We start from the raw sequence: 144,179 nt of genomic DNA, 5'->3' as shown, positions 1-144,179 counted from the left end.
AATTTCTAACGCTTTACCATAAGCCGAATTTGCAAAAATATGTAATTTTCTACAAAATGTATATGATTAGGTTTCAACATCACCATTTCTAAAAGTCAACAACATTTTACAATGAGAATTCTCTTGTGTTGAACACTCTTACTCAGCAACTGCAAGTTTTCCCATATTTCTCAAACCTGAAAAGACCAATGACATTACAAAAGCCAAAGAATAAAAAAAATTAAGATCTAGAGATTTAATTAGTGAAGCTAGTATTCAGACAGAAAATAAATCATCATGTTCAAGGTTGATGTCAATGAGCCACACAGTAGGAGGCAGATTAATCCACATCATCTTTTGAATATTTATTCTTTCTATAGACTTCTGCAAATTCTGACCTAAAGAGACTATAAAGCAATGAATCAAGACAAACTATTTCTCCAATGTAAATTGTAGCTTTTTGCAGACTGCTGATTCTTTTTTCACCTCATGCCTTTGGTAAACTTAAATATAAAAAAAAATTAAAACCCCACAACATTTCACAACAGTCAAAGAAAGCTGCAATACAAAAAAATGGATGTTGCTACAGTTCCAACAATCAATCCAAACCCTAAATAGCCACATCTTTGTTTAGTCATTATTGCAGCAAACAATTATACCTGTTAATTCAGTGTCGGTTATTGTGTTAGCTCTACCAAAGATGATGAAATAATCACTGACTGACTGGACTTTAGTTGGCACAGCAAATATGTTATGAAGTGGCTTTATCCATTTTGCAATGTTAATTGTGTTTATGTTAATGTGATTTTAATTTACCTATTATCTGGACAGTTTATTAGAGTTTTAGTCTAGTAAACCTTGTTTTAATGAACACATGAATACAGCATTTTACCATTAATATTCAATTTAAGTTAGATGCTTTAACTTATGTGTCTATCTACTGATCCACTTCCATTGTTTTTTATCAGTACTGGGAAAAGTAATAGGCTCACATTTCAGTCTCAGTTGCATGCATTATATCCTCACATTCAGAAGCCAAAGGAAGGAGTTGAATTTAATTCCCCGGTAAATACTACATCATTAATGACTGTCATTGGCCAATCCAGAAGTTACTAAGCACAACTTTCTGGCAAATTTATGGCAGCTTCTGAGATCTTAAGACATACTCACTTTTGCATTAGTCAATGATCTTAACATGTCTAAGATAATTACCTATACAGGACAGGGAGCTTAAATTATGATGTCAATCTAAACTGCTTCCTGGAATTATGACACCATTTATGTATGCATCTTGATGTATCTTCAGGCCTTGAGTTTCCAGCTAGGTAGTCATTCCAATTTCTAGATTTCTCGCAAAAGTGGTCAGCAATTAACAAACCCTCTGATTCACTAGTACCAAGATCTTATTTATTAGCTTTGCTAAATGCAAAACATAATATAACATAGTCACCTACCATGCTATTGGATCGAGGGCGATAGTGAAAACCCATAATGGCTACGTCTTTGTCCATGCTATTAAACTAGAGTTATCAGCAGACATCAGTACATTAAAGACATCAATCTCTAGGGTCCAAAATAGTCAATCATGTTACTGTGATTACCCAGAAGCTAAGGCACAGTAACTGGAAGAGAGGAATAAAGTTAACATTAAAAATGGGAAGCAGAATTGTATGGACTAGAAGTAGCAAGCAAACTAACATGTTTTACAACAGAATCTTGGGAAATAGATCATTATTTTATTCAAATGCATGTAATTTGTTTTATATATATCTTTATTATACAAACATATACACACATGATAACTATCATCCAGACAGGTGCACAAACTGCTAATGTCAGCTCTTTTAATGGAAATGTAACTAAGCCAAGTAATATAATAAAAAGTAAACAGTAGAGCAGTTCCTGGAACCACAACCACAGCTTTCAGAAAGCATTAAGGGAACTGAATAAGAACAGAAGGATAACCTTTATGTTTTTAATTTTCATTAATATATTCTCTGCCAAAGAATATAACTGAGTGATTCCAGAAGCCAGATATATTTTAAAGGTCTATTAATAACTAGATGAATATTTTTCATCTAACCAATTATAATCAACTAATCTTCATTTAACCTATCATCTGATTAAATGTAGAGAAAAACAAGTACAAGCCAAAACTGCATGCAATAATTATTCAGATGTATGAATCTACGGTAAAGTATTAAGTATTGCAGATACTTTTTTGTCCCTTTTGCTAGGGACAGTATTAGAAAGACAGGAACATTTTATTTCTTCAGATGTACAACAATTGGTTTCCTGTCTGGCAGATACTGTGCAGTCTCTTTTGTTCTGGATCCCACTTCTGTGACACACCCAGAGGCTGTATCTAGTGTTTAGGTCAAAGTGTAGGTACACATTCTTAGCTTGCCAGAATCAAACTTGTAATAAAAGTGAAGCTTCTCGGGTCTTCAGAGACCAGTTAGTTTGCCCTTATGCAATATGCCTGAGTGAACATACCTAGACATTTATCACAGCACCTTATCTCCTCAACAACACTGATCTACCAGGGAGCAGCAAATCATGTTTCCTCCAGTACAGTGTTTACCTATGCAATCCAGACTTGCACTGCCCTGCTCCACCACTAGTCTTCTGCCCAGACTGGATACGTAGCAAAAGCAAGTAGCACTACAGAGGAATTCCACATTTGAGGAATTTAGATTTAGAAAATATTCACATAAGAAAACTGGAATGCAGATGACAACTACTTACTGTCTCCTGTGTTACCATGAGGAAAAAGGTCGTGAAAAGTACTGTCTTTTGGGGATCATGTCCTTTATATAGCAATTTATGACCAACATGTACACTAATAAAGTGTAATGAAAACTATAGGTAAAAAAAAAAAAATTAACTGGGTAAGTGAAGATTGCCTTTGAAACTCCTAGCTTAATTAAACCTTAAAAATGCAAATCTCAGTCTCTCTCATCAAAAGACTGGACTGGCTTTAGCCCTGACTGTCATGCAAGGATTAAGGTCTAATCCTTATTTCACAGTTTAACTAAGTAACAGCTGCTTTAACTGCTTCTGTAGCCAAAGTAGACGGAATTGATTGCAGACTAAGTGGGCAGGTATGTGATAAAAAGCCACTAGGAAAAAAAAGAAACAGTGGCTGCACAACCCAAACTAGCTGAGAAAGTGAATGAAACAAGAAGTGAGAAACACCTTAGGATAAGTCAAACATCCTCCTCTGAAACAGCTTCAGGAAATCTCTCTGTAATGCCCTCTTCTGTAAAAGAACTCAAAGAAAAGCATGAAAAAATGATGAATCAGAGAAGCAAACGAGAGGAGAAATAGCAGAACAGACTTCAAAGGAAACTTAGGAAAGTAAGTATTTATAAACCAAATTTCCCTACTCATATTACTCTTCTAATACGATGGTGAAATATGTCTGGTCTGGTGCTTTTATTATATAACCAGATTTAGGTAGAATAACAATTCAGATTATTTAATTTTGAGATCAGTTTGCTTCATGAAAGTTTAGACAATTAATTGTGTTCCATTATGGCTAACAAAGGTTTCATGTCACCTGTAATTGTGATACAACAAAGTCCTTAAGGAACTGAAGTAGAAGGTTGTTACTCCATTTACTTCTATGATGGTCTTAAAAAAAATACTGAAATTAAAAGGATATGCATATATGTAATAGATAAAGTTTACTAGCTTGTTCTTCATTTATGCTATGTGCCTCTAACAGAGTATGGGGCTCATTTTTTTTTTAGAAAAAAATGGGAATGGGTGGCAGGGCAAGACTGTTCTTTCCCCAAGAGAAAGATACTTTGAAAGGCAAAGCAGGCAAGGGAGGACCTAAAAGAATGCCACCGAAGAGCTTCAAGGGAGTTTAAGCAATGTGAATAAGATTACTGCTGAGCAGCAGCATGTAAAGCAGACAACAAATTTCAGAGAGAAAAAATATCCCACATACTAGAGAGGAGTCCACAGAATTTCCTGTAGGTCAGAAAGTCATTGAACTAACTTAAGATCTCTCATGCAAGGGAACTATGGGCATTTGTTTACAAACCCCCTTTTCCATTTCTGCTGTCCCTGACATAACAACTTTGAGGTTTTTATGTTTAAGAAGGTAATTATTCTAGTTTTATTCTTACAAATCTTGGCTTGTGTGGGTTAAAAATGAGAACAACTTCTCTGCAGACTGACTGTCTAAGAACATTTAGACAAATGCACTTGATCACTCTGGAAAACTCAGGTACCTGTCACAAAAGCATTTACAATATAAGGTATCATGGCACCACATCTACATAGTATTAAATATTGTATGTAAGATCTGAAATAAATTCTTAAACAAGCAGCTGATGGCCATTTGGAAAATTACGAGTGCTCCATCAATAGCAGATATTCAAACATTCCTGAGTAGACACTGTTATTGCAAAAGAGCATGACGTGCTCTGAAAACCTTGATAGAAATCAGTAAAGGACTAACATTTGTTTATATTAAATAGAATAGTAGAACCGATACTAAGTAAAGGATCAAAGCATTCATAATCTGATGTAAGGGAAGTCTTGGACATCTGGACCGAAGGACATATTGAATCAGGATTTGTCATCAAGCTTGCTAATTTGGTGGAGAAAAATAAGAAAATCGTTTCCAAAAGCAGGCCGCCTACTCATCGAGAATGTATAGTAGAGAACTGGTAGAATGCAATCATCTATAACTTTTGCAATAAATTGAGTGCAGAGGCTCCTGTCACGTGTGCTTCATTTGCAGAAAGCCACCAAGCACCTAGACTTGCCCAGCTCCGAAACATAATCAGTCTCTCAACTTGGAGAGTGAGATTGGCTATTTGCATGCTGGTTAACAAATACATCTTTTCACACAACTGTTTTCTGGCAGCCCTCATGGGACAGTTACAAGCCTTGCCTGGTTCAACTTGCTGATGATCAGTGAGGCGAACAAGTTTTTGTATTCATGTGCACTGATAATTTGGGAAATTCTTCAAGTCATCTCCTCATCTGGGAGCAGTGAGCAACTCAAAGGTACAATACTATTCTGAGTCATTGAAATTGAAACTAAAGGAATAATTAAGGTTACAAAGAGGGAAGTAAAGGGTTTGGCATTGTGGTAATTACTGTACTTTATTGTGGTAATTATGAGCTTATGGTATATACAGTGTTATTCTCCTGTACACTTGTACAGCAGTGACAGGAGTGCATGAGAGAATGGTTAATAACAGTCTTTTTGGGTAAAAATATGAGAATCACTTCCTCATCTGATACTACCCCCATTTGTTCACTGTTGGGATGTATTCTTAAACACTGGAATAAGTTTGGAAGTAATCCCTTAACTAAAGGGAAGATAACTGATTACTGTATGCAGTGATAGCCCAAATGTAAATTAGATGATGGAGAAAAATGGCCAGAAATTAGTAGTCTGAAATATAATGCTGTTTTACCGTTAATGTTGTTCTGTAGATGATAAGGCAAATGGGATGATATTACATATGTAGATTTGTCCTCTCCTTTAAGGAATAATCATGAAGTACAAAAGAAATGTTGTTTGTTGATAAATGACTCTAATGTGATGATGATAATGAATGAGAAACAGGAAGCTCCTAGGTGTTGTTCTGCATGCAGTATTGGGAAAAGATGTGTAGAAAATACAGATCAGGGAAAGGATATACAAATGTTAGTAGCAAGGGATGGTGATGTTGGGTCAGATTTGGGAAATGTTGCTGAATTAGAAATGGAGCAGGAGACTTCTCATGGAGCTGAAGAGCTTAGCCTGATAGTGGGCAGAATGAGAACTCATCGGCATGCAGTAATACAGGTACCTTTAAGGGAGGCAATTTGGCCCCATGGTATGCCTGTTTATGTAAAGACATGCAAGTCTTACTAAATGCTTTGCCCAGAGGTGTAATTGGTAATGGAAAAGGCTAATTAGGAAAAAGAAGGACTAGTAGGGAAGGGGCAACTCATTTTATGCCCATGGAGGATGCCGACTAGAATCCTGATTCAGACTAGGATAAGTTACTGATTAAAAAGTACCAGCAGTTGATTTGGTATAGAATTATGAACGGAGTATGTAGATGGATAAACCTTGCCAAATATAACCAAGTGATGCAGGGACCTAACAAGGATTCAGCATTATTTTACAAAGGGCCTTGCAAAATGGCTAGGAAATAGACACAATTAAAACCTGACAATGAGGCTAATAAGATTACTTTTAACACACTATTTGTAGGACAATGAGATCCTGATCTAAGAATAAATTACAAAAATGGATGGGGAATTAATTTTTCGGGTTGTATCCCTTTGGACCCCAATCAGTGTCAGGGGCCCAAAGGGCACCAGAAAAATGACTGTGCACAGAAGGGATGATGGGTTGTTGAAGCCGTGGCAAAAGGGAGATCAGGGCAGGATGTTAATCTGGTAGTACTGGAAAACTCCAATAGAGAATGAAGGGGACCAGGTGAGAACATTAACATTTCCCCAGCAGAGCCCTTGGTTCCAGCCAAGCTGGAGAATGAAAAGGTTAAATTTTTGGTAGATACAGGTGCAGCCTATCCAGTCTTGAATAGTTATAAAGGACGTTTAAGTAAATTTACTATGCTCATAATTGCACAGGAAAGTGAGAGGTAAACCCTTTTCTAAACCTGTTAATGTAGAATTGGCCAATGAAGAGTGTTACATATAAGAATTCATGAACTCCTATACGTAATGGAGGATCCAATACCTCTCTTGGGATGAGGTTTGCTGAATAAACTGGGAGTTCAGATCAGCTTTAACGAAGGAAAAACTCAAGTTTGCATTCCTGAGACTTGAGTCTGGCAGGCACAGATTTATTTGCCATAGGAGGCCGGAATCCAAGAAGTCCAGGATGTACAAAGGATGGAGAAAATAGCAGATGCAATCAAGGATGCAGTAACTCTGCTTGTGTGAGCAACAAAGAAACCCAAGAGAGCTAAAAATGTGGAGCTGGTAGAGATCGAACTGAAACCAGAATCTCCAGAATCCCAACTGTGAAGAAGACACAAGGGCAAGAGTACAAGATGGTACAAGACCTGAGAGCTATACAGAGTAAGTTCTGGGTGGCCAGGATACTTTCAAGCTGTAGCAGCTGCTTTTTTATTAATCCAAGAGGCAAGCACAGCTGTCTTGGGATGAAAAGAGAGGTCTCAACCATTACTGTTTGCAAATTATTTAACAGGTGTATGCTAGCACACCTCAGATACACGTTTGCAAATGCCAAGCTAAATGCCTTGACTAGAACCCTAGAACTATTGAAGGCAAAGAGAGTAAATATATTGACTCTAAGTATGCATTTGGAATGACACATAATCACGGCACTATACACAATGAGAGAGGACTGCTGTCATCAAATGGAAACATCATAAAATAGGGACCAGAATTCTTACAGTTGTTGGAAGCAGTTAACAAACCAAATGAAGTGGCAGTGATGCACTGCAAAGCTCATCAATGAGGAAACAGCAGTCATAAGAGGCAATCGAAAGGCTGATGAGGCGGCAAAAGAAGGTGCTACAGGACAAAAATAGTGGCTTTAATCCCAAACCATGAGTTACAGGTGGAATTTCTACAGTATACTGTGAAGGAGAATAAATTAACAGAATTGTTACACTGCTAAAAAGGACCCTGACAAATGGTGGTAACAGCCCACTGAAAAGCATTGATAGAATCTGTGAGGTGGTTTGCTGTCGGAGTGAAAATGCTACTGATTGCTAAAACTGTCTCTAACAAATGTGAAATTTGTTTTAGGGACAATCCAAAAGTACAAGTTAGGCCTCTTCCTGGAGAGGTAAGAAAAAGAGTCACTTCAAGTAATGGCAAATTTTTTATCTGAGGTAACACAGGGAATTAGTTAAAACTATATCACAATGCAAGGATAAAAGTGAGTCCTTTTGAGATTTTCTATGAAAAGTCAAACGATATGAACTTGACAGGTAAATCGGGTCAAATGTCTGTGGTAGGAGGCAGAATGTTAAACAACTATCTATTGTCCTTGACCAAGATTTTGGTCTCGTTGCATAATTAATGTTTTGTTGCCAATATTCAGACCCACTGAACTGCTGTTACAGTCCTTCAGGCCTGGAGACCTGGTACTTCTGAGGATCTAGAAGGACACTTGACTGAAAAGTGGAAAGGACTATACCAGACTTTGCTGACTGCTAATATTACTGTGAAGCTTGAGGAAGTCAAACTAATATGGAATACGTCCTACCAGGATGAAGGCAATACCCTTTTCTGAGGGGACAGTGGAACCTGCTGGATTGCTGAAGCTGAAATGGCTTAAAGGAACTGTCCATGGGCAGACAGAGAATACATCTGGCATTTAGATGTTATGCCATGTGTTTAGCCTGATAGTGGTATATTGGTTTTGTTTGTATAAGTATACTAATTTCTTTAATATGAAGGAAAAAGAAACTAATCACTATGCTTACTTGACAGAAAATGAATAGTCTTCTAATCCCTGGAGCAGTGATCTGTGTCTATATTGGAGGAGGGGATCCTGTATTTCCAACATGGAACAGATCCAAAAACACATGGGCAGCTTAGGCTAAAGATGTTGTGAATACTACCTCTTTTTGCGTTGTAACAGGAAGCTTTTTGGGAGGAATTTTTAGCTTTTGTCTGGTAGGAGTACTGACTTTTTTTTGAAAACCTACACTATGCTCAAAAAATTTAACATCAATGTGACCTACCAAAATGTATGTAGTTGAAGCAGGATAACTAGGTTTAGAGAAAAAGGAATGCTCCGAGTAGAGGTAAGACAAGTATTCCCATCCAAAAGCTCTGAAAATTCACTGGCTGCAAGAAACAACGTGAAGACATGGCTAGATTTCAACCCCCTTTGAAGTGTTAACAGAACAGGAAGCCAAAGTGACGCATGGGCTAACACCAAGCTACCTATAAGACAGGTTTTGACCAAACTTAAATCAGCTAAAATAACTATTTTTTATAATTGTTCTTTTTGTGTCATTAGTAATGCTTTCGTGCAGCATCATACAGTTCATTCCCTTATGTGTGCCACAAAGATTTAAAAGGTGAGACTGATCTAGGAGATTCTAGATAAGTCTCAGGTGAAAATGTTGCAAAAGAGTGTGAAGTGCTTTGAAAACCTTCATAGGAATTAGTAAAGAACTAACATTTGTTTATATGAAAAATAATAGTAGAACTTCTAAGTAAAAGATCAAAACACTCATAATTTGATGTAAGGATGTCTTGGGCAATGGGATCAAAGAAACATATATTAAATCAGGCCTTGTCATCAAGACTGCCACTCTGGCAGAGAAGCATAAGAAACCGGCCTCCAGAATGAGATCCCCTACTCATTGAGCGTAGAACTGGTATGATGCAATTACTTGTAACTTTTGCAATAAATTGAGTGCAGAGACTCCTGTCCGGTGTGCTTGATTTATGAAAAGCCCCTAAGCACTCAGACTTGTGCAACTCTGAAATTAAATCAGTCTCTCAACTTGGATTATGAGATTGGCTGTTTGTCTGCTGGGTAATGCTGACTTTGACTGTTAATAATTCATGTTGAAAAGTCAGGTAATAACATTCAATATTCTTACTTTTCATGCTGCACTTCTTATGCAAGTTTTCTTCCCACTGAATGCAAAAGAAATTTATTCAAATAACTGCAAATAAGATTATGTAACAGCAGTCACATCTTTTTTGTCCACAATAAAGTGTCTAAAAAATATTCTCAAATCATGAAGAAGACTATGCATTCTTATTATAATGTAGGTGTAAAGTGTTTCATTAAATATTTTTCCATTCGTAAGTATGTTCTGGTTTGGTTTAAAGCAGAACATATTCCCTGACTTTTCAGATAAACCTCTTTCAAAATTTCAGTTCCTGTCCACAAGTAATAAGCCTCGCAATGGGCCATTGTTGTGCAGAGAAGCCACTGCTCACCTATTCCTATGTAAATTAAGGCTATCCCAGATTTGGTGGCAAAGGCAGTCACACCTACTGGGACAGGCAGACAGGATAGGCGACTCAAATCTGACAAATTAATTAGTCCACGCCATACACATCATACTCAGCATAAAATCCTAGGGATCATGAGGGTAAGCCCCTCTCCTTTAACAGCCAATGTTCAGAGTGGACCTTGCCTGTCTGTCTCCCTCAAACCTGTTCCTGCACCCAGTTCCTGGATCTGATTCTTGAGTCCAGCTCCCACCTGCTTCTCAGCCTAGTCCGGGACTTCCTACATGCCTTTCCTGCAACGAAAATGGTGACATAGTGATCCAGAGAGTTTTGGTTTTGTGCAATTATATATATACTATTATTCCCTTATAATTATTCTTATTATCTTACTTTTATTATTATTGTTAGAATAATACTGTTATACTGTTTATTATTATTGTTTCATTACAGGTGTTTCAGTGCTAGTTTCCAATTTGCAAATCTCTTTTTCTCTCATTTCCATTCCCTTATCTGGCCGGGGTGAGGGGGGATGATTTGGACTAAAAACTGCTAAATTCAGCCACTTGTCTTGGGCAGAGGGGGCAGGCACTAAACCAGGACAAAACAGAATGAATTCCTAAATTTCACTCATTTCTCTTTTGTTAATAGAAGATTAATGTACTGCCATGTCTACTTTCCTGAAAAGCTCTTCACACTGAAAACATTCTTGTATTAACGTGAATCATACTTTGTGCAGACAGACATGTTCCATTAATGAAGTGAATGGACACATATAATACTTTGTAAGATATTTGTCCTATATTCTGAAATCATGCATCTCTCCACCTGATTTTATTTAACTCTGTGCTGTGTATCGTCATGAAATATACAAATGTAGCTCCAAATTATATCAATTTTATAATGGAAACAGTGTTTTAAATAATCCAATTAAATGACAAATTTTCAGAGCTCAAGTGGTTATAGAAATCTGAACAAAAACATAGCAAGGCTCTCATGCTAACTTAACAGTACAGTTGAAGTAAAATATATACAACGTCACTTTGAACTGACTTAACTCTTTAATGTAGTTGTTTTTCCAGTTCTATAATTAAAGAAATTTCCTGCATATTGTTCTTGCCTCCTGGGACTTAATTTATTATCGTATTGAGGGATGGGGCTGTGGATCTGAAGAAACCTTTAAGATCATTGTTCTAACAAACTACATTTCTCCATTAGTTTACTTCTTCTCTCTTATGAAAGGACTTAAAGAACAAGTTTTTCAAGCCTTTCTATCCAAACCTCTTATTATTCTTTCTCCATTTCTTTTAAGCTTCAACACTTTGTGTAAATCACTCCACACAGTAATGGTCAGAACATGACAGTTGCCATCTAATACAACACCTGGAACATTAAAGAGAAATATACACATTCAGGATTTTCATACAATGTTTTGTTCAGCAGGTCCTTGCATTTGACTTCTGCTCTGAAGTGCAATATGCCATACATCCTTGATATCGTATTTCATCTTGTTGAATTCAGATATCTTCTCCAATTTATCAGATCATTTTATATACTAAATCTACCTATTTTAAATAAAACTTCTCAAACATTTGTGCACTTATCTTATGCCTAGATGAAACTATTTTCTTTTCCTCTATATTTTGCTGATATGAGACAGTATCAAAGTGCTAATAAAGATTTTAGATGCACTGCTTCCTCTGTGTGCACTAGATAAGTTACCCTGGCAAATAAAATAAAAACTGTTCTACACAAAGAATTAGACTGGCAGACCTCACATTTCAAAAATGCATACTGTGTTTTTCCTCTTCAGAGACTTCAATTATCGTTCTCAAACCATCCATTTGTTCAGAGATTGCACCTGTTTGCTCAGCAATTATTCTATTGTGCTGCAGAATTTAATATCTTCAATCTTTAGCTCCCCTGTACTAGTCCATTTTTCCAGTTGCTTTTTAAATATACACAACCAAGAAATAATCTTGTCTGAGAAGGCTGAAGCTTTAAATGCCTTCTCTATGTCAGTCACAAGTTTCTCTTTACTAAGAGTTTTTTTTCTTTACTAACCTTTTCAGTACCTCAATTGCTGTAATTCATTTGGTACCTTGACCTTTCAAGCTCTATCCTTTTCCTGATTTACCTATAGCTTCATACTATTTAATTACTGTTTGTCTCTGTTCCACAATGTCTTTTGGGAATTTGGCTGCAGTCTTGCAGATCTATTGTTTTCCTGCATTTTATCCACATCAGTATAGTTACAGTTCATCATTTCTTTCATTAGCAGCAAGAGCATATGCTTTTCTTTTTTCCTACAGATAGCCTTCCCATAAGTTCCGCAAGTATGCTTAATTCTACTTTTTTATGTGCATTCATTGCTTTTTTTTTTGAGAATCATAAATTTGCCTTGTGTTTTGATCTAAATTTTTATGTAGTTTTTCAGTTTAAAAAAGACCTCCTTTCTACTAGTCAGAGTCAGATCTAAGGTGTTTCTATTACTAATTTCTCACTTAGGAACAACAGATTTCCTACAGATGTGCAAGGTACATCCCCTGTAAATCTCAAGTCAATCCTCTGGATCCTCCCATTATTTGAGTGATATTTCACCAAGAGATACTCTCCACTTCCATAGCATTTCAGAATTATTTTGCAATAAGGTCTGAAATTTTAGTTCCTGTCAAGCAGTTGATGTCTCAGAATGGCAAGTCAAAGACTCTTAAAATCTTTTTTTATTGGGGTGGAGAGGGGTGGGTGGAGATGTTTCTCAATTTGTATTATATGTGTCCTTTTCTTCTCCAAACTCCCATCTTCTCAAATATTTCTGTGGTATGCTGTATGCTTGCCAGATGTATCGCTGGGAGAAGCCATCATTCTTGTGAACCATTTCTCTTCTTTCCTTTCAGCACTAAGGTCTTTCCAGACTATCTAGAAACCTCCCTCCTCATGACAACTTTATTGTGTTTCATAGTCTCCTATGTCCAAAGCTCTCCCTAATGCAACTAAACAGTTTAATACATCCCTTTCACAAAGGTTGGTACCCGAGTGCCTTCAGTGGGACTACATGGGTCCGCACACATAGCAAATCAAGAACACAATCTAATATGCATCAGCATCCTTATTCAGTCAGAACTTCCACAGCTTCATGCAGAAAGATTTTCTCCGTCTGTCACGTCTGTAATATATACACCCTCACACCCATCAAAATCTTTGCTCCCAGTTAATGAAAACTAATTCAGTTTCATTTCTTGGTTCCACTTCATCATGTCATTGTTTACAATGAGAAGGGGATCTGATGCTACAAGAGACTTTTTAAAAATCAAACAAACAAAACTAAAATTAAAAAACCCACATAATATCATAAAATTACTAATTATAGATGATTTAAACAAACCGCCTTTAACTGAAAAGCTTAAATATCTATTATACCTCAAAATAATGAGACAGCGTGGAAGTCTGAGTTGTGTAGAAGAAGACTGAGTCTCTGGAGATTTTATGCAGAATGAATCTGCAACACATACAGGTACTTAAAATAGAAAGGCCTAGATATCAGTCAAAAGATAAGACACAGACAATAGTTTGTCTGATACAAAACATTCCTTGTCTCCAATCAAAAAATAAAAACAGAAAAAAAGAGGCAATGAGGCAGTGAGGATCCGGCAGTGAGGATCCAGCAGTGAGCACAGAATCTCTCTTGAAGCTACGAGTTTCAGGTCACAGCTGGACATCAATAATACTGAGAACAGGGAAAATGATGTTTAGAGAAAACTAGCATGAAGCTTGGATAGCAGTCTGTATCATTTAGAGAATGTTTCATTATAACGAAAGAAATATTTTGGTGAATTCCACTTCTAATTTTTCATTGTGCTTTTCTAACACCTGTTATATTCTCAGTTCATTAAATCATTACCTTTGCTATACATCTTTCATTGCTGAGGACTTCTATTTTGACAATTTTTTCCTCTATTTTAAAAATATAAATATATCATCCCAAATCATCCTCTTGATGACTAACTGGTTCAGTATTTCTCAGTATCAGGCCTTATATTTAAAAAGCAGGAATAACATTTGAATGCCAGTAACTAGAGTCTAGGCTGCCTTTTATTTCTCAGTCAATATAACCAAATGGAAGTTCATTAACTTTGAAAATGAACTGCAGTCAGGCACCATCTTCCACCAGAAGTCTAAATTAAAAAGACAATGCTGCTTAAAATGGAATTTGGTACAGTTGATTCCCAGAATTGTTATTTGAAGCTTTATGCAAATGACATATATGCTTAGTGATTTATACAGGCATATTTATAACGTACATAAAGGGAAATTGAGAGATCTGTTACTAAGCCTTCTACTTACTGTTGTGAATGACCCATCCCCTGCAGAGTAGGACATCACTCTTCTTCAGCACTCAAACAGTTTATTGGACTCAGAATTTATTGCTGAATCATAATTAAAGGTATATTTTGGAAGAAAGATATATGGGACAGTGGAGTAATAATGAACTATAGTCCAGATGGCATCAAGATATGAGGCACTAAAGGACATCTCATTCATCAGAAAGTACTGTACATTAAGTTCTTGGTTTATTCTCTACTTAACTCTATCTAAAATCATGTTCCTATAGCAACTCTGAATATACAGATATGCCTGAAAGAGTTATACCAGAAAGGATTCTCTTCTCTGAGGCATACATTGCAATTTAATGCATCTTTGGGAATGAGTTTCCATTTAGGGACTGCCAGAAAATCCCCTTGTTGTTTCATTTAGGAGAATTACAATCCCTGACCTATAACATCACAGGAGTTTTACCGATGCACACAAACATTTCTATCTTTGCCTCACTAGGGGCAACTTTGTTATTTAAAACCCCATCTCATCAATTTCAGTTGGAAACAACAGCAGCTACTTGATCATAATACTAAAAATAAAAAAAAAACAGATTGCATTTCCCAAAATCTTCAGAACCATTTTCTTTTAATGGAACATCAAAAAGACTTTTTCATCATGAAAATGTTGTGATGGAAAAAGGGATTCTTGACAAGTCAAAAATTTAAAGTTTTTATGGTCATTAAAAATAACTTTCTCAACAAACTGAAGTAACTAGTCTCCCTTCCTTCATTAGACCTCTTCAGAGTATTGGGGCATTAGTATTAGGAAAGTTCTAGATACAATGCTTAAAAAAACTGAGTATTTATCAGGGTGAAAATCAATGTCACGTATACCTAGCCTAGAGTCTACAAGAGACTCTGAAGTTATTACACACTGCTTGACTTAATCTTGAGTTCTTTCATAATAGGTACCAAGCTAAGCCACAATATTAGCTATTATACATAAATTGAGTCAGGATGGGTGGACTTCTAGAGTTTTCTCTAAAGGCTCCAGATATCTTGACATATTTAGAAAAATTAAATCTCAAGAAAGGATAAGTCATTTTAACATTCAGATATTTAAACTACTTTTTCCAAAGCATCTAGCAGATCTTCAAGTGGAATCAATATTTTGCAATTGGGAAATTTGCTGCAGGCTCTAAGAAAGTAACCTCTTTTCTATGCTGAAGAAGACAGTTATGTTCTAGAGCAGTATTAGATCAACAGTTATAAATTCAAACAGCAGTCTCACAGGTGCAAAATTCTTTCATCCGTTCCATCCTTGGAAAGTATTGCCAACGTTGGCATTTAATCTACCAATCCACACCTTAAAAGAGCTCTCTGTAAAGTCTGTTTTGTAATTCTTACGATCATGAGAAAATAAATAAATAAAGTACTAAATCATTGTCTTGAACATGTCTCAAGAATATTTTAGTGTCTTTTGAGGTGATCTTACTGACAACATAGCTGTTAGGTGAGAGTTGTCTTAGAAATATTTATTTCTGAGAAAATCAAATTATTCTGAAGGAGCACCACCACTTATCTTCTGCTTAAGATAAATTTTACCAAATTAACATCATTATGGTAATCTGTATAACTTAAAACTTTAAATAATATCAATTATTTCAAATAAAGTTTAATAGCCTTGTCTTCATTATTCACACAACATACAAGAAATTATGCTAGTTTAAAAAAAAAGAAAGGGGAAGTCTGCTTCTGCAAACATTCCAGCAGGCAGACAGAGAGGAGGCGGGTTATTTATAGCTTTGGTTATAGCATGCTGGGATAGAGGTTATGAACAAGGCCTTCTCTCAACTGTTTCTAAAAATGATTTCATTAGTAATTAGCCAGGCACAGTGCTCCTATGGAGCACTTCATGAAGACTGCGGTGATGCTCCAGGTGATAGTAAAGGATAAAATACGAGGCTATAGAAACAAAACCAATAATATTGAGTTCTAAATAATGTTGAACTACGACACACTTCAGCGCTGAGCACTCTAACCTGATTGATTTTAGTAGAGATAGTCATTATTGACCTGGAGCAAGTCAGATAAGACTCAACCATTTCACTACATTCCCTGAACCACAGAGCAAAATAGCAATATTCACTATCCTAAATTTCAAATACAGAATTTAGATTTGAGAACCAGCTAACCCTCAAAACCAACTGAAATCAGCCACAATGAAGTTTTTTTGTTTTGCATAGTTTTCCTTTTCCCATAGTAGAATAGTAGAGATCTGTATAATAAAAACCGCTGATGCAAGTACCACAGTCTTCAAAACAAAACATCAAGTGGAATATTGTGGAATGTTGCAGACAACAACAAATTCTCAGTTCAACAGATCAGGAGATGCACAGACCTTAGAAGACGATATCAGGAGTAAGTATTACAATGTAGAAAGTGTCTTTTACTGTATTCAATGCAGCACTCGTTTCATCAGTCCTCCACTGACTCACCTTTAGAATTGATAATGTGGTATGCAAATGGTCTGTCAGACTAATATTTTAAAATTAAAACAGACAGAAGGCCCAGGGATGAAACAGGAAATGATAATCAGACAAAAAGTGAACCCACTATGAGGCTAGAAAGTTCTGCGTCCTTCCCAAAGTCTACCTAATCAATTAAGCATAAAGATCTTCGAGGTCATTAATAGTAAGAATTCTACCCATTAAGGATCAACAAAGCTGGGTCACCTCCAAATTAGGAAACAGCTTCCTGGGATGATAAAACTCTATGCTGAATATCGACTTGCATCAGACACGTGCTACCAGAACTGTGTAGAAGGGACTTTATTTGAAATCCACTGATTTGTACTCATTTCTAAGTTAAGATACAATTAAAATAACATGGTGTTTAATCAGAAGTTGTTGATCTTTCTTTTTTAGGCTTTCCTGGTTTCCCTCTGCCTCTGTGGACTTCATGTTAATGTTCTAACTTGCATGAGGATTATTCAATCTTTTATCAGGCCATTAAAGGTGAGGAATTAAGAGTTTTACAACCTGCAGCACATTTTCACGTTCAGCAAGGATTTGGATAAGAAAATCACAAAATGACCTTGTATTAAACAAGACAAGAAGCAGTAGAGCATTTAGAATATTTCTACGCATTTTTATATTCTCTTTTGCAACTAGCTATCTGTTTCATCCTAAAGCAGCTACATAAATCAGCTGTAATCTGAAGAGTGTTCCTGGAAAGGATAAGGCCTTCAGGCCAATGACACAGATGCTAGAACTCTGGTCAAGCAATGAAGACAAGAAGTTAGCCTGCCATTTGTTTAAAAAGAGCTTTTCTTAGCAGAAAGGGTTAGGAAGTGGTCAGTTTTTTCTTTTGATTTTTAATGAATAGTTATATGCAAAAGATAACTGAAGTAGAATATAATTTTGATAGCTATTTGTATCTCAGATTTATGAGAAAGTTAATGAGACTGATATGCAATAGTCCTAGGAACATTGTGATACTATAGAACACAGCTGGAAATTAGAAGATTCCATAGAAAAGCAAGTGGTACCCTGCCTTATGGGAACAAAAAAAAAAGCAAACAGTTAACGCAAGAAAAAAAAAGACAGGACAAAACCCCAAACTCGGTACCATGGTGTGCTGGCTTGGGCTGAAGCAGAACATTTTACTGTGACTTTTCAGCCTGATAGTTACCACCACAAACCAAAAAGAAGAATGAATATTTGCTAGCATCCACTTCAGTCTACCTGCTCCAAAGAATTTGTCCAGCTATATATATTTAAAAAGTAAACCTTCCTTGAACCAGCATAAATATATATCAGTATTTTCAAATAGTGGATGAATTGGTCTTAGAGTAAATCTCTTCATAGACTTACTTAGGATTCAGAATGCAATTGTAGTGGAAATTCCAAAATAGATGTACTAGGAAGGAACAAAAATATTTTGATTTGCCTGGAAGGCTGCAGATAGTACATTAATAAACAAATTTGGGTTTTTTTACTTTTGGAATAAACTTAGCTCACTGTGACTACTTAAAATTAACATGCTTATTCTTTGAAGGCAAGTAGTTTCTGAAATAGATTTTCTACTATAAATACAATTTCAACTCAACACTTATTGAATTACACCAGGGGAAAAAAAATAATCTTTGTACTCTGGGGCATGTGAAGTAAAATCTGCAAGAAAATATTCTATTTATTTTAAAGACAGTTATTTTTACATATATGTATTTTCATTTATATACTGTGGAAAATTACATAACATTTTAAAGTGTTTCATGGTATAAACTACACCAAAAGAACTCTGTTCAGTTCCAAAAGCAACTCTTTCATTCACTGTCACTTGGCAGTATGACTACTTTCTGTTTACAGTACTGTTCTAGTGACAAGAATATTAATTTTCAAAAAGTTCTAGTTAAAGAATGAAGCAATTAGGATTCTAAAAACATTGTTAGTCATTAAATAAAAAGAAAAACCAGAAAGCATCTCTATAAAGAGATTTTTAATGTCACCTGAAAGATGTTGTTACAGACTTTTAACTGTTATATATTTATTGTAATAGGTACTGTCTGCTCTTCCTTAGGCATAGCAGAATTAGACACTGGACAGCATCTGTCTTAACCAAGGAATCATGCTGAACTTGTCTGCAAAAACAGTGAAGATCAGTAGTTACTCTATCTCATAGGTTAGGGGGAAAAATATCTGCCTCTAAGTCAAGGCAGGCTTTGTACCATAGGACAGTAATGATTTTGCATCTTTTGTGGCTGTGTCTCACAGATCACCTAATACAGAAGTAATACTTGGATTACACAGTCAAAAGTACAGGCTCAACCAGTAAAGCAAATGTGTATGAAAGAGAGGCGAGTTGTCCCTGCATACAAATAGAAAATAGCACTGGGAATACAGTCCAAATCTCCTAGCACAAGCTAGGAAAAGATTTAACTTTTCAACTCTTCTAAAGAGCTTACTGCAACGTCTGTCTCAAAAATATTTAGAAAACCAACGAGATTTGCTATTCCCCTAGCTGTTGCAAATATCTCTTCTTTGTTCCAGAAAAAAAAATCAAGGTATCATTCAAGATAAATCATACTTCTTAGTCGGGTGGCTGGTGTGTGTGCAGAATGATAGTCTCTGTGTGCTCTGTGCAGAAGTGACTCCAAGGCATTTCTCAGTCCAAGAAAGGGATACAACAGCAATGAAAATCTCTAACAAATGGTTGAAGATTAAATATATCTCATGCATCTAGATCTAACAGATGTAATAGATGAGGACTGATTTTCTAGGACATAATCAAAAAAGAAACAAACAAACAAAAAAACAACAAAGGAAAGGAAAGGGAAAAAATGGCTGAGCTGGTAAGTTAATTCATGGAAGTGCAAGTGCTCACTGGCAGTTGCAACCAAAGAATTCTTATTAAATAGTTCTTTCTTTGAGGCTTGAATGGGTTCCCAGAGAACAGCTCTAGAGTAAGAAAACTATTTACACAAGTAACTCCCACATCTCCTACTTCTCACTGATTTGAGACCAGTGCATAGTTGAACTTGCATATAATCATTCAGAGCTCTTCAATACTTTGATAAGAATTAGATTTGGGCATCTACCCGTTATCTTTCATTTTAATTTTCAGCTGCTTATTCCCAAGTCTGAAAGTTAGGATTCTATGACAGGACTTCAGGGACCAAGCTAGATACTTAAAAGGGCATAAAAAATATCTTGAACGCCAATCAGGAAGTTGTCCAGGTATAACCAAGAAGAAGACTAAGAAAAGAAAAATATATAAAAATCCATCCTTTCCTGGCATACCTTCAGTAAAGTAGGAGTCAGAATGAGGATCAGTGCCAATTGTTTCACTTTCAATAAGTAGGAGATAATGATGCTGTTGTAAAATACAGTTGGAGAAGAAAGAAGACCTATTTTACACCAAAGGACCATCCATGAACACTCATCTGTGAAATGGAAGATGCAAATTCACCTGCCTTTTCTGCTTGAGGCAATTCAAATACATCGTTAATCATATGTCCTGCTAACAAACTGTAGCATTCTCTGGATAGGACATTTCTCATTCCTCCCACCTAATGTTAAGAAAATAACAAAACACCCCACTCTCACTTCAAAACCTACCAAATACTGGAAGCTAATTCTGGTCTCTGTCCTTTGACTTTTCCCCAAGAAGATCAATGACTCAATTGCTGTATTTTTGACACCCTCTACTCAATGATGCCCTCATGCTCTCCTTGGACAAGTCAACTTTCCTCTTACATTCATTTAATGGACTGTAAAATTAGGGGTTTGATCATCAATTTCCTTTTGCTACTTTGAATATTTAAGAACAAAAGCTAGCAGTTATCTTTCATCCTCACAGGTTTTAAGACCAGGTATAATGATACAATATGAATTTACTAGCAGTTAGTGGGCACATTTTACAGCAAAGTAGATATATTCTCTGCTAGCCTAAATTTTGATTGGCTCTTTCAATCTTTAAAATACCTTTCCACTCATGAACGTAAAAGCTTAGTTAAAATTCCACCAGCATAATGAAACCCAAAACCACTTGAAATAGCCCTAGTGGATCAGACTAAAACTTTTCACTAGCCCAGTACTCAGCTTTCAAACAAATGTTCATCGACAGACATTTTAGAAGCAGGATTATAAGGAGTATTTATAAATAAAGAATATATCTTTTGAATAAGGTGAGGGGAAGAAAAAATTACATTCTTTTGCCATCTGCTAGTTACCTAGCACCAAGGCTAGTTTAAGTTGTAGATTAAACACTACAGTTACTAGGGAAGCAAGTTTAGGTTTCTTTCAATAGTCTCAGATAATTTCTATTTGATTCTGACAAACAATTGCTATCTTTCTGACTAGATATAATGCCTCTTCTACTGAAGATCATACGCTTTAGGCCCCTCTTTAAATGGAACCTAGCTCCTCTACTCTGAAGAGCAACGCAGAGAGTAATGACCACAACAATTTAGCTTTGTATTTTATGTCTGTATCTTTCTCAAGTTCAAATTTTATACCTCAGTGGTCTAACAGGTCCCCTCTGGTGGCACCTGTATGATATAAACAAGTTTAGGGGGTGGGGAGATTGTGCCCACATTACATTGCTATTCAAACCTGTTTACATTTGATTTACTGTAACACAATATTGTACCTAAGCTTTTGCTCTTTTCTATGTTTAGATAAAATTTTCACTTTCAAAATACTGTCTTTTTACTTTCAAGAAAAACTAACTTAGCAATGTTGGATATGCTTTTTTCCTCATGCTCGAAAGAACTGTCTGCTATTTGTGAGCATATTAATTATTTGCCCCTTTTAATTACCTCTTAAAAAAATTGTCTTTGTATAGCCACTGCTAAACTGAATGGGTGGATTATTCCTACAAAGATTTTTACTTTAACTGTGTTACTATTACATACACAAAACTCCTCATAGAACTACTCTTTTCATAACTACATCTCAGACTAGGTCTTGTGCACAGGTAAAGGCTAAAATTAAGAGACATTGCTCTTTTTTTTTTGAGTTGCTTTACTGGCAACTCTGGAAAGCAACCATTTATGAAATCTAAATGTCTGCATCATCGACCATCAAAACACTCATCCAGTCAAAATAAGTATTTTGCATAATGCCAAACATCTGCATTACATGCTTTTTAAACTGTATACATTTCTTTGCTTATAAAGTACACACTGTACACACACAAAGCCAATAGATATTACAAAAATCACACTGCTGTAGTTTACAATGAGAAAATCAACATGAACTCTAAAAGAGACACACAGAATATTTTTAAGCCTTTTAGAATGAAGTAAGATTTTTAACCAAAGTTTTACATTAAAACTCTGATATAACATGAACTAAAATATCATGAACAATCCTACTGTTATCAAAATCTATTTCCATTATTGAGGCAAATGCTTATTTCCTCCACTAATGCCACCACCCCACACACAATATTTTGGACAAAAAAATATATGAATAGTTGGCTAGGTTAGATTAATCAAATGGCCTTAGAAGAAAGACCAGAAGGAGAATAAAGTCACACTTTAATACAGCTTCTAGTGTAGATGGAAACCATGCTACTTGTACAGCCATTTTTCAGATAAAGGGTATTTCCAAATCAAATCCATGTTTATGTACATGTTATGTTTACAAGCAGACAGTATATAGATTTTAACTCCAGTTCAAATCTCTACAAATCTGCAAATCTCTATATTTATCCTAAACATTTAAGGAGAGACTATTATGAATACCAGACAAAACAAATAATTAACAGTCCGAAAGACAGAGACAACATTTTAGTTAAGCATGTCATTATTGTCAAGCAACGATCACAATGCAAAAAGTTCTGATCCTATTCATTCCTTATTACATTGCAGGAACATATTTGGGAATCTAATGTGTTAATATATCCAAGGCTTTGGAGGTGGAAGGCAATTGAGTAATGAAATATAATTATTTGACACTAAAAGATAGTATGCTAATACGGTAAAATAGTAAGAAAAATGTCTGTTTCATTTAGAAAACAAATATCAACAAGTCTTGGCATGGTATTTGACAGCATTGATCATCAGCTGCCACTTCCTTCTCTGCTGTTCGTGTTTAGCGCTTCTTGGAAAAGCCAGCCTTTTCTCATTCATGACCTATCCTGCTATCACTGCATTTGAATAACTTCTCACTGAACTTTATGTCTGCTTCACCAGCACTCAGTTGTAGAACCTGAGACCTGTGTATTGCAAGTTCTTCCGGACAGAAGATATATCTAATTAATTCCCTTCATTTTAGAAGGAAAAACATATCTGCCTAAGGAGAACTTAAAGACATCGCAGAGACTCCACATTGATGAAAATGAGAGAACAAAACAGGATTGTATTGTATGTTCAGTATGATAAATCTTTTCTATAATACCCACCGATCATTTACAAGTGCTATATAATTTGAAATGAATGCATCATGCTTGGGTGCAATACATTCCTTCTTTAATGTGTCTCCCTTGACAAAAATCTAAGCAGGTATATATTTAAAATCTTATTTTCTTTTTAATAAAATTGAACAGTTTAAATATGATGTGCTAATGTGCTACTTCAGGATTTGTGGTAATAAAATGCCAAAGAACGAGCTGCAAGCTGTTGTTACTTACGATACTCAAAGAAGTAATTTTATGCTGGCATATACTGTAATTAGAAATAGCTCTGTGCATCATGATTAAACTAGTAGCTATGGAAACCAAAGCAGATAGAATAAGTGTAAAAGGAGAATACTGAATAAACCAATCATAAAACTCCTTTAATATGTTTATTTTTAATCTTTTTCATAATGCAAATTGGAAGACTAAGGGTAGATATTACTGTATTTTTCTTCACCTTTGTATGTTTGGAAAGAATAATATTCTGCTTCCTAGCAAAGGTATCAGATTTTGTTTTCACCTAAGACTTCTAATCTCACATAATCTTAAGTATTAAAAGCACATAATTTTTCAATGACCTATTTTGCATTAAATAATTTTATGTATTTATCGCTTTATAAAAAGAGAACTCTGTGTTTTCAAGAGTGTACAATCTCCATTGTGCTCCATCCCCTTAACCATTCTGATAGCCGTTTGCTGAACATACTCCAATTTATCAGCTTCATTAGTGGGGGTGGGGAGGAGGAAGGATGGACATATTTCCACGCGGTACTTACCTAATGCATTTTCAAGTGCTGAATGAGGGGGGAGAATCACTTCCTCTGTTATGCTGGCTACAAGTACTGTGGCCACCAAGCATGAAGATAGCTTTCATCACATAGTGCTGACTCATATTTCAATTCTTATTCACCCTCAGGTCCTTTACTGAAGACCTATTTAACGACCAGTCACTCACTGGTTATGCTGTTGCAAGGGGTCATGCCAGCCTAGCTGCAGGACTTTATGTCTGTTCTTACTGAATTTCATCAGGTACTTTTTTGCCGACTTCTAAAGCTACCTAAGATCCCTTTGAATGCCAGCCCCATGTATAGGCCGGCATATAGACTCCCTCCTCAATCCATTTCACTGTTGTTCAGAAACACAAGGGGACCTTCCACCCCATCGCCCAGGTCAATGATGAAAATACGAAGGAGTATTTGCACCATTATCAGCCTGTGAAGTGCATCACTTGTAAGCAGACACTAATTAGGCTTCAAGCTTTTCACCTCTGCTTTTTGAGACATACCAGTATTGTCGCTTTCTCACCCACACTGTGGACACTAGCCTACAATGCTGTAAGAAACCATGCAAAAATACTTGGTTAAGTCAAGGTAAACATCATTGTTTACCTGTTCTCCCTTTGTCCACAGAGCCAGCTGTTTCATTAAGGAATCTAATCAGGTTAGACAGACATGCTCTGTCCTGCATAAAGCCACACTGGCTGTTATAAACCACCTTATTTACCTTACTGTGCCAGGCAATGACTTCCAGGAAGATTTATTCCATAATCTTGCCAGGAATTGAGAGGACACTCTCCTGTCTACATTTCCCTGGAAATACTTCTTTTCCCTCATGAAAGTGGGCATGTTGTTTATCTTTCTTCAGTCACTGAACAACTCTCATAATCACCACAAGCTTTCAAAAAAAAGATAGGGAATAGGCCCCGCAGAATAACAGCAACACTGGATGCACGTCTAGGAGTCTTGGTTTGCTTACACGGACTCTAACTCAATCTTCCTCTAACACAGGTAATATTTCTCTCCTGCACACTCTTCCAGTAGGCACAGACATCTGGAAGGCTAGTCACCAGAGGCCCAAAAAGAGCACTTAAAAGATTTTCAAATCTTAAAATGGAAAATTCTTAGGTATATTAGCTATACTACAGATTCACAAACTGTACCTGCCTTCACAAAGGGACAATCAGTAACACATTTTCTTGTCCTTCATTAAACAGGAAGGACTTCAGAACAAGAAGAATCATGTTATGTGCTATTATACATTATTTTCTTTAAAAAAGTGGCATTTGAAGGCTCTGACTGACAGGGACAGAAATTTTTCAATATTTCCTTGTGCAGGTATTATATATGAGCTATTCCTCAATAAGATTCCAGACTACAGTTTACAAGCTCAATCTTACAACACAGCATTTCAAAACCAAAACTGAAATCAGCAATTTCTTGATTGGAAAATGAGGTTATACCGTTATAAGCACTCCTTACTCATTTATCGAAACTTCGTATGTTTTCCCAGGTTGATTAGCAGATTGCCATCTGCATCACAACCTCATGCTGTACCATAGCTGAAGTCCCGAGAATAAAAATTCCTTGTTTACCTCATACAATTCCTTTCCTTTTTATGCCAAGCATGATATGTTAAGGCTTCCTAAGCATGAAACTATGTATAAGTGTACTGACCTGAAGACCAAGGGAAAAAAACACTCCCTCCTTGAGGTTTTCATAGGGACTGAGATTGAGAATCTGAAGTGCTTCAAATGACTTTCTGGAAAATAAGAGAGGCTGACCAGAAGGACATAATAAGGACATTGATAGGGTCTACCAAGAGATGCTATCTCATTTCATAGGATCTGGACCATCTGACTAACCAAGTTGCACTATCCAGCTGGAAGAAGGGTGAAAGTGATAAGCAGTGAAAGTGACATGATAAGCTCTTTTTTCTTTCCTCTCCATAGCTTTCTCCCTTCTCCTCCTTCTCCCCACCCCTGAGAAGTATTATTTGGTTCTCTGCCTCTAAGAAGAGATAGAATATGCATCTAGTGCCCAGATGATTAGATTTAGTTTCCCCAGTTTTTGTGAAAGGCTATGAGCCAATTCTGCTAGCATATTAATTAAAGTCTCTTTTAACTCAGCCTGTTGCAATTAATGATGACACATCAGCAAGGCAATTTTAAAAGACTTGGGCAGTTATTTTCTTTTCAAAGATGCTGAGAGAGATTATTTTTTCCAGGCTGTAGTTCCATAAAACAAGGTAGGCCTGTGCAGTGCTCTGACCTCTCACATGCCTTCCTGGTTCTTGTTTTACATTGCCCTTACTTAGCTAGCACTGGCTTGATATGCATTTGCTTCAACACAAACTGCTCTCCCTCATGAACCAAATCAACTCCAATCAAGCAAAAAGTGGTCAGTTTTATGTTGAGACGGTGATCTGAATGAAAATCAACAATTTTGACTTCAAGAAATTCCTGTCTAACATTAGGAACTGTGTTGTTTTGTGCTTCCCTATGACGTGCTCTGTGTAAGATCTCATCTTATCCTACAGTTCTCCATCTGCAGGCAGGCAGATGTACCCACCACATTCAGCACATCCTGCTGGGAGAAAAACATGATCAAATTGGCTTCATTCTCCTACTCAAAGAAAAGGCATTTCCACTCACTTTATAAACAGATGAGGTTGTCTGGTTTTACTGCAACAGAGGTAACTACCACAGGCTACTAGAAAAGGAAAGACAGAATTAAATATAGTAAAGAAAAAGCAAGATGCTAAGAGACAAAATTATCCCAGATCACTCACTTTCATTCTGTTTCACGGTTTTTAAACACTCTCTAGTTAAAAATTGTGCTCTGCTCTTCAGCAGTTCCCAGCGAAGAAAAGTTACAACTAAAAGGAGACAGAAGGTTACGTGAAACAATTTACATAGCGTTTACAACCCTGAACGAAGAGCATCCCTCCGACTGCCGCCGAAGCTTGCGGGAGCGCAGCGTCCCCTGCTGTACCTGAGTGTTAGGAGCGCTTGGAATATGGCAGAGAAAATACAGGGGATGGTATTAGCAAAGAGTGCCTCCAAGAGCCACTCACTGCTGGCCGGCTCTTAAGAGCAGAGCTTGCTACTGATAAGTGGCAAAAGTTTAAGCTTGTGTATTAGTCAACAGTGATTGTCTAAGTCAGTATGCCTTACAGTGGTACGTGTCTTGAGAAATGTATTTTTTTTCTAAAAGGGGACCGAGGAATGGCAAATGTCTGAGCTCGTGTCTTGATCTGTAGCAATCGTCTAAGTTTGTATACCCTACAGCGGCATGTGCCTTGGGGGATGTTTATCTAAAGGGGGACCTGCTGTGCAAGGAAGAGGCATCCCATAAGACAAGATAAGGAAGCCTGGAATCCACAGTGCAGCACCAGCAGAAAAAAGACTGTTTTTCTCAAAGTCTGGCCTGCACCCCCCTTACTTCTAGCCTTTATCTTTGGACCACAGGAAGGGGGTCCTTAGACCACCTAACTGACTGTCTGTGCCTATGAACACAGTGTGAAGGTATGTCAATGACTCTTTGAAAAGAAATTAATATGTATTACCTGGTGATGAAATTAATATGCATAGATCTGTAATATAAAAGATGCACAGTTTTCTTGCTTGGGATGCCTGTTTTTTGAGGATTAATCCCCCCACGTATCCAGCACTGCTAATAAAGAAATACCTGCTTAATAACGACTATCCTGTTGTTATTGAGTTATTATCTTGGAATCCTTGTCCAGCCACACTCAGCCTCCCACTTCAGTAAGCAGTGTTAGAAAGCAAGCAGGCTTTGAAACTCCATCCTTTGAATCACTAAGAAGCTGCTATACGTACTTCCTTGTGCCCTGCTGGATACCAAAATAAGCAGCATTCTGAGTTCACTTAATACGTGTAGGAGTCTCAAAACTTTAGAAGGACAGACAGTAGGTAACGGCATTTGCCACATATCCGTGTTTGCTGGAACAGCTTCTGATCTCAGCTTTGCACGGTGGTTATGGCACAGAAGCGGCTCCAGTCTACTAACTTCCACAGCAAACAAATATTTCAAAAGGCTTTCACCCAACAATTTTTAGTACGGCTTTGAAATAGCTGTTCTGATAAATTTTGTTATTATTCATTTTTATGCTACAGATCATTACAAGATTATAAAGAAAGCCTCAAAGAAACACTTCCCAGTGGGCAACCATCAACTCACCAACCTCAGCAGTGCCAGATAGGATCTGCCACCAACACACTCTTCAAACCAAATGTAAATTACCTCTATGTCGAAATCGGTATCTTTTATGCTAATCTTCAGGATTTTCCAGGCTAACCCTTAAAAAGAACATCTCCATCCACAAAGCCAGCCCTGCTGTTTGGTAGGTTTCTCAGTAGTGTTGAACGAAGCCATCAGCCTCAGTAAGCAGAGCTTGTAAGGTCAGGAGATGGGTTCTCTCAGCAACAAGGCAAAACCTTTGAGCCTATTACTGGAGATAAGTGTTCTGAAATCTGTAAGGTTTGCAGTCAGGGGAGGAAAACTCACTTGACTTACTTTTTTCCAAAGCTACAGGAAAAAATAGCACAGAATAAGAAAGGAAAGAAAGGGGAAGCAGGGGAAGAGCAAGAGAGAGAATGATATATTAAAAAAAAAAAAAAAAAAAGACCAAGGAATCAAAAACTGTGCTTAACTGCATCAAGAGAAACAGGAAAAACAGAATGTTATCAATATTATCCTAACTTGCCTCTTAAGCTTCAGTTATGCAGCAAAGGGGGCATTATAATAATCTCAGAGTCGATAAACCATCTGGTACAGAATAAGTACTAGATTTGGCTTCTGTTGAAAGCAATGGAGTGTTCACTGACACTGGATTATGAAGTATTCAACATTATGAAAGGTAAAATCAGTTATTTTGTTGAAGAGTACTTTACTCATCTAGGCAAGTCAAGCACATATATGCCATTATTTAACAAGCATAGCAGACTGAAAAGATGTTTTTAACCCTTTTTCAGTGTTGCATTATATTTTATGAATCATCGGCAAATGGTTAAAAATGAAATCCTGTTCTTGCCTTTCAGACTCTTTTCTTGTATTTACACAAATACATTTTCTTGCCTAGAAATTCCAGAATCTAGGCAGTCACCAGGATTTTTCAAACACTTCAATAATCTGAGCAAGACCCAGGTACAGAATATAAAATACTTCTTTAGAGCTATTAGACTGCCAACTGTAGGGACTACCAATCTGTTTACAGCATACTAGGCAATTTCAAATCTATATACTATTTGCTATAGAAAACTACTCTCATCTTTCATCCAAAACATATAAGTTTTCTAAGTACTCATAAAAGCAAATTCCACTGTTGCACTAACATATTTAAGATAGTAAATAATATGAAGAATAAACATTCAGCAGCAGATTGAGTTATTAACTAGAATCACTAATCCAAAACCTGATCTGCTCCCCCAAAAACGTATGACACTAGCCAGCACAAAATTAATTTATTTTTTTTTTTACTAAATGGCAGCAATAAGTAGGTGTTATTCTTTAAACATTTCAAGTAAGATATCAAGATTTTCCAATACAAATTCCACTAGTGTAAAAACAAGACAGTGTTTCCATAGGAAACTGGTTTATTTTAAGAGGCTATTGTCAGAAGTGTTCAGTTTCATGCATTTCACCAAAAACATACACTTGTTTTTGTCAATGCAGAAGACAACTAAAAACTTATCTTTTATACAGTGGGGCATCCAGCTGGAATGCATCTGATCAATCACACTGCTCGAGATCTCTTCTTCCATTAAGCCTGTGGACAGAAGAGAACATGAAAGCCCAAGAACAAAAGAAATTTAAGAGCTTTCTGGCTCCCAGACAAATTCTTAATGCTACCAAGGAGTTTTTAACTGCCATAGTTATACATCATCAACTGCTGGCTCAGAAACATTGATACATAGCAGCATCTGACACTAGTAAAATTTCTAGCATAGTTATTATTATAAATTAGCATGTTGATAATTTTAATAAATTATGAAAAATGTACTTTTCAAAGACAACGAATGTGTATTAACTCTAAAACTCATTGTTAATTGACTGAGTGACACAATAATTACACACATTCTCACAGTATTCAACCTTTATTTCTATTAATTTCCAAAAGGAGTCATGCTAGGATGAATATCCACAGGCCTATAGTTAGGATAATCACATCTGCAGCTTTCCCAGGGGAAAAAAGGAGAAAGATAATTTCTCCCTGTTGCAATGAAGAGAGCAAGTTAACAACAACCACCCCTGTTTTGTTTTCAACCTAGCTGTGTATTTTAAAACATTCACATCCGTCTGAGCTTTGTTTTTTCCAAGTCATTAAAATAATTTCAGGTTATGTTTTATTTTCTGATTTGGCCATTCTTCCAGGCAAAGTAATTTTATTTGATGTTAAAAGTATTAGAAAATATTACTCACACCTGAAATATATATAGAGGCTGAAGTTGCAATAGAAAGAAGTGGCTCAAAAGCATTAAAATAAAACCTCATATGAATGAATAATCATGTGCAGACTGAAAGAAATTTACATTCATGACATAACATTAAATCCATGAACTAATGAAGATTTATGCCAACTACTTATAACTCTTAAAATATTTTTACAACTCTCAGTCTATCCCCAGTAACATATGAACTGCTAATTTAACTTGTACCAATGAACAAATAAGACTGACGCTGTACATATGATTAAGGAGAGAGACAGAATATGTAAGCTCTGTGATCAACTGACTTTTGATTCCATATTTAAGTAAAATACTTCAGATGAAAGCAACATTTCACTGCAAAGCATAGAAGTCTAGAAGCAGACATATTCTTTCTTCTCTTGCAAAAGTTTTACATAAAGGAAGGAAAGTAGGCTTCCTGTGCTCTTGAAAGTTTCAGATCTTTTATAAGGGCTAGTGAGAAGTGAAAAGGTTATTTTAACACTGATGATTAATGTGTCAGTCTGAACTGTCATCATGTATTTCTCTTTCTTATTACTTAAATGATTTAGAGTCACACTGTTCAGTAGCTTAGCACCACACCTAAAAAAACTCAAGAACTTACAATGACTATATAAAGGAAATGTAATGCTCCAAATCAACCTGTTAGCAATTTCTCTAGGTTTGCAATACAACAGTCCAAGATATGCTTATACACATAGGAAAGACAACCTGTCTTTCGAGTGGGCAAGTCTAAAGAGGCATGGGTGCAAGTTATAGCTTGTGGATCTAGGAAATAACCACCTGTCTTTCGACTGGGCAAGTTGATAGCTCATGGATCCAGGACGTGACTATCTCTTCTTTCTCTCTTCCTTGGCCTTATTCTCCTCATCCTCCCCACTTCTTAGAATGGTCACCATTATGACAGCATGGACTTGAGTTTTGGATTTGAGTTCTGTGATAAATGTTTGTCATAGGGTGGAATGTAAAGCGTGACTTTGTTTCTTTCTTTGTCTTAAACATTTTGTCTGAAGACTGGCCATTTGAGTGTTCATTTTGAGGCACCAGCAATGAATAGTGGAGGTGGTGCAGCAGCAGACCTCCCCAAGGACGGAGCTTGGGATATCACAGAGGGCCTCGTCTGTGGTGCCCGGTTCGATGGAAGGGAGTTGCAGGAGTAAGCACTGCTCCCCCTTTCCAGGCCGAGCTCAAGGTCCAAAGCTGGCTGCTACAGGAAGAGGTGATGCAGGGATGGGTGCTGCATTCCCCCCCCGCTTCCTCCACCCACTGGACTTCCAGGGCCAGACCCTTCTGAAAAACATGTGGCAAGACCACCCCAACTCCTGCTGAGGAGAGACTACAAGGTAGATTTAAACAGTGGGAAAAGCACAGCAAAGGAAGAGGGTTAGAAGCAAATAATTAGTTATGCACTTGGTCCCTGAAAGGTTACTCAAGGATAGAAGATGCAGATGAGTGACTGAAAGTAGTAAGAAGCAGGCAGAACAGGAGACGAGAACAGAAGTTCACGGGCAAAATATTAAGAGCAGTAAAGAGATGATTTCGCAGACCTAGAAGAGATCAGACTGTAGCTCTACAATTTAATATATCAACAGCAAAAAGGCTTCACCTCAAAAATGAAGTTCCAGCACAAACAGAAAACCCTGACTCCAGGCAGTCTCCAATGTCCTCTCAAAACCGCAAGGTCTGCATGCATGCATGCTACATATTCTGCAGTGGCAGATTGTAGCACCCATCGCATGACCCCTGCCCACACCATGCAACCCCACTGCAAATCCCAGTCCTCCTGCATGCCCCAGGAGTTCCATGGCCTGCACACCCATCAGCACTGCACGTGGCACTGTATTTGAACTCATCTAAATCTACTGAATCTGGACCCAGCCATCATTGTTTGAGCAAAACAGAAAGCCTTTCCTAGCCAAAGAGGTGATTTCAATCTGTGTCTCAACGCTGACAGATGCTACAATATCTGACCACTGGAGGGAGGGACCAATGGGCACCCTGTGCAAGTGTGTTTCTCACAAAACCATGTGCAGGTGCAGGCTTTATAAACACACATAAAGAAGCACTCAGAGTAGTATAGATAATCTTACCCCCCTTTATATGCTGGGAACCCTAAGTTGTGGAGCGCTGAACGGGCCACTGAGCAGCCTACAGCAGGCTGTGCAGCCCCTGTGAGTAGAAAGGGTTACCTTCTGTTTGTGATTTGAGTTACTATAGGATTTTCTTACAAGAAAACAACTCTGTTCACCACTTCTACTGTTAAACAGGAAGGATATTGACAGGAGAACTTACTGATGCACTTTTAGATAAAAAGGTAGTCCAATCACAGGTACCAAGTGGGAGCAGTCTTGCAGCCTGGTGTTACAATGAATTGGCTGAGTCCCATGGACATTGGACAAGTACAGCATCACATGGGCCTGACAACCAGGTGGGAAGGGCAGCACAGCACAGGCCAGCACCTTCCCAAGTTCAATGTTATCTGGGCCGGTAGCTTTGCAGTATGCAGTGGTCTTATTGACAGGACCACCGCAGGAGGGTGGTGTTACCTAGGCTAAAAGTCCGTTGCCAGTTAAATATCTAGGGGAGTATCAGATGGCTTAAATTTAGATCTCTAAAATTCCTGCTGTAGTTGATAATGATCTGATCAATATAGTCAATGGATTCCAGTAAACAATTCATCTTACCCTAAACAGCTAATCTCTAGTAAACTAGGCTACTCTGTGAAAAACTTTGAAAGATCTTGTAGGACTCCTGTGAGAGACTGACAGCAATGGTAATCTCTATATGTACCGGTCCAGCCCTTCAATGTTAAGTGCCCTAGTCTCAAAGTGAGTCTCACCTCAGTGCTAGATTTTGTAACTAGAGCCTGTCTGCCAGCCGGTTCAGACTAGTGAGCATCCCACATTGCTAAAAAAGCTGCTTTTTTAAAACTGTCGATAATCAGCCAGGGAGAGCCTGTCACCTCGCACTTCCTCAGGTCCTGCAGAACCTCTGAATGGAAATTTACCCCATGCAAGTCACTAAGGACAAGTGAGACTTTCTGATTTGGTTTGATCTCATTTGAAAATGTTGGACTCTGCTATAGATATTCCATTTTCAAAAACGAATTCTAGGCAATGTTGTAACTACTGAAGGACAACATCAATAGCACTGCCAAGGTAGCAGTTCCTCCACTTAAAATAGCTTATTAAAAGCTATTCATTTTAGAAACAGTAGAGACTGTATGCATCTAGTAAAATAACTGCATTAACTAAGCGTAATGAATGAAAATTCCTTCAAGTGTTTTCTTCTTTTGACACCATTCACTAAGCACTTCTCAGCAAGAATGGAGAAAAACAATCATCAGCCTGAGTCCTATTTGAAATCCTTTTCTAGATGTAACTGGACACTTAACGCAAGGTAGAAAACCATGTGATCCCTGCCAGACAAAGAGTACTTTAGGTTGGTTAGCTGAAAAAAAAATTCTTAGCTAGAAATTAAAACAATATTTGCTGACTTCCACAAGAGGTCAGTCACATCATAAAAATACAATGAAAGACACCAAAATTCTAAGTCTTCATTGACTATGCATATGGTGGAATCTGAAACTCCATTTCTTACACAATTTAAAGTTTTTCTAACTTTTTATTTTATTATTCATATTTGGGATAAATGTATCCTGCTTTAATAACATGAGTGCAAGAGAAAATATAGAGTTCTGGTAAGAAAGAGAAACAGCCATAATAAGCTTCAGTTTAGCGTTCGGTGATTGAGAAAGAGCAAGAAACAATTCTATAAAAACCTGAGGTGCGGGTAAGTATAACTAATACTGTAGATAAGACTGTGTACGATGGAAGTGGATGGCGGTAAGCTAGCACATTTCACCACGATACATTTCTTGAGCTGAAAGTCACAGAGAAGATAGAAGCAGGATTTTTTTCTTAATAGTGTAGTAGAATTAGACTTCTTGCATAAAGGAGTTATTATGTATGCCTACATTAATCAAGATTCAGTACAAATTGTATTACTGTTCTGACTAACTAAAATAAAATACAACATAACAGATATTGCAGTGCTAAATATAATCTCAGAATCCAGAGAAAATTACTTTATGCACTCAAATGTGCATAGTCTTATTTAAACAAAAAGTCTCTATCCTTAACATATGAAAGAATATAAAAATGTTTTTCTTTTTTACATATTTAACATTTATTTTCTTTACTCAGCATTCTTTAGATTTAGAAAATGGAGTATCAGTCACAGACTCCAAAATTTGCAAATGAAATCAAACCAAATCAGAGTCTCACTTGCCCTTAGTGACTTGTGTGGGGTAAATTTGCATTCAGAGGTTCTGCAGGACCTGAGGAAGTGTTAGGTGACAGGTTCTCCCTGACTGATTTTATCTGTAATACTGCATCCAGTTCTGAGTCCTCAACAGGAATTGTTTTCCAGGAATAATATTCAGATAGTTCCTGTCCCCCTATCTCAAAAGAATGAAATAGAACTAGAAAAGTTAGAGGAAGTCAACAAGAATGGTTATTTGAATGTGCAGATTAGGTCTTATCTAAGAGACAAAATAAGCTAGACCTGTTCAATCTGTGAAAGGGATGGCTTAAAAAAGCTATAAAAGTGTGAATGACACACGGAAATTGAATAGAAAATGATTATTTCCTTCCTGTCATTAAAAAGGAGGCATATGGATTACCAGATTGACGTTTTAAAAGTATCAAATGCAGATGATTTTCTGCAGGACTTTAAAAATAGAATTCAGTGCAGTGGGATGTTCTGGAGATGAAAAGCTATGGGAGACAGATAAATGCCAAGGATACGTACCCATGATCTAAAGGCAACCTTTAGTACAAGAATTTCTTAGTTTAAAATTGCAAAAGGCCTAATAACAAGAGGGAAAGTATACATTTCTTCTTTATGTTCTTTACATCTACCTCTGCCAGAAGCTTTTGTTGGAGATAGAATATAGTCGTTCTGGGACCTTTTGTATGACCAAGCCCCTAATTCATGATTGTCAAAAAGCATAACATAGAGAAGGAAAGGCTGTGTGGTTTTGTTCCTTACTCTGTTTGCACCTACATCTTGTACTTGCAATGGTCTCTGCAGGCGTGGCACAGCTGCAGCCAAGCAGCTCTGACAGTCCTGTGGAGAAGGACTTGGGGGTGCTGATTGATGAGGAGATCAACATGAGCTGTCAATGTACGCTTGCAGCCCAGAAGGCCAACTGTATCCTGGGCAGCATCAAAAGAAGTGTGGTCAGAAGGGCGAGGGAGGTGATTCTGCCCCTCTATTCCACTCTTGTGAGACCTTGTCTGGAGTAGTGCGTCCAGTTCTGGAATCCTCAAGATAAGAAGGATATAGAGCTGTTGGAATGGGTCCAGAGGAGGGCCACAAAGATGCTCAGAGGGCTGGAGCGCCTCCCATGTGAGGACAGGTTTAGAGAGTTGAACTTGTTCAGCCTGGAGAAGAGAAGGCTCTGAAAAGATCTTACAGCGACCTTCTAGTATCTGAAGGCGCTACAAGAAAATGGAGAGAGGCTGTTTACAAAGGCTTGTAGTGATGGGACGAGGAGCAATGGGTATAAACTGGAGAGGGGCAGATTTAGATTAGACATAAGGAGGAATTTTATTCACCACGATGAGAGTGGTGAGGCACTGGCACAGGCCGCCCAGGGAAGCTGTGGCTGCCCCATCCCTGGAGGTGTTCCAGGCCGGATTGGAGGGGCCTTGGGCAGCCTGATCCAGTGGGATGTCCCTGCCCATGGCAGGGGGTTGGAACTGGATGATCTTTAAGGTCCCTTCCAACGCAAACTATTCTATCACACCGCTCCGCGCTCAAGCGCCAAGCTGGCCAACAGCGCCTCCCCAGCGCTCCCTCACGGTAACGCGGACGGCGGTTTGCCAGCTCGGGAATAAATAAAAACCCCTCTCCTCCCGCAGACAGCGACCCGGCAGAGCGCGGCGGGGACCGGGGCTCGCAGGGACCGCGGAGCATCCCCCGCCCGCCGCCCCGTCTCTAAGCAACGCCGTTCTCCCGCCTTCCCCTCCCCGCTTCCGTCCGCCGTCCAATAAGCGCGGCGGGGGCGGGGCCGCCGGGTTGCCCGGGCAACGGCGCCGGTTTCCCGGTGCGCGGCGGGAGCTGCGGGCAGGTGAGGCGGCGGCCGGGCAGGTGCGGTGGAGGGTGGGGCCGATGGGCAGGTGTAGGCGGCGGGCGGCTGCTCCCGGGGAGCAGCCGTGGATGTGGGCGCTTCTTTGGAGGATCCAGGAGCGGGGCTGGCGGTGTCGCCTGGGTCTTTCTTTATGGCTGCGTCTCTTGTGTCTCGTGGAATCGCTTGGTTGGAAAAGACCTTAGAGAACATCGATTCCAATGGTACCTGTCCGCTACTGAGCCGCATCCCTTTGCGCTTAGCTGACAACACCTCCAGGGATGGTGACTCAACCACTTCCCTGCTGTGCCCAGTAAACCTTTTGGTGAAGAAATTTTTCTTGATACCTCCTCTGAACCTGCCCTGAAAGGAGGCACAGACAGGCTTGAGTGGAAACATCAAATTGATTAAGCGTGAGGGCGGCGGTCATTAGAAGAAGCAAACTGCACGGAAAACGCGACCCTCCGTCGGGAGGGAGAGCTTTGGGTTTGTTTATACCTCAAATGTTTTTTCCTGATGGGACAAGTGCGGGAGGAGGGAGCGAGAACAGCTTAGGAAGGAATGAATCAAGTACAAAACTATAAAGGAATTATTCGAGTACAAAACTACAGGCTAAGCAAATAAAGTTTATGAAAACGAATTTAAGACGGCAGACTCCACAAATGAAAAAAAAAAAAAGTAAAGTTTTCTATGTTAAATAAATTCCTCTCATATCTTAAGAGATGTTGCTTTACATAGAATTGATCATGTGCAGTTTCAGAAGCTATTTTGGAAGGTCTGAAAATACTAAGCGTGAAATCAAAGTCTGAGTGAGGTCTTTAATTACTTGGAATGCTGTCCTAAATATAATTCTAGATTTTAAAATGTGCTCAAATGACAGTGTTCTTAATAATTGATTTAACCACTGCATGATATGGAGTGTAAGTACTTGGAAATTCCTATTTCAAGCCCCTAAATTGGTTGTTTCAAGAATATCTTTCTGATGGTCATGCATTCATGGGTTAGGGAGCGCATTGTGCTTCTTTCTAACAAATTCAAGGGTTAAGCCCCTTCTGTGTTAAGAATGTAGAGCTTTCTGGTTTCATGCCTCAGTTAAAAATTTTGTTGTTACATTATGCAATTTCTTGCTATTCATAAGACTATTTAGGGGGGGGAAATTGAGATAATAAACACATATAGTAAATACTCAAATAGTCTCCAAACTTTAGCAAAGTATTATTTTGCTGAATTTATTCATCTTAAGGCATATTTCCCATTGTTTTAAATTCAGTTCTAGTTGCTAACTTTTGCGCTTCCTAATTTTTTGTAGTCCTAAAATAGTGGAAATTTACTTAGGTAGAGCCATTTGCAAGTAAACTCTTCCCTGATTAAAGGCACAGCTGTACAGGTTACTGATATATTTTAAGATTTCTCTTAGAGAACAAGTGCTTTGCACAAATCAGTCAAGCTAACTTTGTGTTATAGTTATTTATGTTTTGCATATCAGATCTGTTCAAAAGCTTCAGTTAAGGCTATAGTTGTCTTTGGCTAATTGATGTAACCTATATGGAGACATGGTGATCTAAAGAACTTGCAAAGCTAATATGGAGTTTATATGGAGTAAAGCAGATAATGGAAAAATTTTGCAGTATCTTGGGAGTATTGTTTTACTTCTGATTTTTCTTGGTTAAAAAGAAAAATCAGAAGTACTGTCTTCTTCCATCTCTCTATTTCAATGGGAGTGTCATTCTGTGCATTCTGTTACACCAAATCTTGAATTCCTTGAGTAGCTCTGGCTATTTAAAGGACCCATAACACGGTAATAAGTTTGTAATTTGGTCATCTGCTATGAGGAAAATTTCCACATAGCAAGAACAAAATAAGAAAGTCCTCACTGAGTTTTACCTAACTGTCTGTTGAACTCAGTGGGCCAGTATTTTATTTCTAGCAGTAGTAATAGGAGATGATAACTTAGGGAAAGAAATATTTCCTTCTCCTGCTGTCTGTGAGTCAGAGTTAATGTGGACAATTAGAGTTACTTCAGCAAATCCCAGTGAAGATACCATGTAACTCACATATTTGGTTACGTAAGGCAAAAGATAAACAGTAGAAGAAGAGAAGTAACTATCAATATAACATTTGAATTATTGTAAGTGGTTATGAGACCTGAGAATTCAGGCTTAGGGTATAGGCAATTCTGTGATGTAGTGTCCTTCAGGCTGGCAATTATTTATGGTACCATATGAGCTGTATGGAGGAGAATGGAATTTTTGTACAGTATTCTTTCCTTATTTAAGTCCTGTAGTAAGCACTCCTTGACTGAATCCACTGTGGCCATTTATCCCTTATCCTCTTCTGGCATTGGAGACTTTGGCTTTGCTGCTGTTTGAGGGATTCACTGGAATGGCAGTAAAGACATCTGCAGTTCTGCTGACCTTTTTTATGTTGTTAACAATTTCATATGTTAGCTGTCAAGGCGATCTTATCATGTTGTGTGGGAACTCATCTCTTCAAGTTCTTTCGGTCATTAGGTGGTGTTTTTCATTTGTGGTGATGACCTTGGCTGCACCATCATCTCTGCTAAGCCTACTGCTTAGAGTTTGCACTTGGGCTACTTTGTTCAGTTTTATATGGGAAGCTGTATGTGAGCAGACAAGTTGATAATTAGTGATTTCTAAAATCTTTCTATTCTGTGTCCAGTGTCTAATTTCCTGTTTAATGATGGGGGTTCCCCAGCTTTCCCAAGCAGTTGTTGTCATGGACACATTATATACCTCTTCTTCTTTTGGCCGCTTCTCCTTGATGGCTGGTACTTTTCCCACGGTTTATCACATCCAATGTTTGACTGATTTTTGTAAGAGTTTTTTTTTCCCCCTGCCTCTCTCCTTTTGTTGTACTATGGTTGTGTAGTTTTCACTCAATTTCATCGTTGCTTGAAACTGATCAGCTCTACTTGAAGAATTTTTGGGGGGACAGGATTTATCCCATCCTTTGAATTTATGTGTATTGAGATATCTTGGTTTGTTTCTGTTTTAGATATAATCTTTTGCGTTTACTTGTGCTATTAGACAGCCTGCTTTTGCCTGTTACTCAGTAGCCTCTTCCTTAATGAGATGGAAGTTGTCTAGTTTATCAGTAGTCCTAAACCCTAATCTTGTGGGGTTTTGCCTTCTTCTTTAATCTAGTTAAATAATTTGGAGGTTTTATACTAGAGTTGATTTTTACACACTCACTCTCTCTCACACACATACACACACACATATTGGGAAATCAAGGTATAAGAGCACTAACTAATGTTACTCTTTTCATTGCCTTAACTTCTTTTTCAAGTTGTTACTTATTGTCTGAAAATATCTGTAGTGGGACACTGATAACAATGGAATGAAAGAGGATATATTGGATCCCAGGGATTAATTTCATACATAACTTTTCATTCCTGGCATTTCAGTTTAAAGCTTCCACTTTCACGTGTGAGGTTAGTGTTGAGAAGAGCTCTGTAATTGTTTGTTATTAACCTACAACATGTTTTATATACCTACAACATGTTTTTATATAACCTGCTGGCTATGAACATGCATGAAGTTGCATCCCATTCAGATTTCCCCAGAATGGAGGCCAAACTTGTTACAGTTGAAGAAGTTTGGGTTTTGGAGGTGGTTGTGTTGTGCATATTTTTCAGGGTTCTTTTTGCTTTTGTGCTTGTTTGAGCACAGGTGACCCCTGAAGTGTCTGAACAGAACAGTTAAATTGACTGCTCTGTAAAAATTCATAGGGCAGAGAATCTCCACATTTTAGAATGTTATCTTGGAGACAAACTTTTCAAGAGTTGATCTGTTTTGCCAATAAAATCAACTCAATCTTTCCTGTGTCCAGCTTTAGCTAGTTTTCCGAATCTGGAAAATTAGTGTTAGCAGATGAATGAGAGGGTATGTTTTGTACAAGATGATATACAGCTGGATGTCAGCCACACTTCAGGTATTCAGCCTCTCTTAGCTCACCAAATCCATTAACAAATACATGCGAATTATGAGTAGAACAACAACATGACCAAGATCCGAGAGATTTTAAATATTGCCTTCAGCTTCACAGCTAGGGAGAATTATTTCTAGTTTATTAATTTCTTTTTGCTTACTTTGAAGTTATGTTCTCTGTGGGCTTATTTGTGCTTCAGATGCTATATTTATTTTCTGTTGAGGGAAGTTCTTGGTACATTGAATTAAATACATTGAGGAGGTGTTTTTGTTATTTCTTATCTGCCATAGTAATTTACTTAAATATAAATTAAATAAGAAGTAATATTGTCTTAACATCCAAATGAGATAAATATAGTTAAAAATAGTATTACTAAAATATTTACTTTAAAATCTGTTCATTATAATTTCAGATAGGGATTTGCACAATTATAATCTAAATTTATTATAATCTAACAAGTTTCTGAAGAACATGTTATAAAATGGAATGACTTACAATCTAGCTAGACATAGATAAATGCTATGAGCATGATACAGAAAAATACATGCAAGATGTGAGGTGCTTCAGCTTTGAGTATGTCTGAATTTAATATGTGTTGTGATTATGAAACTGAGAGAAACATTTCAGTATAGACATAGCTTTAGGGACAAGGTAATGATTTTTCTCCATATATATATATATATGTATGGAAAACCCAAAAAGGGCACATATATATATATATGTGCCCTTTTTGGGTTTTTTTGACCAAGGAATTAAAAAATCAGAAAATTATTTAACTTACCCTTTTCTCAAATGTTTTATGTATTCTTCACAGAATTTGAAAGCAGGCATCTGCTAAGCTATAGTAACAATGGTGCTGTATATATAAGCATACTTATTTTATGCATATATATTTAAGAGATGTTAAAGTTATTTTCTTAAAAAAAAAAATAGAAGTTTGATGATTTTTTTTTGATTTTTTTTTTTTTCTTCCTCCCCCTAAGATCCAGTTATGGAACATCCTGAGGAAGATAGGTGATCAAGTCCAATCCACTGCTATTGTTGGCAGCTAGAGCCTAATCTCTTCCATAAACTGATAAAGCTCAGTCTTAAAAGTAGCTATGTTTTTATCCTTGTGCTCTTGTGGGAAGGTTGTTCTAAAGTCTCATCCCAGTGCAGATCTGGAGATGATGTTGGTCTTGCGCATCTGTTACTATCAGCTTATTCTAATCACTGTGAGGTGGCCTGGCTACCCTCTATATTGTCATGTCCTGAAAAAGCCATACACCTTGTTGGAAAAGAGGAAATGAGGGGAAAAATGAAAAAAAAACATCTAGAGGCCTGCTTGTATTCCTGCTATTAGTAGCTTGGGGAGGCATAGAGGAAATTTTAATAGCTTGGGAGAAGGTAAATTTAATTCTTAACCTCAGGTGACATAGGATCACCGAGACATATGTTTGCTGTGTCATTATCATATGGTTGCTTATTGCATAGTCTTACTGCAAACGTTGTATTTTAGGATTTATTGTACTATATTTAGGACCATTATATACTTCGTATTCTCACTATAAAGGTTCCTAAAGCACTAATTAATAAATAAAATCTGAGGCTCTTTAGCTGATTTCTTTGCTAGAGATAGTTATGTAATGAATTTAAATAACTCATTACTATTAAAATAATGAGTTTTTATATTTCTGTAGTTTAAGGAGTTCTTAAAGTATTTTGTTCTTCATTTTTTCCGTGTGTGTTTTTTGTTTTGAAGATATTAATTCCTGTAATTAATTTTGTGTGTTTAAAATATGGCACGAGAAAATGCAAAGCTGAAGCATGTTAATCTTTGGTTTATAGTCATTCCGTAGATAATGTTTAATGTTCTGATGGGCATATTATGAAATAATGTCTGCATGATTGATAAAGAATTACTTTTATCTTAGGTGCAGTGAATCTGGAGACAAGCTTACTAAAATACCAATTTCTGCCAAGTGTAAATATAGTCAATTAATTGAAAATAATTCTTAATTTTGAAACATACTTAATGCTACTGATTCATGGCAAGAATACCTGACTTTTCATGGAAATTATACAGCCCAATATCTAAATATTTCTCTATATAAGATTTAAGCAGAAACATAGATAGTGGTTAGAAATGTACTTGGAAAAAAATAAGTCCATGGTTTCTTTGACACCATGTATCAACTACAGATATTAAATTATAGCCAATTTGGTGGCAAAAGTGGGAAGAGGTGGTAAAAGATAGAGATATTTCTTACCTCTTCCATTCTTGAAGATCTTTCTTTGTAACTGAAATGCATTGCTGACTTCAGGTATTGCTAGACAGTATGGGAGAGTAGTTTCAGCTTGTTCATTCCAGTGGCATATTGATCATTATTTTCAGATCTGATCTTTTATACTTTGTTTTCTAGGTAAGCTGTATATGTAAGTTATATTTAGGAATATGTTTTAGCATAAAGGTTGAGGCCACTGTACTCTTCAACATATCCTTTCAGACTCTTTTAAGGTCGTGTCTTTGTAGACAGCAAATTAGTGCCTTACTCTTATAATAGAAAGATACTTGCACTGATGTGTCCAGAAGTTCAATTTCATATCAAATACAAATAGAAGATAAACATTGATTTTGTTGTGTTGTTGTTGCTTAGTTGTAATTCTTGATCTTTGTAGCACAGAACTTTAACCACATATTGTTAATGTTCTTATCCTCAAGCATCACAAATTACAATATAACTTGATTTAGGGTTTTTTTTTTATACCTAGTCAATCAAACTTTGGAGCCAAGTATTCAGCTATTTTATCTCTGATACTGGAGGTAGTAATGTCCACAAACTCTCACTATTCTCAGATTGCACATCCTTTCTTATTATCATATGAGGCAGAAATCATTAAAAGCAGTTGGCAAAACCCAATTATTATTTTACTCCTGCTGCATTGTATATTGGAGGAAATTTCAAAATGTATGTCCTGCCTAATGTCCGGGCTTAAGGTAATTGAAGGCAGTCATCGTCAATAAAGTAAATCTTCACTTGGAATGAAAACTTGAAGCTAGTTGTTTCTGACTCTGACATCATGTTTAACTGTTCATTATTCAATTCTTTTGAGTATAATCCTTATTTTGATTCCTATATCAAATTAAAGAACCTTGTATTTGTGACTGGGTTGATCTATTGTCACTTCAGCCTGTTCTTCAGGCAGTAGTTCTGCAAATATGTACAATTTCTGTTATCCTTAACAGATGATGCTCAAACTTGAGAAGAAATTCCCTATTTTCCAGTATCAACACCTTATGTGAACAATTTTCAAACCTATTTCTTCAGTCACTTTATTCTACAGTAGCACATAGTGGCTTGTGATAGGAGATTCTAGAATTGTGCTAGCTATGTGCATTACAACCCTCACAGGAGTTGCTTGTATGTATAAGGGGAGATGCCTCATATGAACAACATTACCTCCTGTATGGACCTATCAAGTTAATAAACTGTCTATTCCATCCATCTCCTTCATCTGCCTGGTTTGTACTCTCCTTCCTGAGTCAGTAAATTTCTTTGGATCCTTGTAACTCATGGTTTCAGAGCTTACAGCTGTGGGATCCAGCATGTCTGCCATTTACACAGCCCTCTGACAAGGTTGGCTTACTGACCATTCAGGCAACTGTTGGTATACACTGGAGCTTCCCAATCCCAGTCACTCCGTCTCCACAGTGTATTTTCCCCTTATGTTCTATAGTTTGTTCCACTCACCTATCCTTCTCCCCCAAATACACGTGGGGTTGTGAAGTTGAGAAGCAGTCTTCTAGATGAACGTTTTCTGTCTTCTGTCATAGTAACAAGATACTGGTTTTCATTACACTGTTAGGATGGGTATACCGTAGGCTTGGTGAGCAGAGAACTCTTTCAGAATCCAGGGCTAGTTGAATGTTGTTAGATTCTCAAAGGTAATACTGCCAGCAGCAGCTACTTCCCACTGTGAGAAGATAAAAGTGGATAGTGCATTCAAAGTGAAGCACTTTCTAGGTCAGAATGCCAATGTAGTGACCTCTTGCAAGCTTACAAGACTTTCTGGCCTGATAATGATGAGGCATTGAGAGTGCTACTCCTCTGCATCTTCCATTCCACCAATGCACAGGCTCTAATTATCCTTACCGGTCCGTAAGTCTTGCTCTGCAGTCTTAATCTTTAATCTATTTCTTCCCCATGCCAGGATTTTAACTGTGTTCAAGGCAAGATCTGCTGCAGTGCAGCTGTGCAACCTTAAATCAGACTCTGAAAACAATCAAGTTGGCAGAAAGCTCTGGGAAGCCTTGTCCAGGGCCTCCATCCATGTACTTTCTGCCCCCTGGCTCCGGGGCTCCATTGGAGCTCACATCCTTGCCCTGTTCTTTGCCTGAATGCCTTAACTGTGCTGTCTCTGGTCTTAACACCTTGCTGCTACTGACCTTACCTTGCTGAATTCTTGTCTTGATGTCAGAACTGCTTTGGTGCTCTGAACTTCTCTGGTGATCACCCAACTATCAACAGAACATGTTTACCACCACTGAATCTGTTTTGCTGCTTTTGAGTGCTGAGGTATTGTACCCTTCATCAATCCCCACCTCTTTGTGTTCACCTTTGGCTCCTGGCTTCCTACTCACGTAGGAAGTAGCCTACTCACGCTGCTCCCTGTTGGTCTTGCTGCAGGCACATAAGCCCTAATCACAGAATCATAGAATGGTTTGGGTTGGAAGGAACCTTAAAGATTATCTAGTTCCAGCCCTTCTGCTATGGGCTGGGACACCTCCCATTAGACCAAGCTGCTCAAGACACCATCCAACCTGGCCTTGAACACTTCCAGGGAGAGGGTATCCGCAACTTCGCTGGACAATCTGTTCGGTGTCTCACCACCCTCATTGTGAAGAATTTCTTCCTGACATCTAATCTGAATCTTTTCACTTCCAATTTAAAGCTATTCCACTTCATTCTATCACCACATGCTGTTGTAAAGAGTCCCTCCCAGCTTTCTTTTTCTTCAAGTACTGGAAGGCTCCCAGGAGCCTTCTCTTCTCCGTTACGAACAACCTTAACTCTCTCAGCCTGTCCTCATAGCAGAGGTACTCCATTCCTCTGATCATCTTCATGACCCTCCTCAGGACCCATTCCAAGAGTTCCATAGCCTTCTTCCATGTCTGCAAACTTGCTGAGGGTGCACTCAGTCTTGCTGTCTATATCATTGATGAAGATATTAAGCAGCACTGGTCCCAGTACAGACCGCTGAGGGATGTCACTTGTCGCATATCTCCGTCTGGACATCGAGCCATTGACGGTTACTCTCTGGATGGGACCATCCAACCAATTCCTTATCCACTGAACAGTCTATCCATCAAACCCATGTGTCCAATTTAGAGAGATTCCTAATGGAACTCTTCCTAGTGGAAAATCTTCCTCCAAGTCCAGACTGAGAGATAAGGAATAAAGACCACACACTTATCTGAAGGGGAGAGAAGAAAGTCCATGGTACTGTATTATTCATCTGCCTCTATGGAAGTGTAGAAGTTGGCATTCTGAGCATGCTGGCTCATTCGTAGCCCTGACACACGATGTCATTGTGACACTGAGGGACTTGGTGACGGATGTGGACAGTCTGGACATTGCTCTTGAATGTGTGCTGGTATGACTGTGGAGGCAGGAGGTGCTAAGCATTGTAAAATGACCCAGAACAGCCTTAAATCTGTAATGCTGGGTTTGTACACTTTTATTTGGCTTATTTTGTGTATTTCATTTGCCTTTTTAAATGCACATTGCAATGTAAAAAAGCTGAAGTGCTGAGCCTGGCAAAATATCTTGGGTTTATCTAATGTTGTTATATGTATATCTCTGGAAGTCTTATATTGCAGCATTAGTAGCTATTGCAATTTTCACCTCAAATTATGAGGACTTAATGGTTTTGAGTGCTAAATACTAACTGACCTTCTTGACTTGTGACATACATCGATAATATTCTTCTCCTTTCGTATATGCACATATTGGTTATTAGGTATGCATAACAATTTTTGTTTCTATGTAGTTCCTTTACCATAATTGTTCCCTCTAGGAGTTAACTCATGACCCTGACAAGTGTAAAATTATTCTTGCTGAAGTAAGAGTACCTAGTTCCAAAGGGAGGATTGTGAAATGTCCGCAGCATAGGTTTGGTCATAGAATCATAGAATAGCTCAAGTTGGAAAGGAGTCATAAGGCAGAGCCTTTTCGTAATGTCCGACTTGTACTTCCACTGCTGCAATTTCATTTCAGTTCAATTATTTCTTGATTAAACAATTGACTTCACAATCTAGCTTTTGCATTTATTATTTTACAAATTTGGGGAAACAGCTCATTAATCTAGTACAGAAAGGCAGAGGTTGTCTGGGTTCTGTATTTTTTTAAGAAACTGGGATTTTTAGATCTCTATAATCTGTTGAAGATTTGATAGTTGCTGCATGCATGCAGTCAGGGAAATTTGTATGCTAATGTCCCTTAAGCGCAGCTGATTAAGAGTGCTGCTGTGGTACTGAATTGTGGTGTGAGCAATACAGCTTTTATTCATCTTTTTACCTCTTGTTTTCATTGTATAATGCACAATGAAATCTGATGTGAAACTTGGGAGCATACCAGAAAAGGATAACTAGCTGCAGAAGGAATAAATACAGCCATATACATGAAACTCTTCCGAGGGGGAGAAAAGCAGCAGAAGCATTCCAATGAATTAGTGAAAATTGGGCTTTTTAAATTTTCCAGCCAGTGCTAGTGGCTGTAGCTGAGCCCTTCAAGCTCTACTGGCTGCGAACAACAGAGATACAGATCTTTTTTTCTTTCCTTTATTCTCTTTTAAAAAAATGTTAAACATTAAGATGTTCGACACTTGGTATAATCATGGCCCCTCCTACTGTGCCAGTTGAAACCACTCCCTGCATCATAACCAAAACATATTATTCCCCATGATTCTGAAGATAGTTACATTTCAATACAAGCTTTTGTGCACTGAACCACGTTTCTTACAGACAGTACCTTTGAAAAAAAGGAAAATATTTTCTAGGAGACAATTAAGAATGACTCAAGCAGCACCTCCTTTTCAGTGCTCAGCAGCACTGTAAAATCAAGCTTGAAGCACAAACGTGCTTTAATTTAAAATACCTGAATATATAGTCTAGTAATTGTTTTAGTTTTAATTTCTGTTTTCCAGTTCAGATTCCAATACATATAGCACTTAAAGTGCTATTAAAGTATTTCAGATTATATATTTATGAATGTAAAGCTTATTGATATAGAATCGTATCACAGAGTTCAGACCTGATCTTTGGGCACCTTGTGGTTTTGAGTAAATTTTAGCACAGGACTCACTGTACTTACATGTGTTCCAGTTCTGTATTTTTTATTTCAACGGTGCTTTCTGTCATGGCTTGGATGACATATATTTCCCACTGGTTTGATGAAGATGATTGGTATGAAGGACAACAACGAGTAAGAATTGTTTAAATTAATATTTTCTCTTCTACTGCTTTATATTTTTCTTCTTTAAGCTGGTGTTTATTATACTACTAGTGCCAACAGTAACATTCCCATAGGATTATTAAGAGGGTATTTTTAGTAGTTTTAAAGAGGTCTTGAATCATAGATAAGAATATTGAAAATTTTATTTTTTGAAAATTAATGTTGCTAGCTGGATATAAGATATTGGAAGTTTGGTAGCCACTTGCTTTTTTTTCAGCTGCATAATTTAATGAGTAGCAATTCTTTAATATGTAATGAGTTAGAAATCAAGCATTTAATTTTATTTTATTAGGAGCAATTAATATACTGTGCATAGAGTAAGTTAAAATCATTATTAGCAGTAATTGAGAAAAACAAAAATATTTGGGAGATATTAAATTTACTTAGGGTCATTTCCAAGTTGTACCTTGGATATCTGTATATTAACAATTTTTCAAGGAGGAAGAATTGTTACTATAGCAACTTTTGCAGCATACCTTGGATTTTTAAAAATGTTTATTAGCTGCATGCCTTAAGCAAGCTTGATCTACTGCAGCTTTCATGGATTTATGGTTGGAGAGGAATATAAATCACATTTCTTTTAATGTACCAAGCTCTTTTATGTAACCATGTATTTGTGAAAGTTCCGTTTCTCATTTTGTAGTGTATTCTCAGCTACAAATCAGAGTGCAGGAGATACTGTTGAAACATGAAGGTCAGCAGCTGTTTAATTGTATGATTGTGTATTACTTGGTAATGCCAGTTTTGCTTATAAGTATTGAAAACTACCAGATTTTAATAATTGTGCACTGCTTTCATTTTACATGTCACTCATGATATAAATGTTTCAGATAAGAAGTTATCTTTTCAATAGCTGCTCATCAAGGATTCAGGTGTGAGATATGTCAAGAGGGTAAGATCATCTGAAATCAGAAGTGTTTTCTTGGCAATTTCCCAAAAGAAAAGTATTCCTCTGGTGATTGCAGAACTCTGGGCTGGAAGATGACAACAAAATTCTTATAGAGACTTTTAGATGCTTCATACTGAGATCAGACATGGTTGTCTGTATGTATTTGTAGTACATGCAATATCTGAAAACTAGTTTCATACCTAGAAATGTCTGGTACCACAGGATTATAGATGATGGTTTTGTTACCACTGTTAGATATGGTCTCAGGGGTTGATTAGATACGTAGTTCAATGCTGTTGGTGATGTACTGTTAGAAATGACAGCATTTCTCCATGCTCTATTTCAAACCGTGCTATTGCTCTTTATCTTGTTGAAGTTCCACAATAAGGGATATTCTAGTTAAACTATAGAAGTAGTTAGTCAAGATGGTCAAAAATACTCCTTTGTAAGACTTATCCAAGCCATGATTTTTTTTTAATGTCAAACTGTTGGCCTTAGGTTTTCTAAGCAGGTTGTCTATCTTGGATGAATTTTTATTTATTTATTTTAATATCGAATAACTGTTTGTTTCTGTAAAATACAGTCTCAGGTTGCAATTTCCAATCCAGATCTTTTCAAAACTTCAGGAAGAGGTCCAAAACTTCTTCCCTTGTGAAGCCCCATGTACTGTGGTTAAATCAATTCTAGTAGTGATTTGGTTCCGAGTTTATTGTGGAGCTTTAAAATGGCTGTGAACACTAGTATTACAGTTGTTTATTTAAAATTGTCTATTAAATAGTAATGTTCTCTCCTAGTCAGTCTCTGAATAGCTGAATGCACTCATTTTGGACACTTGGAAGTTTATCATAAGTTAGGAAATGTCATCTGCAAATGCTCTTTTCGGTCCTTCAGCAGGGAGCAATGGTCTGCAGGCACAACTCCGACAGACCTGTGGAGAAGGACTTAGGGATGTTGATTGCTGCTTGACCTGAGCCAGCAATGTGCGCTCACAGCCCCGAAGGCCAACCGCATCCTGGGCTGCATCAAAAGAAGTGTGGCCAGCAGGTCGAGGGATGAGATTCTGCCCCTCTATTCTGCTCTTGTGAGACTTCATCTGGAGTATTGTGTCCAGTTCTGGAATCCTCAAGATAAGAAGGATATGGAGCTGTTGGAACAGAGGAGGGCTACAAAGATGATCAGAGGGCTGGAGCACCTCCCGTACAATGACAGGCTGAGAGAGTCGGGCTTGTTCAGCCTGGAGAAGAGAAGGCTCTGAGGACATCTTATAGCAACCTTCTAGTACCTGAAGGGGGCTACAAGAAAGCTGGGGAGGAACTATTTTGCAAAGGCTTGTAGTGATAGGACGAGGGGCAATGGGTATCAACTGGAGAGGGGCAGATTTAGACTAGTCATAAGGAAGAATTTCTTCATGATGAGAGTGGTGAGGCACTGGCACAGGTTGCTCAAGGAAGTTATGGATGCCCCATCCCTGGAGGTGTTTGAGGCCAGGTTGGATGGGCCTTGGGCAGCCTGGTCTATTGGGAGGTGTCCCTGCCCATGGCAGGGGGGTTGGAACTGGATGATCTTTAAGGTCACTTCCGACTCAAACTATTCTATGATTCTATGATTCTTGGTAGGAGTTAATACCTTCACGTTTTTAATATGATAAATTCATTGTACAATATCTGGTGCTTCAAAGTGGTCTCATTGGATAGGGTAATGAATTTGAAACTGTTAGTTTGCACTTCACATTTCATCTCCAATGGGTTTTCCCACAAAGATGGGAAAATATACCCAATGTATTTAAGGAGACATCTCTTTTATATCGCTAAAGATGATCTTTAATTTTTACACTATCATTGACATATTGACAAAAATACACAATCTGGGGACATTAGTCTGGATGCCGGATAACAGGTTTATATGTCAAACATACAGGAGTGACAGCAAGCTTTCCAAATAAGAGAACATAAAAACCTAACTGAAGGTAGCAACAGTAGAAGGAACAGAAGCAGGAGACACCAACACTTTATTGCATATAGCTATCAGAAACTAGAGGTTTGTGTATACAGAAGCATATTGATTAGCAGAAGGATACAGTATATTTACTTTTGTGTAAATATGTACTCACCTGGACAGGTCACATGGACCACGATCGCTAACAGTATGAGCATATGTTATTGATTGTGCTTGATGGGGATACATTTATGAATACTTATAACATGCAAGAACATCGCTTTACAATTAAAGGCTGCCAAGTGATGGATTTAAAGAGCTATTATTATTCTTCAAATATTGTTGCACTACAATTGGGAAATACAATAAGCAGTAAAGTACAAAGTAGCTGAAACAGAGAAAAAAGGAGTTAGGTTAAAATTAAAATGGTGCCTGTTGAAGAGTTGCAGTTGCCAGGCTACTGACACTGTGGTTCTGTGTGTGTGTTGCAGCACAATGCTCATTTTTTTCCTCCTGCATCCTTTAGTAACTGCATTATTCTGTGAACACCACAATTTAGTTCCTTCATCTGCCAGGTGATTTCGTTCTACAACCAAAGCAAGATTTTTTAATTTTGGCAGCAGCAAGGTATTGGAATGAACATGGAAATTCTTAAGTGGTTTTACAAAAAATGATATCCATGCTAAGGTAGGGATTCTTAGACATTTATCTTTAAGTTATTGATATATAGCCAAGTCCTGTGTATCTAGTCCATTCAGTTGTTATTTTTAAATAGTATTAACTCTATGGTATACAGAATTTCAGTGTACTTTTTTTTCTATATTTAGCAACAAGGGAGGACTTAGGACGTTGCTGCTCATGCCAATTGAAAAGAAAGATTTTTGTTGTTCTCCCTCTTTCCTTCATCTCCTTGGAAACCATGGGCATCCTTTGATAGCTTTCCCAGTGTGGTATACATTTTTTACATGCATGGTTTTTTAAGAATCCAATATAATTACTAGCACATCTTTCTTTTGAAATAAAATGCCTTTTTAACAATGAATGGAAAAATATCCATTCTATAAAAATGCAATGTGTGAAATCATATATATCTATATTTATTCAGTTATACTTAATTTCTAGTTTTCTGCCATTTTACACAGGCTGTCCTGATGAATGTTGCTTTCTACATTGTGCTGTAAATTATGTTCAACAGAAATCTGTAATGTCTGAAAAGATCTGCAGGAACTTGCTTTAATGCATGATACTTAGAAGAGAATAAGAGTCAGTATGTCACACAAATGTAATGTCTTCTTGTAGATACTATTGTACTGAATTTCAAAGCAAATGCTTCTATTTAATTACAGTCTTTTTGTAAAGCAGTATATAACTCTTTACAGGGAGCGGGAAATAGTAATGAGTTTAAACCAGAAAATATTAGTAAATAGAGTGCAAATTCGTTTCCTATAGTATAGTTCAGAATATTTTACATATGTAATTTTTTACACATATGTAAATGAAAAAATCTATATGAATAATCAAGGTTTAATAATGCTTCATAAGCATGAACTGATAACTCAGTGAAATAACAATCTATCACAAACCAGCATTTTTTCATCTAAATGTTGATCTTATTTAGTAGACATTTTCATTCAACTATCAAACTTCAAGGAAAATACTACGTTATCAAAAAAAAAAGGTTGTTTCAAACTAAACCTGTGCATGAGGCTTCTATAAGCGAATGTCTTCAAAACTTATTAAAGTTACCTTTTGTCTTTAATGTAAATGTAGAACAAAGAGAAGACAAATCTGTTCTTCTGTTTCACATACAGTACTTAATATTACCTATCCGGTAATGCTTACAGGCATACATTTAGAACTAGGCTGAAATACTTTTATAGCCATTTTATGAGAGTGATTTTCAGACTTGATTAATCTAGCCTGAATTCTAACTAGTGGTGTGTGCCTTTGGAAATGATTAAAATGCTCTAAACTATATAGATATCCTGGTGACATGAAAAAAATACATAAAAGCCTCTTCACAGTTGGTCAGCTGTGTAGAAGACATGGAAACAGTAATGCTAGTAGTGAAACTATATCCAAACCCAAAGTGCTAGTCTGTTTTGTATAATCATGGTAATTGTAAAACCAGTGTAGAGGGCCACCTTCTTTTTGATCTGGATTTCAGCACTTGGGCTTGGAACCCTCCATGTTCTCAACCGCTTAGAATAGTATTTTCCTGTAGACTAGTTTTCTTGTAGTCAGGAATAACTTCTCTCTCTCGTATCAAGGCAGAAAGGAAGATCTACTGAATATGTTAGCAGGATTTTTTTTATACAGATTGCTGCAGAATCCTACAAGATGAATCTGTTGCAGCTCTGAAAGAAACATTTGTGGAATTCTGGTTTAGCATCTATAAGAGATCTTAACTTTGCAGTCAATTTTACCTGTAATCAAACTGCGAATTAAACAAGATTTAAGATAATATTTTCTTACAGATTAAACTTCCTCAAATCAGGAACCTCTTAGCTCCCATCTGAGAAGGTAAAAAAGAGAATCTGTACAGAATTAGTCAAATCATTATTATGAAATAAATATTTGTGTACTTTTAGTGTCTAAAGACACCTAAACATTTAATCAATCTTGCATGCAACAAACCTACAAGCTAAACCTATGATAAATCCAATATTATGCGTCTAATTCTCTTCTACTTCACCATGGCTTTTTTAATGTTTCTTATCTGTTTGCTGACATATGTAGTGCTTTAACCATCATTTTCTGTGGAATCAAGAGCAGAAAGCAAGAGTTCTGGTTCCAGATGTTATTCTGCATTTTAGTAAGTTGTAATGTAATCAACCAGATGACTTTAATTTCAGAAAAAGAGGTTACCAGTTATTTTTTTTACTGAGTCTGTAAAAAGTCTGTGTTGCCCTCCCAGATGCCACAAATCCAAATATTTTTAATTCATATGATTGATACTTTAATTGCACAGAAGGGAGCTCTTTAATTTGTAATTTTACTTAACAGTGAAAGGATACTAAATGACAAAATCTGATATTTGGAGTCTCTTTTTTGTCATTTCATGGTGATGATAATCATTCTTTAAATAATAAGGTAGATTTCTTTCCATGGAACTCGTGTAATTTAGAATGAGATGGGTTGCAAATGAACTGCAAGATGATGCAATTTATAGAACTGTTCCCTCTAGAATCTCCAATTTATTTGCTGCAGAACTCAGAAGTATTAATATTGTTGGAAGAGAAAAAGAGGAAGTCTAATAGCCAAAGTAGTAACTAGTCTGCAGCAGAGCGGTGTCTTGTGACTTGTTTTTCTGTGTATTTCTGTTGTGTTGTAGTACAATCTCCCTTACCAAAGTTTTCAGAGGTTAAACACAAGTGTTTCATTTTCTTTAGACACCTACAAGTCAGTTAGAATCTTCACAGAAAACAATCATACTTGCATCACTGAGAGGTGCACCTAACACTTGGTAAAGTGAACATAGATCTCCTTGTCTTTTAGAGATTATAGTCTCAGCTCTTTGACCTAAGGATCTCATTCTGAATATTCCATGAACTATTTTTCCACATAATGTCCCTTAGTCCGTTAATCTATCTATAGTACAAACATTTCCTTAAATGTGACATTCTATAACGTAATTGGAGGGGTCAGTTTTTGTAAGGACCTTATCTGAGCCCATGCTGAAACACTTAGTGGTATGGTGAAACTCAGCAGAATTTTCCTTCACCAGTCTGCACAAGATGATAACTTTCTGCCAGATCTCTCAGTGATGCAATTACACTTGTTTTCCTGTATTAGGATTTTGCTGCTAGCCCAGCTTAAGTCGTATGTACAAAGAGGTTATCTAAATATTCTATGTATAGGTAGTACTTTCCGTCATGCTCACAGGGTCTTGTTTGGATTGTTGTGACTTCTGTGAAGAAATGATGAGTCCTTTTTGCAGCTATTTGGACCTATTCTGCCATTTGGATCACCACGCTGTTGCAGGCTTTGATCCACGTATTCATCATTTTCAACCACAGTTGCAGTTGTTTGGCCACTGGAGCCTTGTATAGTAATGATAAAGCCACAATTGTTTCTGCAGGTTGATGGAGCAGGAATTGCATCAGTTGTTCAAGGTTCAAGCCAACTGTCATTTGTATCACGTGAAGACTGGTTTCTAAGTGAATTCAAAGAGTCTATAAAAACTGGTGGCCTTTGCTACTTGTCTGCTGCAAATAAATGCAACAAGGCTCATTTTAAATGTTTTCTTAAATCACAAAATCACAGAGTGGTTGAAGTTGGAAGGGACCTCTGGAGGTTATCTTATACAACCTGCCTACGTGTTTTAACAATACCTTTGCAAATGTATTCTTGGTCATAACAGAGTGTGTAAATGGAAAATAGAAAAAAAAGGCAGGCTTATGTGCTGTAAGTAACATTTTGACAGTATTATGAATCCAGTATAGGCAAGGTGGATAATTGGTCTGGCCCAGCAAAGAACTTATTGTGTTTTTATATTGAAGTCAGTTGTTGCCTCATTCCCAGTAGAGCTGGTAGTTTGAGGCTTGATTTGGACAGTGAAGGCTTAGTTTGGTATAAAGTAATACAGTAATGGTGCACTAAGGTTTGTTTTTTATTTTCCATAATTTCCTTCTACTTTTTTTCTTAAACAATAATTATTAAGAAAATTCAGAAAGCTTCTCCGAAATGGAGAAGTGGTTTGAAGACCTTTTCTGATACATTGCTTAACTTACTTAGAAGATAACGCCGTTTTCATTACACTGTAATATAAAAAGTGTTGAACCAGACTACAGAAGAAAATGAAAGTGATGAAGAATAGCTTCAGCTAGTACAAATCAAAAACTATGCAAGTTTTCATGTGCTGTCCCCCTCTATTTTTTTCTCCCAAATGGTGTCCTGTGAATGACATTAAAATCCCTTTCTTGTGTAGCACTGAAGTCTGTGAACATCTGCTTGGCTTTATTTCAGCTACAATCATTTGTACCTCATAAGCATAAGATGTTACTGTTAAAACATAAAGGCTAGCTACATACGTTATTTATGGGAACAGAAATGCTTATTCAGTTCTTTGATATTCTGTACTCTTTTTATGTTACACATTTCTGTTTTAAAGGCAAAAATGTCACAGGTTAAGCAAGTGGGACTTTTAGCTGCTGGATGCCAGCCATGGAACAAGGATGTATGTGCTGCTAGTGGGGATCGATTTGCCTACTGTGCTACCCTTGCAATTTATATTTATCAGGTAAGATAATTTTTATTTAACAGACTAGTTACATTTTTACATTGTTGTCTATCTTGCTTTCAATATTATTCATTCCTATAAATAAAGTGGTTTCGATTTGTGTTTAGATGCAGTTATTAATGGAATATAGTAGTTTATGAGAGAAAAAAAGGATAGACTATTAATAGTGGTTGGGCTAATTAAATATTTAACAACTTTTCTGTCCAAATATTTGAGAAATTAATTTATTGAGATGTCAGGTACCAACAGTTGTTAAATCCACTATAGATTCATCGGTAAATATAATACTGTTATATGAACTATTTGCAAGCCAGTAGTACTTAAAATAACCTTACAAAATATATCTTTTTAAAAGTAATTTTGCTTTATATTTAGCTGGATCACCGATACAATGAATTCAAGCTCCGGGCAATTATGTCTGAGCATAAGAAGACAATCACAGCCATATCTTGGTGTCCCCACAATCCTGACGTATTTGCAAGTGCCAGTGCAGATAGTTTAGTGATTATTTGGAATGTGACGGAACAGAAAGTTGTGGCCAAGCTGGAAAACACAAAAGGTATTTTGGACATGGAGATCTGTTTGATCCGTACAATGTTTTCATCCACTGGTATCAGAAATATTTTATATAGAGTAAATTTGAGGTGTTTAGTAGCCAGAGGTTTAACAATTGTATTGCATGATATTGTCAGATTTGTTGCAAATAATTTTAGAAAATAATGATAGCGTGCATGAGTAAGTTGTTCTGAACCATCTAGTAATTGGTAAAGAAAGAGGTTATTCTTTTTTCTAAATAACTTGACCAATTCAAGAATTTATTTTGCCATTGATTTCTTGTTGAGCAGGCAAAAAAAACCCTGTTTTTTTCCATCACTGTATAAAAGAGTAAATAATTACATTTTAAACCTTGTGTGTTTTCATGATAACTTTACAGAAATCAAAGCAAATAAAATGTGCCCTTCAGCAGATTCAAGTACAAATTATCAGTGAATTTGAAAAACAGTTTTTGTTAAAATGCCCTCTCTCAGGACTTGAAACTGCTGATTAGGAAATTGTAGAAGTTTACAGGGTTACAGGTCTATTTGCCACCTCACCTTGTTCAGTTCTAATTCATTTATTTCTATCAAAACCAGTACCTGTATTTCTGTCAGGTGTTCTTGACTCCTGCATTTACATTCTTGGAAAATAGGTGCAACCTGGTTCTTACAAGGTTTACCTGTATTTTTCAGGAATTCCTGCGTCACTTAGCTGGTGCTGGAATGCAGGTGATGCAGTTGCATTTGTGTCCCACAGAGGTCCGTTGTACATTTGGACTATCTCAGGACCTGACAGTGGGGTAACTGTGCATAGAGAAGCACATAGTTTCTTGTCGGATATCAGTCTATTTAGATGGCATCCAAAGAAAAATGGAAAAGTAGTATTTGGACATACGGATGGAAGCCTATCTATTTTTCAGCCAGGTAAAAGCTGATATGGTAAAGTGTTTATTTTTATCTCTCTCTCTCTCTTATTTTTGCCTCTGTATATGTGTGTAATTCTGCACTTTTTTTCATTTAGATTTTGTAATGTATGCGCATATATAAAACTTGTTCTTAGTTCATAGTATTCCTACTTCTTCCATATCACAAAAGTATGTTTTCTTAGATACAAAGAAAATGCTCTGTGCTCTTTATCTTCTCCCTTTTGTGACCAAGATAATATTGCAGTTTTCAATTAGTACAATAAGCTGGTTTTTTAGGGAATAACAACTATGATCATCTACTGAACTATATTTCCCAGCAAGTTTGGTCTTCTGAATGGGCTGACTTGAATCTTTCACTTAGTCTCTCATTTGCTTGCATTTGTTCTAGAGCCCTATGCTTCATATTCTAGAGTCATCTGCATTTTTGTAGGTAGAATCTCATGTCATATATGAAATTATCTTCATGATTCTGTTCTATCAGACAATACATGGTAAAATATTTCTCTGAAATTTGTGCATACTTCATAAATACTCCAATAATTTGCTAGTGAATGTGTCTTGTTGATAAGCTCCTTTGAAGCTAAAATGTAACGCTCTTTCATAAATAGCTTTCTGTATTAGGTGGACTATTTAATTTTTTTTTTTTCTGGCTACTTCTTTTTCCTCCAGTAAAAAACATTTTTCAACTTTGTGAACCTTCTTAATAAATTCATTAGAATTGAAAAGAAACTGTTGCACTTTAGCCTTTAAAGATTAACTTCTCAGGTTTTAGTTTTTAAACTGTTTAGAATTTCACTTCCTCAAAATTATTCAAGGAAAGTAGTACATTTTCTTTTGGATCATTTTAAGTGTTTTTTAAACCTGAAAATGCTTTTGATGTACAGTGTGCAAAAACGTGAAATACATGTAAAAAACTTTAGCCAAATAGGGTTGTTGGTTGATTTTTTAATGTGGCAAAATAATCACTGATCTGCAGAGGTCTACTTACAAGTTAATTGTCAGAACTGGGTAGTAAACTTTACTATGTGGGATGAGTTAGTACAACAAATTAATTTGCATTCAAGAAGTACAACTACAACTGAAGTACCATAAAGCTTCCATTTAAAGCCCACACTTGTATGCAATAAGAAATCTGAGTATTTTAATTCACAGGATTAGATTCTGGCTTTTACTCATGGAAATTGTTAAGACAATGTATATGATTTAACATACTTTTCCTTAATAAATAGTTATGTTAGACCTGGCCGCTGTTTCTATTTTTGATGGTATTAAAAAGAAAGTAGGATCTGATAGAGCCAAAAGCACTTTAACCTAAATATTGCAAAGCCAGCTTCATTAATTTCACTGCTACAGACAGTAGAGCAGGCTGCTAAAAACTGCAAAGTGAAAAAAAATGTTTCCAAACCTTGTCACTATTCAAAGGGTATAATTGATTTCATTTTGAAATAATCTGTTTCCTTGTGCTCTTTAAGGTTCTAAAAATCAGAAACATGTCTTGAGACCAGAGTCTCTTGAAGGAACAGATGAAGAGGATCCAGTTACAGCTCTGGAGTGGGACCCTTTGTCAACTGACTACTTACTTGTTGCTAATTTACATAATGGTATTCGACTAGTTGATTCTGAATCTCTGTCCTGTATCACAAATTTTAATTTTCCCAGCGCAGCAGCATCTGTTCAATGTTTAGCCTGGGTTTCTAGTGCACCTGGAATGTTTATAACTGGAGGTAAGCCTTATATTTCCAGATTTATGCAAAGGTAATAACTCTAGGACTGAGTCTTCAAAATTGGTACTTCAAGTTTGGTCTTTATTTCTTAGCATTTCTACTAATAAAATCATACATGCATTGTACAAAAAAAAATACATAAGACTGTAGAAAAGAGCAGAAGAGTACACTGAGAAGTTTTTGCTTATTTTGTATTCGTTGGGCATGTAAACCATTTTTTATACTAAGTAATATTTTCTTCATGCACACTCTAGCAACAAAGTGAGAGTTACTTTGAGAATACGAATAAAAATGCGTTTTACTAGTGGATGTTACTTCTTGTTCCCCTGCTTTTCTTTCTTCTTTTTAGCATTTAAAAGAAAATCTACTATATTTTGTAACTCTTTTCTACACCATTGACGTTGGGGTTTAGGTTGAAGTATTAATGGGTAAGGAAGGTGAGACTGAGACTATTTTATAATGGGACGGTTTCCATAGAGTTTATCTACTGAAGTTTAAATAACCAATGTTAATAATTATTGTTGTTAATAGGGGTATTACCATGGAGATGACAATGCCTGCTTATACAATACTTCTTAGTATCCTAAGTTTAATTTATTGTTGTATTTTTGTTTAAATCAGCCCTTAAACTGCATACTTCTGTGTAGAATAAAAGGAGAATAATAAATCAAAAGAATAAATGGCTTTGTATTTTTTTTTTTTAAACCTCAGATTCTCAGGTTGGTGTGTTACGTATATGGAATGTTTCACGTACAACACCTATAGATAATTTTAAATTGAAGAAAACTGGATTCCATGGTTTGCATGTGCTAAGTTCTCCACCAAAGAAAAAGCGTAAGTGTAGTTTTGGTTGTTATTCAAGGCAATGGCTGCAAGGTAAAAAAATCTCTTTAAGTTTGTGTCGACTCTGCGGTTCTTAATAAAGTACCCTTTAGTGACAGTGGACTAGAAAAATGTGCACTTTATAAGGTCCTTTTTTAGTAGGCCAGGCTTTATACAGGAATTCTGCGTTTCCTTTGTTTTTAATCTCATTTGAATACAAAGCATTTTACTCTCTACAGTTGTTATTAAACGGGGAAAAAAATAACCTGTTTATATATTTTGCTTCATTTTTTTAAGCATGTCCAGCTCAGCATCCTACTAAAATTCGCCATACATCCTCAACAAGTGAGGCTGTTCCTCCTCCAACTTTAACCCAAAACCAAGCATTTTCTCTTCCTCCTGGTCATGCTGTCTGTTGCTTCATGGATGGTGGAGTTGGGCTTTATGACATGGGAGCCAAAAAGTGGGATTTCCTTAGAGATATGGTATGTTTCATCTCTGTCTTTGGAATGAGAATTTATTTGACTTATAATCTTCTAAAAGGAAAAAAAATGGAGAATAAAGTCTCTGCAGTACTGAAAAACAGTTTCTATCATTAAAAAGAGTCTAGATTTCTAGGAAACAAAATGACAATTGTGAAGTTGAAAGTAATTCTTTATCATAAAAGACTGAATCATTTTGAAAATATTCTGACAGTTTATTTTCATCCAGAAATAAAGATTTAAGGGTTTGTAGGCTTTTACAACTGAAATTTTAATTTGATGGCCTCAGAAATATTAACTGGAGGGGTTTTTTTGATCCAGAATAAAAGTCAAGTCAGAGAGAAGGTACGTGCAACTCACATGGTGAGGTCACTCAGTTTAAAATTACAAAGACCAAATTATTAAATCCTCTTTGATGCAGAAATTCAAAACTGGGTTTATCATGTGTTTTGTAAGCCTGTTCTTCATTGGGCATTTGTCTACTCTTGAAGATTATTCTCATCTCCTATTTTTCTGTTCCCTTTTCATTGGAAGAACCTGAATAATTTTCAGCTGTACTCCCATACATGTTGGAACAGAGACTGCTGGTTGGTCTTCTTTTTCCATTTTTAATGATTTTTGTCCTGTAAAGCAGCTGAGATAATATATCAGGTTAGATTCTATGAATGCACGTCTTGGAAAACAAGAAACTGACACATGACATTTCTAATGGATTGAAGTTTAAACTACAATAGAGCATTAGACAGTATTTAGGACGTGGAAAATTCAATGGAATACTGGAAAACTTATAGAACATGGTCAACATAAAGCTTTATCTTTTCAGTTTTAAAAAATTTTATTTTCTTGATGGTGTTTTTTTTTTTTTTTTAGCTTAAAATTTTTAATTCCATTTTTTAGCAACTTGGTTCCGATGAAAAATGCTAGCAAGTCCCTGGCATTGTTGTTTCAGGGCAGAATTTTTGTCTTTAATAGTAATCTGTGAAAGAGAGGACTGTTATAGGCCAAGCTATTTTATGCCTTTTGATTTTGACTGATGAGCCATAGCATAGAAGTTTTTTGGAAGTCATGATTCATCTCACATGTTATAATATAATGTATTCTAGAGTTTGATCTAGAGTTGGACTTCTGAAAAAAATCAAATGTAGTAAAAATGGATTAAATATTTGTTTCATTTAAGGGACATGTTGAGACCATCTTTGATTGCAAATTCAAACCTGATAACCCTGATCTTCTTGCTACAGCTTCATTTGATGGCACAATAAAAGTTTGGGACATAAATACTTTAACAGCGGTTTACACATCTCCTGGTAATGAGGGGGTTATTTATTCCATTTCTTGGGCTCCAGGTAAGAATATTTTGCTTTAGGTCTAAATGTTCTTTGAGTTAGCATTAACTAGTACCTATCTGCATTATAAAAATATTAGTTTGAGATAGAAGGGTATCTTGTAAGGTTTAAACATAACTGAACTATTATCTGTAAAACCTATAGGATTCAATTCAGTCTTGCATATTGATTTAAAAAAATAAAAAATAAATTAAGCTAATTGGAAGCATGTGCTTCCAAGTTCAGTTCCTTGCCATCCCATGCAAAAGTTCCTGCCCATCGCAGACAGAAATTTTGCTGCTTCTTTCACATCCCTTTTCACATCCCTTGCTCGTAGAGAATTTCTGTCCACTTTGTACTATCATTTATCTTCATTCCTAATATATAATGCAATGCATGTCACCAGTTTTACTTGGTCTTAAAAGGCCTTTAAACATAATGATTTTTTTTTCCCTATCATTCTCCTCCCTGAATCTCTTTCTATCTTATGTATATCCCTTTCTGGACTTCACCTGCATAGATTGCCTTTTCTGCCTCTAAAGTGTGGTATAAAATAACAGTCAAAACTTATATATAAATGTGCCGTATAGCTATTTAGGAAAAGTTATAGTTATACTGGGATAGAAGGTGACTGTGGTGAGGAGAATTTGCTGTCTTTTATATTAGGCCTAAATTCTCCCTATGGAGTCATATATTCAGATTTTCTGCCCTGTAGAGTGTGGTTAGAAATTCAAGTACATTCTTGATGGGCTTAAGTGCAGCAGCGGTGCAAGATTCAGAAAACAAAGTACTGTTACATGTTTTGTCACATTATTCCTGATTTGTCTTAATTCATAGGGAACTTTAAAAGAAAATGCTCTAATTCCTACAACTTTAAGTTTGAAACATTAAGATTGTATCTCTTTTTCAGTTTGTCATATGCATCATGGACATTATTTCCTTGCCACCTTAACTGCAAGACTTTCAGCAGTCATTGAGAATATTTTTTGCAACAATGTATTTTTTTTTTTGCCCTTTCCTCAAAATACCATGTAGAAAATTGGTAACTGTGACTTAGTGTCAAGTGCTGGCCTAAAGCTATGAAAAACTGTTGTTTATGTCTCATTGATGTCTTCTGTTTGTATTACATTTCTTGACTTTAAAATAGAAGCAATATTGTCAAACAATATTGTGAGATCTTACAAATAACTTTCTCTTTAGGAGATCTGAACTGCATAGCAGGTGCAACGTCCAGAAATGGTGGCTTCATCTGGGATGTCCTAAAAGGCAAAATGATAACCAGATTCAGTGAGGTAAAATGAAATTATATCTTTTTTTTGTCTATGTGAAACGTAAGTTAATTGTTCCCTCTAGTGTCAATAAATAAAGATGGGTCAAAGCTCATAATTCTTTTAAAGGTACTACAATATAAAAATCTGTAGAATTAATTATGAGGGTGCCAGTTTATCTCTGAGGCTGAAGTACTTTTATTTCTTCAGGCTGGGTTTGTGACGTTGAGAATGATGAAGCACTAGGTCGTCTCCATTATCTTAAAATTGATCCTGTAGTGATATACAGCAAAAGCATAACTTTCTTAAATGTGTAAATGTATATGGACATATAGAGTTTAATGGGTATCAAAATGTAAGGTGATGTTCTGTGTTTTCAGACATAAAGCCCAGAAAAACTGTTCAGTGCCTGAAGTCTAGACAAATAAAGCTTCATTTTGCAGCACGTGAAGCCGTATGCTTTATTTAGAATCTTGCCTTGTATTACCTGAAATCTATGCATGCATTTGCAAGTCCTAAAACAGCAGCATAATTGTTATTGGCAGAAAGAGCTATTTCATACTATGTCGTAGTATTCTATACTATTTTGTGTATTCTTAGTATAAAGCTGAAATCATCAGATTATACAGACATAATTAGCTCTGCTATCTGCATCAGAGGACAAAGAATGCTCTTTAGAAAGATGATAGGGGGTGTGGTGCAGTAAACAATTCTACACACATACTTACATTCAAGAGTTTCTAACGTTCAGAAGATTTGCACTTGTGCTACTAAATATCTTCTCTCAAACACTTGTCAGGAAGATGTTTTACTTAAATTTTCACATACTGCAATTATTCATGCCCACTAACTTAATTATTCCAGCAAGTAGCTAACTTAATTCAAGGTTCAGGTTCATATAGTTGTGGCTTGCTCATTCTTCAACTTAATGCAGTTTTGTCTCTTGGAACCTGGAAAGTATGGCATGTTTTCTGTCTCTGTCCTCAGTCCCAATTTTTTGGACTTGGATTTTTAAATATCCCAGCTATGTTGGGAACTCATTATAACGTGGTTTTGTACAGTATACTTTATTGGGAGAAAAGGGCCCATACAAAAATAAAACTTAAAAGATGAGTCAATAGATGAGAAAAAAGGGTGAATTATTTCTTATTGATAGGTATTTTGCATTTTTTGAAGCATGGAAAGAATGGAATCTTCTGCATTGCCTGGAGTCATAAAGATTCCAAAAGAATAGCAACCTGCAGCAGTGATGGATTCTGGTGAGTGTTTTTGAATGAAGAAAAAAATTGCTAAAAGCACTTCTCAAGTTAGTAAAATTTGACAGTGATACTATCAGTGATTAATTTTATAACTGTTCTTAGTGGCCAAAGCTTGGATTATATTCATCTCATATACTTGTTAAGAGAGGTTTTTCATGATTTTAAGGAAAAAATAATTAAGGAAATCTTTGCAAAAGGAATAGTGTCTAAGACACTCTGATAGTGAAACTGAATATTGATTTTTATTTAGCCAAGAATGTTCTTGTATATTTCGTATCTGTAGATGTGGAGGACACTCTTCAGAAGCTATCCCACTTGTCTTCAGTTTTTAATTCTTTTTTTTAAGCTTCTTATTTCAAGGACAAGGAATCCCTATTTTAGAACCAAGTAATTGCAATTGTGTTATTACAGTGTATAATAGTTTATTTGTAATAACCTGCACATTCCTATTGAGAAGAATATAGCATGTATTGTATTTTAGGACATTCTTAAGTCCTTTTTCATTCTTTTCATTTGCTACTCGTGTTATTTCAATTCAAACATAATAAGAGAATGAATTTTAGAAAACAGTCAATCAATTTTATTTTTTTTTAGTTCTTTTTTCCCCCTCGATCTATTTGTACCTTAAAGCTATAGCTGTAACTTAGATTTTGGGCTGTGAGGATCCTTTCGGGGAAGAAGGTACTACAGTAGATATCTTTAGAGCCCCCTGAGGGAATATTGATTCTGAAGTCCAATTAAGTGTTTTGTTGTGAAATATGTAGTTTGCCTTGTAGTTGAGGGGCTGTAGGAATAAAGATTCCTCATATCGTTTCTGTACACTTTTTTTGCTCTCTGCCTTATTTTCACAGAGGCAAGTATAACTTTTGGATAGCCTATTAAGAATGCTTTTTTCCTCATAATATTGCATTGTAATTGATTTCAGTATTATTCGAACCATTGATGGCAAGGTTCTTCACAAGTACAAACATCCAGCTGCAGTCTTTGGCTGTGATTGGAGTCAAAACAACAAGTAAGTAAGAATTAACCCAAAGAACCGATACTGTTTACTATTTAAGTGGGTTACCAAAAAAATAACATGAAGTGTGATATTTATTGTGAAATTAGAGCACTGAAATTCTTTCTGTTTCACAGCAGAATATGTCTGTAGCAGCTCTATATTCCCTCTATATTCTCAGTGGTGTACTTGATTGCCTACCATGTTAATGTGTTGAGCAGGACTAGAACTACTTTCAGAAGAGGATCTTGTCATATTGATGGGAGAAAAAAATATTCCCTGGCTGAATATATAATGGGGAAAGAAAAACAACTCGGGCATTTAATACAAGGAAAGCGAGGTTTAGCTAGATTTGGTTTGATTTAATGACTGCTAAGTTATAGATACAGCAATGAATTAGCCTGTGATATATGTTAATTTTGCAGATAATTATGAATAACAATATAGGAATATTTTGTAAAAATAATTTATACACTAATTCAGTTCTGTTAATAGTTGTGTGTTGGGTGCTTGGTGAGACTAGTGCAAATACTATTGCCTGTGGCAACTAATGGATCTTTATCAGTTTGGGGTTTTTTTTCCCTGATTCAGTATATTTAATTGGGTTATCAATAACTACATCATAAAGAGACAGAGGAGAAGCCAAAATTAGCTGATTTTTACAGTAAATTGCAAAGTACACATTGTATTTATTTTAAATTTTTAAAAAGAGTACTTTTGATGATCCCGGTGACCAAAGATTTTTCTGTTTTATTTTGCAGAGATATGATAGCTACTGGTTGTGAGGACAAAAATGTTCGTGTTTACTACTTGGCAACCAGCTCTGATCAGCCACTGAAAATTTTTACAGGGCATACTGCAAAGGTGTTTCATGTACGGTGGTCTCCTCTGAGAGAAGGAATCCTCTGTAGCGGCTCTGATGATGGGTGTGTATTTCTGAACTATTAGAAAACTTAAAAACTCAAGCAGGACTATTAGAGAAACTCAAGGTCTTTAGTTGTACTCGTGCTGGCACCTTCAGAAACCCTGTGAATAATACAGTAGTCTAAATCTCTGCCTTGTTCAGATTCAGGCTATAGCTTTGCTTTTAGCTTAATACAGGTTAATTATCTAAAATTGTCACAACTGCTGTAGCAATGCAACTTCCCAAATGTTTTCCCAAGTGTAGTGTTAGTGACTGATACCCATTACTTCCAGGAATGATTCAAGAAAGCTAAGGCATGCGTACGTTATGTCTAAAGATATGAGTGCAAGACCTGCTCTTACTTGATGTCTTTCAAAAGTATGACTAAGTAGGATCTATGGAGATTCTAAGTGGGTGCTTGGTACTTCTATTTTGTTCATTCTTATGACATTTTTTGAGGGAGAGTGCATCAGTCTTTTTTCTATGGAATGATTTTTCTGTGATTCTAAGCTGCTTCCCTGCACAGAATACAAAACCTTTCTGTAAAACAGCACAAGTTTGGAGTATTGCTTTCTATCACTTTCCCCAATATCATCCATTAGTTGTCTATGCTTGCAGCAAAATCTGTAGTTCATAGTGTAATGATCCAGAAAAGAAACTAATTTGACAACAAACTTTTTATGTGTAAATCCTCTCTATTTCACATAAGTAAGAAGTAGTGAATCCAAAATTCTGTCATTGTGTCATTATAAGATATTCTGATTTTGTTACCAATCATAAATATGTAATAAGTCTTGATTACAGAGGGTTTTCCAGAACAGTTATACTTTCGCTTTGAGGGATGGGGATCATAACCTCGTCCCAGGTAACACAGAAAGCAAGCAATCTTTTGTGTTTATTATACTTGGAAACACGTCAGTTTGTAATCAAACTGAGAATTATTTCAGATGACCTGTTGAACACCTAGGCTCATACAGTGCATAGCAACAGTATGCAAAGATCACACATCAGCACAAATTGCAGTAGGACAACGTACATGTAAATATATGAAATGATTTTTCTAGCTTGTGGATTCTGGTTTGTGACACAAGTTCCATCAAATGGCCCCTCTGCAGCACTGGAGAAACTGTAATAGGTGCCTATGCTGCCATGATAAGCTTTGGTAATACATATGATAATGTAATAAAATTTAGCCAGAATTATGATGAGCTTTTTAAGAAACTGAACTTCTAACCTCTTAATTTTGTAGTTGGCTCAATTAACTGTACCCGGCTATAGCAACTACTGAAAATAAAAGAAAATGTTGGAAACTTACTTTGTTAAATGCCAAGAAAAAATTAGTGAGAAAGCTGGTATGAATTCTTCCTCTTTGTCTGTCTCATTGTGATTGATGAGATTTTCACAGTTTAAGATAGTCTGGTGTCCTCTTCTGTCATGTGACGGAGAGGAGAGGAGAAGGAGAGGAGAGGGAGAGGAGAGGAAATATTTCCATTGGAAGGGACCTACAACAATCATCTAGTCCAACTGTCTGTCTGGATTTCAGGGCTAACAAAAAGTTAAAGCATGGTATTAAAGGCATTGTCCAAATGCCTCAAACACTGACAGGCTTGGGGCATCAACCACCTCTCTAGGAAGCCTGTTCCAGTGTTTGACCACCCTCTTGGTAAAGAAATGCTTCCTAACGTCAAGTCTCAGCCTCTCCTATGCAGCTTTCAAACATGCATCCTATCATTGAATACCAGGGAAGAGAGATCAGCACCTCCCTTTCCACTTCCCCCCCCCCGCCCCTCAGGAAAGAGTAACGAGGTCACCTCTCAGCCTTCTTTTCTCCAAACTGGGCAAGCACAAAGTCCTTAGCTGCTCCTTCAGACATTTCTTCTATCCCTTTTTAACAGATTTGTTCCCTTCCTCTGGACACATCCAAGGACCTTTACGTCCTTCTTAAGTTTTAGGCCCCAGAACTGTGCACTGTACTTCAGGTGAGGCTGCACCAATGCTGAATACAGCAGGATAATCACCTCTTTTAATGGGCTGGTTTTGCAGTGTTTGCACCCCAGAATGCAGTTTTCCCTCTTGGCTGCCAGGGCACTGCTGAGTCACCTTGAGCCTGCTGTTGACCAGTGCCCTTTCTGCAGAGCTGCTCTCCAGCTACTCCCCTCCCATTTATACTTGTGCCTGACATCAGTCCATCCTAGGTGTGGAATCTAGCATTTGGACATGCTAACTTTCATCCCATTAGTCACTGGCCAATGCTCTGGTCTGTGTAGATCCCCCTACAAGGCCTCCTGCCCCTCAAGAGTCAACAGCACCTCTCAGTTTGGTATCATCACCAAATTACTAGTGATGCATTTAATTCCTGCATGTAGATTATTGATAAATATATTAAACAGAACTGACCCTAGAACTGAACCCTGAGGAATACCACTGGTGACTGGCCACCAGCTAGAGGTAGCCCCATTCACTACAACCCTTTGAGCTCTGCCCTTCAATGCGCTGTGGACCTGCTCATCTCACAGCTGGAAGAGTTGTCCAGAAGGATGCTGTGAGGGACACACCAAAAGCCTTACTAAAATCCCAAAAAACTACATCTACCACATGCCCTTTATCCACTAGGTGGGTGGCCTTATCATAGAAGGATATCAAGTTAGTTAAAAAAGGACTTTTCCTTTGTGAATTCATGTTGACTGTGCCTGATGATTGAATTATTCTTTAAATGCCTTTCTACGGTACCCAGTATGATCTTCTCTGTAATTTTTCCAGGAACTGAGGTTAGACTAACCTATCTGTAGTTCCCTGGGTTTATTAGGGGGCTGTTAAAGCCATAGGAAATATAGATCTTACAGTTTTGCCTTGGTTTTCTTTCAGTTTTCCCACCTGAGAGTCCTAACAGTAATTTATTACACAAGCAGGAATATGGACAAACTTCTTTTCTTTCACTGACTTGTAAGATAATGGTGCATGTGAAATTTTGAAAGACTATGTGGTGGATGGAATAGTTTCCTACTGTGGTGAACTCTTTGGTGTATTTTGTACTGCATCCCAAACATTGGCTCCAGCCTCTCCTACTACAACATCTATAAATGTGTTTCAAATAAATATTCTGATAAATTTGAAGCTTAGAATATTGCTGAAGTAGAGAGATAATCATATTTTGGTAGGTAATTTGATGGACATGGGTCTTTCTTATCCTGTTTCAGTACTGTTCGAATATGGGATTATACACAAGATGCTTGTATAAATGTTCTTAGTGGACATACAGCTCCAGTACGGGGACTGATGTGGAATCCCGAAATTCCTTACCTTCTAATATCCGGCAGTTGGGACTACACAATTCGAGTCTGGGACACAAGAGAGGGAACATGTTTGGACACAGTTTATGATCATGGTGCAGATGTATATGGTAATATTTTAAAGTTTTGCTTTATTTCTGTATTGAAATGCGTTTTAAAATATCTTAAAATTATAAAATAATTTAATCTAACTGGTTATGAAATAAACTTCATTATCTGGCTACATTTTTAAATGCTTTTGTTCCTAGGATTAACATGTCATCCTAGTCGTCCATTTACTATGGCATCTTGCTCTCGTGACTCCACTGTGAGACTCTGGTCATTAACACCTCTTGTAGATCCTCTACAAATAAATATCTTGGTGGATAGATGTTGGGATGAGATTATTGGTAATACAGGTAAGTAAATTGTATATACCATTGTTTTAATTTTCTGTACATTACTATACTTTCTTTTAGGTTTTTTTCTTGTTATATTAATTTTCATGCATAAATCTTTGTGTGTGTTAGATCGTGCTGTGGAATCTGGTGCTCCTCCTTTGCTATGTGGTAAAGTTTCCAGGGAAATAAAACAAGAAGTGGAAAAATTGACAGGAAATCCTCAGGGAAAGAAATTAAGGTGGTTTTCAGAATGTTTTTCAGTAAGTATTCTGCAAACCTAAGGATGTTGTCATTGTGCATATCTTTCTCTTATGAATTAAATGTCCAAAACTAAAGTTTCTTTCTTCTCTACATTTTGGGGATTTTTTTTTCCATCTTTCTTAGAGGGAGCTCAGAAAATATGCAGAATTCAGTTCTGTCCCCTAATAGTTCTCTATGTAAGAATGTCTACAATTTAGTTGTTTGCCAGTTGTTAACACAAATTTTTGAGAAAGTGAAATAGGTGTGATAATTTAATTTTCCATAGGAAAAGTTTCATTTGGCAAGAGTTCGCTGTTGAAAAAAATTAAAAGATGTGTTTTATCAAACTACACTGGAGTTTTTAGTCTTTCAGAGGGACACCCTCATTACAGATAAGCTTTGAACTGACCAAGTGTCTATGCCAAAACTGCTGTCTTACTTTGTAGGAGCCTCACTGCAGCCTCCCTGTGCAATTGAAGTGAAAATGCAAACTACTGAGTCCCTGTGAGTGCTTAGCTGCACAGGAACTGAAGCTGAGGTAGAACAAGGCAATAATTACTTTGAGCTACAGCCTGTTTCAAGCACTGTTATAATTAAAGTCAATAGGCTGATATACACAGACCTTGTTCATCGAAAATACTGGTTTTGATTTCTAGCTAAATGGAAATATATGATTTAGAAATGCTGAAACATTCTTCCTCAGTTACAAATCATGACATTTCCTGTTTTATAAAAAATATATTTGTATGCAATTCTTTGTTTTAGAGAAGTTATATTTTTTGATCAGCTGTGTTCAGTGCTTTTTGAGTCCGTAAAAGAAAGCATTGTGCTTAAACTATGGGGAGTCAAGTAAGAGCTTTAAGTGACTGAAAAAAAGAGGGTATAGCTTCTCATTCCCCACCCCTACCAGTAGGATCTTCTGCTTTTTACCAGCCAAGAAATAGTTGTGCTTACAAACTTGTAATCCTGTTACTCTTAGAAAAGCTCATTCAGGTCAAAAGTTTAATGATTTTTTTTTTTAAGCTTTTAATTAGTCAGTCTTTTCTAGACCTCATTCAATGTTAAAACAGTGTCCTAGTTCTACAGAAGGATTGATTCAAATGTTAGACAGATAAAAATGCTTTTTTTTTTTTTAAATTGCCTCGGTGTCGTGCAAGATTTTGTGCATATACATATTACCAGTTGTACCATATGTGTCTATTTTAAGATTTCAAATTAAGATAGTAAACCAAATAGTGGCAGTCAAGCCTTGAAGTTGTTTTTAATTTTTTTTACCTGGTGCGTGCCTTTACTTTACAGAAAACAGTTAACACATACTAGAGGAGCTTCTGCATCCCAGCAACTGAATGTTGTTTTACACCAGCAGTAGCAACCACATAGCTTGCGTCCCTTTTGAAGCAAAAGGGAAAACTCTAATGGCAAGCTCTCAACTACGTCCACACATAACCAAATACTTGGTTTCGTGGATCTTGCTGTCCCTTCACAGCCTTCAAGAAGACTAAAAATTTGTAGTATCTTGAACTAATTTGTGTCTCCATAGTAGAGCTTCTAATACTGAAATCGTCTGAAATTGTTTCTTGACAATTGACTGCCAAATGCTTTCAATTAACTTTATAAGTTAAAGTTTCACTCTTGAACTTTACTGTAATGCAACTCTTTTCTTCCCTAACAATTTTAGCCTCCAGGAGGCACCAAAAATTTATGGGACTTAGTTGCTGTAATAAAAGGACAAGATGACAGTTTGCTTCCACAAAACTACTGCAAAGGAATTATGCATATGAAACATCTTGTTAGATTTAGAATGGTAAGTGAAGCATGAACAGTATGTAAAAATGATTGTTAATCTATCGAGTATTTCAGTCTTTAAAAATAACATTTGAAGTTTTACAAAAGGTCTCAATTGATCACAATTTATTTCATGTCCAAAGATATTTGTGCAATATCAGTTTTCCGTGCAATACTAGTCTGTTAGAACAATAGCATCTTGCTAAGTCTGCATGACTTCATGCATATTCAGTGATAAAACTGTACTTACAGTTATTAAATAGAAAAGCAGTTTTTAAAATAATGAAAAGAAATTGCAAAACAAGCAGCACTACAGCTTGAGGTATGAAGTGAGTTTGTGTTCCCTATTATATATATAAAAGAAGAAATTGGTTCTTGGCTCAGGCAGTGCAAGCAGTCTGTTTGTAACATGATTTCATGCATTTATAACTTGGGTGACCTAGAGTAACTATGGTAATCGCTGATTATTCTGTGGATCTGGATTAAGTGTTCACTTTAATGAAAAGTGTTTTGTCCCCTTTTTCTCCTGACTCAGAAACTTACATAAGGGCTTTAAGAGAAAGTAGAGGTAGGGTGATCCTGCTTGCGTATGGCTGCATATGCCTTAGTGGCATTACAGCACCTAGACATCTCGGGATGAAATATGAACCTTGTGCTTTTTTTTTGGTTTGTTTCTGGTTTGGTTTTTTGGTTTTTTTTTTTTTTTTGATTTCTAGCAAACAGAGGACACATTGGAGACTTCAGCAAGAAAATGATAAAAGATAGAGGTGCCAAGTAAAAAAGTATAATAACATAGGTTGTTTTGGAAAAAAAAATAGATCTTTTCCTTTCTCAGGAGCTGCCATTTGTCTGCATTGCAGTTTACTTCAGTGAAGAATGTTCAGAATGTGTTCTCCATCCTCTATATCTGCTACTGTAAAGCCACAAACAGCCACATGCTGTCTCACATGCATTGTTGTAAACTGAGAATTCTTGAAATGTGAAGTTCCTTTTGCCTTTTTTTCTTAATTTTAAATGGGATCCTATGACAGCTTGTTCAGATCTTTTTTGATCTCAGATTCTTCCAGATGAAAAAATTTAGTCTTATCTTTTCAACTAATATAAAAATTGCAGTGGTAGGGAATATAAATAATTAATTGGCCATAAGATGAATAGAATATGACAGATCAGGACACAGGTTGAGCCTACTATTCTTATTCCTTCTTTATATGAGCACCATTATAACGATGACAAGTACAATTTCCAGCTCTATATGCTTTATGTTCACAATTTTTTAAATTTTAAAACCATTAATATTTTTATGATGGACATCTAGGTAAGTTATTGTTTCATATGAGAAAATGGCTGAGAATTAAATATATAAAAGAGATTAAAGGAAGATAATCAAGGAAAATGTATGTGCAACAGAACACTAAAACAGTTACTTGAACAGTAAAAATAGCTCACTGTTATCTCATTGTACATTCTTCCAATTTGCCTTTTGTCAAAAGGATTTTTTTTTCTTAAATGGTAATGTTTGTATTCCATTTTAATGTTTGATATTAGCTCATTCTTGAGAAAACTTATTTTCATCACAGTAAACTACTCCTGCTTTTCAACTTTATCTTTTCTTTTTCCACCCTCAGTCCAAAGCACAAGAACTGACAACAATAAAAATGTCCAAATTTGGAGGTGGTATTGGTGCACCAAGCAAAGAAGAGAGGCTTAAAGAAGCTGCAGAAATACATTTAAGATTAGGACAAATTCAGCGGTACTGTGAACTAATGGTAGAACTTGGAGAGGTAAAATACCAGAACATTATTGAAGAACAATAAAATATGAAGATTTCTGAAAACCAATTAGCATAGCAAAGATGGGGTAGCAATTAAATGGATCACAAGTCCGGAAAAGAGTCATCTTGCTTCATTATATTATTTTTAACATCTGCAGTCTAATGCATAGCTCATTCCTTATTTAACCTCTTGACAAATTTCATTGGTGCAAACATGAAACTTGTTAAAAATACAGCTGTTTCTAAAAATAAACCTGTCACATTAAATGTATTGCTGCTTTCTTCTAGTGGGACAAAGCTCTCTCAGTTGCACCTGGTGTATCGATGAAATATTGGAGGAAGTTAATGCAAAGGTAAGGAAATAAAAATATGATGATAAACTGTAGCTTCTGTCCATAAAAGGACACAGACAAGTAGGAAGGATGGATACTAATATCAGTTGTACTTGGCTTTTGTTTCTGCTCTCTACTAATGTTACTTTGTGTTCAGTAAGTTTTGGGATGGAACAGTGTAGGATTTCAACAACTGTTTTGTGTACAGGAATCATAGAATCAAAGTTTCATAGAATAGTTTAGGTTGGAAGGAACCTTAAAGATCATCTGGTTCCAACCCTACTGCCGTGGGCAAGCACACCTTCCATGAGCATAAATTGCAACTTTAATTGGAAGCTCTTTAGTGCAATATCCACAGTTTGCAAATCTTCTGAGGTCTGGAGAGGCAGATGTGTTTTAGTGAACTTTATGCAGCTTCATGTAACACCTATCCAATAGAGATAAGTTTAGTGATCAATTATATATGCAGATCTTTCTTGTTTATTTATTCTTGTTTATTTATTCTCCTAATTTGTTTAATTAGGAGAGCAGATCAGTTAATTCAGGAAGAAAATGATGATGTCATCCCATACTGTATAGCTATCGGAGATGTGAAGAAACTAGTTTCTTTCTTTACTTCAAAAGGCCAGCTTAAAGAGGCTCTCCTTGTTGCACAGGTATTATTACATATAACAATGTGGGAGATGTTTTTAGCTATTCATTTCTGACTCTGATGGTGACAAGCACATTTAAAAGCTAGCTCTGTTGACTTTTGCAAAATAGCTAAATAATGACACCCTACTCTTTACTTTTGTATTGCATGACCAGTTTTTATGCAGAAATCGTAGAAAAATATCTCACGCTTACAGATTTTAAGCCTGATTCTTCTAAAATGTAATGAAATGCCTGTAATGGAAACTGATGTATTTGGGTTTGGCTGAAGCAGAAAATTCACCTATTTTCAGCAATTAGTATTACCCTTAACATCAAAGACATGTAGGATTTCTCTTGCATTTCTAATGAGGTCTTGGTTATACTACTTCCTATAGAATCTCCGGGTAAAACTGCTGTTGCATTAGTAATCAAAATAGGAAATCAAACTTCCAAATCAATGCAAAAAACAGTACAAGACATTATGTTAGGAAGAGAAAAGACGTACCTGCTTTTGGTAAACACATGTGAAAGGCCACACAGAACATGCAAGACTGATACTTTCTTTCACTTTCTCACCACTCCTTTATTCTTTTTGACTTATTTCTGCATACTTAATATAGTTTGTTAAATAACCTGTTAAGATTTATCTCTGGTACATTCTCTCATGCTTACCTGTTCTTGAATGTTCAATTGCTTCAGAGATAAGAACTTTAATAACACATGCAAAATTGACCTTTAGTAATTGTCTACTTCTATGTTGTTGCTGTTGTTATAGTAATGGCTGAATAGTGCACAGAATAGAACTTTGAGCTATGCTTGAATTTAATAAGTTACAATGTTTGAACTTTAAAGCAACTTTAAGCTTTTTTTTAATTTTTTTTTTTTGTAAGAGAGACAGACATTGCTGAGGTTGCTTTTATTACAATTCGTAAAATAGTCTTTACCTCCAAGATTTAATCTGATAATATTAAGTAATAAAATACCAGGACTTACTTTCCATTTTAACTGAGCCCTGAATTTTAATGTCATTATCCTAGCTACATCTTAAAGCTAATCTCTTCTTATTTAATGTTAGAAATAATTTATTGCCAGACACAAAAAAAGCTTCAGCTTATGTTACTGTACAAACCTTTCTAGATTTGCTGAAATACCTACTGAGAAGTATCTATGGAGTCATCCATCACTCACAGCAACTTGCTCCTCAGGATGTAAAAATCAAGATTGTAGCCCTCACTGTCCATTATAAGTGTATTCAAATGTTGGAAAAAATCTGAAAGAGGTCTCTTGCTTCTGTAGAATTTCTTGTATGGCTGGATAAAGCTAGGCTAAGATTTAACTATGAATAAGATGATTGGTTTAAACATTTCCTTTGTGTTAACTGGGCTTTACAAAGATTTTTATAGATTTTAGATTATTTTTTGGTTGATAAAAAAAATCACGTTTCTTGTTCAGTTTGATTGGTGCATTAATTGATCCATTTTTTTAATTACTTCTAGGCAGCTTGTGAGGGAAATATACAGATGTCACCACTCTCCATAACAAGTGGATCCTCAAATCCAGCTGAAAACAATACAGATGATTATAATGAGTAAGTTTTTGTAGTTTTATATATAAAGCCTCCTTTTACCTGTGGCCCCCTTGCTGCCTTCTGGCACAAGATGGATTTTTCGTATGTATGTATTATAAATATTCTTGAATTTGCATTATATTTAAAATGCATTCCTATGCACTTAAATATGTGGCATATTAGCTTAGAACATATAGTAAGCAGAATAAAATTTTACATTAATGGCTATAAATTGGAGAGGGGCAGATTTAGACGAGACATAAGGAAGAATTTCTTCACCATGAGAGTGGTGAGGCACTGGCACAGGTTGCCCAGGGAAGCTGTGGCTGCCCCATCCCTGGAGGTGTTTGAGGCCAGGTTGGATGGGGCCTTGGGCAGCCTGGTCTGGTGGGAAGTGTTCCTGCCCATGGCAGGGCGGTTGGAATTAGATGATCTTTACGGTCCCTTCGAACCCAAACTATTCTATGATTCTATGATTAATAAGTATCTGTGGGAACTGACATTTTATGCATCTTCTCCTCTTGAAGCTTCAGTCTTTATCATCGGTGAAGTTTCTGACAATGTACGCTAATGGCCATATTTTCGTAGTATTGCCCTTAAAAGAAACCATGGATCTCTCCTTGTACAGAATAGTGCTCAACAACCTGGACTACACAACCAACTTATGTGTGTAGTAAAAAAAGCAGTTTGTAGGTTGTGTAGTTACTTCATTTACATGTGCAATTTTTCAGCAATTAGAGATACACTTATGCAAAGTTCACAGGTACAGAATGAATATCCAAATACCTGATTTTTATTTTATCAATCTGAAGAGACATTTCCATACTGATGTAGATTCAGGGAAACTGATCCACCTGAATACGCACCGGCAAAATGGTGGATGAAGCTCAAACTGACTGCAATTTGAAAGCTAGTGGTGTCATTATCTGTAAGTCTGTTATAGAAATTTTAGGGTACAGAAGCAAATGTGGTGACTTGTATATAAACTAAGAGCCAAAGAACTCCAACCTTTAAGTGGCCTTGCAGAATTCATGGTTTATTCTTGCAGGCTCCTGCACAAGGTCAGTAAAGAACTGGCAGAATGGTATTTCCAGGATGGCCATGCAGTGCTTGCAGCATGTTGCCATCTGGCTGTTGAAAATATAGAGGTAATTTTTTTTTTATTTTCTCTTTAACTATGGGAAGGCTAACATTCACTTCCTTTTTAACATCTCCACATGTTAACTGTTTCTTTTTAAATGTACGTACCACATTTTAAAATGTATTATTTACACTTGGTATTTGCTTTGTATGTATTTATATAGAAAGTTTGATCCTTAGAGTATTATAGTAACAAAGCTTCCACGATTCTATTAAATTCAAGACATATCTCATGAGCAGAAAGTAGTACGTTATTATTATATTTTCATATATATAGTATCTTGTTATGTTAGAAAATAAAAGGTGCCTAAGTAATGTAAATATATACATATATGCATAAGTTTTACCGTTTACTGTTTGAGGTGACTCAAAAGAACTAATCAGAACTGGAACTTCATTGTGCTACCACAGATGCAGTCTCCATCTTGAAGAATTTGCTGCCTAAATGATGAAGTAAATAGGCAAAAATCCCCTCAGTACAAAAATAGGGATGACACCTAGGAAACATTTTATTAGATTTTAATTTTGTGTCTAGTTTTACAAGTTATTTCTTTTCCTCACTCTCTGGATTTTGTTGTTGCTGACTCAACACATTGTTCCTCCTCTATCCCTTAAAATAAGTAAAATTCCATCTTAATGAGCTGTTCAGAAAGAAAGCAATAATCAATTAATGCCTGTATTTCAAAATAGACATCTTTCAAGTTATTGTGTAGTCTCTTACTGTTTGATGTTGCTGATAGGCATAGCAGAATTTCAGTTGCCCAGAGAGGGTAAGAACAGGAAAGTAATTTCTGTTTTGGGTTGGTTTGGGGTTTTTCTTGAGTCTCCTTTCATTGAAAGAGGGGGAAAATACATACTCTGAAAGCTAGTATCCTTACTTAAGACTAGAAGGAATTTCTGTTGTGATATTTATGTAATCTCTTTGGTTAAATACAAGAAGATTCTGCTAAAGGAAATCTATTTGGATATTTAAAAACTGATCAATACCTGGTGCACACTTATTACTAATGCAGGAGACCCAAATTTTATATAAAGTTGTTTTAATTAATGCATATTTTATCCTTCTGTAAAAGTAGTCTCATAAATGAATGTCATATGCTCAACATGTTGAATCCCCAAAAATGCTTTTGTCCCTTAATGATATAATTTTTTCATTGAGCAAGCTTGCGATGGCAAACCTGATTCGTGGAAATGAACTGGAGTTGGCAATCAGTGTGGGTACTGTCTTAGGAGAAAGTGCAGCACAATCAACACATTATGCCCTAGAATTACTAGCAAGAAAATGTATGACAGTAACAACATGGTAAGAATTTTTAATCCAAAGAAGATTTTTTTTTTCCCCTCCCCTGACAAAATGATAAAGATATTTCATTCTGAAACTTTTATAGACACCAAACCATCGTGAGTAGATAGAATAAGAATTGCTGCTTGAATAAGAATTGCCATATTAGACCTTTGAAGCACAGGGCATGCAAATTATCTGCTTTAATCTCAAAAAACATTAAACAGAGGATGAAACCCACTGAAAAAAGCCTAGATACTTGGGCAATAGGTAGCATAGTAAGTCCTGGTCTGTACTGAGTAAAAATGACTGCTCCAATAAGATTTAGAATTAAATTATAAAGTCAAAAGCAGCAGAAACTTAATTAGGGTCTGTGAAATTATTTTTAAGTACTTGCTTGAAAAATACAAAAAACTAAGAGGCTGAGGAATTCTTTTGTAATGGTATTGGGAATACAGGACAGCTAGCAAGATTTAAGGATGAAACAGATTACTATTTAATTCTGCAGGAGTAAGCAATTTCTCTATTGCATATTGGGGAAACTGCTAAATTTTCTTTTCGTCCTTGTAGTATTTTTACTTTGAATGGTACAGTTTTGGTCTGATTTTTGTCTACCAATGAAAAGCAGAAAATCTTCCTAAGGTATATTTGGCAGTTGTATGAAGTTTCAGAAGTAACATTTCATAGAAAATGTGCTTAAACAGATATTGCACTTAAGCATCAGTTTTGCTGCTACAATTGGTATTTTCTTAACTATCTAGACATAGCCTGAGAGAAACATAGTGGAACTCCTATCTACAGAGCATTTAACCTGACTTAGACAATTAAGTATCTTAGAAGAAGATAAAATAAGAAATGGATGACTAGCTGCTTTGGTTTTGCAATGATTTAGCATACCTGCATTGCACCAGTTCTAACAGGTTTGTTTTGGCAACTCCGTCTGCGGTTTTTAAAGTCTCTGAAGCTCTTTTTCTAGTCTCCCTGCTTTCATTGTGAAGAGTGATTTTTATATAGCCTCTGATAAGAAGCACTGGATGTGCATTTAAGAAAAACAGAATATAATTTTCCAGTTCCATAACAAAAGCTGATCTCAGTGTTGAATAGTATGGCATTTACATGTATGTGCATAAAACTTCAGTGAACTTAGAGCATGCATACACTGAAGTCTGTTTGGGTATACATAATAAAACCTTAAATTGGTGCACTGCATATTGCCCCAGTATACCCCTGGATTTGTCAGTGGGTTTCATATGCTATACCAAGCACCTATTACAGCTATATCCACCAACCATATATTCTGATTTGGAGCCGTTATAGCATATTTTTCTGTTCTGTAGGAAAAGTTCATAGATCACCAAATCTCTCCACATTTTTTAATAAAGAGAAACTGGCACAGCAGTACCACAAGGAAGCACTTCGGTGCACTGCATGTATGAGATCATGTATGGGGAAGCTGGAGTTTAAGGGTACTTGAAGGGCTCTCATTTTGTTTTTTACTGGTTGTTGTGCTCGGGAATATCTGTCAATTCAAAACAGTTCATTGAAGAGGCACCCTTAATTGTAGACACTTCAAGGAACACTGAGAGGACCTTGAAATGAAATCAGTTATTAGTGAAATGGGGTCTTGATTTTTTTTTTTTTTATGTTGGCGGTTTTTTTAGAAGTGCTCTAAAATATCAAATTAAAAAACTCAAAACTAAACATTCATGCCCTTCCCCATATTTCCAGATCTATAGCTTTGGGAAAATGTGTGAGTGTTTAAAAACACCACGTTCATTGTATTTCTGTTTAGCACCTAAATACTGTTAAAAGCAACCTTCTGCTATTCAGAAGGCTAGTGATATCTTACTTGAGATACTGAATTCTGATTATGCAGATTCAGCCACCCGATAGTGTTTTCAGTTTGATTCTTGAAAAAACACTCCAGGTAACACAAATTGTAGGCCATTATATGAGGGCTTATTTGGATGTTTTTAATTGAATATTTGGCTGAGTGATTTCTCATCACTTAAAAAAACATTTAAATTGCCTATAAAGATGAGTACATGCGAGTAACTGATCTTGAAAACAGTTTAAGAACTTGTGAAATATCCTATATTCTGAACGAGCCTTTCTGTGTTTTGGAAAAGTGCCTATTGCATTGTAATGATCTAAAAGACTTTTTGGCATGAGCTTCATTATGTTGTCAAAAGGCATTGGAAAACTATTTTTTCATTGTTAAAGTCAGTTAACGTGACTCTGAGATTTGTTATTGTAGTTTAATTATTTTGTCTTAGATTTTTCCTCTGAAAAGTAAGAACACAAACCAAAATTTTGTTCATTATATTTCAATGTCTTCCTTTTAGCTTTCCATCACTTGGATACAGGTATTTTGCTTGTTTATAGAGAGAAATTTGAGAAGTGTGTGATTTTACTAATGCTAAAAATAATCTTAAACTAAGTTTTCTAATTTTTTAATTGTGATCAATTCCTGAAAGTGCAATAGAAAGCAACTGCAAATATTGGATAGTAGCTTACTTGAATATTTTTAAGGTAAGGGCTGCATTCTGAAGATCCAGGAGAACTGAATAGGAACTTCTGCCTCACATTGGGGCAAGTCAGTCTTGTGAGTCATGGGAAAAATGTCAGCATAAATAGACAAGTCACAAAACAACTGGAATAATCAGTTATTAAAAGCTCGATAGAATAATTGTTTAAAAATAATTTAATATTTACTTACAGTCTCTCCAGCTGCTTGTTGTGTTAAGGAAGGGGTAACAGGTGGTAAAAATTTACAAACATTTCAGAAATATCAGTTTGCAAAAACACATTTTTCCTTTCAGAAAGATGAAAACGGGTATCACATTCTTCTCTTGCATGATCTCTCTTCTATAGTGTCCCAGAACCATTAGCCATTCTAGATGACTGAGAGATGCTTTATGCTGATGTCATGGAGCTCTAGAAGTCTGGAAGTTTGAGGATTGTTTCATGACAGAGAGCCACATTAACATCTTTTCTTCTTTCAAATTGTATAAATCCTGCTCTCCCTTCCTATCCCTGCTCGCATATTCTTCCATCTCACTTTGAGGTAGTTCTGATGCTTGAGGATTGCACAGCTGTTTAATTCAACCAACGAATGCAACAGAAAATTAATATGTGACTTCCCAAAAAAAGATGAATACCTTAAGCCTAATTTGTTGCACCAAAATAGTCTTAGAGACTGAGATTGCTCCTGATCTTTTCTGAAAATAGTATTCTTTTTCAGTAAACTCTTCTTTAGGAATGTTAAAGAGAAAACAATTTCTTTGTATTACAACCATCAAGAGTAATTGCATGTCATCTTTTGTTTGTGCAGGGATTTAGCAGCTGACCTTCTTATGATGATTCCCGATAACAAACTGCAGTTAGTAAAATTATGTGCTTTTTATCCTGGATGCATAGCAGAAATAAATGACCTGCATGAAAAGGTACAATGGAAAAGAATTTGCCTGTATGCTAACAAGAGGTTATATATTGATTTGTTTACTAATTTCAAAAAAAATAAGGCCAAAGAAATGTGTGGGGTGAATTCGTCATTAACAGTCTTATATGTTAGATATTCTCTTTTGCTCTTTTAGTCTTCATTTACTTTATTTTTAATATTGAACAAGAAGAACTTTAGTTGTTGAATACTACTTTGTGTACAGTCTTTCCATGTCACAGGTTACTTCCTGAAGTAGCTTTTGATCTTCAGAATTACCAGTCAGTATGATTTATAACTTCCTCATCACTGAAGTGCAGCCTGACCACGTCTTGACAGATTGGGTTTCTATGCTATCTTGAATTGTTTTACATCTTATTTTCATAATCTCCTTAAATCCCCCCTTTCCTCTTCAGTGGCAGAAGAGTCTGCTTTACTAACTCAATGTTGAACTCAGACTGCACATCTATTAAGCAGTAGTAAAAAGTTCACAAAATCATTAGCAATGGAAACTGGTACTGCTTAAATTAAAGTTACAGAAACTTCTCCTGGGTTGTTCTCAAGTCTAGGTGGCTTTCTTAATGTGCATTATATTGCAGGTATGTTCTGTCTTTCAGACAAAGTTTGATCTGATTTTTATGTTCTAACTTCTGTATTTCTCAGCGTCTTAGAGATTTTTTATTTTTGAGAATGAAAATAATTCTTTGGCAAAATCTTTGTTTTGCAGTGTAATCTTCCTGATGTAGAAGAGTGTATGCGATTGGCAGAGACAATTCAGGCAGATGGGGATATATTTGAAACTATAAAGTACTATCTGTTAAGCACAGAACCTGAAAAGGCTCTTCCTGTTGGTATTCAGTATGTGAAAGGTAGGTACTTGGGTGAAGAAACCTTTTAAAGCATAAGTCATTTGTAGAGCTTGCCTCTTGAAATATTTTTCTTTATATTTTTCAACAGAACAACTTTGTGGCTCAGATTGGACTGTAGATTCAGTTTCTCCATATCTTGATCTTCTAAGTTACATACGCACTGAACAATTAGTGTTGCATAAATGTAGTGAGTAAGTATATTTTCTTTACTTATAAAAGTGGAAGTTTCATTAAAGCTTTTCGAATTAAAAAGAATAGAAGTGCGTGTTCTTAGTATCATTTTTCCACCAGCAGAAGGGTACAACAAAATCACAACAAGCAGGCTAGTTCCCGATTTGGAGAATAAACTGTGGGATTTTCCTAAATTTGCAAGGTTTAGCAAGAAGAAAAAAGAAGATATCTTACTGCTTCTTTCTCTGCGGGGCATTTGCAATGCCTGGATTGATGTTGGTCTTTATTGAAGATCCTTAATTTGAACAACTTTGGTATCAGTTTCCTGAAGAAAAAGAGCAGTGGTACCACATATCATATGGGGTTTTATGTCAGTGTCAAGCTGTCACTCTTAGAATTAAGACCAAAATAGTTGGATAGCTGTGGTTCACCTTTATGACAGGTGGTTGCAATCAGGCTTGAATACCCACATAGGTGTACATGTGAAAAGGATCAAAAAGCTTAACACTTACCTGTGAACTGTGGAGAAACTTGGTGAAACTCAAGTCCGTGCTCACGTATGGGGCAATTTTATTTACATTTAGAGCTTTATTGCATTAAAAGCTCTCAGTGGCATTTGGTTTGTAACTTTACATGATTGTGCTTAATAACTGTGTACATGCTATTCAAAATTTACTAATTGAGATTAATATAAAGCAGATGGAGTCTTTTTTAACAATAATTAGCATAATCAGCAAACATGATCCTTCACGGAAGATGAATGGATAAATTAGGTTTTAAAATTATAATTTGGATGTGAATTTAATGTTTTTGCAAACGCTTGTAATTGTAAATGGTTAATACTTGTCCATTTGTAGATTTCGGAATGAGTTGCTGATTTTGTGTGGTTACATTGGTGCTTTACTTGCTATCAGAAGACAGTACAATAGCATTGTACCTGCGCTTTATGAGTATACAAGGTAATAAGTCTCAGTTCCTATTATGATGTTTGCCATGTATTGTTCCCACTTGCTTCCCCCCAAGAAAAAAAAAAAAAAACAAACAAAAATCAGTTAGTTCCCAGTTCTGTTATGAAGTTAGAAGTTATGAATTTATACGCCTGCATATAGAACATTCTTTACTTCCTTTCTGTATTATACCTACAGAAGTTTCTGAGGTAATGTAGCAAGTTGTGAATCCAAGATTGCAGTCAAAATCTTAGTTCTGTAAGAAAAACAATTTTTAGAAGTACATGGGTATTCTGCATTATGTCTATACGTGATTATGTGTTGACAGTAGCAGTTCTAATTTTGTGCCTATGTAGACCATTTTCCAAGACTTCTTCAGTAGCAACAAGAACAAGCCTTGAATTTCTGAGCCACCAGGCTTATGTATGGAAAAGAACAATTTGAAGTATAATAGCCGTTCTAGAAAAGCTTATGATATGGAAATTATTTATTCATTATTGATTATAGTAAGAAGCCACCCTTGAGACTCAGTTTGTGATACGTTGGCTCTCAAACTCTAAGGTTTTCTGAGATTTGAAGAACCACAGAATGATAGTGCTCTAAATTTTTTTCTCACATTGCACAGTATTTTCAGGATTCATAGATATTTAGATTCTAGTCCATCTTAAGCTGACACTTGTATGCTTAAGCTGTACACTTTTAGCGCAAACACAAGTGGAAGTTTGCTGAATTAAGTAAGGTAATAGCTGTCCCATGTATATTTTGATAAGTAAACAATGCATCCACTGCAAGGGTTTTGAAACTGTTTTCCACAAGTAATCTTGTGAAACAATGCTGTCCCAGAGTGTGTATTAAACCATGTTACTTTAACTTTATTTTCATCATATCTGCTATCTTATGAGGCCTTAATTGTAAAAAAGTTGTCATCACAGAAAATAAGAACAAATATAGCCTTAAAATATAAAGAAAAAAATAGGGCTAAATAAAGACAAGCTTAAATAAAAAAGTATAAATGGGGATAACTACCTTTTCATTTAATTTTGTGCTTTTACATAGAGTAATTTAACATTTACAAGGTTTAATATAGTGATTATGATGGTCTATTTCCATAAGTTTATTTCCATACCCAATAAAAAATAATTTTATATTACTACTGTCTATATTGCTTTGCTTTTAAGAAAATATTCATCGTTAGAATTAATTTGGACCTTACCTTCCTTTTCAGTCAGCTTTTAAAAAGACGGGAAGTATCTGTACCTTTGAAAATTGAACAGCTTTCTGAAGAACTAGATGCATGGAGAGCTTGTACTCAATTAGAAAAGTAAGTGGAAAAATGTAAAATTACAATGAATTGGACTATTATTATTTAAATGTTTAGATGTGAACAGAATATTTCCTTTGTAAAATTCAAATATGGATGTAAAAAAAATGAGTACTTTGTGGCTCTTTATTTCTAATGCAAATAAAAATTTAGAGTTGAAAAACAAATGTGTTTTGTTCATAGGCCTACCGATGAATTGCCATGCACCCCTCCATCTGAATCACAGAGAAGGGTATATTCAGTACTCCTATCACGAATACAAGAGGAGCCTCTGAAAGGAATGGTTGGACCAGACTATGTCACTGGATCAAATCTTCCTAGTCATTCAGATGTTCACATCTCTTGTTTAACAGGGCTAAGGATACAGGTATGGTTTTTCAGACAGCTGTTCTTTTTCAGTGATAGCATTGACTAGTTGTGGGTTTGGCATAAACGTAAGGTTCCTCCATCATTTTGGAGGGAAAAAAGTTTTTTTCTGTTGTGACAATAGCAGAAGTTAAAGAGGACAAGTGCCGATGGCTATATAAAGAAGAATTGTCCAATCAAATAATTGCCCAGTTTTGCAATCCAGATGTATTAATTTCCATGGGAAAGACACATCTCACTTGCCAAATGCTCTTTCTAAAATACATGTAACTTATTGCCTACTACCTCACCACAGCTTGAATAAAAAACATGAAATTATTTATCTTCAACCACATACTAAATTTATTCCATTGTTAGTATTTATCATTATGGAAATGCATGCTATAAAACTTGTAATTCATGATTAATTAAAACCAGACATTAGAAGATTAAGTATTCAAGTATATGTATCCATCACTGACATAGAGTTACAGGTTAAACATACCAGTCCTTATAGCACATCTTTGGTATATGTTGTTATTTCCATGAAGGGAAATTAGACAGAGCCTGAAAACAGTACTCTAAGGCTGTTGTCTCCAGGCAGTGCCTCAGTGTAAATCTACTATTATATAGGAGGCAGAATCTGTTTTCTCAGTCCAGTGCTAGATGCCAGCCCAAAGAGTAACAGGGTTGTTCAGGGATTAAGAGGGATAGTTTTGCATCAGAAACTGAAGACTGCAAAACACTAGCAGGATTTTTAAGGTAAAATTCACAACTGCACACCATGAGGTCCAAAAAACCTTCCTGCTTGTACTTCCATATTAGACCAATGGTCTTCGGCTATGGCTATGTCCTCCACATTTGCTATGTAAAGCTGTCATTGTTATAATCCATTCAACAAGAATAGCAAAAATGAATCATAGAATCATAAAATTGTTTGAATTGGAAAGGACCTTAAAGATATCCGGTTCCAATTCCCACTAGACACCTTCCACTTGCCCTGGCTGCTCAAGACATCATCCAACCTGACCTTGAACACTTCCAGGGAGAGGGCATCCGTAATTTACCTGGACAACCTGTTCCAGTGTCTCACCACCTTCATCATGAAGAATTTCTTCCTAATGGCTAATCTAAATCTTCACCCTTCCAATTTAAAGCCATTCCCCTCGTCGTATCACTACGTGCCCTTGTAAAATGTCCCTCCCCATCTTTCTTGTAGGCCCCTTTCAAGTACTGGAAGGCTGCTATAAGGTCTCCTTGAAACCTTCTCCAGGCTGAGCAGCCTCTACTCACTCAGCCTGTCCTTATATCCTTATAGCAGAGGTTCTCCAGCCTTCTATTCATCTTTGTATCCCTCCCCTGGTCCTGTTCCAATAGCTCCATATCCTTCTTACTTTGGGGATTCCAGTACTGGACATAGTATTCCAGGTGGGGTCTCATGAGAGAGGAGTAGAGAGAGAGAATCACCTTCCTCAACCTGCTGGCTACTCTTCTTTTGATGCAGCCTTTTGGGCTGCAAGTGCATATTGCCAACTCATGTCAAGCTTCTCATCAGTCACCACCCCCAAGTCCTTCTCTGCAGTACTGCTCTGAATTACGTCATCCTCCCATCTGTATTGAAACTGCAGATTGCCCCGACCCAGGTGTAGGACCTTGCGCTTGGCCTTGTTAAGCCTCATAAGGTTCACACAGGCCCACTTACTCCAGCTTGTCCTGGTCCCTCTGGATGATATCCTGTCCTTCCGATGTGACAGCTGCACCACTCAACTTGGTCTCCTCAACAAACTTACTGAGGGTGCACTCAATCTCGCTTTCTATATTATCAATGAAAATATTAAACAGTACTGGTCCCAGTATGGGCCCTTGAGGGACACCGCATGTCATGGATCTCCACCTGGATATTGAGCCGTTGTCCACTACTCTCTGAATGTGACCATCCAACCAATTCCTTATCCACTGAAGAGTCCACCCATCAAATCCATCTCTCTCCACTTTAGAGAGAAGGATGTCGCGGAGGACCGTTTCAAAGGCTTTATAGAAGTCCAGAGAGATTACATCCACTGCTTTTCCTGTGTCCACTATGATGGTCACGCCATCATAGAAAGCCACTAGGTTGGTCAGGCAGGACTTGCCCCTGGTGAAGCCATGCTGGCTGTCTCTCTGTCCTCCATGTGGTTTAGCATAGCTTCTAGGAGGATCTGTTCCATGATCTTCCCAGACACAGAAGTGAGGCTGGCAGGTTGGTAGTACCCTGGGTCATCTTTTGTACCCTTTTTAAAAATGGGGACAATGTTGCCCCTTCTTCCAGTCACCAGGGACTTTCCTGACTGCCATGACTTTTCAGGTATCATGGACAGTGGCTTGGCAACCACTTCAGGCAATTCCCTCAGGACTCTGGGATGCATCTCATCAGGTCCCATGGGCCTATATACATTCATGTTCCTCAGGTGGTCCCGAACCTGATCATCCCCTACAGTGAGAGGGGCTTTACCCCCTTGGTGCAAATCTTGTTGTCCATTGACCCAGGAGGGGTGAGGAGAGCAGCTGCCAGTGACGTCTGAGGCAAAAAGTTCTCAAGTACCTCAGCCTTCTCCTTGCCTGTTGATATGAGGTCACCATTTTCATTCATCGCCGGGGACATCATGGTGTCATCAGCTTGTCGTCTACAATATCCTTATTTCTGGATTAGTGATCATTAGGAGTCACTGCTTTAGGCACACAGAGCAGCTCATAAATCACTTATTAATACCAAGGTACTGTGGCCTAATTGCTTGGGTTTACAAGTTTTAAATGCTGAGTTCAGAGAGCATGACTCTTTAAGAAGGCACTTAAACTGAATTGCAGCTTTGAGATCATACTTTGTCCAATGAAGAAATTAGCAAATAGCTTTTTTCCATCAGATAAATTAGTGGTTTTGTCCTTCATGCTTTTCATAGTGTAAAACTGATTATACATGACTGCATGTAGGCTTCATGTTTTCAAACAATTCATAGAGGCATTATATTGGTTTTTTTGTAGATGGGGAAACACAGATCAGCACAGATAATGACAGATACAATGAAGTATGTACTGCATTCAGAAGGAAATAAACCTTGTGATGTCACACTAGTTCAGGCTAAATTTAACTCTGAAACAATTGACTAGCATATATAAAATACCACAATTATTAAAAATTAAACTCAAAATTTAAGGATTGTTAAATGTTGGCTCTCCAGATTTTGGCACATAACAAGTTCACTTAATTTATAATGTGTAACTATTATCAAAGCTTTAAGTTAGTGAGGTACTTTTTTTCTGTGAACGTAGATGATGGTCGTAAATCAGGTTTTCATGTCCTTCTTAGATAAATCAAAACACGATGTCTGTTGTGATAGACTTTACACAATACATGTGACTTTCTTTTTCTTTCCCTCCCCAAACATTTTTGCTGTGCAGGGTCCAGTGTTCTTCCTTGAAGATGGGAAATCTGCTATTTCACTGAATGATGCTTTGATGTGGGCCAAAGTGAATCCTTTTTCACCACTAGGAACAGGAATACGACTTAACCCATTTTAATGAGATGTTTCCCTCTGTAGCACTTAAAATAACACTTGGGGGGGGTTAATACTGATTTAACCTTGACTGTCAAAGGACAGAACAATGGCAGTTGATTCCTCCTGAAGGGCAATTACTTGGACTTCGCTAATCATAAAATGAGAACAAGAAAAGGATTTCTACACAGATTTTTGTTGACAATCCAAAGAAAAAGTTATTTGAAAAATCCAAAGAAAAAAAATCCTAACTTCATAGACAGCCATGTCTTTTTTTTTAAGTAAGAACAGTGTTGTCAGACAATATAGATATTTCAGTTAACTCTGTGTAAACAGATTCCTTGTAAAGGAAGTAAGCAACTATCTGCACATTATCAAAATATTGATAACAAACTGTGATATCCATAAACACACTTTCAAATACATAACAATAGAATGAGTTTATTGATAGCCATTGCAACCTGGTTTTGGAATGACTAGAATCCTGTGGCTTTTTCACACATTATGTCCTCCTTTTTTAATTTTCACTAATTTTTGCACACAGGATTCTATAGTAAAAGTAAAATTTAAAAAGCACTTGTTTAGATTATTTTTTTCATCCATCAGTTATTGTGCTTTAAAAGCAGTACAAAGATGTTTACTAATATTTTGTTTAGATAGGTTTGAATATCTATAGTATAAAATTCTATTTTCTAGTAAGTTCACCTTTGGAAACTGCCCCCCTTATTCTTTCACTGTAAGCTAAAATATATTTATATTTTTTTTTAAACAAAGGGTTTGTAAGGAACAAACAGCAAATGTATTGAAATCATTTCAATATGTTATGTACTTTTAAAATACTTGTTTTCTTTTTATATTTTGTATTAGTTATAAATATACATATTAGTATGACAGACCAGAAGTAAATACTTGTGCACATATTTTTATTTAATAAAGCTGTGCTCAAATTGAAATAAAATTATAGCAACAGAATACTAAGAATATTTAAATTTTAAAGCTATGTCTAGTATGGAACTTAATCATAAGGCAAATATTCCACATATTCTTATTAATAATTATTCTTATCAATAGTTCTTATAGTCAGATGTACCTGTAGAAAAGATGCTTTGGTTATAATGTTCTTTATTAGCTTAACTGATGGCACACAAACAGAAAACTACTTTATCTGTTGTTATATTTTTTGCTGCTGCTTTAGAATAAATTTTAAAATCCTGATAGTTAAATAAAATGTGAAGAAGTTGCAATTAAAAATTGACAGAACTATCTGAAAATAAACTGTTGTAAAACTGGAAATAACACAGGGTCTCGGTTCACAGACCCTATCCAACAAAATCCTCAAGATATAGGTAAGCAATGCCCTTGCTTAACTAGAAATAACAATGCCACCATGCTGGAAAGGTGGGATGGAGAATAGAAATAAACAATTCCCGTTGTCCCTCTGCATTTAAAAAATTAATTTCATTCTATCAGGGTTCTAGAGTATTATCACAGGGTTTCAGGTGGAAGCCTATATCGGGGGTGAAGGGAAGCTTAGCTGTTTTGTAACCTATACAAAACCTTTGTTGTATATACATGGATGCTGGAAGAGAATGTTTTACTTTTTGCAGGTATTGTTCAGAAAATATTTTCCTTTGTTTAATCCTGTGGAGCTTGGGGAATGAGTTGGATTTCAGAAATAAAAATTCATAGTTTCTGAAAGAATTTTCCATCAGTCAGTATCTGATAGGTTGCTTCTGTCACACGAAAGACTTGTTATGTTTCAGCACATAAACTATACAACTGTGTATATAGAAGTCATTGATACAGAATTGGAGAGCAAAGGTAAGAACTGAACATGCAGCCCCGTGACCAATGATTGACTCAACTGCCACTCTACTATACTTAAAATCTTTTGCTGTGTCCTAAAGATTTTTACTGATATTTCACAGCTTAAATATCTTACAGTATGTAGTATAACTGCATCAATTTGTTGTGAATAAATCGTGCCTTAACGTGGAATCTTAAATCTACTCCCTCTTTAAAGCAGAGAGTGAGACTTAAGAACTCATCATTTACTTAATTTTTGTATTTCAGCAAAGGGCGCTTTTTATAACAGGAATCCATCAGGTAACAGTCATTGTGAATAAAATGCATTTTCTTTAAGGTGAGTGTACATTATGTGGTGAGCAAGGGGAACATGGAGAAAAGTGTGTTTACTGCTACAACTGTGGTTGCAACTGTGAAACTACAGATCCATCATGTTTAAAAATAATTTCAGATGGTTTGCTAATGTGTGACTTCATTGTCTGGCGCAGCTAGTCAAATACAAATATTTCCCTTAATATTAAAAGAACCCTTTCTCATCAAATGATTGTTTGACTCTTCTATAAAAGTCATATTTCTATCTGAATGAAGAAATTTAACAAACTATATAGCTAGTGCTTTCCAATTACTATTAAATCTCAATTTTAACATCACTTCATCCCTACAAAATCAAATTCATTGTTCTGTTGAAAGAATCTGACCAGCATTACTGACATGTTTACAAACTTCACAGTCACATGTGAGACTTTCCTAGGCGAGTTCCAAAGCAATACAAAGAAATCTGTCATGCTATAAACTCTTCCCATTGCAAAACCTGCCTTTTAAAATGAGATACAACACTTAAAACCCATGTTGTTGAATTTCTTCATTGGGTAAAATCATTTAAATCCAGAGTTAAAACAATTTAAGATTACAGTAATGCAAGAAATTCCCTTCATTCTTTACACAGAAAACAGAACAAAATAAGTCTAGGTACCTTTTTCAGAATAGGCATTAGGTTTTTTTTTTTTTAATTTTAAGCCGATACATTTATGTAGGAAGGAAATGAAATCCAGGATCATAACCTTGCTCTGGATAAAAATGATTGAAAACACAGGGCAGGGAATAAATTTAGAAAGGCAGTTATAAAGACCAGACTGCATTTGCACAATAGGTCAAGAAATGAAGACACGAAACACACTTTCAGCTGTAGGGAAAATTTTACATGCAACAATTATATTTTGTGGCTTCTAATGTTGGATCAGTAACATCTGTGTCAGAAAAATTCACTGATAAGATAGTAAACCTAGCTCTAGACAAAGTGAAGCTGAAAAGGAAGCAAGGCAATGTTAGAGAAATAAACAAATGACAGTATTGCAGAAATTAAGAAGGAATAACAAAAGCTGTATTTTAGAATATGATGATTTCAAAGATGTTTTCAATTTGTTTGCTTAATTGTCCCCTAACAGACTAAGTAAACTTAAATTTCTTTTCATTAGTTATAGAGACACCACCCTACTCTATAATCAGAATGGGGTTTGTGTTTCAGTGGTCTCCTGGAAGGTACCAAGCATTCATCGTAACAGCATCTGTCAGTCTGTTTCACCTGGTTTTCTTTAAAATGAACACCTGTTTTGCCTTCTGCTTCTGAGGAATCTAGATGCACATGGAGGTGGGGGGATTAGTATATTGAAAGGAACAGTGGCTCTGAAGATTCAAGTATTACAACTCCATAAATTTAAAGTGACAATGCTGTTTTAATCACCTTTTAGTTTAGTGCACAATTTTAAACAGTGAAAGAAAGCCTCATCTTTCCTTATGATTATTGGAACTAAGGTAGACTATTGATGGTAAGAAAAGGGAAAAATTATATACAAAGAACTTGAGAACAGATCTGACTGATCAGTTTGAGACTATTGCTACCAGCATCCAATCCAGCCAAACATGTTGACATCTATGTGGGTATGGCCAGTGCATGGTTCAGCGGCAGCACAACTACTGACCTGCTACTGACCATTCGTGTCCCATTTTTTTTACATCATATCCTACAGTCCCCTACACAGTCAAGATGTTTGTCAGTGCTGTGGGAATTATTGCTTAACTAAGGACTGGAGCACCTGTCCCATAACACATTTATCAACAAAATAAAGATCTCCATTACAGATTTGGAGGAAGGAAAACTGATTTCAATATGGTGCTATGCTTCTTATTCACCTCCTATTCTTAAGGCTGAACAAACCCAATCCTTTCAGACACTCTCCATATGCTGACCCAGAAATCACCTTGGTGACCCTTCCAGGATTCCCTCCAGTACATTAATAGAAGCTCTGTACAGGGTGGTCCGAATCCAAGTGCAGCAACCCCTGCTGAGGCCACACTGGGGGCACTGATCCCTCTCCTCCCCTGGAGTGGTGGAGCTGCAGGTGGGCAGTGGTGGTCACCACGTTCCATAAGGTTGTGCGAGAGCCAGTGTGGCATTGGCTGAGTGCGCCTTGAACAGAGCGGCAGCAAGGCTGCGGCGTTTCACAGTGGGGTTTCTTTGCAGATTTGAGACACTATAATTTTGAAAACATCTTGTGATGCTTTTCTGCTGGTATAATAACCCCTGTAGCAAGAGATACTTCAGCTAATAAAGGTGGCTCCCTCTACACCTGGATGTACTGTAGGGGTCTTTACTGGTGCTCTGACACAGTTTAATGTTTGTTTAAGATCCTGGTTCCTAGTATTTTAGTACATTACCTAACATTTATTTCATACTGCAAAGTCAATCCATCAGAGCCTCACTGCATAAATCAATAGTAAGACCCATAACAAGCCTGTTTCCTTTCATTTCTGACTAAGCGAGGGATCATTTTTTGGAAAGAATCTCACTAAATGCTAATGTCAGGTATTTAATTACAATGTATTTTCGGTATGTGGCATTAGCGTGATCTGATGTGCCAGAGACCTGTTCCAGCACGGTCCTGCCAGGGCAACAACATCCAGTCCCTACTTTGTTTGTTCGTGTTACATAGTAACAGAAATGATGCCCATCCAACTTGGCTCAGGTTGCCAAAGTGACGCTATTTTCATATAATTATCTGGTAACAAAAGGCTAAAGATTATGTTGAGAGCTGCATCTTGACTGAGATTCAAGTCACAACATTACTGCACGCTAGACCTGGATTACTCTTCCAGCAACCATTCTGTAGAACTGAAGAGAATAGTAGAGTAGTACTGAATATCTTCTAAACTCTTAAAATGGTCTTGTTTAACTCTTTGGATGACAGCAAGGATGAGAGGGAATGGTGGGGATAGACACTGCAAATGCCATGACAGCACAACCACACCTATCTATAATGAGGTGGCTTGGGCTCTGGTGTGACGCTCAGCAAAACTTCTATCATCATCCAGTTTTGTTTCCAACAGGTGTTTTGCAGAACAGCCATGCTTGCTGAAAACAAATCTGATTGTATAGAACATGAGGGACCTTTTTTCTATGACACTTTTCCAGAGTCAAACTTGAAAAATGCTGTGCACACCTGGGAAGGTGAGGATCCAAATGATCTCATTCTATATAGAAAAGAGCGCCATGGTTGGCCTGGCACTTCCTTGTTTCTTGAAGAAATACACAGTAATGGTATTGTACATAAAACCACAAATTAGCAGTTTCTGGATGAAACACAAAACCACCCAACTTGCTCCACTACAGACTATGTAGATTATGGACTCATAAGCAGTTCCTCTTACTTGCATCCAGTTTTACAGGGACTCCAGAATAGGCCCTCACAAGACCTTTTCCAGGGAACAGAAGCAAATTAAGATGACTTTTAACAAGGGCAAGTGTCCAGAGAGCTGCTTTTTTATCAGGTGGATATAAATTAGCAACTGAGTAAGCATTCTTCTTTGTTAAAACTTCCTCTATAGTTAGTTTCTCACTCACCATCTTTCCAGTAGAAACATAAATATTGAAAGGAGTCAATGAAAAGGAATGGAAGACAGTGAATCACCAAGGGCAAGTGATAAATTTTCCAGTGTCTCATGCTTTGGTTTGCAGGAATTGAGTATCAGTCACTGAGGAAGTTCTCTGTTCTCAAAGGAAGACCAAATGAAAAGGTTAAGAGCAGCAGCACTGTATTTCAATTAAATAGATCACCTCCTTTAGACATGACTGGTAATCATCACCATGCAGGGGCACGAGCAAGGCACAAGTCCTTTGGATTTTTGCATGTGTCTTGTGGGTGTCAGCATTCCTTCTCTGTCCAGAGAGTTGAACAACAAAACTTCAACCTAATCACAGCAATGACTGCTACAGCATTCTGGGATTCTGTAACATGACTGTGGGGTTTGGTAATTGTTTATGAACTACACAGCAAGAGAAATAATGCCCTTTTCAGAGTGATATCTGTCCTGATACAGAGAACTGATATATTTCTGGAGCCTTGCATCCACCTCCTGAAATTAAGGTTCAAGATTCAGTGCCCACATCCCCACAATACGCCTTCAAAAACTGCACAGACACTATACCATAATATATGACTTTCTCTGAGGCAAATAATTATGATGATTCAGCATTGTTAAGAGAAAACAAGAGCCCAAAGAATTCTGTTTTACAAGAGGAGATCAACAGGATCTCAGCATTAAGGCTGTTGAGAAATATTCCTCTAGAATTTTTAAAGTTACTAATTCTGCTAATAGACAAAGAATCTATAAACTGTGCATAGCTGAAAAACTTGTGGTTATATCCATTGCAGCATAATTCCAATTCACAGCACAAACAGTGAGGAAAAATAAAGGAAGTTTTTCACTGTCATTAATAAATCCTATATATAAAGAAAAAGAAGAAAAACTCACAGCTATTTGTTTTATTTATATCAATGTATATAGTGTACCTATCACCAAGTATTTTTAGGTAAACACATAATAGAAATTTAAAAACACATAAAACAATGACTCCCAATGGACAAACTTAACAAATACTAATGAAGAAACTCTTCGTGTTTCACATGTGTCAAATATTTTAAAAGTATAAATACAGTTAAAATTAGCAGCACTAAAGCTATTTAGTAAGTGTTAAGCTGAAGCTGTACAATCATTTCGCAGAGTACCAGCACACTCAATTCAATTCAGCCTTATTAGCACCTTGGTACCAGTTGCTGAATGGCTCCCAATTATTACTATACACAAACAGCAGTTGTCAAAGTTAAATGTATTTTTTTTTAAGTAATATGCAAAAGGCTTTTTTTTTCCGCCCAGCAGTTCTTTAGATAAAAAGTACAATAAACAGAAAGAAGAAAAAGTACTTGTTATTCAAGTTTCTAAAGGTTAATCTATGTTATCTATACTGTAAGAAATTCTTCAGTATTGTTGGCAACTGGAGTTGTGGGACAAGATGCAGTCTAGCTCTTCCTATGTAATTTCGGATACATAGTCGGCAGAGCTGACAAAGAGAAGACGGTGTGGCTGCAAAGAAAAAAGAAAAGAGTTTTATTATACAACTCTAAAATCCAGTACTTTGTTGCAAAACAGTCTTGGAAAGTAATGGGATTTCTAAAAAATAGTTCATATTTTGCAAATTTATCCGTTTCCTTTCCTCCTTTCCCTTCATTGCCTTCTTGCCCTCAAAGATAAAGACTAAGGCTGCTGAAACCTTACTAATAATTCAGGAAATATTCAAGAAAAGTGAGGTCAGGTGAGCAAATAATTTGTGATTTTAGATTAAAAACCTGCTCCCAGAAAATATCAGATACCAATAACTTGACAGGGTTGTTGTTTGGTTTTTTCTATTATTCATAGAATAGGTCAAATACAAGCTATGGCACGAGCTATACTATCAATGCATCTCTGCAAAAAGAATAAGCAGACAAAATACTCTGAGATCCTGGACCACGCTTAGTGGTCTTAACTAGTTCATGGTAATGCCTTTGTGCCTTGAGGCCTCCCCACTCCCTACTATCTATCTCCCTACTATAACACACTGCTAACTTGCTTTGTCCAGAGAGGAGCGATGAAACCGGTGAAGGGTCTGGAAAACAAGTCTTACGAGGGGCAGCTGAGGGAACTGGGGTTGTTTAGCCTTGAGAAGAGGCTGAGGGGAGACCTTATTGCTCTCTACAACGACCTAAAAAGAGGTTGCAGAGAGGTGAGTGTTGGTCTTTTCTCCCAAGTGATAAGTGATAGAACAAGAGGCAATGGCATCAAGCTGTGCTAGGGGAAGTTTAGACTGGACAGTAGGAAAAATATCTTCACAGAAAGGGTTGTCAAGCACTGGCACAGACTGCCCAGGGATGTGGTTAAGTCACCATCCTTGGAGGTGTTTAAAAAGTGGGTAGATGAGGTGCTTGTGGACATGATTTAGTAGTAGACAGGTACGATTGGAGCTGATGATGTCTAAGGTCTTTTCCAACCTAATGATTCTATGATTCTGTTTTCTCTGGGCAGTAAAATCATACACATTTCACACTAATTTATTGACATCTTTGCTGTGTTCAAATCCTACTACCCTTGGTAGTTTTGTGATAACCAACTGTTTTTAGAGGGGTTTTAAACAGCATTCAGTCTACAGTGATGTTTTCTGGAGGAAAGCTACTTGTTGGTTAACCTCTGAAGAGATGCCCACATTTACTTCAATAGTTTCTCCCTTTGTTTCCCATTTGGTCTTGTGGCTTTCTTTCACACTGTACATAGGTCAGTCTGAACAAATCAAGTTCTCTTTGGTATATTCTCTCTCGCTAAGGCAACACACCTTTAGGAGTTTTAGGGAAATCTTAAGTGTTGACTCCTATTTCTTGAGTACTTATAATTCAGTAAAGAAAGTTCAGAAAATGAGACTTCTTATACTTATATAATAACATTTTCAGCTTCTATAAATTCTGATGCTCCTTGGTAAACAGGCTGTGGCCTGAGACAAATATTACTGGCTATTTTTATAGTTAGAAAGGATTTACCTAACTATTAATATAATCATTTAATAAAGCACAATGTTAGCTTCTATAGCATGGGTTGGTTGGGTTGTTGGTTTTAAGAATTTAAGAAGGGTAGGGTTTAAGAATTCAAGTCATAGTTGCAAAAACTTACCTTCATGGAGGAGCAGCAGTCTCTCCACTAAACTGCTCGGAGCAGCTAAATCAACAGGCCTCTCAAAATCTGTATTTTTGGCATTTATGTCTGCTCCAAATTCAAGGAGTAAATTTACAATCTCTGTACTAGAATGCTGGGCAGCAGCATGGAGTGGAGTTTCCAAATGCTTTCCTTTCTGCACATTGGCACCTGGTGGGCAGATCCAGATAAAGAAATGTAAATTAAATTATTATTAAAATTGTCATTGAGTAAAGAAGATGTTAAAAAAACCAAACCAAAACAAACCTCAGCTGTCTGAGAATGCCACAGTGCAAGACACTATTAACTTTATTGCATAGCAATTATAGCTAATCATATATGTGAGTTTTTTTGAACCCATGTACTTTTCCTAGGTTTTAGTACCTAGGATTAACAACTAGATTTTGAAGAAAAATGTTTTATAAAAAGAAGGAAAGGAAAAATCAAATTAGATTAGGTGGACATCATTGTTGCCCTGATTATATAAAAGTATGCTTAAGAAAATCTGCACTACATAAAAATATACTTTCCTTATTTAAGTCTATAAAAACGCTCATTAAACTGAAGTTTAGTCTTTATATTTTTATAAGTACACCAACTCAAGAAGGAAGCAAACTTGGACACTTTATAGTTTTTCATGTGTTGAAGCTCACACAGCATTTGAAATAAGACTGTCATCATCATGGACCACATTTTAATTAAGGTGGGGTACACAGTCAAGAAAGCTAATAGGAGAAATAACCAAAATCAGTAATTCTCCCAATCCACAGAATTCTAACTATTACACTTGTGTATTAATAAGGAATTGCTAATTTATTTTAAATTAAAATGGACTAATTTGCAGTAATTCATTCATATTCAAGAAAAAAAATATACATACAAGAGTTAAACAAAAACTAGCTAGTATGGAAGAACTTCCCTTATAGGCAAGATGTTAATCCCACTAAAACTGTGTTTGCCCGAAAATTTTTCTGGATTATTCTAGTAGAAGAAAAACCCAAACTTCTTAAGAAAGCGATAGTGATCTTGTGAGACAAAAAAAAATGGCTTCTGTACCAACTTTTCTTCCTAAATCCCTAAACAGTGGAACTTGATTGCTAATAAAAGTTCTGTTGAAAGTTCAATGATTGCTATATAGAATTCCTTTCTCAAGCTGATTTTTTACCTTTATTTTTCCTAAAGAAAATGAACATCTACAATGCTGTAATAGCTACTGAAAATTTTGAACACCCATTCTTATTGCTCTTGCTTCCTTTTTCCCCTCATATACTTGCTATGCCACAAAAAAAAAATTAGACATACTAAGTTATTATAAGAAAATACGCATCACAGAATAAACTTAGAAGTAGAGTCATGCAAGCAAGGGTTCTAATTCCAGTGACTGAGCATAGCTCACTTCAAAGGTGAGTACAGTATGCTTATTTTACAAACCAGTAGTATTTTTATTTAAATCATGACATACCTGCATAAAGAAGCTTTCGAATGCAATGGATCTGCTGTGAAACACATGCTACATATAGAGGTGTTCCTAAATGAGGAAGATCTTGGTCAACATCTATACCCCAGGATATCAGCACCTCCAGACATTCACTGTGACCTGTCAGTAGAAAGCATGACAGAGTTTGCTCAATTTCAGTAACCTCTCTCATAGACAAACTTGGATGCATTTTTAAGACTATTATTAAGACATCTGTCAACTGTTCCATGTTTGTTCAGCAGGTAATTTCTTACCTCTGCTGGCTGCTTCATGAGTTGGTGACGGAAGACAGGACTCCCATTGAGCTTTGGCACCGTACTCTAACAGGAGCTCAGCACATGCTGCGCTGCCTCTTGAACATGCATTAAAGAGTGGTGTCACTCCATCAATCGTTGTAGCATTTACCTAGAATATATAAAACCCATTTAAGAACAGAATTGAAAGGCAAATTTTAAAACAGGATATAGTTAGAAATTGTATTAAAATACAAAAAAATTTACCAGTTAGAATAATGTAGCTTAACTGATCAGTCCCTGTGCTACTCTATTCCTCTCACACCCCTCAGCTGAAATCTATTCTTGTTGAGCTATGTTGAATAAACCAAAATACACTTGGAATACTAAAGAGCACACATTAACATCTGGACAGTAAATAATTTTCCAAGTCATTGATTGCACTTAGCTTGTTTCATCGGTACAGAAAATCTACACTTTGTGTAGTGATGGTATAATAAGGACCTTCTCTCTGCCAAGATTGCAAATTCTGTATTAAATGTGAGAATTATTTGCCATCTTGTTCTGTAGCTTTAATCATAGAATCATAGAATAGTTTGGGCTGAAAGGGACCTTAAAGATCATCTAGTTCCAGTCCTCCTGCCATGGGAAGGAACGGGTCCCACTACATTTCAGAAGATGAAGACAAAGCTAATAGTATGGGCTTGGTGTTTTAATGTGAACCTCACCACCTCACTGGTTAACTGAACATTCCCAGTGTGAGGGAATGGGGACACAAACTAGGCAAATTTGAAAGGGCTAATATTACTAAGGGAAGGAGCCTAGGTATTAGGAGAGTGCACTTTCCAGGATGCTGGCCTATCCTCTTCTGTGCACTCCCTAAACCCACCAAAACAATTAAAAGTACTAAAAAATTCAGATAGGAAAATTAAATTTGTTCTTATTTTTTGTTTTGTCTATAGTATCTAGAATTTTTGATCTTTAGAAAGCTTGTGCTAGCTGAAGTGGGAGAGTAATTGGTTTTGGAAACATCTATGTACGTTTTTGAACTCTGTTGTCAGTAGAGATTGTGGTGAAAGCGGCCTGTAAAGTCTCCTTTAGATAGACAGCCTGTGTCAGGGGTATGGAAAAAAGCCAGTGCTGTTTTGCACTTGGATCAAAGACTCTTAAGAGCACACAGGTGCAGTGTGACAAAAGACATTCTGGAGATTAAAAGAACAAGCCACTCAGAGCAAGAGGAAACCAGTAGAGAGATGCATTCTGTATTTTAGAAGAGAAATAAAGTCATGAAATTCAAAGAAGAAATAAGGCTGGTGACATACTGCTAGCAGATTCTCTCCAATTCATTACTCCGTCTCAGTGTCTGCCCAACTCCCATCAACTTCCCTGTTACTCTTCTTCTGTCTGCTATCTGCTCTTACACATATGTAAGTAGGTTAGTTTTTTTCTTTTGACCTAACATCTTTCTGATGATGTTTCTTTGTCCCATCACTTTCCTTTGCTAGTTTTCAGACAGCATCTTATTTTAATTAAAGGAGGTCAACACAATCAACTAGGTATATTGTCTTAGCATTGGACGTCATATAAAAAACAAACAAACAAAACAACACTTACATTTGCTCCTGCTTCAAGAAGAATTCTTGCACATCCTACATGATCTCCCAGGCAGGCTTCATGAAGAGGAGTTACTTGGTCAATTGTTAGCGTGTCTACATTGTAACCCTAAACAAGATATGAATGACATATAAAGACCATATAAGAGGTTTTAAAAGTCATTTCCTCACACTACTGTTCAAATGAATAGCTCACAATACTCTAAATAGGCTTAAAACTCTACTTGCAATAAACCAGTTTTCAGTGAGCGTAATAAGAACCTTTCACCAGTGTTTATAACAGTATAGAAGTAAGTTGTCAGTTCTTCTTTTCTTTAAAATAAGAAATAGGAACAGGATATAAAGGGTATAAGGAACATGGGAAGAGACTGTTGAGATGCACAGTGATAGGACAAAAGGCATGGTGAATGCCATTCAGTTATATGGAAACAAAAATTCAGTTTGGGGACAGTGAAATGCTGGAACAGCAGAGTGGTTGGTGCATCTTCAGTCTTGGTGATCTTTAAAACTCAACAAGGCCCTGATTCTAAATTGTCCTGTGATTCTCCGACTTCAGGTCTGAAATATCTAAAGTCATGAAAATTAGCAAGGAAATTTTTGGATTGATAAAATCCATCACGTCCTTGAAATTTTCTGCAGTAGATGTTGTTTGATTCTTAAGAACTAATAATTATATCTACTGGATTTCATCAAATGTATTCTATAGTATATTTTTTCAGTATTGTAGTAACTAACATGACAATACTGTAATATTAACATTTAGTGGTTTATAGTCTTTCTCTTTGCTATTAAAAAAATTCTTTTTTTTTTTTAAATCACAACCAGACAAAATGCAGAATCTTTCAGCGATTTTTCCACCCAACAAGTACCTTCCTGACTAGCTCTATTTACTTGCAGTCTTAAAACTACATTGATTTATACCATGCAAGAGGAGAAGACTGATATACATTTAGATACAGCTTTGGTAAAAAAATTAGGGGGGTAGCTGATTTAAAACATACTGGGGAAATATTTTAAATATTAACTTGCATCTTATTATATTAAAAATTCCTAAATGTGTATTGCTGTGAAAAATTTGAGTGAAAAAAAGCAAAGCATTACATTAATCACCTGGTCTGACAAATTAAGTAACATTAAAATAAAAGCAATTTTAAGAACACGGTCTTCACCTGTGACAATAAAGTCTTTAGAGAAAGAAGACGTCCTTGACTGGCTGCCTCATGCAGAGGTGAGCGATCTGCCCAAGAACCTATATAATAACAACATTTCTTGAGTAAACCATTTGAATTAGAAGGATTTTGGAATGCACAGAGCAAAGCAGAAAACATAATGCACAGAATGAAGTCAACAGTCCTATGAAATTAATTTTTCCTCTTTAGAGACTATTTCAAACTATGAGGTTCTAGACAATAAAAACATCTCTATTATTAACAGTTAACATCTCTAATAAATGATTATGTGGTACAAAGAACAAAATATTGATATATTGATTTCAGTAATCTGATTTAATAAATTCATCAATTGCCATATTTCCCACTTCTATTTTTGCACTGTTCATTCAAAAACAACCAACCACGCTTATTTTTGCAGATGGCTTATAGAAATTTGTAGACTTCAAGAAACTGATACTTGAACTTAAACCAGACATAAACCTGCTTGAAGAAGTCCTGAAAAGCTGATGTATATCAACATCAATATGGAAGTCCTTATGTATTATGAGATTAATGTGCAGGTACTACACAAGTGCAAACAGACAAATACAGTGAGAATCATGTTAAAAATATTGCTATGGTACAAATAGGATATTATGCCTAAGTTCTCATTTTCAGAGGCTATTAGGGCTAGAAGTAGATAGATATGCTTAATGTAAATATTTGGCATTTATTTTCATTTATTTATCACCCCTGAAAAAGAAAGGGGGGAGTGCAGTGAAGAAACCCAACAACTCTGCCTTCACACACATACCCTGCCTGAACTCCCAGAGTCATCCTATGGCTCCTGACGAAGAACCTGCCCTTTCCTCTAGAAGACTGGCCACTGACAGGTCCCTTCTAATCACACAGGGTTGCAGGCATAGCTGATACCAATTTATTGTATGAATTCTGCAAATCAAATTTGTGAGATCATGCAATGAAGAACCATCTCCAAAATACATTATGAATTACCATTATTTATTCCTGTAAGAAGAAAATCACTGGAACTGTAAAATGAGCAAGTTATATCAAGCCACCCAAAATCCCTGAAGAATCACAGAGACAATTAGGTAAGTACAATGAATTGGTAACAATAACAGATGAACCTCCAGTATGTAAACGTTTGATTTTGTCTGTTGCAATGGACTAGGTCTGCCTGCAAAGCCAGTTACTGCATTTTAGTGACAAGGCAACACACTTTAAATGAGAAAGCTATTGCTCAGTCACTAGCAATCATCAATCTAAGCTTTAAAGAAACTACTCACTAGAAATTGTTTCGGTTTCCTACTGGACCCCTTCTGTCCACTATCCTGTTTCAGAAAGTACACTTTTGGTTACAATTAATTACCCCCTCAAGTTGCATGCAAAACGACCAAAAAGGTTAAGACTGCTCAATCTGAAAGAAATCAGGGCATAGTTCAAAACACAAAATAGTGCACAATATGGAAATTGAGATAAAAACCTCCATTTTCCTAGAAGTGTAAGTGAATGAAACTAAAACTTACTCAGATGTAAGACTATCTTCTCACAGAACATACAACTAACCTGTGGAACTTAGCACTACTGGAAGCTACTGAGATAAAACACTCAGCAAAACAAAAGCACAACTGAGTATTTCAATTATTGTAAGACCATATAAAGCTGATCACAGAAGTCAAAAAAACATAGAAAATTAAAGCTTTGTAAACCTGATGTTAAAAATGCATGGAGATTTCTATTATGCGAGACTATCCAGTATCTGTGAAGCTCCCTGTACTCCTTCATCTGTGGGCAATATTCAGCTACCAATACTTTTAAAATTATTTGCAGTAAGCTCTGATCACGTATGTGCATGTGTAGGTATATGCACACATGTCCTTCATCACACTTTTTACTTTAGATTTTTTAAATGTAATATTTTTCAACACTTATTGCTAGTCAATATAACAGCTAAAAAACCTGTACACAAAGTGATTTGGGATTTTAACAGGTATTATACTACAAAAACCAAGCACAGAAATCTTAAAGTGACCTGACCTTGATCTTTTCATCCCAATAAGCTCAGATACATTTAAGCTTGGACATGTTAATTGTACATTAACATCTCATAATGTGCAATCATTATGAGAATTCTGAGCAATGTTTTCCTTCTTCTGCAGTAGTATCTGAACCAACACTCGAGTTGTTCTAATCCAAATGAATTAGATCCATTAAGTTCTGGGGCTGAGAGCTGCAAAGAATTCCTCAAAAAATAATTAAAAGCTGTATTTAGAGGCTGCTTTTGAAATTTTGGTCCCCTGTCTCTACAGATGAAAACTTCTCTCTCTTGACAGTTTATCCTACTCCCAGATTAACAGGAAAAAAAAAAACAAAACCCACAGCTATTATACAGAAAAACATCTAATAAAACTGTGTCATTAAGTTTTTATGCCATTAAATACAGTCACGCTTTGGACATTCTTGTAGCTATGTATAACTCTAAATAGGCCATAGACACAGATAGGATCTGAAAGTAACATTTTCCCCGCCTTTCTTTCCTTCACCTTCTTCACTCTTGGATTGCTTAGAAGAATGTCAATGTCATTACTCCAGTGACATTTTAGAATCAAATTATGCCAGATCCCATTATGAGCTCTGTTTTGCACCTAGACCCACCTTATAACCTCATCTTCATGTAGCAACATCCAGCAGCGAGCTGATTCTACTAAATCCATTAAATACAAAATGCTTTCTCTACTAAAAATAAGAAATACAAGCAAAATGTTGCAGAAATAATTTTGTGCAAACCAAGTTTGGAAAAACTTTCACATTCCAACTGATTTATTGATAAACACAGTAATTCATCATTAAATACCACAGGAATAAAAATATGTTCAGAATAAATATGTATCATAAATAAACACGAAAGGTGTCTTACAATAAATTCTTTGACTAAATTGCAGCTTTCCGCTAATTTACAAACTTGCTATGTCTCTCACTTAAAAGGCTATTTTTTCCTTCTTTGTTGTCTGTAACAGCAGTATTTACAAACAAAGCGTATTCCACAACTGTTAATGCATTAATTCCCTACTGATGTAGTTTCTGACAGATGAGGAATACAAAGTATCTCTAACTATATTTAGAAGTCACTTAGTTCCAAATTCTTTGGTGTCTAGTTTACCAGGAAGGTCAGCCTACACTGCTTTGTAAACAGGAACAAGAAAGAAAACATTCACTGTATTAACAGGCAAAGTTGAAAAAAACTCCACAAAAAACAAAGTATCATACAATACCTAAATCTCCATCTCCCCATGGCACTTCCAGCCAATTGCAATTATAAATCCTACTCATTTCTTTCAATCTGGAAAATAAAACAAACAAAAATCCGTTCTTGCTAGTTAGGCCTGTTCTTGACACACTCCAGATATGTTTGGAAGGAGATCAGTAGCTCACTGTAATATGAACTTTCACCCTTCAGTAAACACAGCTTTGAAGATATGAGCATATACAAGTTGCCAGTTGCTTTTCTTATGCTAAAGGACTATGGTCTTTTTGTTTATTTTTCACGTTTCTTATTTTAACATAACAACTTTTCAAAGTGACAGTATCTGAATTTGCCTTCCAAGACAATTAAGTGAATTTCAACACAAGAGAAACTCACAAGAGGATCAACAGAACCTTGAGCTGAATAAGAACTGCAAGACAAACTCAATTTTTAACCTCATGCAATGAGACACAGGGTTTTGTGTCTGCAAAAATCAGTATTAGTACATAACTTGTAAGGGAAGCACTGTCAACCATTCATATGTTGTTTTACTTACAATAATAATGTGTATTATAATATAAATAATGTGTATTATTTACACATAATATACTCAGAAAAGAGATAAGCAAAGAAATTCTGAACATGTTTCAAATGCTATTTGATCTGTATGCTGAACTGGTTTTATTTTAGCAGCTCACTATTACCTCAATTATCTTATAAACAATTCTTTTATTGTTAAATTGGGGTTTTGATAACTATTTTCAGCAGTTAAAATCCACCAAAATAGGGATTTGCAATTCTGACTTCATTCCATCTCAAAATCGTTAATGTTTTTTTCCCTTCACATTTTCCTATAGATTTCATTCCTTTACTACCTGTGATTAGCTGTGAGTCACTCCTGCAGTTACGATCATAGTAGTAAAACGTTAAGTAAAAATATTTATATAAATGCCATTATCTCTAGTCTCCTCATCCTTTCTAGAAATCTGCATAATCTTTAAAAAAAAAAAACAAACACAAAAAACCCACCAAAAAAAAAAAAAAAAAACAAGAAGAGGAACAACAACAACAAAAAAAAACTAAAAAAACCTAAACCTGAACAACAAAGAAAAAAACCCACTAGTTTAAAAGGTATATTAAAAAGTTGGATTGTCAAAACAGGAAGGACTGGAAATTAACTAAAGCCCTCGCACTGACTTCACTAGGAGAAGATTTATGTCAGGGCTCAGCACTTCAGAATAAACACTGCTCTAAGGGTAAATAGATGGTGTCCCAGTTCTCAGAAGAAGCAGTATCATCAGAGAACTGAAAATAGAAGCCTGCTACAGTTCATTACTGGGAGATGAGAAACACAGACTATTTGGAAAGTGGTGTAGCTAATATTTATTTCCGCAGAACTATCAAATGCTATGTATTAAGCTCATCACTGTTACCTTTCATTCCTCAAGATGTATTGAGTGTTTCAGTTTGGGGTAACTGAAACAACAGACCAGATCAGTAGCTGTAACAGAAAAATTCTGCAATGTTACAGTTCCGAGATCAACCGCCTTACTTCACTCCCGTTGTTAAAATTGCCTGATATTTTGTATACATAATTAAGTTCTAACAGATTTTTACTGTGGTACTATAAAATTACCCATTTGTCTAAACCCCTTGCAGGATGAAGTGTGTCAACTACTTAATTTATATTTTATGATAAAAACTATTGAAAAGAATCTTAAGTCAATGATTAAAGGTTAAGAAATGCATCCGTGGCGCTTAACTGCTATGATTAGATATGACCAGCAAAACTGAAGCCACTTCTTTTTAACAAATGAAACTCCAACAATCAACACCGAAGAACTCCAAAAGAATCAGAATTTAGGCTAGAGATAATTAAAATATGCATGAGAAAGAAGATGTGGTTCAAGTGATGTTTAAATATTTCATTTCAATATTTCACATAATCTTTGTTTTCATTTGACTGAAAATTATATAAAAAACCAAATATACACTCATAAATCCATAAACGTACGCATATGAAAAATGAAATATTCTTTCAAATGTTTACCTTCCTGTAGACCTTCAAAATTTGGGGTTTCATTCCAAATGCAAATGTTAATGGTTTCCTAGTCCTGAAAACCATTCAAACCAAATTTACTCTCCCCACACTTTTGCTTATGATGCATCCACGTTATATGACCATACTTCAGTTTTGCCATTCCAGTGTTGTATTCAATGAATGAGTTAGCATTCAAATTATTTTCTATCTCCATATCTAGTAAGATCTCTCATTCTTTAAGAGATGCTATCCAAACTATAAAATTACTATAGCATTGTTAGTTTTATATTGCCTTTTCCATGGTATTCTCCCAATAACAGAAGAGTACTTCAAAACCCTTGCTCTGTCTTCAAATCATCCATTCATATTATAACTAAGGAACCAAAACAGAGTTTTAATGCTTAAATTTTAAAACCAATCTAATAGCTATTTTTTTCCTGAGTAGTTAAGCACTAGAGTGTACACTGAAAGCCTAATTTGAATATAGTCATGAGAGCTCTGAGCTTCTGAAATTTCAGCCTTAGATAATAATAACCATGATCAGTCAAGAAACTTCTAGCTTAGGACTTGTCTTAGAACACACAGGTGCCACAGCACAAAGATAAGCAGAATTTGCTTTTAGGGACATTAAAACATTCACCTTTTTTTTCCCTGCCATTCACTATATGCCTTCTAACCTTTGCCACACCTCAGAAAACATGTTTTTGGGGGTTTTTTTTCTGAGTATAAACCAAATGCATTCTCAGAATATCAGCCACCTTACACATCAAAGTAAGTAGGGGCTTTGTGGAAAAGTACAGTATGTGACTGTGTTGTCAAATACTGGATTATAAACTGTTAGAGAGCCAAATAAGCTTGGCACAGGCAACATTACTTTTAACAATTCCTAAATTTTGAGTGCTTTGGCATAGCAATTTAACATAGTTTTTACACAGAAACATGAGCCACTAAACAGCACTAAAAATTCCTAACAGCAATATCCAAACCTGGCTCGCTCGGCTCTCAACAGAAGCAGCATCACCCTACGTGAAAGCAATGGTAACAACGACTGCAGCAGCAGTTGCTGCTGCTGGCTCTGTGGCGAGCCTTGCGTACACAGAAGTGTGTCACGCTCCTCTCACCACATGAAAGCACAGTAATAACGCCCCTCTCCATTACTCATGCACAGTTTGTTTCTCCCATCTTCCTGAAGGTTCAACAACTGGCTGGATGTTTTTCTAGTTGAAAGTAGCTTGTAAACTCCGTGCCATGGCAATAGCCATAGCTAGAGTACCAAGGTATAAAATCACATCAACCTCTAAATTCAGTCATCTGTTAGACCTACATCAGATTTGATTCAAGTACGTGGAGCAGCTAGTAGCACCCTTCTGCTATTATTTCCTTAGACAAGTCACTAAAACAGAGTAAGGGTTTTTCAGTGGTCTTCCCAACTAAGAGGTGACAGAAAAGGCATACAGACATTCTGAGCAAACTTCAGACTCTGGAGGACTTTCGCTTGGAATAATTTTGCTCCTCAAATGCAATCTCTGCCTTAGTCCAGACTGCAAGCAATTTTCTCCAAGCTGTGCTCAGAATTCTCAGTATTTTCCCAGCCTGCCAGAGACTGACTGAAGCACGTGGCCTAACCTCTAGCCCTAAGAGCACACCCAGCTGGGCTGCAAAGCTGGAACTAGTGTGCAGGAAATTTTGGTAAAATAGCCTGGTTGTAGACCCTCAGGCCGGTTGGCTGAAAATCTTTTCCTTTTTGTGTCCTTCTTCCAAATCTTATCATGACATATTCCACCCCTCGCATCACTTTTAGTCCATTTTCCAATCTGCATATTCGATTACATACTGCATTGCAGTATGGCTTTCTCTTCCTTTGCTCTGTAAGGGTGCCTGAAGAACAAAGTCACATTTGAATATTTCCATGGATGGGAATAAAGACAGAAGAAAAGATATTTGATATTAGATATAGCTATTTTTCAGGTTAACTGCAACAACCAGTAGCCTCAACTGCAACAGAAGTCTCCCAGCACTTCAAGATGTCCCTCAATAAATATATACACTCAGTCTGGCAATCACAAAGAAGCTGTAAGTAGTTAGACTATGTTAAGATAGATTCTCAGAAAATTTTACTTTCCAAATTTTACTGTGATTTTGACAATTTTAAAACTTGATTAACTGTGGCTATTTCTTTATAAGAATAGCAAAAGAGCCTAACCCTGAGCCATACCAAGGAGTGCCTAGTGCTAACATTGATAAAGTTTTGTAAAATTTCTTTTCGGTCTGAGGCAAGCATCCTAGTTTTAGGGGGAACTACTGACTTAATTAGCTGAAAGGTTCATAAATAAAAGTTCCTGTTCATCAGGAAATCTTAGCCCAAACAGTGAACAATATGAGGGTAGAAGATAGTACACTCAAAGCTGCCACTTACCCACTTGTATTATGAAAAAAGTAGGAAAATATGGCACAAAAATAGCAGTCCTAAACACTTCTTTTATAATAGAGTTTATTTGTCATTGCTGAAAACATCAAGTGACTGGCAACTTACATACCTCTTAAGTACTTCTTTATGCAAACCCTTACAATTGTATCTTTGCCTTTAGTATCCTCGTACAGGACAATAATTCTGTCACTTGTAGTTCCTTCACTGCCTCCTATTTCAGCTACCTATAGACTTCTCTTTACATATAGTTATATAGTTTACTCCTCTCCCTCCTTTCATTTCCCGGTTCTGTCTTGTAAACTATTAGCCTTCAGTATCCTTGAGACAGGACAGTGAAAGTCAGGGTAAGTCAAGCCTTAAAGACTTGCATAAAACAAATAGGGCAGATAAACAAGAAAAGATATTTTAGATCAGCTGATAACCATGCAGAAAGAATAAAAATAGCTTCAACATCCTTGTGTTAACCCATGCAGGCCAACAAAGTGCCACTAACATCAGCATGCATTTACATTACAGCTAGGAAAAAAACCAAACTAATAATAAAAACAAATTAAAAAAAAAAATTTAGAGCTCAACCATCATAAATTGGGTCAGCTTAGCATATTTCAGTACACAGATTCTGCAATGGCTGCTATACTAACCTTGGCTGGTCAGAATACCCCAGCTAGCTTTTCGTTTCGCAGGACACTCCCCTATACTTTCTAGGCGTCTTTTGGGGAGATTCTGGCTCCTCTGAACAGCAGTGTTTGTTGTCATTATTTGTTTCTTGAAGAAAGCCTGTTTGTCATTGGTGCAGGTACTCTGGTCTGACGAACAGCCACAAATGGATTTCTACTACGTTTTTTCCTCCTTTTGCTTTTTCATAAAGGATCTTGCTGTACTTACTGCAGAGTGGCTACAACACTGAAATCCATTCAGTAACATTTACTAGCTTGGACTAGTGAGTACCTAGTGGGGGAAGGGAAGGACTGCTCTAGCATTTTCTATTTTTAAAACAGAGAAAGAATCAGCTTAGCTACAGCATGAGTCTTAACTACATGATTTAAATGGAAAGAAGGTGTTATTTTTTTAATCATTTCACCAAAACCAGAAACAGATTCTTAAATCATAAGTATTCAATGCTTTGTTGCTTGAATAACAAGCAATCTAGAACAGAAAAACTAAAGCTGTTTTATCAGAATGGCAATTCTTTTAATAATATAAACACTAATTATTACTGCATCAGGCTCTATTCATATGTAACTTGCAGTTAAGATAGATCTTGGAACTCAGAAGAATTCATGAAACCATGAAGCACTACTGGAGTTTTGTGTTTGTTTTGGGGTCTCTTGGTTTTTCTGTTATTTTTTTTTTTTTGGTTTTTAATAGGAGACGAGGTATCCTACAGCTGTCAATTGGAAACTGGAATAAATAAAAGTGTGGTTTGACTACCAAACCAAATTAAAATATTTCACTGGTCATGTCGAAAGTCTGATCTCATTATGAAAGTAAGGCTGTAGCCTTGTCAGAAGCAGCACAGATCAATATTTTTTAAAATAATAACAAAAATAGGGTCAAGCAACCAGCAGCAGAATTTTTATGTTTATTACTATGTATAATGCTGACAACACACAAAAGAAATCTGCAATCCACAATAAAATTCCAGCATGGATAAAAAGGACAGTGATTTCTCTGTACTAATAATATGTTAAGCTGTAGCCTTTACCTCCTCACCACTTCCTTCTAGTATTTCCTCAATATCCTCTTCTGCTGATATAAAACCTAGCCATTTTAAAAGGAAATTAACATTACTGGGTTTCATTAATACTATTCCTTTCAGGTTCCTGACAAAAGTTAATGCCTAAGATGTTGAAAAAATGCACAGTTAGTTAATGAAATTTTCTACATCCTTGTTTTTCTTTAAGAGTAAATCAGAGGCAAGATTATAGTTAGGTAGGGTAAGGGAAAGGAGGAGCAGCTGCAAATTTTACCTTCAAATTATAGCACACGAGAACTGCCCCAATAGAATGGTGCTACACTCTGTGCAGAGCAGAAGCAGGTGGACTACTGCTATTCTCACTAGAGAAAAAAAACTGCATTCTTCCAGACATTACACTGTTTTCAGAAAATTGTTTTTCTCAGGTTTTACCTAGGTGAATGAACCAGAATATCTCACAGGCTGAAATAAACACTTACACATATTGAGCAATCAGACTCTGCAAGTAAGTCTTGGGTATAGGTTTCACAAAAGGGTTCATTTTAAAAGGGCACATTATAAATATATCACTTTAATACTAGAATTACTTGTTAAATTGTCACGTTCTCTTCACATGAATAAATACTGGAAGATGAATCAACAGGAAAGCTTACTAAGGACATGTATACATGCGTCTGCCAGAAAGATAATGGTGCTGTTATCTAAGTAAGAAATAACCAATGACAATTTCTGTACTTGCCATGGTACTGAGGCTCATGTCAGTTTTACAATTCCTTTCCATTTGGAATGGAATCCCAAGACTTTCAGGAGAAGGCACTGAAGATCAGGATTAAGCATCTGTCACTGCAGGGCAGAGACTGACAGTAGGCTGGGAACACAAGACCTACATCTTTTTGAAGGAGTTTTGTGGGTGAGATTGTCAGTTGAGAATAAAGCTAGGGCCTTCTAGGGGAGTGGTACAAACCTGAAAGTAGTTAACACAATTTGCTTTCCAGAGATATTCCAGCTCCAATTCCACCACTTATTAGTTTCAGAAGTCTGACTTGCAGGAGCAAGGAAACCAGCAGATACACTGACAACTTCAAACAGGAAGAGCCTCAGAGGAGTCAGCAGTAACTGCTCACTCTTACCCAGAGGACTACATAGGAAGCAATGAGCTACCAATGGAATTAGCATCCCTCCAAAATCTGCCACCTTCAAGGCAAGGGTACTAGGAAAAGCACCTCTATTCCACAGACACTTGCTACTCATTATTATTAAGTTATTTTGAATACTTTGGAAGACGTCAGAATGCAATGCATGAAAATATGCATTATCGTCTTCCATGCTTTGAAGAAGGCAAAGCTTATCCCATTCAGGACTGTAAAAGCAACTTTGCACTAAATTCTGTCAAGTACAACCATTCATCCTCCATGCAAAAGCTATTAAAAATTCCTATCAAAACCATAAATAAAAAAGTGAAAGCTAGACCAACATCAGAAATCAAATGGAAATCTATTAAAAATATGCTTGAGATGTTAGTATACAGAGGGGATAAATATACAGCTAAAACCATGGAGTATGAGTGAAGAACTTGCTATTTCACTTCTATCTCTGACACGGAATTGCTACGTAATCTTCCTCAAGTCAGCTACCCTTGCACCAGCTTACACTACCTACAAAATAAAAATGAGTTTTTCTCAACTTCATTAGGTAATTAACATTTGAAACTACTTCAGCTTGGTACACAGATTGTGTTCTTCAGATTTTTCTCTTCAGAAGACACGCACTTCCAAAATGCACTAGCAAACCTAAACCAGAAATCGAAGTAGATATCCAAGTATACAGAATATACAGTAGGCACACAAGCAATTAGGGACAGTATTTAGATTACAGACTCATGGAAGCAACGCAGCTACCTGAAAAAAAAAGGCAGCAAGAGGAAGGGGCAGACACTACATTCTTAGAGAAAGGAACTGGAGGATTTTACTGATGAGTTTGGAATTCTGACTCAACTTAGCAGGCAAGCTTTAAATAAAGCACTAGGTTGCAGTTCAACTTTTATAACCAGGGGTTGAACTGTTAAAGGAAACTTCAAAGTGATTTTCTTCACAGTCTTTTTTAACCAGGCTTTTATACAATGTAGTATCAGTAAGTTGCAAGATGTCTACATCTGCAAATAGCTCTGAGTTTACAGGGGCAGAAGTCCTTAACAGCTGGCAATGAAAATGGAAAGAAAGAAGACACTTCTTAAGGAAAAAAAGGATGTATTTGTGATAACACACAAAATGTATTAATATAAATGTCAAAAAAACCCAACGCCTCTCAGCACATGATGCAGCCCAATACAATACAGTCCAAACTCCAACATCAGTATTTTGTCTTAGGAAAAACTGGGTAAAATTGCACTGTATTTCCATGTCACAGATCAGTGTTTTGCGTGCAGTCCTCAACCTGGTCCACAGATGAGCCACCTTGCTTCCCCAAGCGTTCTCTACTTTCAGATTCATTCTACTTTTCTGACCAGGATTATTATGGAGTCACAGTGACTGCATAGAACCTACCCTACTAAATTCTGGAACTGGACTAAAACTGCCTTTTCCAGCTGATATGACCCACAGACTACAACCATGAAGCTGAAAAGATTGATAGGTTCGCTGCCATCTCAGTGCCAGTACCCAAGAAGTTGCCTGTCATTTGACATTGCCAGAAATGAACTAGCAGAGATCTTGAACATTCCTCCCTGTAGGAGAAGCCAAGGTGAAGCAATTTAGAAACAATTACAGAAACGTGGTTACCAACAAAAACATAGAATCCTAAAAGGCGAAACTGGTCAATATTAAATCCTGCTGCACTGGCTCAAAATCAAAGAACTTAAATGCATCATAAAATTACAGTGATAGAGCTCTAACAGCAAGACAGGGAAAAGACTGAAAATAAAAAAAACCCAGATTATTGCATCAAGCCATACTTCACAGTCAACACAATGATACAAGTCAGTAGTAGCCAACAAGAAGCTCAGGCATTACCCAGGTGTCACCACCAGCCCCCTGTCCTCCACACCTTGATAAATGATAGCAGGTATGCAGATAATACTTAAATGGTCATTAGCTATTTAAGCATAAAACGACATTTCTCTGTGCCACTTCAAGCACTAAAAATAGCCTATTACACTCCTGTTCTTTCTACAGTAACGTCACTTCCTCTGCACTGGAAACCCAAATTATTATTATTATTGTTACTACTATTATTATTGTCATTAAAGCAGCAACAGCATGGCTAATAATTTTCCTGCCTCTTCCCCTGAGACTTTTACAGTTGTTAAGCCTTTTATCCTTGGGTGCTGGCAATCAGAACAGAAGACTGAGAAGATTTTAAAATCTGATATAATAAAGGCTCCATCTCAGCCCCCACAGAAGTCAAGTACAGAACACTTACTACATTTCTTGGCTTGTGGATTTGCAATGTGTACCCGCCAGACGTGTTTAGGCAAACAGGCAGCAGTAACACACATATTTGCCAATACGTAAGCTAAAGTAAAACAAATCACAGCAGTCATGCTGATAAATCTAGTCAAATCAGTTACCAAGCAGGTCTGGGCTACAGATATTGACAGAGAAGGAAAACACAAAGCATGAGACCAAAAGTCAGCAGGAGAGTGGTACAGAGCACCACAGATGAATCCTCAGTTACCATAAGAGAATAGCCGTAAAGAGAGGGATCGTATCTACTGCCAGAAAGATTCTAGACATAGCAAAGAGTAACATCCACTAGTGCAACAGATGTAGCATACCATACTGGATTTATGACCAACCAGCCAGCATTGCTGCAATCCTGAACAGAGCTCATTACTTAGGCACGTAATGCATTCCCCCAAAGCCACTATCATCTAAGCCTGCCAAAGTTCACTTGCTGCTTGCCTGCATTGCAAATGTTTGAGAACACCCCCTACAAGACAGGAGTGTGACTAGCAGAACCCTGGCCATAACAAGTCTATAGCTGAAGGAAGGAACATCACCTTCAGGGAGCTACGCTATTTTAGTTGTCCCTTGTTGCCTTACATCCCATCGCTGAAAAACGACCCATGCACATACTTATGTTTGAGCTTGCCCCAATCAGTACTGGAGTTTCCTAATGGCTTTTCTTTAACAACAGTTCTCTTTAAGGCCTTGCAGGCAGATTGTGCCAGGATTATCTTTCAGTCTCATTGCTATATACCTTTAAAACCCCAGGTTTTAAGCTAAATCAGAGTTGTACATCAGTTTTGTACTTGTTTGGAGTTCATTATTAATTTCATCCAGAAAAATAAATCAGCTGATGAAGGGGATTTCCATGTGAGTTAATTTAAGAACATGCACATCATATAATTCTTACCAAAATCCCTTTAAGGTACATTATGTTCCTCTGGTATCTTGGCAATATGTGGTATCATTTGCTTAATTCTAACCAAGTGCCTTCTTCAGATTTATTTTGAAGTATGACTCTTCTTTGGCAATTATTTGTCACACTAGGCAAAGTTATTTAGCATACGAGAGAAGATGGTAAGCTCCAGCAAAACAATCTCCCTTCTGAAGTTTCCAAAAGGAACATTCACACTATCTTAAGCATTTTTACACCATTAGCTTACATGCTGCATATGAAAAACAATTGCTAAATGTGGTGCCTTACACCAAGTGGTGTGGTGAATAGGTATGCCGTACAATATTCCTGTCGTTACTAAATGAATCTCTATTGTATCCAGGAAGCTAGTAGAGGTCTTATATGGCTTTTATTAATAGAACTGTGATCTCTGTGGAATGCAAGTTCAGAAAATGCCTCATGCCTATCTTCTCTACCTAACAACTGTTGCTGAGTGACATTATCAATTGCAACTTGTTAGAATAAAACAATAGGAGAACTTTGCGCTAATCATTCACGACAGTTCAAAATGTAATCAAGCTTTCCAAACAGAGGACCTCTGTAAAACATAGCATTATTTCCCATTTATGAGTTGCATTTAACAGACTAGTTTCTTGGATCCACCCAAGCAGCATCCAGTGTAAAGAAAAAGAAGGAAACAGAAGTCTTCATACTATTTAGAAGCCTCATGGTCCTAAAAGGAGATGGGGACTCTAGACTTGAAATACAACAGTCCTATGGATGGTTTAATTTAGGGCAACTAGAAATAACTAGTGAACTGAGCATTCCTACCATGCCTGTCCAAGGCAAATACAGCAGATGGGTAGCTTAGAACTTGCTATGTCCATTCAAAAGCACACATTTTAAAAAATAACTTAGAAGAGATCAGGGCATATTCACCTCCCCAGCTCTGCAAAACCAGCATAATATATTTTGAGAAGCTATACTCAAATTATACAAATGCTGCTTTCAAATAACTTTGAAATATTACTTTCAAATAGTATAGTTATGCATAAACCGATATTCTATGAAAAAATTCTATGAAAAAAGTAACTGACATAATTAAAAATAATTATATTAAAGAAAAAGCATTTTATACTGTCAGATCTACTGGGCTAGTGTATCAGACTCCAGGTATCTGTATATGCAGAATCATAGAACAGTTTGGGTTGGAAGGTACCTTTACAGGTCATCTAGTCCAACACCTCTACAGCGAGCAGGGACATCTTCCAACTAGATCGGGTTGTTCACAGCCCCATCCAACCTGAATGTTTCCAGGGATGGGGCATCTTCCACCTCTCTGGAAACCTGCTCCAGTGTTTCACCATCCTCAGCGTAAAAAATTTCTTCCCAATACCTATTCTAAACTTCTCTTCTTGTGGTTTCAAACCATTACCCCTTGTCATTTTGCTACAGACCCAGCTAAAAAACGTTTTTGCCATCTTTCTTATAAGCACCTGTTAAGTACTGAAAGGACACACTAAGGTCTCTTCAAGTTTTCTCTGCTTCAAGCTGAATAACCCAAATTCTCTCAGCCTCTCTTCATAGCGAAGGCATCCCAGGCCCTTGATCATATTTGTGGCCTTCCTTTGGACGCGTTCCAACAGATCCATGTCCTTCCTGTGCAAAGGGCTCCAATACAGCGTTCCAGGTGTGGTCTCACCAGAGCGCAGTAGAGGGGCAGAATTACCTTCCTCAACCTGCTGGCCATGCTTCTTTTGATGCAGCCCAGGATACAGTTGGCCTTCTGGGATGCAAGCACACATTGCTGGCTCACGTTGAGCTTCTCAACCACCAGGACCCCTAGGCCCTTCTCTGTAGGGCTGCTATCAATCTCTTCACCCCCAGCCTATCCTGATACTGAGGATTGACCTGACGCAGATGCAGGGCCTTGCACTTCACCTTGTTGAACCTCACAAGATTTTCACAAGCCCACTTCTCCAGCTTTTCAAGATGGATGTCACCTCATGCCTCAGGGGTGTCATTTGCAGCTAAAAGCAATTTCACAGTTATTAACTATAAGGTTTAATTTTAATAAAATAGACTCTTTTTGCCTCATAAAACTTTATGAATGGGAACTATGCAGGTTTTTATAGAGTTATCCGATTCATTGAGGTACAGACTCTACCATGCAAACCAAGCTCTTTCCAGTATTTGTCAGTAGAGCTTATATCTTAGAGACCTAAAACACCTGACAATAAATTAACTACTAAAATTTGAAACACACACTCAAAATCACTTCATACCACAGAGTTACTGCCTCATTCTAAAGCAATTGAACTATAAAACTCAGCTGAAGCTCCAACTCAGCACTTGTACACATAGAGTGCTTCCATGATCTGACCAGCTAGGTGGTACGGTACAAAGAGTTTAAAGGTTGGTTTTGATCCTCTTGTTTGTATCCAGCAACACCTGTACAAATGGCTGTTATTAAGTTCACAGGTCTGGAAAACACAACGCAAGAAGAAATTTTGCTGTGCACATCACTGTCACTGCAGATAGCCTAATAAGGAACTAATTATACCCAAAGTTAATTTGCAAGCTAGTTCAGTTTTGTACATCAGTTTGTAGAGCACAGAATTTTAAAACTGAATAACCATATAAGCACCATGACATTTTTCCATTAAAAAGACATGAATAAAATTTTCAACACAATAGAAAAAGAAAAGCTAGGCACCATAACCTATTTACAGCCCAGCTACAGTCCCTGATAACAAAGCATTTATCTCTAAATAACTAATCAGTCCCTTTCAATTCAATGGGGCAAGTATGTGTATATGAGTAAGCGTTTATGAAATTCGTGCCAAAGTTAAAAATAATCCAGTAAATGGGACCTTTATGATAGAACAGATCCCTTTGTAATTTAATCCCTTTATGGTAGTAAGATCACTGACTTCTGATAGTTTATTAAGACACAGGTCTTTAATTAATTTTAAACAAACGTAAAAGACTGCAGAGTTCTATCCTGCATTTGTTGCTATTTAGTTTTTCAGTATCACGGGTGATATACTATTGCATTTATCTTTACAAAATACAGTAAACTGCAGGTGCTGCAACTGCTTAGATGGAAACAATTCAAAACAAACTTGAGTAAAATGGAGAAGTTGTCTTGATAGCAAGAGCATGAAGTTAGCCGAAGGCCAGTACAAAGTATTATACTTAGAGGAAAAAGCAAATGCACAGTACAGTGATTTTGTTTTAATATGGAGTTCATAGGCTACAAAGATACAGACTATATCTTTAATGCTTTACTGTTGGCAAAAGAAAAAAGAGGGTGGATGAAGATGGGTCCAGGAAGCGTTACACAGGGCATCATATATATGGCACATGACCTAACTGTTCCACTTTCATACAACTAATAGTTCCACTAGTTGTACTAATAAAGTCTCAGCTGGAGCACTCTGTTTAACATGGGGAATTAGACATCAATAAAGCTTTACTCCAACTTCATCTCTGTAAACAAATTAATGTGACTCGTAACCTGTAGAGCTTTTATATGCACTTTTCTTAGCTGATGCTGAACACTGATCTAGTCCTTGCATTTCAATGTCATGTACACAGTATAATAATTTCTAATTAATTATTAGAATGCTATGCCTATCCAGTTGTTGACATATATACAAGATCCAAGGGATAGATTTAACACAGTAGATTGGCGACTAACCACAGTCTGAAAATATTCCTGAAATATTAAGGAAAAAAATATGACCTGTTTCACTACTAACATGTAGTGACAAGACCACAGAAGGCAGATGACACAGGTAAAGCTATTACCTTGTATTCAACAAAGAACAAGCCACAAAACGAAGGATGTCAGACAAGAAATGTGTGATCCCTAGGCCTCAAATCCTGCTCTGACCTGTATACCTTCAGTTTGATAAAAGCAGTTTCACTAAGTACTATTGCTAAGTACCTGAAATGTCCTCAATTATGTAGACTCCATAAAAGACAGACTTATTTTAACTCAAGAGCTCAATTCAGTAAACAAAATAATGGCTGTGTCTACTTGCACTTTATTTCCAAAGCCTCTTTTCTTCAGAATTCTAACATCCTATCCTAGCCAAGCCATTATAATAGCAAAAAGTATTTTTACTATTATAAGCAAACTGAAAACGTCAGCACTGCTAGAATTTTAAGAATACAAAATGAGGTTAAAACTAGAAAATTAAAACTAACATTTCCTCTAACCTGAATTACTTCTAGAAACATTATAAACTTCAACTAGGCAATGACAGGCTGATTTTCTGGTTTGTGGGGTTTTTTTTTTGTTTTCTGCTGAGCCTTCTCTGTTTCTTAATAAAAAACACAGAACAGTATCTAATTAAAAGGATACTCAGTATTTAATTTTATCATTTAATGTTTCATGCTGTAGTTAACATTTATTATTGTACATCTTCTAGATATTACTTCAAACATATTTTGTTACATGGTATTGTATAAACTCTACTGAGGTATCTCTGCATTGTATTTCACAAATACAAAAAAGTGCCAAAACATGGTGTGAGTTCAGAAAGTAACACGCTCCCCGCTAAAAACAAACAAATAGAACAAAGAGTAGAAAATATGAGATAAAACAATAATTTTGAAGAGCCTTACTTGCATTCCAAAGAGCAAGGACTGGCTCTGTTAATTACAAGTAGCCAAATTTGCAGATTACATAACATTAGCTGAACATGTGTTTAGGACTGTGATAAATCTAGACCCAAACACTGCAAGGTGGACAGTGAGAAATGAAGACGCAGTGGTGTCGAGTTGCAAGAAGTACCTAGGGATGAGTGGTGAAGGTGAAAAGAGGCAAGACAGGTCTTCCTGTTCCATTGCCTAACTCAAACCTGAGTCATCCCTGAGTACACAGAACAAGCATAAAGACAAGCAAGGCAGCAGGGATCCCAAGTTGCGGAGAAACATGTCTCAGTCACGCACCAGGATACCACAACTGAGAAGATTTTTCTGTGTTCTGTGACCCAGAAAAAGCCTGAATGGAAGTGGTACTGGCTCACCACATGGGCTTGTGGAAACAGTAGTGCCCAAGGTTCTGCTTGAGCAAACAGGAAAAGGAATTTTCACATGAGCTTTCAAGCCAGTAAAGTTTATGGTTTTCCACATATGTGCCCAAAACCTCACCATGACAAACAGTAAGCAAGCTACCTGGTATGTGCCAAGACACTAACTTATTCAAAGTACAGAAGGACCAAATCTTCTCAAACGAGTTACGATAAGAAAACTTTAACTTATACAGAAATAAGTCTCAGAAATATGTGGATGAGTTTCACTAAAGTGTTGCAAAACAATCACATACCAAGTGTAGAAAATTTCAACCACACATAGATAAGCTCGGGAACCTCCAAAGGAATTGAGGAAATAGTCTTAGTCTGGGAAGTATTTGGTAATGTTAAATATACTTACCTTAAGTACAGGCCTTTCTCCTAACAGGACATTCCTGTAATATTTCAGTTTTACTCTGAACTTAACATTAACAAAAAAAAAAACCCACAAGCAAAAACCCCCAAACACCAACTTAAATAATCTAACAACACTCCTTCAGAAAATTTTTGTTAAAGAAACACAGCAAGCACGACAGAAAAAAAATACCTTCATCATTTGACAAAACGAATATAAAGAAAAGGCTAGCAGATAAGTAATTACCTAGAAAAGAAACAGTGACAACAAAAACCCCAAACAGCAGTGATAAGATAGTAAGTACAAATAAATATACCTTGTCCTTGAGGAACTCCGTAAAATTCAGCAGCTATCCTTGCTGCTTCCTTACGGTTTCCTTTCACAATGTAGAAATGACTAAGTATAGCAAGGCTGATCTTCACAAAAAGTTTAAAACAAAAAAGGGAAAGTATAGTAAAGTAGACATTGGATAGCTGCTGGGCAAAAGGGCGACTTTCTTCTATGACAGTCATTGCTGCAGCAAAATCTCTCTCAGTGTTTGGGTAGGGCTCTCAAATGTGTTGATAAGATCATATGGCTCCAGCCACGCACTCTTGGGAACAACTGGTCCTGGGGAAAGAAAATATCAGCTGGTCATGATGCTTGCTGCTCAAAATATGGTGATTATTTATACTGTACATAGTATTGAGTTCACTACCACTCCTGCTAGCCTGGTAAGCGGGAAAGAATATAATGGACAAGGTTCCAAGACCTTGGATTTTACTTGTTCCACTTAAAAGGTCTGTTTCTTTCCAAATCTGCATTTTTCATTCATTTATTTACCCTCTTAATACATGTTCAAAAATACACTATCAAAAGTATAATTATAAGAGCTAAAATTTCATGTACTAAACCAGGTAATGCAGGTAATTGGTTTTTGCTAAAATAACTTCTCCTGCTTCTTAAGTACAACTGCTTTTCCATGCTACTTCATTTTATATTAGACTAATATTTTTTCTTACAAAACTAGAACTACATCAGCACATACTTGAAATAGACATTAATAATGAAACAGAGATTTAATATATGCCAGCTCTGAGTCTCTTCTTATTTTGTCCAAACTGAATGAAAATATCTAGTGTATATTTCTTATAGCATTATACAAGAAACAGTATTCAGAGAAGATTATAAGAATCAAACTCCTAGGTATGTTTACAAATAAGACCTTGGACCATCTAAAATTAAACTAACTCAAATGCAACTAAAATCAAATAAATGCAATGGAAACATACCATATTTCATTGTGCACATTGTATTATTCTAAACCTATGGCATGACGGGCTTTATTTCTTGGCCAGTTTTAGAAAGAGTAATCTAAATTCCGCAGATTTTTTTAATGGATTAATTAATTTATACACCATAAAGTCATTATAATCATCAGCAGTTACATATACACATTTTTTCCATTACTGTAACTGCTGAGTATAGAATGGTGTCACTGCCCAATACAAACTGAGTTTTGTCCTGCAGCTCCTAGGTAAGCTATAACCCTAAAATAAAGGATCAGGGCAGCATAGGAAAGGGTCCTATTCTAAACTTTTATATCTCCTTTTATATCAAAGAAATATTGTCTTGAATTATAGTTTAAAATACTCTACCCATAATAATCTTAAACTTCTTCCTTTTTATTCTACCCTGGATTCTCTTGTTTGACAGTCAGAAAAAAAATATTATTTTAGAATGTAGGCAACTGTCCATCGGGAACAGAGGGTATGATCCAAATATCAGTGTATCCACAGATCCCCCTCACTTCAATGAAGAGCACAGCAGACATTAATGATATCATACAATACAAAAATCATATCTCTGAAAGGTAAGCGGTAAAATAAAAAAGCTCTTATAATCTGGCTCCAGGAGTAATTTGTTAGAGTGAGAAGCAACAATGTTTTCTGGAAACTATATTCAAATAAACCTATATAAATGGAAAGACAATGATAAAAGGAAATATGCTTGGAAATAAATACCAAGATTTTCAACAGGCAGGAACTGAATTGTGCTTTTCTTGAGAGAAAGAGACATTCAGTCCTTTTCTTTGAAATAAATTAATCCACATAGAAGTCAAAATAGTAACTAGAAAAGGCAACTAAAAAGCAGTTTGCACTATAAACTGTATTAGTCTGTGAAAAAAAAATACACATTTTCTCCTGGATTTCATTTATAGATATTTTGTCATCCAGCCAGAATAGGAGCTGCTCTCCTCATACCATAGTTAGAAGCAGGAGCGAGTACTTAAAATGCCAAATGAAAATCCCTTTTTAAATTTGGCACGTTGTTATCTGACGCTGAATTGAGGTGTCATGTTTTCCAGAAGGATAAATAGGCATTATGTTCTGAACCACCACTGCCAATTTCCGTTTCAATCATTAACAGAAATTATATTTTCCATAGTAACAAATCCAGTATTGGAATTTCTTACTTTTTCCATATTTCTATTAGTATTACTAAGCTTAACTGAATCAGCCCACAGAATTTCCTAGCCATCTTAAGTACCTATTTTGCAAATTTACCACGCAGAATAAGGAAGAATCATAATTATCTGATGGGAAACCTTTGTCTTCTTTATAGTGTTTTATTTGACACCTTTTTTTCCTGACTGCACATTGTGTCATCTAGTAACTGTGCTTTCTCATCTGGGATTCTCCCACATTTTGTTAATTATCAAAATAGTCTTTCTTTGTAGAGGTCAAAAATTCAAAGAGCAATTACTATAAATAACAGCTGGAGTTAACAGCAGCACTCGGAGTTAATCTTCCTCTTACAATATGGTTTCCTGCTTCTTGTAACTGCAGTAGATAAACTACTGAAAAGACATTTCTCAGTTATTAGGCTGCCTTCTTCACATAGATTTTTTCTGTAGAGGGTCAACAAAAATAATAAAAAAAACTTTTCAAAAATAGGGTTGTGGATACATGTACTATTTTGTAAGTGATCTTTCAAAAATCCTCGTTGACAATCTGCAGGTCATCCCTGTATTAAAGCTTGTCTTCTGTCCTCTCAAAAATTTCCCTCCTTAGCTACAAACTACATAAAAAGAGAAATTATGAGTTTTGAGAATTTCCATTCACACATGCCATAAGAAGCCAGAAAAATTATTCTCCTAATAACAATAATTCTTTTTTTTAGAGCTCTATAACTCATACAGGCCAGCTTAACTGGAGACTATCCCAAATACCCAGAACAACCGAGTTTAATAGCCTTAGATTAGGATCAAGTTCTGCAAAAACTGCCACTACCAGGTTGTTGGCAAACCCATGCTACAAGGCATGGGTTCTGAAAACAGAACAACTGTTCAGATACTAATGCTCGCATGGCATTTTGGAAGAATCAACAATGTGGATGCTGAGACTTAAACACAAAAGAGCTGAGGGCAAACCCATGCAGAATGGGAGAACCAGGAACAGAAAGCTACAGATGACATAACAAAAATCAGAAAGCACAAATATAAGTAAATAAACACAGGGTCTGACAGTCAATGTGGTGCCATGAAAGACTGAAGAACTTACATGGAAGTGTTCCAAGTTTTCTATTGCATGGCAACATGAAGTTAATGGCGTCTGTTGTCACAGCAGTGCAGAATACTAAGAGCTTCCACATATAAGTGCATCAGCAGTATATAACAAATATACAATGTTATAAAAATATCAAAACACTTGAAAAGAGCAATGGCTTAACCTGTATAGTTTAGACTTTGGGGAACAAAATTTCTTTGCCTCATAATGGCTTTAAAAGGACCACTCAAGAGGAGTATTCTGAACATGACTTAATTGTGGTTAACAAGCACTCAGATACTCTAGTGAAAACAAAGCAGAAACCAGTTAAGTGTCTCATAATTTTTCTTTTAATACAAAATTTGGAAAACAAACCTAAATAAAATGTACTACTTAGTGTTCATTCACTTAATAGATACAAAAGGGATAGCATTATTATATAGATATAACAACAGTTAAGGTTTTACCTTAGCATACAGGAAAATGGCACCAAGCTACAATGCAGATTAACAATACCAGGATTTTTTTATTTTAAGAACATAGTAATACTGTGACAGATAAGGACCCCCCAGGCTCGACATATTAGCATATTCCCAGCAAATAAAACAAGAACAATGTTATAATTTCTCTGGTATGCATTCCCCACTTTTGCAAATAAACTATTTTAATTTTAAAGCTATTTTTAAAACTTCAAATGATGGAATTTATGGTCCTGAGTTCCTTTTTAATGTAGCTCAGTCAGATATAATTTCTAAAGAACACAACCACTACATTCAAGATAGCAATATTTCCATTTATAATGACTGTAAAAGTGGTAAATGTCAAACTCCAGTGTTCAGACTTCAGAAATTTTACTACTATATTCTCACAAGTTCTGCCTTAGTTACTTAAGCTTTCCCCACGAGAATTGTTTAATATGTAATGAAAAACTCTAAATAGCAACTGTAAGAATTGAAAGAAAGAGGAAAAGCAACTGAGCTTTTGTTTGCAGATACAAGAAATGAATAGCATTCACATTTGGATCTATTTTATTATAGCAGAAGTTTCACAAATTCTGAAATGTTTAAGTTCCCCAGTTTGCAGTAAATGCTTCCTTCTTGGTTTTAAGTCTTCAAACATTTTGGGGAAATGTCACTTCTCAGCAACACTTACACAAGGTTTCCGTAATACTACATTCCAGACCATAAATCAAAAATTTTTACTTCACAGCAATTCATGTTTTGAACAGCAAATCAAAACATAAAATAATAATAAATTGACAGTACCCTTTACACGAGAAACTCTCTATGTTTCTGGAACTCTTCCGGAATATCATGAAGGCTGAGAATTACCAAATGCAAACCTGTAAAGAGTTTATCATGAAAACATTGATAAGAAGCCTATCCTCTTCGGGCTTGCAACCAGTTTCATTACGGCAAATGCACAGACACAGAAATCAACAGCACATTATTTCAGAATGGCCTGACACCTCATGCCTCCCTCCCCTTATCCTTCAGTCACCATGACCCCTTCCACCTTTTTAGACTCCTGCATCTGAGCTTCTTTTCCTACTCTCCACATTTACAGCACTGAAAAAGTAGGGCTGGAAAGAAGTTACGTTTAACTGAACCACTGCTGACACCTGTTGTCTGCTCCAAGAAATCTGTGTTAATCAGGTCTGGTGTGCTTTTAAACACAGTGAAGTGTGTTTAAAAAAAAAAGCCAAACCAAAACAAAAAACACAACAAACAAACAAAGAAACAAGAGGAAAAACAAACAAACAAACAAACCCCCCCCAACATTGTATAGGTTTAAAAAACCTAGGCCTACTATACAAGATTTTAGAAGGAAGGGACAGAAACTCGCACCACATGGAATGCGCTCTCTCCCTCCAGTTCTCAGTTCATTTTGCAGGTCTAGAGAGCAGGAATGGGAGCTAAGCTGGGGCCTGGGATAAGGAGTTAGAAACCACCTCATTACATAAGCTTGGTTTTGCTAGCACCAATTTGAAGTGAAATCTCAACCAACTCAGAGGAATAGGGTGAACAATTGCCTCCTTCCTGAACAGCATGAGATCACAGAGCCACCTGGTAAAGAAAAAGGGTTTTCAGCCACTAAATGAGGATTCTAAACATCATTTACATACCAAATAGGCACGTAACAAAGTGCATGTGAATAAGAACATCCCGTAAGAAACAGCATACTCAGTGGCAAGGCACAATGCCAGCAAAGGGAAGATGTAGACAAGCAAAAAATCAAGCCTTATTCTAAAATGTTATTTCCATTTTATTGTGTAAAACTAAAAACTCACCAGAGCTACAACTACCAGCTCTCCTCTAAAAACAAATGCCTTCAAAACGGAGGCATTTCAAGGAGACAGGTAGCAAACAATAAAAAAAAAAAAAGCTCCAATACGTGATAATCTCCTTTCACAGAAGTTAGGAAGGAACTCGGGCGCGAACACAGTGCTAGCGCATATGGTGAGGGTACCGAGCTGCACGCCAGAGCCCTCCCCGCTGCGACCGCGGATCTCAACAGGGGCAACCGCGGCCCGCAGCGGGGAGCGTGGCCAATGGCTGGATGAGGCGAGGCCAGTGGCGGGAGGGGCGTGGCCAGTGGCGGGAGGGGGCGTGGCCGATGGCTGCCGTCGGTGGGCGTAACCAATAGCTGGAGGCGGTGGAGGGGCGTGGCCAATGGCTGGTTGGCGGGGGCGTGACCAATGGCTGGCTGCACGGGCGTGGCCACTGGCTGGCGGCGGGGGCGTGGTCACTTGCTGGGGGAGCGGCTAGTGGCAGGCGAATGGGGCGTCGCCATGTTCCCTCCCGGGGCCGTGCGCATGCGCAGTGCGGCAGAAGCGTGGGCCCGCCCGACCTGGGCGGGCTCTCGGCGAGGCCCCCCCCCCTCCCCCGCCGGCCCCCGCTCAGGCACCGCCGCCCGCTTCCTGCCGCCTCCCAGCGCCGCCAGCCCCGCTGGAGCCCTCCCCCTCGCCCTCCGAGCAGCGGCTGGAGCCTGGGAGCCTGCGCGGCGGCGAGCGGGGAGATGAACACGGTGCTGTCCCGGGCCAACTCCCTCTTCGCCTTCTCTTTGAGCGTGATGGCGGCGCTCACCTTCGCCTGCTTCATCACCACCGCCTTCAAGGAGCGCAGCGTGCCCGTCAGCATCGCCGTCTCCCGGGTCGTGCTGTGAGTGCGAGCGACGGGAGCCACGGGGGGGGGCCTGACTTCATTGCTAGGGATGGGGGCGGGAGAGGGTTTTCCCAGGAGCTGCGGCTCCTCACGGGCCGCCGAGGACTCCGTTTCCTGTCCCGCTCCCCGCCCGGGCCAATGAGGGAGCCCCACGCCGCGCTTGCCGGGCGGGGCTCGGCCGGTGCCGCCCGCCCGCCGCGTTTGGCTGCGGGAGTGCGTTCCCGCCGCCTCCCCTGCAAGGAGGGGGAGGCGGGCGAACGATCTAGGGAGCAGGGACCAAAGGGAGCGCTCGTTTTATCTCCCTGGCGTGTTTCTTTTTAATTATTAGTTCTCAGGTTTTTCCACTGGTAGCGGTTTTTTTTTTCTTCCAAGCCTTGTGATAGTGGACTGACGGGGATGACTTATCTTTTAAGATGACTTTAGCTTTTTTATACCTTATCTGTTATCTTAAATTCGTGAGAACAAGTTATTTTCTGTATTTTAAAAGAAGTGTCTCTTAAATCATAGAATCCTAGAACAGTGAGGGGTTGAAAAGGACCTTAAAGATCATCCAGTTCCAACCCCCCTACCACGGGTAGGGACACCTCCCACTAGAACAGGTTGCCCAAGGCCCCATTCAACCTGGCCTAGAACACCTCCAGGAGTGGAGCAGCCACAGCTTCCCTGGGCAGCCTGTGCCAGTGCCTCACCACTCTCATAGTGAAGAATTTCCTGCTTATGTCTGGACTAAATCTTCTCTCTAGTTTATAGCCATTGCCCATAGTCCTATCACTACAAACCTTTGTAAACAGTCCTTCCCCAGCTTTCTTGTAGCCCCTTCAGGTATTGGAAGGTTACTGTAAGTTCTCCTCAGAGCCTTCTCTTCTCCAGGCTGAACAAGCCCACCTCTCTTAGCCTGTCCTTGTATGGGAACCCTCTGATCGTCTTTGTAACCCTCCTCTGGACTTTTTTCAACAGTTCCATACCCTTATGTTGCAGATTCCAGAACTTCTAGTGAGGAAGCAGTTTACTGCTTGAGGACTGCAAACAGCATAAAACTGGCAAAAAAGTGTAGTTTTTATAGTGTTCCCAGGAGCTTGACATCTGTGAGGTAGTATAGCGCCTAATTTGGATGTAAACTTCTCTGAAGTTCTGCAGACCACAGTTTACAAGGGAAGGATGCGAAGCAGGCACTGATCTCTTCTTTCTAGTGACCAATGATAGAACCCGAGGGAATGGGAAGGTGTACCAGGAGAGGCTTAGGTTGGACATTAGGAAGACACTCTTCATCCAGAGGGTGATGGAGCACTGGAACAGGCTCCATCAGTCATGGTGCTGAGCCTGACAGTATTTAAGAAGCATTTGGACAATGCCCTCAGGCACATGGTGTAAATTTTAGGGTTGTCTTATATAGGGATAGGAGTTGGACTCATGGTCCTTGTGGATCCCTTCCAATTCAGGTCATTCTGTGATTATCTTCCTGTGAAATGCCCCAGGTGTAGAATCTGTGATTCAACAGCCAATGGGTGTTGCCCACAATACACAATGTGCTGATGCAAACTTGTGCCAGGGAAACTTCAGTCAATTTGGGGTTCTTTTTTTCCTGAAAAGGGAAGCTTTTTCACAGAAAACTCCCATCAGGTTAAGTATGTATGCTGTGGAGGGCAGTAGTTTCACAAGTAGCTGAGCAACTGCTGTTGCTGCCACATAACGGTGGTGTTTGCTCTTGCTTCTGGGCGCATGGTCCTTTACCAGAACTGCACAGGGGAATCGAGTTCATAGGATTGTTTACTGAGCTGCTTTGACTCAACTGATGAGTTTGGTTTGAATTTAGCCAAGTTAGTGGGGTAAAGCAGCTAATGGAGCTTTGGAGTCACCACGAGGTGAGTGTCATGAGTGGATGGTTAGCAGCAGGGTTTGAAGGAGGAGGTGAATACAAATAAAGATTGGGAACTGCTGGCCCCTTTTGGATTGGTTTAATGCCTCAGGAAGAAAATCCTGTATTTGTATTAGATTGAGGACTGCAAACAGTGTAAAACTGGCATAAAAGCTTATTTTTGGAGTGTTCTGGTGAGCTTGACATCTATGAGGTAGCATGGTGCCTATTTTGGATGAAATTTATACTGCTAGTGCCATCTGTGTTGCACAGATATGATATCAATGAGAGACATTTCTTGAACTTCTCATCAGTTTTGCAGGCCCCAAGCTTAAGACCTGTTACTCCATCAGACTGACAGTGATTCAGAATTTAATTCAAGTGCTTGATAAGAATTCCTGCTTAAAAAAATGTTGCTTTTTGCAAAGGGATAGAAATTCATAGCAGGTCTTAAATTGATAAGGTCATGTTTTTCTTAACTATTGTCTGCAAATTTTTTTTTTTTTATTTGAGGTTACTAACCTGAGTTTTAATGAAATGATATTTTAATGGGCTAATTTTTAAACTGGAATAAAGGTAACTAAGAAGTTAATAATGCGTAAAATTTGTGTTACCTGAGGAATTTAAGATTCATAAAGTTTTCCTCTTTGTAGAGAGTAAGTTTGGTAAATCGATAAGCTTTGTGAATACTTAACAAAATATCTTTTGTGTCTCTGTTATTTTCCAATTTTTTTCCTAGTGTGGTTTAGTGTGGCCATGTCAGACATTCCTTCGAATGTGGATTTGTAATAAAGTCTTCCAAAATGATATGATAATGTTTCATAATGTAGAAGAATTTTCTTTGTACTGCTACTTAAATATATTCCAGGGAGAAATCTGCGTGATCTACAAACAGAAACTCTGTTTTACCAGAATGGTTGAAAAGTCTTGTATGAGACTAAGCACTAGAGGCTTTTTCTTTTTTTATGGAAAGTTAAGAAATAATATTGAAAATGATTGCCAGCAGACAGCTATGCTGCCGGTATTCCAGTCAGCTTTACATATTTGGAGATGGCCAACTCATATTTTACTAAAATGAAATGTAGCGCAGTTTAGGTACCAATAGCTGGTTTTTGTTAGCAGGAAGAAGTCTACGTGTGTAACTTTAAATTAGTGTGGTGTCAAGGCCTGTCATTGCAGACTGGGGCTCCATAATTGCTGGAAGACGGGTTTTATTTCATTATGTTGATTATATTTTAGCCAAAAGTATTTAAAAGAAAGTACAGAAAATGGATGAGGGGAAATATATAGTAGGAATAGTTTACATAACTCATGAAAGAGAAATAATGAGAAAGGTTAATCTTGTGTTTTGTTTTGTCTTAGAAAAAATGTAGAAGATTTCACTGGACCTAGAGAAAGAAGTGATCTGGGATTCGTCACATTTGACATTACTGCAGATATCCTTAATGGAAAAAAATGGTTTGCAAACATTTTGAAATAAGAATATCTTGACATCTATTTTTGTTACCTTATAATCTTCAGATATTCAGGACTTGAGGAAAAGTAGATGTTTGTCTTCAAATCTAAATTTAAGGCAATGACAAGTAGTATTTTACATAGCTAGGAGCAGTAAAATAGAACTTGAAATAGCTGTTCTGGCTTTAGGAAATGGCACTGGGTGAGTTGTTATTTCTCTTTTTTATTGCCTGTTTTTAAAATCAGGCTCTGCAGCGAAGTGCACCATATCTAATAATGGGAAGTACAGTTTAACATCTGGACATTGTTACCTTTAAGCGAAGTTTGTATTGCTGGTTTGAGGTGTGAATTAATTGTAGGGTTTATATGTCATACTATTTTGACTGCCATGCTGAATCTATAAACTGATGCATCTTTCAGACTCATTTTGTTGTGAGGCTTTCAGAGTTCTGGCCACATAAGAGTTGCTTAGAAGTACCTGTCTTCCTTTAAAAATAATAAGACCTTGTCCTCCACTTGCTTAGATGTTTGACTATCAAATCTTAAACATCAAATAATATGACATTCATTGGGAAGTACATAAGGTACTACAGAATTTATTGCATTACTTTTTGATGTCTTTCTCATTGCTGTTAACTTTTTGCAGCTTTTCTTTTTCTCTCCTTCCCTGTTATTTTTTTTTTTATTGGGGAAAGTGGGTGCTGTGTGGATGTTTTTGCTTGATTTTATTTTGGGTGGATTTTTGACAGTAGAAGGAATGATTCTTAGGATTTAGGGTGTTTATATGAAAAAAGAAGAAAAACAAAAACCAAACAGTACATTTCTGCAGAAATGGCTACCAAATATGAGGCAGTATACTTTACCTGAGGTGATTGCACTAAGCCTTGCTTTGCAGCCTCAGTGAGATTCCTGGGATTTTTCTGTCTGCTGTTATTTGTCACTGCATTAGGCAAGACATTGATCACCTCTGTGTTTGTGTCCTTGTTTTGAAGAATATTACATTGTGTAAGCAAACCAAACAAAACACAAATCTGGAATTCATGTGAACGCTGGATAAACAGGCTAATCAGAGTTTTGCAGGTGTGTGTTGCACAGGAATAAGAGGAATTGGTTTTTTTTTTTTTATCAGCTGGAAGCAGGGAAGATGAACTCCTAAGTCCCAAGTTTTATCTCTGAATTAAAACCTGAGACTAAAATTCTATAGTAGATGATTATATTCAGTGTGTATAGGAGGAGGCAAAACAAGGCAGGCCAGGACCTCTAAAAGGAGTGTTCTTAGACAAAGTTTACTCTGCAGTATGTGCATGTAAATATTCCACCTTTTAATGACTTTTAATAGTAACAGCGGTTTTAAGTAAGTTGTGATAAAAAAAAAATATTCTTTCATGCCTGGAACAAATAAACCCTGTGGTGTGTAAAGTTGTAAAATACAGCTTTGTGGTAGATTTTTTTGACATTTGAAAAGAGATACTGGTACATGCGTTCTCTTAACTAAGAAAATTGTTAGTCCTAGGAAAAATTGAATAAAAGACAGAAAAGAAAACTAGGGAAAGGAAGGGGGGGAGATAGTTATTACGGCCATTTTTTTAGCTTGCTTAATTAATGGGTAACTTTAGAAAGCGTTAAGAAATCTCGCAGTGGGGATCTTCAGAATCTCATTTATTCTGAGTTAGATGATGAAAAATGTTGAAGTAGAATAGCTCCAGCTATCATTGCAGTACAGTGGTTCATTATTTAATAATTTGCTTACTTGCCTTTTGAATTACTGGCTTAAAACAATGAAACAGTCTTAGGATGAGTGGAAGAAGATAGAACAGATTTTGAGGTGGGCTGGGGAATCTGTTTCATTTGTTTTTTGAGATACTAGCAAATATAATAAAACAGAGGGCTGTGAACTAAAAGATTATAGCTAATCTTTATTGTGAGTTAAAAGGTCTTTTCCTTAGCAGTCACACATGGTGCATTTTATTGCTGGATAAACGACAGACAAGTATTTACGATATCAGCTTTATTATACTGACAGTCACAAATGGCAGTCTTCAGTTCTTTACTGTTGATGAAAAATCTGAGCAGAGGTTTGTTCCAGGCTAATAAGCTGACTTTCTTTGTAGTAAGTAGGTAATTAAATCTGCTAATTCCTGGTGTCCCAATATGAAATAATTCCCATCTACTCATATTATCTAATATGAGTATTACAGGCTCTTCGAACTCCCTACATTTTGCCAATTTTGTGTGTATATATTGTTTAATGCTATTGTATCTTGATCCACAGTTGAATACCAGGGTTCTTTGATAGTAAATAATCACTTTCAAGATGTTTACTGAAGAATTCTGTCTTGCCTTTTGTGTTAAGGTTTTGTAATAGATTGTATTAGATGATGGTTACTAGCTTGTGCTGTCAAATATAGGACTTTTAAATTATTGGAGGAAATAGCTGTTAGATTTCATAAAAAACTCATGCGCCAAAAAAAACTCTGTTGCTTTAATACGATTAACAACTATGTTGGAACTCCTGGAAGTGCCTTGATTTATAAATAAGGTGAGGTATGTTGAAATGTAAGAACTTGCTGTAATTGTCATGGCCTATCTAGTAAAAATAAAATAAATGTTATTCAAGTACAATATGGTATTTTTCTTAACTTGCATACATCTGCAGAGTATATTTGACTGGAATGTTAAACAATTGTTTGTATATTTGTCTGTAGAATATTCAACGAAAAACAATGTAAGTATCAAAAAGAAAGTTGAAGCAATTACCCATTTTGCACTGCAGCGATTTTTAATATTCTGAAGTTCTGCTTAGGAGAGTTATGGCACCAGGATTTCCTTCTAGCTTAGACTGTTTTTACTGGCTTGCATGATTATCTTCTTGACAATTTAACTGCAGGATGGGAAGTTCATCTAACTTAATATGTGCCCAGCTGAGTGGGACAGAAGTAAAACATACCTTGCTCACTTACAGTAATGGACTGTAAATGAGGTATTTTCACGTGTTTGCTCTCTGTTTTACTTTTCCCTAATGTTGTGCATACACTGCTCTTAGGAGCAAGATACAGTTTGGCCAGGTGTGATAGGTCTTTGCTTCATAGATCACAGAAGCCTTTGCTGGTACTAGTTACTGTAGCCCTGTAATACATTTTGTTATCTTACATAATTGGCCTTGCTGCATCATTTAAATTGGTTGCTACTGATGTTTCACATTGGATAGCCCAAGATTTTTTCCACTGGTCAGATTGGAGCTATGTGAGCAGCCTATGGAAATAAATTATTTTAATCAAACACTCTGCTGGCATGGTATCACTGGATTCTAGTTAAAGCTACTGTGGTCACGTTGCAAGGATATAGAGAAGGCTTAGCGATTTTTCTTAAATTGCTAGACAAAATTCTTCCTACTATTTTTTTTTAAGTATCTTAGTTATTTTTATACCTGCTGGTGGATTTAATGTGTGTACTAAAATAGGTTTTAGGGTTCTTTATTAGGATCTGGGACCTCATTATCTTGTTCCATCTTTTAGAATTTTGTTTCACATAAATCATTAGTTCTCACAAAACGAGACTGTTAAGCAGCTAATGACTTGAAAGAACAGTATGAAGTTTCAAATATTTAAGAATTTGGGATCAGGCTTTTGAATTGTTCGTACAATTCTTGGGGTTATGTTTGCAATTCAAGTAGAGATTTTTTTCCTTTAAAGTTGGAAAAATGTTAAATACCTAAGCAGTGTCATGATAGCTCAATTTGTTGTTTATTTGAAATGAAGTCCAAATACTGCTTTAAAAGCAACTTACCTTTGCAATTCAAAAGCAAAACCCTTCATACTTTTTAAGTATTTGAAAACTTATGGCTTTTTAAAATGGCTTTCTCGTGTTTTGTTGAGCTGTTGTTTTATTAAATTAGTTACTGATTATAAACGTGTACTTGAACATCAGGGTTTTTATACAAATTATGCTATGAAATTCTAGTGACTGAATATGATCTTGTAAGGTACCTTGCTGGCTTAATTACAATTGTATTTTTAGGCTTTAAACCAGGTGGTCCTTTGGGACAAGGTCATCTTGAGAGGGGATAACCCAAGGCTGTACTTAAAAGACATGAAGTCAAAGTACCTTTTCTTTGATGATGGAAATGGTCTTAAGTAAGTAAATACTTTTTTATTAGTAGTATTCATGGTGTCGTGATCTGCTTGCATACTTTGCATTTTATGTGGTTTTATTGCTGCGGTATGGTACCTGTATTCTATCTGGTTTTCTGTCAGTTTGTTGCATCTTTTTAGTTTGATATTTAAAAGATGACCTTGGGATACAAGATATCCTCTTTCTTCTGCAGACTGACATGCACTGCTAATATGAGCAATAGCTTCTGGGTTCCTGCTTCCAGTATTGTCTGTGTAGAATTGGTTCTGTGATACACTCAACTCCAAAGGATTAGGTAGCAGTAAAAAAAAAAAGTCTTATCTCAAAAATAGGTAGTATTTCATTTAGTAGTTACATAAAATTTTAAAAGCCCGTTGTTTCTGGATCAGGAAAGCAATTTCTATCCTCAGTTATTTAATATTAGTAGTTATTAACTAAATTGTTTAGCTTGAGTGTTTGCGTTGATAGTCCTTTGTTGCTTTTGCAGGGGAAACAAGAACATCACTTTCACTCTCTCCTGGAATGTTGTACCAAATGCTGGCATTCTACCTCTTGTAACAGGATCAGGACATGTGTCTGTACCTTTCCCAGATACCTATGAAACAACAAAAAGTTATTAAATTATAATACTGAATCCTAAGCAGGATATTTTTGTACTTGTATGTTGTGAATAAATTTTATTGCGGTTTCTTCTCACATCCCATGCAACCCTTCAACAGAAGGTACTTAATTTCCTCAGGTCTAATGGCATAGGAAAAGGAAATGAAAGTTCAGGTTTTTTGTTTTATTTTGTTTTTTAAATAAAACATTGAAAGCTGAAACTTAACAGCAGAGTGGTGGTTTTGGGGGGAAAACTGAGCAATTTTGTTTTGGGTTTGTTTTTTTTTTCAATTTCTCCTGGCCATCTGGGTATAGATCTCCTTTTCTTTTAAATAAAAATTTTTAAACCTGAAGCTAGTCTTACTGTGGTTTTTTTGAGGTATTGTGATAGTTACTTAATCTGTGTAGAACTCAAATACACGTTCTGGAGTCCGTTTCTGTGAGTGCCTGAAGGAAATGGCTGTTCTCTTTTACAACACTTGCTTAGCATTTTAGTGCAAGGTAAGGTTGGTCCTTTCTATGACTGCCTATAGCTGCTTTGAAAACAGTTCATTACTTGTCAGTCAGCCTGTAGATCTTGTTTTGAGTGCCATTGATGTAGCCCACATGCAATTCTCTATTATAAAACATATTAATAACTCCTTGCAATGCAGCTAACTGAAGAATAAAAATATATCTTTTCAGCGTAGTAGGCGTAAGTCAGTAGGAAAAGTAAAAGCTTTAGGTTAAGAAATACCATCTACAAAGCAACCACTTGCTCAACAGGAAGAATGAGCACCCTTGTTCCAGAAGGTGCTGGGACAATTAATATTAGAGGGGCCCTTCCATAGCAAGGAATGAGACAGATGTTCTCCAAAACAATCTGGGTAAACATTTAAGAAATAGAGGATTTCCCATGGGGACATAGAGAAATTTAGACAGATTAACCAGCTTGAATATAAATATGACTCTACGTGGAAGTTCCTGTTCTGATTTGCATCAACCAGGAAAGAGATCAAGCAGTAGCTGTTCCAGTCAGTACCTCTACTGAAGAAGCAGCCTCTCTGTGGCTGAATATCCTGCTCTTGATGTCCTTCACTTGCCTCTGCTGCAAATGCTTGTCATAGTTGGGAGAAGAGAAAAAAGAAACAGGATATCAGGATTGCCTCTTGGCAATAATGATGGTCTGTGTTTATCGACACTAGTGTTTCTTGCTCATCATGTATCCAGAAGGAGGAACATTTGTCACTCGCTTTCCTGCAATAGTTCTTAGTTTACACGTGTACATTCAAATAAAGTCTCATAGAAGTTAATTTATTGCCAGATGTTGAATGTCCTGAATGTGCTAGGGGCTTCCAAAAAGAGCAAACATGATCTGAAATGAAAAACTTAGTGTTTTTAGTTCTGCAAATCAGAAAAAATAATAGGAAAAATTATTAAAATGCATATGACAAGAGAAGAGTTAAAAAGATTGGAGCAGAGTCTCCTCCTTTGTTGAGTTCACCTAAGAGCTGATCAGTTTTGAGGAAGCCAACTTGCTTTTTAATATCTTTAATATTTGAGTTATCCCTAAGTGACTATTTAGTACATTCTCTATGTTGGTGTTGAAAGTGCTGTTGTCTTTTTACAAACAAACTGTTGTGAAAACTGAAAAATATTTTCACAGGAATATTTTTGGACAATTTTTCATTTGCATCCAGCATGTTAGCATGAATTTTGCTTCCCTAAACTTGTGTGGTTTTTCACAGGTTAGCATAATCAGCACACTGGAATACATGCTGTTTTTTCTGTGCTTTCATAGCAAATGTATATATTGCTCTAAAAACTTAACTGTAACAGAGAATACTATCATGCAGAAGGAAAAAATAGTTTTTTAGAAGTAATTGGGCAAAGTTGTGGAGTAGTTTTGTTAATTGCCAAGTAAGTGGTTGATTTATTTATAAATTATATTCCTCATATGTTTACTGAAACTTCTGTCTTGTGGTTTGGCATTCAACTACTTCACTGTATTTCTTTGGCAGTACTCTTCTGGTGAATATAAAGGCTGTCCATGCAAGGCATACTTTAACTACAAAGACTTTAACTACAAAGTCAAAAAAAAAAACTATCAGAGATTAATGTACCTTCTTTTCTCCAAAATGGTAGATTCCTCCCAGCAGGTAGCAGCAGAATTTTGAGACACCAAAAACTGTAGCTTCAACCATGATGGTTGAAGCTTTTCTTGCCTTCCCCAGTGAAGAGAAATCATAACGTTCGAGGCAAGTCCTTTAGAAGGATGAAGAAGAAATTATCACTGAGTTTGTGTTCAGGTTCTTGGAGAGAGACACACGATTTTATCCTAAGGGAAAGGCCTGCACAGATGAGCATGATACTGTAAAATATACTGTAATAGCTTGCTCTTTGCTTCTCAGTCACCAAGCAGGACAGGATGCTGATTGTTCTCATCTTGGCTTGAGAAGTAAGATGGGAAATTCCTTAGCTGGTTTCTTTAAATCCGTTCAAAAAGTAATGAGACCTGTATTTTGTTATGACAGTTCTCAAAGCACTTACAAAAGATCGCTCTTCTATGGAAACTAATGGCCTGTACTTCATCTTCTCTGTTCTGATAGATCTTAGGAAAAGAAGTAGTATTATTGCTGGCAGCTGATGGTTCTCTTAGATATGTTACTACCTAAATAATGATGTTTTATGCAGTGATGCGTACAAAAGATGTATACCCTAGCAACTGATTTACTTAATGGGAAAAGGCTTAAGATTCTTTTATAGGAAATTTAAATGACAAAGTAGCATATTCATTTTATGCAAGTTAATATTTAGTTTATCTATTAATATTGTTCTTAAGTAGTAGTTATTTATTTTCTTTTGTTTTACCCTGGAAGATAATCAGAATCAATCTTCCTTCCCTCCTTCCCTCCCTCTTTCCCTCCCTCCTTCCTTCCCTCCTTCCTTCCTAGAATTATGAAGACATATATTATTAAGAGAACATTTCAAAGCTCAGATATGGGCAAAAGAGGGTATCTGACCTCCAAACATCTTCCCTCCCCCAGCTCAGTGCTAATGAGGCACACCAAAGTCACCTGTAGCTGTCCTCTGCTTTCCAGCTGTATCCCTTTGCGCTTGTCAGGCCTGAAATTCTTAAAGCTGCCACTCCTTCAAAATCATAAAACTGGGAAAACTGGACTAGAGATACTATACATATTTCCAGTGCTAGAGAACAGTGCTAGTAACTGTGAGCAAGTGATTTTGGATATATTATACCTTTAACTTTGTAAACAGCAGTTGTCGTGTATTTTGCAGTTATAGTTTAATGACTTCAAAGTGCTTTACAAGAAAAATCTGTATTTCCAGAAAGAGGCTGGCATTCTAAAGCCATACTGGAAATACTTTTGCAAATGACCATCTCAAAAATGTTATCTGGGGGTAGCTAGAGTTGCCTCGTATGGTGTGTGACTGCCACAGGCTTCAGACCATCTGGCTTTACAGATGGTTGGCACGCAAAAGGGGCAACTGGGGACTCCCTTTGCAGAACCAGACTTTGGATGCCATGTGTGGTGGTTTAATTCTGTGTCGTGACAGGGACAAGGTACAGTATTATTAATTCAATCTGCCTCTTTGATCGGTATTTCTTGGTGTTTTTTTTTTTTCCCCGAGTGACTGCTGTGGTCCTTGATGCTCGCGCTGAAGCTATTATGAGAAGAAAAAGGGGGTTGGATCTGCTTACAGATGACCAGTTTAGAAATGAGTGGTTTAAGTGTAAAAAATATTTGCCTTTAACAATGATTTGCATTAGATGTGGATATAAGTGGTTGACAAGGCAGGCACACAAAAAAGCTTTTTTTTTTTGTAAGGCAGTAATTGAAGATTAAGAAGTAATAGTGATGCTATTGTCTGTGGCTGCTTAAGTCTCTTTTTTCTCCCCTATTCCCCTATGGTGCAACTGCCAACACCAGCATTCTTGTTTTTTAAGGACTGGGGCTTTTTACAATTACAAATGTTAAGATTAAAAAGTAAAGTGATTTGTACAATTTCAGGCTGTAATAAAATTATTTAAAATTGTGTATCTCGTCACATAGATAATCTGAGTTCACTGTAAGAACTATCTCATTTCACAAACTGATCCACTTCCACAGGAGCAATGAACTTTGCCTCATTTTAATCTGTATATTGTCAAGTCTCATTCCTAAATGGAGTATCTCATTAAGACTCACCTTTACAAGGAGTAAAATGGCTTTGAAGACTTCGTCGAAGGAGCATGCCTAGAAACAGTGAAGACGGTATCAAGATATTTTGAATGAAATAAGGTTCTCTGGTAGTGCATTTGGTGCTACTAATGAGCTACAGAGGAGAAGATCCGTAAGCAGGAAAATACTTGAAGATAGATGTAAAATTATTTAAAAGGTTATACACAGTAACAGTAAGTTTTTCATATTCAAATGGAAGACTATGTTGGCCTTCATGTTTTAGAGGTGGTTTGGGTTTTTTTCTTTCTTTCTTTCTTTCTTTTAGCTTTTCTTAGCTCTCATGATGTTCTCTAATCTCATTAATAGCATGAGTGGTTGAATAGCAAGTATACTTAATGAAATTTAGAGATCATGCTCAGCGTAGAAAGCTATATTTGTTTGGAGATTCAAGCAAAGGTAGTGAGTAAATCATATTAAATTATTCTCCCTATGTATCTGGCTCTAGCATAAAGTCAGAGCTGGGGTACTCTGTAAATATTTTTTGGCAGTGGAGGCTGTACATTCACTCCACATATTGAAATGCAGAATAGGAAAACAGTGGGCTTTTTTTTACAACATATGGCTTATAAGACTGTGTGCGCCTGAGTTCTAAGTCTTGAAATGCGTGTTACTTTACTTGACATCGGAAGAAAAATAAGTATTACAACTACTGGGTGTGAGAGTAGAATCTGTTTTCATAAAGTATTTGTGTTTGAATATTTAGCCTGAATCCTCCCCCTCATCCATCAAGAAAAACTTTGAGATTAACACAGTTTTTCTTGGAAGATACGAGACTCTTGCTGGAAACAACAGTTTATACCAGTGTCTGCCTGGGAGGATTTATATCTAATAGATATACCACTGCGAAAGGTGATGGAATGTATTGGGTTGACCCATTAGGGAGTGTTGCTTAAGTTTTGTATTTCATTTGTGGGTTTTGCTAAAGACAGCGTTCTTTACCTGTGTTGCACTGTGTAAACCACTGATGTGATCTTTAGCAACCCCTTTCCATCCTAGAATGGAGAGCACAGCAGTAGGAGGTGGAGCAGCGTCCTCATCACGATGCTAGGGCAGCAGCCAGATTATGCACCTGAGGGGCTGAGGTGGGAAAGATTTTGTGGTTGCAGAGTGGCATTTATGCAATCATATTAATGTAAGTGAAACTATCCCAGTTGACCTAAGTGTATGAGTTGAATCACCAAGTGGTAAATTCATGTTCCAGCTAACTCTTTCAAAAGTTAAAATTACAGGCCATAACAAAGGGTGAGGGAGCAGTTCCCAAAATTGAAGTACCGTCATAAAATTTTGGCGGGTTAATTGCCAGAACTTAGGCAATACATGCATGAACTCCTCAGATGTATGTAGTGTATATGACTTTGTGATATCCTTTAGAGCATTGTTTCCTAAATATGGTCTTAGGAGCATGGAGCTGGTAGCAATAGCTCTAGACACTGAGAAAAGTTAAAATGGCTGTTTAACCAAAGAATTCTTGTTTGTTTATTTGTTTTGGGGTAACTAGGACAGGAGAATGGATGAAGGGATGATCGCTATGACACTTTTAATTTTCCTGTTTTTATTGCTATCTAGATTTTTCAAATTGTGGACATATGTAAAAGCAGAATGTAATATTGGATAACAAAAGTTATTTTATGAAGTACTCGTAACTGAAAATTTACTTCTAATTTTCCACCACCTTGTTCAATTAATCTTTATCAGAAATCTAGGTACTAACGTCTTGAACAACTGATTAAATGAAGGACTTATAGGTGACTAGCTGTTTTTATAGTCATTGTTAACTCTTCACAGTTTATGGACGTTTCCTATATTGTACTTAATTTAGTCTTGCTCCCCGTAGTTAACCCATTGCATAAATCCATGCAAAGTAAAAGCATGAGCAATTACATCTGCATAATCTTAAGTACAGATCTGAAACAGGATTTCAACTGAACGGGTTGATTCTGTAGTAGTCCTGGACTGTGTAGAAAGTGTTACGAATACTGATATTCAAGTGCTTTTTGCCAATAATTATATTTAAAAAGAACTTTCTGCTCTCCAGCTGAAAGTGTTTGGATAATATGTTACATGCAACACTGAAAACGTTGGTTCAGTACAAGCAGAAATAAATAATGTCAATAAATATTTTATACTTGTAGTTGTGGATTTTCACCCTTGAGATTAGGTCTAAGAAATGCATTGCTTTTAATTGCTAGAAATCCAAGAAGATAGGCAAAATAAAAATTTGTCACAGCTGCAAGTGAAATAGTATTGTGTCATGGAAAAAGCACAGAGTAGTCAATGATTCTTTGATGCTCTGGCATCTGGATTTGCCATCTTTCTGTCAAAAAGAGAAGGGGGAAAAGAGAAAAGAAAAATAAATATATATAGAAAATAACACAAACCCTTGATTCTGTGATAAAGTTTATAAAAATTCTTATTTTGTATTTAGAGAACAGCTCTATGACAGTGTAGAGTTAATTTTGCAGGACAGTGAAGTGTGTCTCTTACAAGCTTGGCTGAAAAGTCTAAAAGCAGAAATCTGTGCTGCTTCCAGAATGTGCTGTCACTTAGTTTTAGAATTCAAAGTAACATCTTTAACCCAGCTAGATGATACATGTTTGTGGGGTTTAGTGTTTTTTGTATCTCAACAAGTTTATTTTTAATGCATATCCTTGCTATATAAACAACCTTATCTTCTTTTACTGTTTAAAAAAGCATAAAAAATACATAGAAACACTGGCAAAGCAATTCCCTACCACACTACTCCAAAATAATGTCAAGCTCTACTACATCTGCTGTCTCTAAGGTAAAAGGGTTTGCAGATTTCACATTTTTCATTTTCTTAAAATTGATGGTATTTGTCCTTGAAAATATTTAAATCTTCCAGAAGGATATTGGTATAAAAAGTAAGTGAAACTTTTTGTGACATAAAAGCATATAGGTGTTGTCTATGACTTAGTGAATAGTCAGCACTATTATTTTCCCCTGTTCCTCATTTTTATGTTATTGATCAGGAATTTGAAATGCAGTTGCTGGCTTGCTGAAAATGGATAGTGGGCCACTCCTCAAAGGCAGATAGTTTCGTGTAAGAATCCATCAATATTCATCAAAGCCAGTGGGTGTCTTCAGATAAGGTGTGTCTGTTTCTGCTGGATACCTCACATAATATTAATGTCATGAGTTCGTTAGTTGTGTCAATTTTCTTCTTTTTAATGCTCTCCCTATGCCACCAGGAGGAAGAATTTTTCAAGTACTATAAAATTTCCAACTTATATACTGCTAAGGAGAACCAATAATGTGGAAATTCCATTTGTATTTAACATAACAATTTGTTATGCTTTTCAGGGAGACCCATTAACTATGTATGGTATATATGTGTATCTATATTTTAGTGTATTC

The 144,179-nt window shown here is 36.7% G+C and overlaps 3 protein-coding genes across 8 annotated transcripts; 2 read left to right on the top strand and 1 right to left on the bottom strand.

The window, feature by feature from the left end:
* Positions 1-36,723: 36,723 nt before the first annotated feature.
* Positions 36,724-90,846, top strand: WDR17 (WD repeat domain 17). Of its 3 annotated transcripts, none has more exons than XM_054064595.1 (30): positions 36,724-37,003; positions 55,899-56,027; positions 56,403-56,586; positions 57,257-57,487; positions 58,962-59,213; positions 59,925-60,047; positions 60,333-60,520; positions 61,695-61,863; positions 63,043-63,134; positions 64,287-64,369; positions 65,295-65,381; positions 66,128-66,292; positions 69,468-69,670; positions 69,809-69,958; positions 70,070-70,200; positions 71,859-71,984; positions 73,591-73,746; positions 74,025-74,089; positions 74,592-74,724; positions 76,198-76,289; positions 77,317-77,416; positions 78,572-78,711; positions 81,036-81,056; positions 82,025-82,136; positions 82,857-82,998; positions 83,087-83,189; positions 84,027-84,128; positions 85,342-85,437; positions 85,621-85,804; positions 89,218-90,846. In XM_054064595.1, exons 2-30 carry the CDS (start codon positions 55,905-55,907, stop codon positions 89,335-89,337), a joined length of 3,873 nt encoding a protein of 1,290 aa, XP_053920570.1. In that variant the 5' UTR covers positions 36,724-37,003; positions 55,899-55,904; the 3' UTR covers positions 89,338-90,846. The 3 variants fall into 3 exon arrangements, with proteins under 3 accessions (XP_053920570.1, XP_053920568.1, XP_053920569.1); XM_054064593.1 differs by lacking the exon at positions 36,724-37,003 and adding an exon at positions 47,431-47,931; XM_054064594.1 differs by lacking the exons at positions 36,724-37,003; positions 81,036-81,056 and adding an exon at positions 47,431-47,931.
* A 5,164-nt stretch (positions 90,847-96,010) lies between these two features.
* ASB5 (ankyrin repeat and SOCS box containing 5) lies at positions 96,011-122,459 on the bottom strand. 4 transcript variants are annotated; one of them, XM_054064597.1, is made up of 8 exons: positions 111,021-111,062; positions 105,939-106,006; positions 102,664-102,743; positions 101,496-101,603; positions 99,903-100,053; positions 99,634-99,768; positions 98,151-98,342; positions 96,016-96,536 (listed from the first exon to the last, which is right to left on the bottom strand). In XM_054064597.1, exons 2-8 carry the CDS (start codon positions 105,994-105,996, stop codon positions 96,409-96,411), a joined length of 852 nt encoding a protein of 283 aa, XP_053920572.1. In that variant the 5' UTR covers positions 105,997-106,006; positions 111,021-111,062; the 3' UTR covers positions 96,016-96,408. The 4 variants fall into 4 exon arrangements, with proteins under 4 accessions (XP_009563982.1, XP_053920571.1, XP_053920572.1 ...); XM_009565687.2 differs by lacking the exon at positions 105,939-106,006 and having other exon boundaries at positions 96,011-96,536; positions 111,021-111,308; XM_054064596.1 differs by lacking the exons at positions 105,939-106,006; positions 111,021-111,062 and adding an exon at positions 115,493-115,656 and having other exon boundaries at positions 96,013-96,536.
* Positions 122,460-128,248: 5,789 nt separating this feature from the next.
* Positions 128,249-136,915, top strand: SPCS3 (signal peptidase complex subunit 3). Its single transcript, XM_054064598.1, has 5 exons — positions 128,249-128,540; positions 131,761-131,836; positions 134,504-134,578; positions 135,871-135,986; positions 136,472-136,915. Exons 1-5 carry the CDS (start codon positions 128,398-128,400, stop codon positions 136,602-136,604), a joined length of 543 nt encoding a protein of 180 aa, XP_053920573.1. The 5' UTR covers positions 128,249-128,397; the 3' UTR covers positions 136,605-136,915.
* The last annotated feature ends 7,264 nt before the right edge of the window (positions 136,916-144,179 follow it).

Source organism: Cuculus canorus, chromosome 4, assembly GCF_017976375.1.
Source record: "Cuculus canorus isolate bCucCan1 chromosome 4, bCucCan1.pri, whole genome shotgun sequence".
In the NCBI taxonomy this organism is placed as follows: Eukaryota; Metazoa; Chordata; class Aves; order Cuculiformes; family Cuculidae; genus Cuculus; species Cuculus canorus.
Note: the sequence above shows the minus strand (reverse complement) of the source record. Positions and strands in the feature narration are given on the sequence as shown.

Excerpts from the sequence above, each read along its gene's own strand:
- WDR17 (XM_054064593.1), top strand. The coding sequence starts at position 47,821 with ATGTGTTCCAGTTCTGTATTTTTTATTTCAACGGTGCTTTCTGTCATG. Across the intron at positions 74,090-74,591 it reads TGGAGGAAGTTAATGCAAAG|GAGAGCAGATCAGTTAATTC; the intron begins GTAAGGAAATAA and ends TTGTTTAATTAG. Across the intron at positions 78,712-81,035 it reads TGTATGACAGTAACAACATG|CTTTCCATCACTTGGATACA; the intron begins GTAAGAATTTTT and ends TCTTCCTTTTAG.
- SPCS3 (XM_054064598.1), top strand. The coding sequence starts at position 128,398 with ATGAACACGGTGCTGTCCCGGGCCAACTCCCTCTTCGCCTTCTCTTTG. Across the intron at positions 128,541-131,760 it reads GCCGTCTCCCGGGTCGTGCT|AAAAAATGTAGAAGATTTCA; the intron begins GTGAGTGCGAGC and ends GTTTTGTCTTAG. Across the intron at positions 131,837-134,503 it reads CATTTGACATTACTGCAGAT|CTGCAGAGTATATTTGACTG; the intron begins ATCCTTAATGGA and ends ACTTGCATACAT.
- ASB5 (XM_009565686.2), bottom strand. The coding sequence starts at position 122,364 with ATGACTGTCATAGAAGAAAGTCGCCCTTTTGCCCAGCAGCTATCCAAT. Across the intron at positions 99,769-99,902 it reads TCATGAAGCAGCCAGCAGAG|GTCACAGTGAATGTCTGGAG; the intron begins GTAAGAAATTAC and ends TTCTACTGACAG. Across the intron at positions 96,537-98,150 it reads ACTGCTGCTCCTCCATGAAG|CCACACCGTCTTCTCTTTGT; the intron begins GTAAGTTTTTGC and ends TTTTCTTTGCAG.